Source organism: Plecotus auritus (genome assembly GCF_963455305.1).
Source record: "Plecotus auritus genome assembly, chromosome: 9".
Lineage (NCBI taxonomy): Eukaryota > Metazoa > Chordata > Mammalia > Chiroptera > Vespertilionidae > Plecotus > Plecotus auritus.
The window spans coordinates 110,306,091-110,431,076 of record NC_137783.1 but is presented as its reverse complement, the minus strand read 5'-3'; the positions used below and the strand labels follow the sequence as shown (position 1 = coordinate 110,431,076).

The following is a 124,986-nucleotide window of genomic DNA, read 5'->3' as shown; positions in this document are numbered from 1 at the left end:
AACTCAGAGTCATGCTATGAACATTTGAATTTTTTAAATATACTTTTATTGATTTCAGAGAGGAAAGGAGAGGGAAAGAGAGATAGAAACATCAATGATAAGAGAAAATCATTAATCGGCTGCCTCCTGCATAACCCACACTGAGGATCAAGCTTGCAACCTGGGCGTGTGCCCTGACCAGAAATGGAACTGTGACCTCCTTGTTCATGGGTTAACGCTCAACCACTGAGAAACACCAGCCATGCTGAACATTTGATTTTTTAAAAATGATTTGCTTTTAAAAGTAGCATGTCAGGTTTGGAAAGGCCTTCCCAACCAGTAACTCAGAACCCTGGCACACACTAAGAACAGCCAATACCAAGAGACTATTTAAAAAGAAAAGCTCTTGCAAATAAGAGTAGCTATTTTTTCTTTCTGATTGTTACCAGGTTTTCTTTGTTTCCTGAAATTGCCTTTAAAGTAACATATGAGTATTGAGATTATAATTACTTTGGACTTCCTCTAGAACTTTATGAATCAATTCCTCCATGCTGCTTTGGTCTCTGTAGTCACCTAAACAGGTGATGCTCTTCCTATTATTTTGAAGAGAATTATTTAAAACCTCAGATGTTTTAAGGTAGCATTTTGCATTAACACATATAAAGCCTCATCCCCTTCTGAAGCTACATTTATATTTACTGACTAATGTGTGTAAATCATATCTTTTGCCTTCAGAGTAAAACATATTAAGTGCTATGGAGTACATCAAATGGAGAAATTACTTGTTAGAAGGAAGAATTAAAGAAGCGTTTTTCAAGGGTGCTTTCACCAACACTTTCACTTCCATAGTTTCCTACACACTGTTCTCTTTTTCCCTCCCTTCTACTCCCCAATTTCTACCCATCCTTCAGGTATCATCTTTAAAAATTCTTCAAGACTTCTTCTGTCTTCTCCCATCCCCAGCAAGTGTAAATATCCCTGACTGTCCTCCCATTGTACCCTATTCTTCCCCATCATTTAATTATTATCCACTAGTGGCCTGATGCAGGAATGAAGATTCATGCAAGAATGGGCCTTCGTTACCCTGGCTGCTGGCACCGCCTTCACTCTGGCCAGAGCAGCCTTTCCACTCTGGCCCAGAGCCACCTTTCTGCCTTCCCACACTGCCCAGAGGCCCAGAGCGGCTGGGGTGGTGCAGAACACCTGCATCCCACCCCATCCCCAGCTGCTGGGAGCCTGTGTATGCAAATTAACCCACCATCTTTGTTGGGTTAATTTGCATACTCACTCCTGATTGGCTGGTGGGTGTCACGAAGGTATGGTCAATTAACAGGTTACTCTTTTATTAGGTAGATTGTCATTCTTCCGCACCTGACTGTAAGCTCCATGAGGTCAGAGCTTAGGTCCTGTATCCCCAACATTTCAGAATACTTGCAACATAGTAAGCATGCAACAGATACTTGATGAATAAATGAAATAAATTAGAAAGAATATTTTTAGCTTTCTATAAAGGTTTGAATAGAATTCTGGCATGTGGAGATAGAAGGGCAAGAACATTTTGGAGAAAGAGAATATCACTTTAATGAGAGAGAATAGCTTTTTTAAACTTTTACTGAATTTATTGGTGTGACATCCTATCTAATAAAAGAGTAATATGCAAATTGACCGTACCTCTGCCATGCCCACCAGCCACACCCACCAGCCAATCATGAGGGAATATGCAAATAAACCCAACCAAGATGGCTACGGCCACAGAGAGCAGGAGGGAGGCTTGGGTTTCCCTGGCAATGGAGGAAGCCAAGCTTTCCGCCTGCCCTTGCCGGCCCAGGCCTCCACTCAATGCTACAAAGTTTCAATTATAGAAGATAAATAAAGCCCAACAGAAATGGCGGCAGCCATGGAGCTGGAGAGAGCAGGAGGCTAGGGTTGCCTGCAACGATGGAGGAAGCCAAGCTTCTACAGCCCTGGCCTGCTTTGGCCTCCGCTTAAGGCTACAAAGTTTCAATTATAGAAGATACATAAATCCCAACAGAAATGGCTGCCACCACGGAGCAAGCAGAAGGCTTGGCTCCACTCCAGGCTACAAAGTATCAATTGTTGAAGATAAATATACCCCAGATACCAGGGCGTCCACTTGGGTCGCCAGGGGGCGTGGACAGCCTGCAAACCACCACAGGCCCCTCGCCCAGGCCACCCCACACCCCAAGGAAACCCCCACCCTGATCCGGGACACCCTTCAGGGCAAACCAGCTGGCCCCCACCCGTGCACCAGACCTCTATTCTATCTAATAAAAGAGTAACATGCAGATTGACCATCACTCCAACACACAAGATGGCTGCCCCCATATGGTCAAACATCCTGCCCCCATGTGGACACAAGATGGCCACCACAAGATGGCCAGCAGGGGAGGGCAGTTGGGAGGAACCAGGCCTGCAAGGGAGGGCAGTTGTGGGCGATCAGGCCAGCAGGGGAGGGCAGTTGGGGGTCACCAGGCCTGCAGGGGAAGGCAGTTAGGGGCAAACAGGCTGGCAGGGGAGCAGTTAGGCATCAATCAGGCTGGCAGGGGAGTGGTTAGGGGGTGATCAGGCTGACAGGCAGAAGCGGTTAGGGGCAATCAGGAAGGCAAGCAGGCGAGCAGTTGGGAGCCAGCAGTCCTGGATTGTGAGAGGGATGTCCAACTGCCCTAAATGGGCCTAAACGGGCAGTCAGACATCCCTCGAGGGGTCCCAGATTGGAGAGGGTGCAGGGTGGGCTGAGGGACACCCCCCCCCGTGCATGAATTTCATGCACTGGGCCTCTAGTTGGTTAATAAAATTACATAGGTTTCAGATGTACTGTAATATATCATCTGTATATTGTATTGTGTGTTCACCACCACAAGGGAGCGAGGTACTTTCAATTTGGCAGCTCCAAATTGAAAGTACCTAGAGCACTTTTCTTTTATCAATTTAAAACAAGTTGTTAAGTTGAAGCCCATGAATGTGTCCAGAAAACTACCACATAGAAATCCTATATAATAAAAGCCTAATATGCAAATAGATGGAACGGCAGAATGACCTGTGAAACAACCGGTCGCTATGACACGCACTGACCACCATGGTGCAGACGCTCAATGCAGGAGCTGCCCCCAGCCTGCAGGCCCCAGGCCAGCCAAAGCAGGTGCCAGCAGGGGTCCCCTGATCACCACGCTGGTCGCCCCACAGAGGGAGTCAACCAGCAGCAGGGGGTTGGGCCGGCAAGTGGATGGCACCAGGCCAGCCAAGGCGGGTGCCGGGGGGCTCCCCCAATCGCCCCACTGGTCGCCCCACAGATTGGCCCTGATTACCAGCCAGGCCTAGGGACCCTACCCATGCACTAATTTCGTGCACCCAGCCTCTAGTTGTAATATAATTACAGCTTTTCTTTCCACCCCGAGAGATACAAAGCTTCATTTTTAAAAAAATATTTTTTATTGATTTCAGAGAGGGAGAGGGAGAGAGAGATAGGAACATCAATGATGAGAGAGAATCATTGATCAGCAGCCTCCTGCAGCACACCCCACAAGATCGAGCCCGCAACCCAGGCATATGCCCTAACCAGGAATTGAACCATGACCTCCATAGGTCAATGCTCAACCACTGAGCACCAGCCAGGCGACACAAAGCTTCTTGAAAGAGGACTGAGATTTTATCATATTCCTTGTGTCAGACACTATTGGTTGTCTGTCCAAGAAAAACAACAACAACACACACGCACACACACACACACACGCGCGCGCGCACACACTTCCACAATATGTATTAAAAAAAGACAGATACTTTCCCAGGTTCCCTTTAGTTAAGACATAGGCACCTAACTTTATCCGAACTAGTGGCAGATGAAAGAAATATCCCAGATACTTCTAAGATAAATTTTCTTCCCCGATGAAAAAAGATAGATGAGGAAAACTGCCATTTTTCTGCCATTGGATATGTTTATATAAGGATACTAGAAGCCCGGTGCATGAAAATTCCGTCAGCCCAGCCTGCCCCCTCTCACAGTCCAGGAGCCCTCAGGGGTGGGAGGCAACTTGGTGATCAGGGGAAGGCAATGCCCCATCACACCTCTGCTGCTGCCACTGCTGGCAGCGCAAGCCTCGGCTGGCCCTGGTTACCTGAGCCTCAGGCAGCCCTGGGCAGCTGGGCAGCCACCATCCGATGCTTGCCTGCGCCTCGGGCCGGCTCTGGGTGGCTGGGCAGCCGGCATCTGAGGCTTGTCTTCACCTCGGACCAACCCTGGGCGGCTGGGGGGTTGAGGGGACTGGGGGACTCTGGAGGCAGGTGCGCAGAGTGGCTGAGCTCACGGGCCCAGCCTTGCCACACACCTTGCCACATGGGGCTGAGGGGACTGGGCGCCACCATCTTTGAGGGCATGGCAGTCAATTAGCATATTCCCTCCTTATTGGCTGTGGGCGCTTCCATATTTGCGATGGTGTGAGGGTCAATTAGCATATTCCCTCTTTATTAGATAGGCTATCTAGAACTCAGACATCTTGTGAATATTAATATGTAATCCTGAAGAAAAAAGCCAACCCATTGATGATGGCTAAGCAGAAAGCTAAAAGACATCACTGAGCCACTATGCCATCCCTAGAATTAGCCTTACTCTGGATTTCTTTTTTAGCAAAATAGAAATGTCTTTATATTTAATAATGTCTTCATAATATGTCTTTGTCATTGTTACTTGCAGTGGAAAGCATATGACAGTCTCATCTTTCAATCCCTTAAAATACCTTGCACATGCCTGGCTGGTGTGGCTCAGTTGGTTGGGTAGTGCCACGCACCAGGAGGTTGCCGCGTGCATGAGGCAGCCGATCCATGTTGTGCCCTCACATTGATGTTCTTTCTCTCTCCCTCTCCCTTCCTCTCTCTTTAAAAATCAATAAACTATTAAGAAGAAAAAAACAACAACACCTCGCACAGTTCCTTGAACATTAGGCATTCAATACTGTGTGTGTGTGTGAGTGCACATGCGCACGCGTGTGTGAATAATTCAGTAATAGTTATCAAACTGGAATTGCCTTTTTCTTTTTACTACTCCCTAAAAAAAGTATTGCTCTTGGAGAGGCAGTAAATCAATAAAAGGAGAAAAACTGTCTGGGTAAAAGTGCTGAAATGATATTGCTCATATTGGAAACAAATAATAGCTTTGGCAAGAATTCAAATTCCATCAAATGTGAAACCCTTCTAACCCACTATGCAGGTTATTATAGTCATTGATACTAAAAATAATAGTGGGTCAATATACAAAGCATAAAAATGACAAATGCTCAATAATTCAAGGTGACCAATTAAATGAGCACAAGTAAGACAAGGTATGTTTAAGCAACTTTCATTTTTTAAAGGACTAGAAGAAAAAAAAAAAAGAGGGGGAGGCCTCATGGCAAAAGCCATTTTCCAAATACCTTGACCTACAAGGATGTAGCATGGGAGAAGTATAAAGTTTATTTAGTCAAGGAGGAAGAGAAGGAATGGTCCTTCCTGTGATTATAGCCAATTTTTAAAATCTTTCATATAGGCAATTTATAAGCTAAGTCAGAAGATATTTTTGCTAAAGCTTGATCTACAGAATCTATTTTTTGATTATTCCATTTTGTTCTCTTCATGTGAATCATGGTTCTTGTTATGAATAATGTGATTTCTCAGAGCCTTAAATGTGGGGTGTGACTTCCAGGCTTTGAAATTGCAGTGAGGGAAGAGGTTCCTTTTTTTTATATACTCGTCCAGAATGTGTAATACCTGACACATTGCTGGAGCTCTCCTCTCCTCATACTCTATCCCCCACAAACAATAAAGTCTCCTCTAAGAGTACAGAAGAATGAATCCCTCCACCTGCTACTAAGAGATAATCACTCTTTGAGTAGAAGAGGACAATTGCATCTACTTCTGTTTATGTAAAGAACAGAACATCTTAAGACAGAAAAGTGAGACCAATACTGTTTGCACCGAAATGCCAACAGACGGTACAGCCAAAATGTAACTTGCGTAAGATGCCAAGAGAAACCATCTTTTTGTGAACATTTCTTCACATTTTTGGATAGCACAAAGTGACTAAAACTTTATTTTATATAAAAGTCAAAAGATATCAAGCCCTGGCCGGGTAGCTCAGTTTGACAGAGCATCGTCCTAATATGCCAAGGTTGCAGGTCGACCTCTAGTCAGGGCACATACAAGAAGCAAGCAATGAATGCATAAATAAATAGAACAATAAATTGATGTTTCTCTCTCTCTTTCTCTCTTTAAAAGTGAATAAATTAAAAACATTTTTAAAAAGCTATCAAAATCATTACAGCAGTTTGTAGCTGAAACTATCCAGTGAGATAAACCACATTATTCAGAAAAACTCAACAACCTTCCAGTTTTAGGATGGTAGATTAAAGATGTTTCTGCCCCTTCCTTTTCTGAAATTGTTCCAAAACAAGAATAAAAAATAAAAAAGGAAACTCTGTCTTTGATATCTGTAACCCAGAACCATAATATTTTAAGTTTGTAGACAAAGATAGAGCAGTGGTAACTGACTACAAAGAGTATAGAAAATGCTTATTGAAAGGCAAGGTAAAAAGAAGCAAGGCAATCAGCCAAGCAGAACCCCAGAAAGGCTCAGGAATGTGAAGCACTGGGTACCACAAAAGTGGGGGTAAGGAAAGAGGTAAAAAACAAGGGAATTGTATCAAAGACTATATAAACAGTAGCTATAAACCTATCCCTCTCTATGGCAGCTCTGGACTCAGATAACCAAGCATAATCGAGTACGGGGCAGAGGGGTTGCTGCCAGAAGATAGGGGGGATTAATCATTAAAAAAGAAAAGAGGACTCGAACAACATTGTACACTAACTAGCCCTGATATCTATAGACTGCTCCATCTAATCACAACAAAATGTGTAAATGTTGTAGTGTAACACCCATTTTACAAAGGACGCCTCAAAAAAAGGTCGAATTATGGAGTCATTTATTAAAAGCCGGCGGCATATGAGGGAGCAAAAGCGCTCCAGACCTCACAGCCCCAAACAGCTTGCCACTTCTGGCTTATATGCAGAATATCACAAAAGTATCAATTACATCTTTGGGTCTGGAATGAGGAACCTGTTTCGCGAAAAAGCATTTTTACAGAAGCAGAATTTGAGCAACTTAGTTATCTAAAGTATCTACAAATCACTGAATCAACAGAAACGCATTATCTGGGACCACCTGGACAATTTAGAATAATTGTGCTGTACAGATTTCAGGACCACTGAGTCAACCGAAATTCAGTTATCTGTAGCTACTGAGACAATTTAGCATCACTATCTGTCCTGGGTCCCAGAGGAATGTGCTTCGATGACCAGTGAGATCACAATCAATGGGATATTCAAACTGCCATCAAGGGAGTATTCAATCATACATAAGTTCAGAAAATCAAAATAACTTTTAAATGAGTACAGAACCCAAAACTGCAAGGTTAAAATATTAAACAGCAATTTTTACCCAAGTATGGTTGCTACCATACTTCATAACAATCCAAGTGCACATGGAATATTCTCCAGAATAGACCATATCTTAGGCCATAAAACAAGGCACAGTGCATTTAAAAGGACTGATATCTTACAAAATATGTTCTCTAGCCACAATAGAATGAAATCAGAAATCAATAACAGAAGGAAATTTGGGAAATCCACACATACGTCAAAATTAAACAACATACTCCTAAAAAAAATCAAGTCAAAGAAGAAAGCACAGGGCAAATTAGGTAATACTCCAAGATAAATGAAAAATGAGCCAAAACCGGTTTGGCTCAGTGGATAGAGCGTCGGCTTGTGGACTGAAAGGTCCCAGGTTCGATTCCGGTCAAGGGCACGTACCTTGGTTGCGGGCACAACCCCAGTAAGGGGTGTGCAGGAGGCAGCTGATCGATGTTTCTCTCTCATCAATGTTTCTAACTCTCTATTCCTTTCCCTTCCTCTCTGTATAAAATCAATAAAATATATTTTTTAAAAAAAGCATTAAAAAAAAGAAAAATGAAACACAGCCTATCGAACTCATGGGAGATGCAGCAAAAGCAGTACTTAGAGAAAATTTTACAGCTATAGATTCCTATATTTTTTTAAAAAGGCAGACCTTAAAACAACAGTCTAACCTTCCACCTTAAGAAACTAAAAAAAAAAAAAAAAAAAAAAGGACAGGCAAGGAAGCAGAAGGAAGGATATAATACTGATTATGTAACGGAACAACCAAGGGGTCTGGGCTACCTGTCACTACTTGAGCCAATTCAGAAGAGAAACAGGGTTGAATCATATATGAGGGTTTATTCCAATACTGCCAGCAGGATGGGAGAGCAGCAGGTCATCCACAAAAATCTGTTCTACCCCTCCTCATAAACCAGCTGCTTATATTGGGTAGAGGGGCAAAGATTACGTTGGAAAGTAAGAATTACAGGCATGGGAAAGTAGGCAAGTTATGATGGTTACAGGCAACAGGGCTGGGAGTAGCAAAGAACAGGTGCCTCCCAGCACCTCTGGGACCAGATTACAGGCAATAGGGGCTGGGGAGGGGGTCGGTGGGGGGGATTGCAAAGGGTAGGTGCCTCTAGGACTAGATTGTTTCAGCCACGAGGTTGTAAATCTTTCCATAATGATAGACAGCTCTCGGAAAAGGAGGATGGATTACATCCCAATGTTAGCGCCCATGTCCCAGGGCATGCAACTCTCAGCCAGGTTAGAATATGCTTTTTCTAATCAGAACAGAACCATCGTGGTTAACAGAGCAGGATTAATATTTCTTACAATTATAACTAGTCCCCAATATTCTATTTCTGAGCTTAATAATTAGAACAGAAATATGTGAAATAAAGAATAGAAAATCATAGAGAAAATCAATGAAACCAAAAGTTAATCTTTGAAAAGATTAACAAAATCAACAAATTTTTGGCTAGACTAATCAAGGCAGGGGGAGGGAAGAGAAGCCTCACATTACTAAAATCAGGAGTGAAAGAGGGGGCATTACTACCAAAAAGATTGAAATAAAAATGACTATACAAATTAGATAACCTAGAAGAGGCACACTCTCGCTCTCAGAAGCACACCCATGCCTTTCCTTTCTCCCCCTCCTTCTCTCCAGGCATGTTACCTTTGCCTTTCTCTCTCCTAAGCTCAAGGACCCTTCTTTTGCTTCTGTAATTTGTTTCCTGTGCCTATGCAGCCCAGCTGGCTCACTTCTACAACCTCTGTAACTATCTAAATAAACTTTCTCTCATAATTTGAAAACAAACAAATTAGATGACCTAGATCAAAACTCCAAGAAAGATACAAACTACCAAAACTGACACAACAAGAAATCTGAATACACCATAACAAGTAAAGAGAGAAAATTAATAATTAAAAATTTTTTCCCAAGGACCTGCTGACTACTCTAATGAATTTAAATTTGAATTAATACTAATACTAATACTAATACTTCACAGATTGTTCCAAAAAGTAGAATGTGAGGTAACACTTCCCAACTCATTCTATGAGGCCAGTATTAACCTGCGACTACAACTACACAAAGACCTCTAAAGAAAAAAAGAAAACTACAGAGCAATACTCCTTACACACATTCCTTACGAAAATACTAGGATACCTAATCCAGCAGCATGTAAAAAGGATTATATACCATGACCAGGTAAGAGTTATCCCAAGAAGGCAAGATCTGTTGTCAACATTATGCTTACTGGCAGGGAAGATACCATGATCACAAAGGTGGTTTTCCAGGGCCAGGCTTATACATTGCACCCTGGATATGCTGACCCCTATGATTTCCTTAAACGTGGGAAACTCAACTGCATAATTTGTGGTAGTGGGGGACTGTGTTCATGCTCTCCCCTGGGGGGAAAAAAAGGAGCTAAAATTATAAAAAGCTTATAAGAAAACATAAGTGAATGCTCTAGCCAGTTTGGCTCAGTGGATAGAGAGTTGGCCTGCAGATGAAATGGTCCCAGGTTCAATTCCAGCCAAGGGCACATGCCTGGGTTGCAGGCATGATGCCCCCCCCAGTAGGGGGCGTGCAGGAGGCAGCCAATCAATGATCCTCTCATCATTGATGTTTCTCTCTCTCTCTCTCTCTCTCTCTCTCTCTCTCTCTCTCTCTCTCTCTCTCTCCCCCTTCCTCTCTGAAATCAATTTAAAAAATATTTTTTAAAAGAAAACATAAGTGGAAATCTTTGTGACCTTAGATTAGGTCTCTTAGATATGGTCCCTTAGATATGACACAAAAGTACAAGTAATAAAAAAAGGATAAAGTAGACTGCATTAAAAATGAAAACTTTTATGCACCAAAACATACTATCAAGGAAGTTAAAAGATAACACTCAGAATGGGAGAAAATATTTACAAATCATAAATCTCATAGGAGTCTAGTATCCAGAATATATAAAGAACTTTTACAACTCAACAATAAAAAGAGGAGAGAAACCAAGATGGTGGCATAGGTAAACACCTAAACTGCTGCCTCACACAACAATATCAAAACTACAACTAAAAGACAAAATGGACACCATCCAGAACCACAGGAAAGCTGGCTGAGTGGAAATTCTACAACTAGAAGAAAAGAGGAAAGCACATTGAGACTCAGAGGAGCTGCAAAAGGCTGAGGTACGGAGACTCGCACGCGGAGAAGATGGGTGGCTGTGTGCACGGGTGGCTGAGTGTGTGGCTGGCTTTCTAAAGCGGGAGGGAGAAGGAAGCTCCCGACTGCACTGAACTCCAGTCCTGGGCGAGATGCTGGGAAACCAGACTCATTCGGGGGGAATCTGGACTGTCAGGAAAAGAGAAAGCACACTGAGACTTGGGAGCTGCGGAAGGCAGAGGTCTTGAGGCGCGCGTGTGCAAGGAGGACTGACTGCTGAATGCACGGGAGGTTGAGTGCGCAGCTGGCTTTCTAAAGCGGGAGGGAGACAGAAGTTTCCGACTGTGCTGAACTCCAGTTCTGCACAAGTTTCTGGGAACCCCGACTCATTCGGGGAGAAACTGGACTGTCTGGCAGCAGGCAAAACTCGAGGGCGGCTTTCTCTAAGAGGTGCTTGCAGCGATTACCACGGGACACTGAGACCCAGGGGCCTCATATGGCAGGGTTGACGGGAAACCAAGGCTGTCTGCTCCACCCTGAAACTTCGCCCCATCCAAGCTGAGCACAGAGGCTTTTGCAATTTTGCAAGTCTTGTCTCATAAGAGTGTCTCCAGCATGGAAGTTCTCCCATAGTAGTCACAACTGATCCTCACAGCCAATTGGCCTGGAGGTCAATTCCTCCCAGTGAACAACAATCAAGGCTTAACTACAACAAGACTGAGCACACAGTCCACAAAGGGGTGCACCAAGAGTGTCCACTTCAGGTAACTGGGGAGGCTGAGCCACTGTGCCCTAGAGGACACCTACTACACAAAGCTACTCTACCAACTCAGGGAAGCAGCGAAAATGCAGAGACAAAGAAACAGATCACAAATGAAAGAAATGGAGGAAAACAAACGACTGGTTATAGAGTTCAAAACCACGGTTATAAGGTTTTTCAAGAATTTCTTAGAAAAGGCCGATAAATTTAGCGAGACCCTCGAGGATATGAAAAAGGACCAACTAGAAATTAAACATACACTGACTGAAATAATAAATATTATAGAGACCTAACAGCAGGCTAGAGGACCACAAAAATCAAGTCAAAGAGTTGAAATATAAAGAAGCAAAAAACACTCAGCTGGAAAAGAAAAAAAAAAAAAATCCAAAAATTTGAAGATAGTGTAAGGAGCCTCTGGGACAACCTCAAGTGTACCAACATCAGAATTATGGGGGTTCCAGAAGAAGAGAGAGAGCAAGATACTGAAAACCTATTTGAAGAAATAATGACAGAAAACTTCCCCTACCTGGTGAAAGAAATAGACTTACAAGTCCAGGAAGCACACAGAACCCCAAACAAAAGGAATCCAAAGAGGACCACATCAAGACACATCATAATTAAAATGCCAAGAGCAAAAGACAAAGAGAGAATATTAAAAGCAGCAAGAGAAAAACAGTTACCTACAAGGGAGCACCCATATGATTGTCAGCTGATTTCTCAACAGAAACTATGCAGGCCAGATGGGAGTGGCAAGAAATATTCAAAATGATGAATAGCAAGAACCTACAACCAAGATTACTCTACCCAGCAAAGCTATCATTCAGAATTGAAGGTCAGATAAAGAACTTCACAGATAAGAAAAAGCTAAAGGAGTTCATCACCACCAAACCAGTATTATATGAAATGCTGAAAGGTATTCTTTAAGAAGAGGAAGTAGAAGAAAAAGGTAAAGATAAAAATTATGAACAACAAATACATATCTATCAACAAATACAAGTGAATCTAAAAATCAAGTGAATAAAAAATCTGAGGAACAGAATAAACTCGTGAATATAATAGAATCAGAGGCATAGAAAGGGAGTGGACTGACAATTCTCGGGGGGAAAAGGGTGTGGGGGGTGCGGGAAGAGACTGGACAAAAATCGTCCACCTATGGATGAGGACAGTGGGGGGGGGTAAGGGCAGAGGGTGGGGTGGGAACCAGGTGGAGGGGAGTTTAGAGGGGGGGGAAAGAGCAACAACAGTAATAATCTGAACAATAAAGATTTATTTAAAAAATAAAATAAAAAATAAAAACACAGAGCCCTAGCCAGTTTGGCTCAGTGGATAGAGCATTGGCCTGCAGACCGACAGGTCCCAGGTTCCATTCCAGTCAAGGGCATGTACCTTGGTTTCAGGGCCCCTGGCCGGGGAGCATGCAGGAGGCAACCAATTGATGTGTTTTTCTCACATCTATATTTCTCTCTGTCTCTCCCTCTCTCTTCTACTCTCTCTAAAAATCAATGGAAAAATATCCTCGGGTAAGGATTAAAAATAAATCTACACTAATAAAAGAAAAACATGCAAATTACCATCACTCCGCTACACTACCAGCCAATCAGAGTGAATATGCAAATTAACCTGAACACATGGTGGCAGCCCCGCCCCCACTCCCGGCCTGTGGGGGTCAGAGAAGTCGGGCACCAGCGCCTGAGGCTGGCTGCAGCCAGGGAGACCAAGAAGCCGCCTGCCCTGTGATCCCAGGCCGCAGCCAACGGCAGAAGCTGCCCGCCCCACGTCCTCCCACCCCACGTCCTGGGGGAAACAGAGAAACCGGGCCCCAGCGCCTGAGGCTGGCTGCAGCCAGGGAGACCAAGAAGCCGCCTGCCCTGTGATCCCAGGCCGCAGCCAACAGCAGAAGCTGCCCGCCCCACGTCCTCCCACCCCACGTCCTGGGGGAGACAGAGAAACCGGGCCCCAGCGCCTGAGGCTGGCTGCAGCCTGGGAGACGAAGAAGCCGCCTGCCCTGTGATCCCAGGCCACAGACAGCAGCAGAAGCCTCACATCCGCCTGCCCCATGTCCTGGGGGAGACAGAGAAACTGGGCCCCAGTGCCTGAGGCTGGCTGCAGCCTGGGAGACAAAGAAGCTGCCTGCTCCATGATCCCAGGCTGCAGCCAGCCGAAGAAGTCGCCCACACTGCATCCCAGGGAAGACTGAGAAGCCACCGGCCTGCGGTCCAGGTGCTAGCACCTGCGGCTGGCTACAGCCTGGTAGACAGAGAAGCCGCCCACCCTGCGGTCCTGGGCGCCAGCACTTGCGGCTGCAGCCCAGGTGAAGCCACGTGCCCACCATCCCCTGTAGCTGCAGCTGGCCTGGGCGCCTATGACTGACCAGAGGGAGGGAAGCCTGGATCCTGGGTCCTGGATGCGGGGCTGAGGCAGAGGTGGTTAGGGGCAATCAAGCCAGCAGGGGAGCAGTTAGGGACAATCAGGCTGGCAGGCAGAAGCAGTTAGGGGCAATCAGGCAGGCAGGCAAGTGGTTAGGAGCCAGCAGTTCTGGATTGTGAGAGAAATGTCCGACTGCCGGTTATCCCCTGAGGGGTCCCAGATTGGAGAGGATGCAGGCCGGGCTGAGGGATACCTCCCCCCCCCCCCCCCCCCCGTGCATGAATTTCATGCACTGGGCCACTAGTAAGTAAATAAAAACAGGAAAATAAAACAAGTATTAACGTAGATGTGGTGCACTTTGAACCATCAGACATTGCTGTTGGGAATACAAAATGGTGCAACCACTTTGAAAATCAGTTTTTTCCTCACAATGCTAAACATATGGTTGTCATATGACTCAGCAATTCCACTTCTAGGTATACACCCAAGAGAATTGAAAACATATGTCCACACAAAAATGTGTACAGAAATGTTCACAGGAGCATTATTCCTGGGATGAAAATGTTTGGAAATTATAATGGTGATGGTTGTGCAATATTGTGAAAGTAGGTAATGCCCTTGAAGTGTGCCCTTAAACTGGTTAAAATAGAAAATTTCATGTTATATACATTTTACCATAATTTTTAAAAAAGTAAAACTGAGCTAGGCCTAAGACCAGGTGATTTCTAGGTAGGGTGGCTGTAAGTTCCAGAACAGTCCACATTTACCACTGTTGTGCCAATCATAATTATCAATAGTATCCCCTTAGGCTCTCCAAGTTGTCCTAATTTGAACAATGAATGACATGGTCACTCTATTGGTCTCTAAGGATCTCTGATTTTCAGTGGTTCTGAAACCTTAATCATGGGCGTTAGGACCATGTAAAGGTTTTGTGATGACATCACCTCTCCAAAACTAAAACCCACTGGCCTTCAGAGAATTGGAGGCAGCGCAGAGGACGTCTACACGTCACCCAGGCCCTGCTCCTAGTGGCAAACCACAAACTGCATTGAGTCCGCGACACGGGAGGGTGCCGCTGGGGCGGTGGAAGCAAACGCCCGGCCCCACCCTCTTGCGTCCGGCCACACTCCGCATGGCCAGCGAGAGATGGGCGGCCCCTCACGACCAAACTTGGTTCAGCGGACCAATGGGAACAGACAAGGGGCGGGAATTATGGGAGGAGGGGGCATGGGCCCGAGGGCGTTGTGGGGTGGCCTGGACCACGCCTGCCTTGCTGGCTTGTTGCAGCTGCCACGTAATTCCCAGTTTTGCTGGATTTTGCCCTGTTGGTGCCACCGTCAGCGCTTCCGGGTTGAACTCCAGCAGAGCTGATGAGTCCCCACCCCGTCCAGTGCTAATCCTCCTCCCCCTTCAAAGACCAAATCAAAGCTCAGCTGGCTCCTCCCTCTCCTTTGGGACGACTCTGCCTCCCAACTCCGAGATAAATTGGTGTGTGTCCTCACACGCTGGAACGTGAAACATTTCTTTCTGATTATACAATATATGCATAATTTAGAAAATTGGGAAGAGCATAAATATCAAAGTAAAATTAAAAAGCATTAAAATGAAAATGAAATAAAAAATGATTTATTATCCTGGCAACCAGAAGCAATCATGATTACCTTTGGTCATTCTTTTATTTTTTTCTCTTATTTTAATACCATTGGGACAATGCTGTGAAAAAAAGTTGTATTGTTTTATTACATGCTAAGTATTTTTCCTTGTCATTTTAATTTTATGCATACTATATGGGTGAATGTGCCATTATTTTCATTGTTTCCAAGGGCATTTAAGCACTTGGAACTTTAAGTGAATAATTGGAGGTGGGGCAGATAGAGTAGGAGAGGCGAGTAAGAACTGGCTAATCTACAACTTCATCTTCCCTTTGTAAAGCTGTTCCACAAGAATTACAAGATTTTAGAGTCATTGCAGATTTAACAGTCTTAGGGTTCTAGATTTTAGAGTATTACAATCTTGAGAAACTCAGAATCATAGTATCTTGAGGGTCATAGGACCTCTGAAGAAACAAGTCCAAACTTTTACCAAATGTAGGAGTATAAACAATCAGAGCCGTCTCAAGCGTGGGGTCCTTTACATTTAGAATGTCACCTTTTACTAGCTCTAGTCAATCTCTCTCCTGTATCAAAATGGCTCTAATAAGTCTTCACTGACGGGTCAAGAAATAAGTTAGGACTCCAGCCCTAACTTCTTCCTAGGTAGGAGCTTTACTAGGTATCTAAATGCTGTTTGTCTTGCGCTACCATTTCTAAGTAAAAGCAGAACAGGGGAGGGGGCATTTTATATGGATCTGTTCACTTATATATTTGATTGGAGAGAAATACTACTGGTCTCTTTGGGTCTCTTCCATGAAACCATGGACGGTAAATGGACTGACTGCTCAGGGGTTTTATAATAATGATAAATTGGCCTGAATAGGGGTATCCAACCAGCAATGATCAAATGAGGTAATGTTGAGTGGTAGTAATTGGATAAAAGAGCACTGGGCTAGGAGACTAAAAACCTGGCTCTACTTTTAAAAGGTGTGATGTTGAGCAGGTCACTTCAGCTCTCTGAATCTTAATTTCCTCATCTTGTGATGAGTATTTTAAGTCCTTTGCTTGCTTCATAAGATCGTGTTGAAGAACAACTGGGAAAATGTTTATGAAAGTGTTTTTAGAAAAAAGAAGGCACTGGTGTGTGGGAAGAGATCAACCAAAGAACTTGTATGCATACATGCATAACCCATGGACACAGACAATACGATGGTGAAAGCCAGGGGTAGCAGTGGGCTGGAAGGGGCCAATGTGGGGAAAAGGGGACATATGTAATACTTTCAACAATAAAGATTTTTTTTTAAAGGCAGTGTATTTTGTTATTACTGGATGGTATAAAATTTTTAAAAAGAAAGTTTTGAAACAAAAAATATTTTTTAAATTTGGTTTTAGAGAGAGAGAAACATCAATTTGTTGTTCTACTCATTATGCATTCATTGGTTGATTCTTTTTTTAAAATATATTTTTATTGATTTCAGAGAGGAAGGGAGAGCAAGGGAGAGATAGAAACATTAATGATGAGAATCACTGATCAGCTGCCTCCTGCATGCCCCCTACTGGGGGATCGAGCCTGTAACCCTAGCATATGCCCTGACCAGGAATCTAACAGTGACCTCCTGGTTCATAGGTTGATGCTCAACCACTGAGTCATGCAGGCAGGGCTGGTTGATTCTTATATGTGTCCTGACCAGGGATCAGACCTACAACACTGGTGTATCAGAACCAGGGCTGTTTTGAAACTTTTATTTATTTTTATTTTTTTTAATTTTTTTTATTAAGGTATTATATGTGTACATATCTTACCATTGCCCCCCCACCCCACTCCCATACATGCCCTCACCCCCCAATGTTTTGCATTCGTTGGTTACTCCTATATACATGCATATAAGTCCTTCAGTTGTCTCTTATTTCCCCCACCTCTCCCTAACCTTCCTGCTGTAATTTGACAGTCTGTTTGATGCTTTACTGCCTCTGTATCTATCTTTTTGTTCATCAGTTTATAATGTTTTTTGTTTTGAAACTTTTAAAGAATCATCATAATTCAGATAATTGGGAGAGGAGATATGGCGAAAGCCAAGTGGTATAGTAACTTTCCTAGGTCCATATGACTACTTCTTATTAACTCAGGGTAACTTCTGTTTTATTCTGAAGAATTTGCCTCTTTGGCTTGGAAAGAACAGAATTATCTCAAGTGATTTAGGTTGGAGATTTGTTGAGTATTTAATTCTTAGGACATACATACTGGAGGACCATTAAATGCTGAGCAGTCCAGTTTCAGAAAGAGTTAGGATACAGGAAGAGAGGGTGGTTCTGGATTCAAGAAGGGGCTATGGACCACAATAGAGTTGGAAGGTCTGGCTTCCTCTTATCCAGACTTGAAAAATAATATGTTCACTTGGATTGAGCCTTAGTTTCCTCATCTGTAAAATGGAAATAACAATAATAGAAATCTTATCTAACTGGGTTACTGTCTATTAATGGCAGAATAATGGCATCCAAGACCGTGAGAGATGAAAGGGCCTTAGGAGTTATATATATATTGAGGCCTGATGCACGAAATTTGTGCATGAGTAGGATCCCTAGGCCTGCCTGGTGATCAGGGCCGATGTGTGGGGTGACCAGTGGGGTGATGGGGGGGGGGCCCCACTAGCACTTGCCTTGGTTGGCCTGGCACTGCCTGCTCGCTGGTCTTGCCCCCCTGCCAAGCCGACCAGTGGAGCGATGGGGGGGTGGCACAGGCCTGCTCTCCAGTCAGCCCCGCCCCTGCTGGTTGCCTCCCTCTGTAGGGGCAACTGGTGGGGTGATTGGGGGGACCCCCCGCTGGCACCTGCCTTGGCTGGCCTGGGGCCTGTGAGCTGGGGGCAGCTCCTGCATTGAGCATCTGCCCCCTGGTGGTCAATGCGTGTCATAGCGACCAGTCGTTCCACTGGTTGTTCTGCCATTCGGTCAATTTTCATATTAAGCTTGTATTATATAGGATAAAATGGGGAGCTGATCTAATTAGAGCAGAAGGCGGGAGTTCTGGATGATAGCCTAGTCCACTTGGCCTTTGCCTTGATCTGAGAGCTCCCAGTCCATCACCCTCATTGTACAGATTTGGATGCTGAGGCCTAAAGAGAAGTGACTTGCTCCAACTCATCCAAGTCACATAACAGTAGTGGTGGGACTTGAGCCCAGATTTCTTAAACTCCAGTGTGGTGTTCTTTCCCTGAATATAAGCTGCTTCCTAAAACATAATAAGAATGAGTATAAAAAGCTGAAATTGTCAGGAGTAAAAGTATTAAGACTCAAAAGGATAAATAGGTAATGGATATGATCAGGCAATTCACAAAGGAAATACAATTGGATAACAAAATATGGGGAAAGTTTCAATCAACAGAAAATGAAAATGAAAACAGGAACTTATAAACTACCACATTTGCAAATATTTTTAATATGCAATTTTTTACGTGCCAAATGTGGAAAGTTTTCAAATATATTAAAATTCAATTACTATGAAGGTGTGGTAAAACAAGAAACAAGTAAATATAGCTATTTGGCAAAATATGCCAATAGCCTCAAAATTAATCTATATAGAACTAATTCTACTTCTCATGATAGCTATCATAAGAAAGCTATCATATGAAAATTTAGTATAATCTGTAATATTAAAAGTAAAAAACTTAGGATCCAATGGTACATCTTTATAATAGAATATTGTGCAGCTATAAAATGATATTTGCAATGCATTTTAATAAACTAGGGAATAGTTTATATCAGAATATACTGGAAACAAAAATGCCTCTAAAATTGGAAGCAGTCTATATTGAAACTATTTTTAAAATACTATTTTTGAAAGGAGAAATACAATGAAATGTTAATATCCTGATTGTCTTTGGCTGGTGTGGATTTTTTGTTTTGTTTTATTTTACTTTTTGGTCTTTTCCACATTTTTACAGTATATTTTTCTTTTTTAAAAGGAAGGCTCTCAGAGACTCAAATAGAAGCTTATCATGAGAACCATTTGATTCGTAAACCTTGGGTGCAAAGTGTTAGTGTTCTTCGGCAAGTCCAATGTTCGTCCACAAATATTTCTGGTGCCTCCTCTATGTCCATGCTATAAAGATGCTGAGAGAAACACAATGCTGAATCAGACAAAGATTCTAAAATCAAGGAGCATGACCTGGTGATCTGAGAAACACATCTGCAAATAACTATAATACAAATGAAAAGTCCAGAAGGGAGGTGTAGGAAAAGATGGTGAACAGAGTTATCAGTGTAGAAGCAAAGGGTATACAAGTAGGTGTGGCTGGAATGTAGATAAATCATAAGAGCTATGAATGCCAAGATAAGAAGTGTTGTTAAATTGGAGGACTGTATGTAGCTATTGAAGGCTTTGCTTTGTTTTTATCTATTTTTGGTTTCATTTATTTGTTTGTATTTTTATTTTTTAATCCTTACTCAAGGATATTTTTCCCAGTGATTTCTAAAGAGAGTGGAAGAGAGAGGGCAAGACAGAGAGAAACACCGATGTGAGAAAGACACAATGATTGGTTGCCTCCCACCTGCTCCTGACCAGGGCTGGGAGCCTGCAACTAGGGTATGTGCCCTGGATCAGAATCTAAGCCACGGCCCACTGAGCAAAACCGGCTAGGGCTTTATTTATTTATTTGTTGTTGATCTATTTTGGTTTTAAATCATGATCTTCATGATATGAGCTTCAGGTAGGCTACCTTTGGAAATAAACTAGAATATGAATGAGACTAAAGGCTGGTAGATGAATTAGAAGCCAGCACAATAGTTCAGATGAGAGACAGTGAAAGTGTACGTTGTGAAGCAGATGTAAGGTAAAGAGGAGAAGGCATTCGCCCAGCTGGTGTGGCTCAGTGGTTGAGCATCGACCCATGAACCAGGAGGTCACAGTTCGATTCCCAGTCAGGGTATATGCCTAGGTTGCAGGATCGGTCCCCAGTGTGGGGCATGCAAGAGGCAGTGGATCAATGATTCTCTCTCATCATTGATGTTCCTATCTCTATTTCTCTCTGAAATCAATAAAAATATATTGTTTTAAAAAGAGGAGGAGGCATTCAAATAAAGACAGAGAGGATAGTTGAAAATGAAGGTTAGAAGCTCCTGTTTCACTAGGTCAAGAAGGTATTACTATTTTCTGAGGAATTTATTTCAAAATTGGCCTCCCCATCAGGATTTTGTAAAATCTGCACCTGTGTCTCCTAATCTCAGACTGCCAGGCAGGAGCACTACACTAGTTTGTTAGAATGAAATTAAGGATTTTCTGTTTCTATTTTTTAAAATATGTTTTTATTGATTTTTAGAGATAGAGGAAGGGTGAGGGATAGAGAGATAGAAACATCAATGAGAGAGAAACATCCGTCAGCTGCTTCCTGCCCTCCTGCACACCCCTTACTGGGAATCAAGCCTGCCATGACTGGGAATTGACAATGACCTTTTGGTTCATGGGTTGACTCTCAACCATTGAGCCACACTGGCCAGGCTCTGTTTCTATTTTTCAATACACTTGTGATATCTCTGTTTCTATTTTTCAATACACTTGTGATATCTGGGATTCTTCCTAGCCCATTAGAAAAGTTTTTCTTATGTTGAGTCATGCTGTAAGCTATAAAAGGTGGTGTAAGCTATTAAAGGGATGAGAACAAGGGGGAGAGGATAGCCTCTCAGGTGTTCAAGGATTCAGTGCCCTTATGCTGGAGGATCTTTGTGCAGTAGGTCTTCTCCCAGTAACCTGAACATGGGTTCTGGGCTTCTAGAAAGATTCTCGACTGAGTTGTACACCTTGCTGCTTGGTGAGTGGTTCTTTGTACAATTTCTCCCTCCCTCCTTACAGGCGTCTATGATCTCACTAACCACTTGAGCTTTCCTCTTGCAGCCTCTTTCATCATCCTTTCTCCTTCTCTCCAGGGCTAGGTAATCCCCACTCACTCAGCCATCCCTGCACAAGCAGAAAACTCCTGGTAAAGTCTGGGGAGTCACACCATCCCTTTCTGACTTTTCCTAGGTTGCCAGCTCTCTTCCACCTATGGCCTTGTATCATTTTTTTCTTTTAAGTACGTTTTCTTTGTACTAAAACCATACCAAAAAAAAAAAAAAAGCAGCAGCAGAAGCAGAAAAATCCTACTGAAGCTAAAATAGTTTTCAATTGGAGTTAGCTTAATACATATATTTTCATTTAAGCCATAAATGAGAGCTATTGTGTCACCCTTGGGAAACTTTTTATAATAGGTACCATAGAAGTATTACTTTAAAGGAAGTTTAACTTGAGATCAAACATATTCTTTTAAAGGTCCTCCCTTTATTCTCTCTTGTTCCCTAAGGCTTTCTCTGATGTGGTTGTGCAGAGGACTGAAGTAGGTGTTTTTTTAAAAAGAGATTTTAAAGAAGGCTGGCTTGTAAAAATAAAACCAGAAAGGCAGAGTTCCTCCATGCTTTTATTTGTGGTACAGGATCTTGGAAAATCTAAAATCCATAATAACATCTAGGAACTTTTATATATTCACTCATTCATTATTTCATTCAACATTTATTGGAGCTTCATTATGTTCTATGACCTGTGCCAAATGCTGGGGATACAAAGAAAAGGGAAGAATACTCCCTTAAGAATACCGGCTCCTGGTCAAACAGAGGGAAGACAGGGGAGAATGGGATGGTGGGTAAGGGATCAACCAAAGGACTTGTATGCATGCATATAAGCATAACCAATGGCACAAACAATAGGGGCGGGTGAAGGCCTGAGCTGGGGGCGGGGGTGGTCTGGAAGAGGTCAAGGGGGGCGGGAAGGAGACATATGTAATACTTTCATATGTAATACATACAATAAAGAATTTAAAATATATAAAAAAATAAAATAGAAAAATCAATTATTTAAAAAAGAATAACAGCTTCTGTACAAAGATGAATGAACAAAGATTGGGAGATATCTGCCTAGAGGTGGAGGAGAAATTTACAGGACTGAAGAAGAAGCTGGTGCTTCAGTGCATTTAGCTACCATTCCTTTTTTTTTTTTTTTTTTACAGAGAGGAAGGGAGAGGGATAGAGAGTTAGAAACATCGATGAGAGAGAAACATCAATCAGCTGCCTCCTGCACACTCCCTACTGGGTATGTGCCCACAACCAAGGTACATGCCCTTGTCCAGAATCGAACCAGGACCCTTGAGTCCTCAGGCCGACGCTTTATCCATTGAGCCAAACCAGTTAGGGCTTAGCTACCATTCTTAATCATTCTTATCTAGGAAAGGCTGATTTCATTGTCAATTCCTCAGTAAAGTTGCTTATGACCCAAATTTGTGTGTCCTGTTGTAAGTGCCAATTCACAGAATGTTGGTTTGAGGCTTAGAGTTGGCAATGGAAGGATCTCAGAGCTTCTCATTTGTTTTTGGTGTTGTTGACCATAAGGAGGGACTTCCAGAGCTAAAAATCTTCGTGCTGCCCTGTATTTGTTATGTACCAGTTGTTTAAGCTTAGGCAAGCCACCTATCTTCTTCCCTTCATCTACAAAGTGAGAAAACATACCTATCCCATAACACTTAGGTTGAAGTTTCATAAGGTTTATGTAAACAAATAGTTACAAGACCCTGTGTTGAAGGCATGAATAATGGGCTGTGAAAGTTACAGTGTGGAGGGACCACTTCATTCCTATGAAGTGGATATGAGAGGAAAGGTGACATTTAACAAGTATTGGCAAGAATGTGGAGAAAAGGGAACCCTTACACACTGTTGGTAGGAATGTAAATTAGTATAGCTGTTATGGAAAGCAGTATAAAATATATATAAAGTATACTAGAGGCCCAGTGCACGAAATTCATACATGGGGGGGCGGTGTGTGTCCTCCAGTCCAGCCTGCACCCTCTGCAATCTGAGATCCCTCTCACAATCCAGAACTGCTGGCTCCCAACCACTCGCCTGCCTGCCTGCCTGATTGCCCCTAACCGCTTCTGCCTGCCAGCCTGATCACCCCCTAACCACTCCCCTGCCAGCCTGATCAACACCTAACTGCTCCCCTGCCGGCCCAATTGCCCCTAACTGCCCTCCCTTGCCAGCCTGGTTGCCCCTAACTGCCCTCCCCTGCTGGCCTGGTCTCCCCCAACTCTCCTCCCCTGCAGGCCTGGTCCCCCCCAACTGCCCTCCCCTGAAGGCCTGGTCACCCCCAACTGCCCTCCCCTGCAGGCCTGGTCGCCCCCAACTCCCCTCCCTCGCAGGCCCTGCCAGCCTGGTCCCCCCCAACTGCTCTCCCCTGCAGGCCTGGTCCCCCCCAACTGCCCTCCCCTGAAGGCCTGGTCCCCCCCAACTGCCCTCCCCCGAAGGCCTGGTCACCCCCAACTGCCCTCCCCTGCTGGCCTGGTCTCCCCCAACTCCCCTCCCCTGCAGGCCCTGCCAGCCTGGTCACCCCTAACTGCCCCCCTCTGCAGGCCTGGTCACCCCTAACTGCCCTCCCCTGCAGGCATGATTGCACACAACTGCCCTCCCTTGCAGGCCTGGTCCCTCTCAACTGCCCTCCCCTGCTGGCATGATCACCCACAACTGCCCTCCCCTGCCGGCCATTTTGTGTCTACATGGGGGTGGCCATCTTTGACCACATGGGGGCGGCCATCTTGGTTGTTGGAGTGACAGTCAATTTGCATATTACTCTTTTATTATATAGGATATAAAATGGGAGATTACACCAGCCTTTAAAAAGAAGGAAAACCAGCCCCAGCCAGTGTGGCTCAGTTGGTTGGACATCACCAAGAGATTGCTGGTTTGATTCCTGGTCAGGACACATGCCTGGATTGTGGCATGCAGGAGGCAGCTGATGTTCCTCTCTTCTCCCTTCCTCTCTCTCTAAAAATCAATAATCTATTCTTTAAATTTTAAAAGGAAGGAAAACCTGTCATTTGCAACAACATGGATGAACCTGGAGGACCTTATGCTAAATGAAATAAGCCATGCACAGAAAGACAAATACTCCATGATCTCATTTATATGTGAAATCTAAAATAGTCAAATTCACAGAAGCAAAGTATAGAATGGTGGTTACCAGGGCTTGGTGTGGGGTGAGGGGTGAGGTGGAGAATAGGAGATGTTGTTCAAAGATTACAAAGTTCCAGTTATATAGGATGAATAAGTCTAGAGATCTAATGTACAGCATGATGACTCTAGTTAAAAATACTGTATTAAATACTAGAAATGCTAAGACTGTAGATTTTAGGTGTTCTCATCGCACACAAAAAAGGTAACTATGTAAGGAGTTGATATTTTAACTAGCTTAACTGTAATAATCATTCCACTATGTATATCAAATCATCTTATTAGGCACCTTAAATATATACTTGTTTTTGTTATTCCTCACCTGAAGATATTTTTCCACCGATTTTTTTTAGAGAGAGTGGAAGGGAGGAAGAGAGACAGAGAGAGAAACATCAATGTGAGAGAGACACATCAATTAGTTGCTGACCAGAGCCAGGGATTGAGCTTGCAAACAAGGTACATGCTCTTGAACTTGACCAGAATCAAACCCGGAACCCTTCAGTCTGCTGTCTGATGTTCTATCCACTGAGCCAAACTGGCTCAGGCAAATATATACATTTTTAAAAAAGTGGCTCATAGAGATCAGTAGGGAGACCAAGTCATAAACAGTTATAAAGCAATGGAGATTTCCAATCACAGATACAAAAACTCTGTATGAAGGGAGTACTTGGTCACATAAAGGCAGTATCAAGTGAAAGAAAAGGTGAACATCAAGTGAAATAACAAATATGCAGTTATTTTTATTGTTGCTTTTATTATTATTATTGCTGCTCCTACTACTGTTTTTGTTATTATTGTTGTTCTTAGCAACGTGTAAAAACTGGTAAATAAGATTGGGGCTTCAGTGATAGGGAGCTTGGTTTGTTGTCAGAAACCTTGTCAAGATTTTTTATCCTATTGCTTTATCAATCCTCCCTATGCTTAAATTGTAAGGAGCTACAAAGGGCTATGTAGGTAAACTGAGGCAGAGTTTCTAAGAGACCATCTAAAGAGGTAAATTCACAGTTAAGTACCTAGCATAATGCATTGCCCATAGTGGTCACTCTAAAGAATAGTTATTATCAACTATTACTATTTTTTAGAGAGACGGAGAAAGAAACATTGATTTGTTTTTCCACTTATTTATGCATTCACTGGTTGATTGTTGTACATGTCCTGACGGGGATCGAACCAGCAATCTTGGCATATTGGCACATTGCTCTAACCAACTGAGGTACCCTTTCAGGGCTACAAGGCAAGTGAATGTCAGAAAAGCTTACTTATGATTAATCAGCTTTTATTTTATTTATTTATTTATTTATTTATTTATTTATTTATTTATTTATTTATTTTTGGGGGGAGGATTAATAAGCTTTTAAACAGAGGTTAGAAGTCTGCTCTCCATGTCCTGTGCTAGGCGCCTGAATAAATTAATCAGACAGGATCTCAGTCCTTGAGGAACTCAGAATCAAATATGGGAAAGAGACAGAAGCAATAAATAGTATTAGACAAAACAGCAGACTTGTGTGCCACATATCTGGGCGACAAGAGATAGCAAATAATTCTGCGTGGAGAAAGCAGTGAAGGTGATACTTGAGCTGTAGTGAGGGCGGAGTCTGCAGAGGATTTCTGGACATCAAGTCTCAGAAGCTGCCGGAACCAAGGTGCTGCGGGAATTGAGTGAGTCTCGGTCGGATATTGTTACGGGACCCGATCAAGGCCAGTCCGTCCGTGTTGTGAGCCGCCCGGGGACTGCAGCTATTTGGGTTGCTCTTCATTTTGCACAATAACAGGCCGCAGCAGCAAAGGATGAACGGAACTCTGGGGAAGGTAACGTGGGTTCCACGCACGCCGAGCGCGGGGGAGGTGGTGGGGAGAGAGGGCTGGGAGGTGGCCCGGACTATCACCGCCTCTGGAGACATCCGGGTATAGAAAATGGCGAAAACGAGGCTCTTCCCGGCAGCACATGCGGCGCCTTGTAATCAAAGCGTTGCGCTCCCTCCTCTCCACTCCGGGTGCACTCGGCCGCACGATTCTGCGCGCCACGCAGTTCTACCCTCGCCGCCCAGTGGCCTGAAAAGAGAAGGTCCCCTCCGTGGGAGTCACCACACCAGGATAGGTCCCAGTATGACTTAGAGCAGGTCATTTTATTTTTGTATTAACTCATCAAGTTCCAGAATTTTTTCTAAGAATACCGTTTTTGACTTGTTGAACCGATTGGGATGTGAGGCTACTTGGCAGTAAGGGAAGAGCGGTGATAAAATACATGTTTACTTAAGAAACCTTAAGTGACTGCAGTAAAACTATATGAACCACTCTGAAGGCATTCCTTGGCCTTCCCTTCTCCTCCTAACAGATCGAACAGATTTCAGTGGTGCTCTTTCAGTTGTATCATGCTTCTCAGAATAATAACTTGTTTTTCAGTAATTTATGTCAAAATTTTATTTTAGGTATTAATTGTGGAGACTATATTTCCATGATGCACAGATTAGCATGTTCATTGCTGCTCATGGATCTACTAGTAATTATCTTGGGGCAGCCCCTGAATTTCTCTAGCTTTGTTTCCTTAAGGGCCCAAGCCGCACTTCATTCTGTGGGAAATAACTCACTGTTGTTCACTTCAGCCAAATGGTGAGAATGGGGCCAGATCTAGTAAAAGGAGAATAGAAAAAAGTCAGAAAGTTTCAAACTTCTATAGTTAAAGACAGTCAGATTAGTGACTCCGTGCTCCTGCTCTATTTGCCTTGATTCTGAGGAATGCTGAAAGGGAGGGATCATTTTTCAAGGACTTGTTTTTGCCCATTCGGTACTCCAGGGGAGCCCACGGAAACCTGTCCTTCGGCCATCACTTAAGGGCACATGGTCTGATGCCACTGCCCCTTCTAGACTCCTTTGTAGGCTGTTTCATCGGCCAGCTGCTTTGTCCTTTATTTGCCAAATGCTTCATTCCTGATCCTTGATCTTGTGGAGCCTTCTCATCTGAAGTGCCCGCACCACCTGTCCAAATGCTCCAACCTTCAGGCCCAGTTCACCTCACCTTGTCCACAAAATGTTTCTGATTACTCCAGCTAACGCGCCTGTTCGTTTTCTGAACTCATAACTGGTATTATGTTTTGACACCTATTCGTGTGCACTCTATGACCATCCTTGTCTCAGCCTGTCTGGGAGTGTTAATACTTTACAGTTACAGAGAAAACCAATGGGATTCTCTCTCTTGCTAGTTGTATGACCTTAGGCAGGTTATTTGACCTCTCTCTGCTTCAGTTTCACATCTGTAAAATGCGTATCATGATGCCCACTACATGAAATTGTTGTTTATAATCTAAGAGATTATAGAAGATAATGTAAGACTACTTTGTAAGGTATGAAGGACTATACAAATAGGAATGTTGACATTATTCTATAATTAATAAATGGCTTCATCTGCATAATTTAATTTGATCTTCATAATATTATAAGATGATCCCGGCAGGTACAAGATGAGGCTATGGACGCTACTGGCACTGTCTGGTACATAATAGGTTCTCAAATGTTTTCCTGAATGCTTGAATGAATGAACTCCTTGCTTATAGGACAATAGCCTTTTACGGGGTAGTACTGAGACAACAGCCTAGATTTTCACCTTTCTAAGACCCCACTGCCTTTCCTTTTCTGAGTATTTCACATCTCCTTACTTTGATAATAGTCTTGGTTTTCCTAATCTGTGAAATGAAGAATGAAAGCCTTCCTTGACCTTCCCAGTTGTCAATCCTTCCTTTTTTGTGACCTATACAGTCCATCATACTGATCTCACATTGCAATGTAATAAATAATTTGTACATCTGCAATCCTCACTAGAAATATTTAAAGGTAGGCAACTATTTTCTTCATGTCTGTATGTACTCATCTATAGTAGGTACCTGATAAATATTGAATGAATAAGTGATTGAATAAATGTTGACATTACATGGTACCTACTTGGCAGAGCTAAGAATAGTACTTCAAACTCCTAGCTCAATTATCTTTCTTTGGGACCCTAAAACATTTTTAGCTTATAATAATCTCAAATTTTAGATGAGTGAGAAGCCCAGCTTTACTGGAATAAAACTGGATGGAATCATATTCCTCCTTGGGTCAGCAGAAGTAGTACAGGCCTGGCCTGTGTTGCTCAGTGGTTTAGCATCGACCTATGAATCAAGAGGTTGCCAGTTCCATTCCTAGTCAGGGCACATGCCCAGGTTGCTGGCTCAGTCCCCGGTACGAGCATGCAGGAGGCAGCCGATCGATGTTTCTATCTCTCTTTCCCTTCTCTCTCTGAAATTAACAAACACCAATAGAGATAGATGTTTCTACCGCTCTCTCCCTTCCTCTTTCTCTGACATAAAAAACATTTTAAAAAAGTAGTAGAACAGGGTGAATCTGACTAAGACACTAATGTTGATTTTCATCAAACCCAGAATACATATTGATTGATCAAGATGACAGCCCAGAAAGAGCAACTCAACTATGGGGACAGATCTCATAGTTCAAGTGAAACCATTGAGGGGTAACATGGAGCAGAGTTCATATGAACAAGTGACAAATCAACAGACATGAATTAGGTGGACATAAGAAGATAGGAAATAGGAAACAAATGTACAGTGCCTAGAAGGGCAGGGGGTCCAAAATCCCAGGAAAATTGTCAAGAAGTTCACTATATCCTGGTCACTACTAGACTGTAAGTGGAGAACAGGGACATTTTTCTATTTTGTTCATGGTTTTATCTTCAGCACCCGTCACACACTAAGATATATATTGTTTAGTAAGTGAGGAGCTGAACAATCACCACCGCTATCATCAATGCTACTTATTCTACCATTAACAATGTGCCTTGCACTTGCTAAGCCCTTTTTATATATTATCTAATTTAATCATATAAACAATTCTATGAGGTAAATATTTTTATAACCTCTTTATAGATAAGGAAGTAAGGTTTGGAGGCATTTATTAACTCAACCAGTAAATATTTATTGAGCCCAGCCGGTGTAGCTCAGTGGCTGAGCGTCGACCTATGAGCCAGGAGATCACAGTTCGATTCCCAGCCAGGTTGCGGGCTCGATGCCCAGTTTGGGGCATGCAGGAGGCAGTTGATCAATGATTTTCATCATGGATGTTTCTGTCTCTCTTCCTCTCTCTCTGAAATCAATTAAAAAATATTTTAAAAAATGTTTATTGAGTACTTGCTATGTGTAGAAAATGTGCTAGATGCTGGGATGTAGCTTTTCCTGTTTTCATGGAACTTGTATTCCATGAAAGAGGCAGATGAATTAAATATGTAACTTTGTGTGATAAATGCCACAAAAGAAAGATTCTGGGTGTTGTATGGATGTGTAACAGCAGGATCCAAGCAAGTCTGCACAGTAAGGAAAGTATTCTTTTTTTTTTTTAATATATTTTTTTAAAATCTATTTTATTGATATTTCACAGAGAGGAAAGGAGAGGGATAGAGAGTTAGAAACATCTATGAGAGAGAAACATCGATCAGCTGCCTCCTGCACACCTCCCACTGGGGATGTGCCCGCAACCAAGGTACATGCCCTTGACCGGAATCGAACCCGGGACCCTTCAGTCCGCAGGCCGACGCTCTATCCACTGAGCCAAACCGGTTTCGGCCAGGAAAGTATTCTTGAGGTTACATGACTATGACTTAAAGAATGATAGAATTTTTTTTTATTTTTTTTTTTTATGATAGAGAGCATGTGCAAAAACCCTGAAATGAGAACACACTGGGAATTTCAGAGGGCCCAAGGAAATTGGGAGAGAAGCAGTGGGGCTTGGATCAAGGGAGAATGTGCAGAGAAGTATGGGGATGAGAGTTGGGGAGATAGTAGGGGAATGGACTTACAGTTCAGGAGATGACCACAGGTATTTTGAAACTGAATTTAGTCCTGGAGGACGTTAGGGAATTGGGCCGTCTAGCAGTTATGATGTGAGGCCAGATATTTCTTTTTTAAAAAATACTGAGATATAATTCACATATCATAATATTCACCCTTTAAAAGTGGACAACTCAGTGGTTTTTAGCACATTCACAAAACTGTGCAGCTTCACCACTATCTAGTTCCAGAATATTTTCACCACTCCAAAAAGAAACCCTGTACCCCGCCAAAACCGGTTTGGCTCAGTGGATAGAGCGCCGGCCTGCGGACTGAAAGGTCCCAGGTTCGATTCTGGTCAAGGGCATGTACCTTGGTTGCGGGCACATCCCCAGTGGGAGGTGTGCAGGAGGCAGCTGATCGATGTTTCTCTCTCATTGATGTTTCTAACTTTCTATCTCTCTCCCTTCCTCTCTGTAAAAAATCAATAAAATATATATTAAAAAAAAAAAAAAAAAAGAAACGCTGTACCCATAACAAGTCACTTATCATTCCCCAGTACCTCTGGCGACCCCCTGGTAACCACTAATCTACTTTCTGTCTCTATGGGTTTGTCTGTTCTGGTCATTTAATATAAATGAAATCATACAGTATCTGAGGCCATGAATTCCTTAAGTGCCTTGCCCAAGATCATACAGCTAGTAAAATGGAAGTGCTAATATTCAAACCCAGGTCTTTGTGAATTTATAACCTGTGCCCCTAACTGCCATAAAGACTCAGTGCAAAGACCGACTTTGATAGTCTGTCATTCTTTAAGTCATAGCCATGTAACAACCTCAACATCAGAAGAGAAAGGCTAGAGGAAAACTATAAACAAAAGCAGTTTTGAAAGAACTTAGAAAAAGGTCAGCTAGAACACATCTACTAGCTATGTGCATTGGGCATATTAATTCACCTTTCTGAGCTTTGGTATCCTCACAGTAAAACAGGAGTAGAAATATCTACCTCACAGAATCGTTGTGAGCAATAAAGGAAATGATGTTTGGCATATAGCAGGTGCTTAACAAATAGGATTATTTAGGCTATTATTAGCATATTAATTTCACTAATATGAATTGGTATTACTCTTTCAAGAGGTAAGTGGCAGAATGTCAATCATGGGCTTTGGATTCAGTCAGACTTGGGGTTGAATTCTTGGCACCTCTGACCAAGCTTATTACTTTGAGCTATTGAACCTAAGCCTCTGTATTTTCCTCTATAAAACAGACAATTATCTCAATAATGACTCTATCTTTGGTATAAAGATTAATTGAAATAATATGTGTAAAGTGCTTAGCGCAAAGGATGTACTCAATAAATAGTAGTAAAAATGCTCTTTTAAATAATATTTGTTAATATACAAATATATTCTTTTAATCTTCATAAAATACCTCTCAGTTGTTTCCTCATGGGCCAGTGACCCACTGCTGGCACCACCCACTCTGGGGCTCTGGTGTCTAAGGCTGCTCATCTATACTAATAAAAGGGTAATATGCTAATTACATTGGACATCTTCCAGACAACCTTCCGGACAAAGCCACGTTGGTGGGCCAAGGCATTGGCAGTTAGGGGTGATCAGGCCGGCAGGGGAGAGCAGTTAGGGGTGATTAGGCCGGCAGGGGAGAGCAGTTAGGGCAATCAGACCAGCAGAGGAGAGCAGTTAGGGGGATCAATCAGGCAGGCAGGGGAGCAGTTAGGGGCAGCAGGCAGGCAGGCAGAGTGGTTAGGGGCGATCAGGCAGGCAGGCAGGTAAGCAGTTAGGAGCCAGCAGTCCCAGATTGCGAGAGGGATGTGCGGTATTGGGCCTAAACCGGCAGTCGGACGTCCACCGAGTGGTCCCAGATTGGAGAGGGTGCAGGCTGGGCTGAGGGACCCCTGCCCCCGTTCACAAATTTCGTGCACTGGGCCTCTAGTCCTATATAATAAAAGCCTAATATGCAAAACAACCGAACTGCAGAACGACCGGTTGGTTGGGGGAGTGGGGCCGGCGAGTGAAGCGGTGCCAGGCCAGCCAAGGCAGGTGCCAGCAGGCAGAGGGAGGGGACGGTGATTGGGGGGCGGCAGCGGTGGCAGTGGCGACCCCGAAGGGTTGATAGGGGGGCAGGGCTGGCTGCTCACCAGCCGGTGCTGTCCCCTGATTGGCCCGCTGGTTGCCTCCTGCAGAGGGAGGCCAGACTGCGGCTTAGGCCCCTGAGGGCTCCTGGACTGCAAGAGGGTGCAGGCCCGGCTGAGGGACACCCCCCCCTCAGCCCCCGCTGAGTGCACAAAAATTCGTGGACTGGGCCTCTAGTGAACTATAAGGTTTTGCCCCCTGACTTTGCTTTTTTGGTAGCTGTGAAATCTTTCCAGTTCTTGGCTCCCAAGCTCCTAGGACAAGTATTTTTATATTCCATTGTGGCAGCTGTGTCCTCATTCATTCATTCACTAGCATGACTGCCCTCCTCTTCCATTTGCTCCAGAGCTGGAGCTGCTCTTCATTTGCTGACTGGGAGGAGGGGGTATTTGTGGATGCAGTCCCAAAATAGATTACTTTGGTCCTGATAAATAATGCTGAGCATTGCAGGGAGAGGAGCACATTTCCCAGAGCTGAAAGGAAGCAGCATTCACACCACAGTTTGAATGTCTTCCAGAAAGTTGTCAGCCTTTAAGCCTGGCTTTTAGATAATTACATCCTTTGCTATTGTAGTGACTCTGAACAATTAAAGTGAGGAAAAATCAGTCTCATCTAGATCTTCCTTCCCATCCAATACTTCCTCTGTATGAAGTGACCCATTTAAGAATATATTCTGTTCACTGGATTTCTGTTCTGCTTGTGATGATGGTTGACAGATCTTGGGACTGGAGGAACCTTAGAGTCATTTGTTATAACTTCAGAGGGAAGCACTAGCCAAGGCACTGTTGACAAAAGGTTGCTGCCACCAATCCAACCCCAACAGGAGTCCCCAGTTTAGGATGGGGTGAAGGGGCAGAAACTTTACTCATATGAACAGCTTGCAAACCTGGGAAACACAGCCTCTGGTGGAAACTGAAAGTGCACTCCATGAGGACAAAGGGGAGGCCCCTTTATATAAAGTTCCTGCCCTGATCCCTGATCGGTCCATTTTTATGCAAATGCGGAATCCAAATTTGCACATTCTGATTGGTTCAATTAGCACTGCTCTGATTGGTCAGAATCCCATATTCTAATTGGTCATTATGGAGTTGCTCTAATTGGTCAGTAAGAATGCAAATGAGGATATGGTTGAGCAGTTCTGATTGGATGAGGCAGGTCTCAGCCCATTGGTCAAAATACAGTTACCAGGAACTCCTTTATAACGGTTGACTCTGAACACAGTGCAGGAGGTTGGTAACTCAGTCTGTACCTTTTTCCTGAGATGTAGAGTGCATTAGAAGCCTCTGTCCCTAATGGCTGCTAGACTCTGGTTAGGAATTTGGACCCAGTTAACCATGAGGAGTCCTTTGCAGTTATTTTCCTTCTTAAGGTCCACAATATGGTGGCTAGAGGTGGGGGAGCCAGCTGGCGTCCTGTTTCCTGGGCCTCACAGTTGCCTACTCTCTATCTTCTATGTTAGGTTAAGCATTTTGCACACATACTTTACAAAGTCTTTTAGTATCTGATTTAATTGTGATTTTTAGGATTGTCTATGTACTTTGTTCTTCCTTCCTATTTGTTCTATTCATCATGACCTCACATACTCTGGGAGACTTTTCCTAAATTTGAACATTTCCTAAGCACCAAAACATTCATTTCATTTATGTGAGAGAGGGTGTAAAATAGAAAATTATTTTCTTTGAATCAGAGAAACCTAAGATCCTATGCTAGTTTTGATAGTAGTTGTTTGGCTTTGGGTAAATTACTTAATCTCAGTTTCCTCAACTGCAAAAATGGGATAATAATACTTATAAGGGAATTATGATTTAGACACACAATAGGCATTCAATAGGTGGTAGCATTGCTTATCACTTCTTTCTAACCATTTATTTATTCACCAGAACAAACCTTGATTGAATGTCTACAATGTGCCTGAGAGGAATATGACAGTACATTACCCTTGTCCCTGAGGATCTCTTGGTTTAGCTTACTGATCTATGGGTGATGTTAAGAGTTTTAGTCAATCCCTTGAAGTAGTATGTATATTCATGCCTATATGTATTTGTCTGGGAAGAAGGTTCATGTCTTTGAGCAAATTCTCAGCAATGTCTTTAATAACCCAAGAGCTAAGAATTTCTTCTGGCCATCTCTGCCTGGATTTCCTGCCAGAAGTGCTTGTTTATACGACTTATTGTGACTTAATCATATAATGCTTATACTATTGCTTAGCGGTTTGATAGAAATGTATACCATATCCCCAGCCATTTGAACTATGGGATAGGGATTGTGCTTACATTTCTTCCCCAACTTTTTAAAATTGAATTTAGAGAGAGAGGAAGGGAAAGAGAGAGAGAAACATAGATGTGAGAGCAAAACATCCATCAATTGCTTCCCACACATGCCAAGATTGGGTGACTGAACCTGCAACCTTGTGCCCTGACCTTATGGTGTACCAGATGACACTCCAACCAACCGAGCCACACCTGCCAGGGCTGTGCTTACATATTTTAACAGCTTTACTGAGATATAATTCAAGTACTATACAATTCACCTATTTAAAATGTGCAATTCAATGGCTTTTAATATATTCAGAGTTGTGCAACCATCACTACAATCAATTTTAGAACATTTTCATAATAAAAAAAACAAAACCCATATACCTTGGCTGTTATTCCCAGATCCTCAGCCCTAGTCAACCACTAATCCACTTTCACTATAGATTTGCCTATTCCCAGTATCCTATCTAATAAAAGGGTAATATGCAAATTAACAGTCACTCCATCACAAACTATGGAAGTGCCCATAGCGGCTGGGGTGGGATGCTGGCGGCATCACCCTGGCAACGCAAGCCCAGCGTCCTGCGCCCCCGGCCACGTGGAGGAAGGGAGGGGCCTCTGGGGGCGACGTGAGCCCAGCGGCCGGTGCCCCAGCCGTGCGGAGGGAGGGAGAGGCCTCTGGCCAGAGGCCGGGGCGCGGGACGCTGGCATTGCAGGCCGGACTGAGGGACCACTCCCCCCCCCATGCATGAATTTTGTGCACCGGGCCTCTAGTTTCATATAAATGTAGTCATACAATATTTGGCCCTTGTGACTGACTTCTATCACTTAGCATAATATTTTCAAAGTTTATCCAGGTTGTTACATTTTGTTTTTATTTTTAAAATATATTTTTATTGATTTCACAGAGAAAGGGAGAGGGAGAGAGATAGAAACAACAACGATAAGGGAATCATTGATCGGCTGCCTCTTGCATGCCTCACACTGGGGATCCAGCCCACAACCCAGGTATATACCTTGACCAGGAATCTAATCGTGACCTCCTGGTTCATAGGTTGATGCTCAACCACTGAGCCATGCCAGCCAGGCACATTTTGTTTCATATTCCCTTTAATATTCAGCACAGTACAGTAGTTGGCACATAATAGTCTTTTTGTTTATTTATTTTGTAATAGTCTTTTTAAAAATAAACTTTATTTTATAATAGTTATAGAATTACAGAAAAGTTGCAAAGATAGTACAGAGAATTCTCATATACCTCACATCTAGTTTTCCCTATTATTATCTTAAATTAGTATGGCACATTTTCCATAATTAATGAACTAGTATTGACATATTGTTATTAAAGTCCACACTTCACTCATTATTCTTTCTTTTAAAAAAATCTAATGTCCTTTGTTTGTTCCAGAATCCCATCCAGGATATTATGTTACATTTAGTTGTCATGTCTCCTTAGGCGCCTGCTTTTTGTGTCAGTTTCTCAGACTTCCCTTTGATTTTGTATAACAGGCTTTTAACAAATACATACTGAAGGAATTGAAATTGTTACCCACAGTGGACAGGATTTTATCTTTATGTACCTTAAGGACATTTAATATTTATTTTCTAGTTACTTTATAAAAAGACTTCCTCTGTGTTAAATACTCCCTTAGTAAAGCTATACTGGTGATCTTTTGAGTGGGTGCCCGGTAGGACAGACTGAGATTGAAATAACTGGGGAGGGGGGAGCCTCAGGGAGAAAAGCTTCCATTTCTACTGCCTCCTTTCATTATTGTTTTGTTGATGTTGGTATCACTATTGTTACTATTGAGAGAAATCATGTGTTGTAATAGAGGCATAGCCTTTGGAGTAAAACAGTCCTCTTAGCTACTTATTAGCTATAATATCTTGGGCTATAATCTCAGTGGGCCTTAGTTACCTCACCTGTAAAATTACTTTCAAGTGTTTTGAGAATTAGGGAAGAAGTTAAGAAAGTCTGTTGCATGGTGCTTGTGCTTGGCAGAAGCATCATAGTTGTTGATCGATATTAGAAAAATAGATCAATTAGAAAGGGGAAATAAGGTTTTTTCTTTAAAAAACAAAAAGCGCCGCCCCAGGGGGCAGCATGAAAGGGGGGCTTCTGTTTTTTGAACATTTTCTGTAGGGGGTGGAATAAGAAAAAGAAAGATGACCTTGGTTTGCCTGCATATTTAATATTAACTATAGGACAGCTTCTTTGCCTGATAAGAGACTTTGGGTCCTTTTGGTTTGTGTACTATGAGTTCTAGCCTCTTTGTGAAGAGATGCTTGGAAGTTTATCAGTGCTTAAGATTGTCCTAACATGGCTATTTTGCTGTAGGTGCTGTGTTTGAAGAACGATATCATTTTTAAGAAAGGCTTTCCTCTCTTAAGGTAAGGATATTAATAACAATAGTTAAATATAGTTAACATTTGCATTCTGCCAGGTAGTTCACACAGCATTTTTCTTTCATCATTTCCACTTGCATGTCTACTAAGCATCTTGAGCATGAAACCTCTGCCATCTTGCCTTTTTTATTTTTTTATTGATTTCAGAGAGGGAGAAGGAGAGAGAGATAGAAACATCAATGATGAGAGAGAATCATTGATCAGCTGTCTCCTGCACGCCCCCTTCTGGAGGTCGAGCCCACAACCTAGGCATGTGCCCTTGACTGGAATCGAACCTGGGACCCTCAGTCCGCAGGCTGACGCTCTATCCAATAAGCCAAACCAGCTAGGGCAGTGGTCGGCAAACTGCGGCTCTGTTGACTAATGAGTTTGCCGACCACTGAGCTAGGGCATGCCATCTTGCTCTTTATCCATTCTCAGTGAATGACAATTCCATTCATCTAGTTGCTTAGGCCAGAATCCTTGGAGTGATCCTTGACATTGTTATTTCTCTCACTCTACATCCAATTCTTTAACAAATCCTGTTGGCTCAACTTTTGAAATATTATAGAATTAAACCAATTTCAGGTCTCAAACTTTCTGTTTTGCTAAACTACTAGGGACCAGATCCTTATCTTCTTAACTACAATTATGCTGCCTTCTAAGTGGTCTCACTGCCTTCACTTTTGTCTTCTATCCTTTGCACTAAAATCAGAGTGATTTTTTTTAAAATCAAGTAGCTCATGTTACTTCTCTCTCAGACTTTCCCATCTTAGTCAAAATAAGTTCTACAATCCTACCATGGCTTACAAGTCTTTATCTAATCTGTTCCCTCATTGTATACTACTACTTACTCACTGGCTCCCTTTCTATTCCTTGATCTAAGCACTCTCCCACCTAAGGATCTTTGCACATTCTCCCCTCAGATATCCATATGGTTTGTCCTCTGACTTTATTCAGGTTTGTGCCCAAATGTTATCTCATCAGGGAGGCCTTCCCTAACTACATCTCCCATCAATCTCTATCCCCTTACCTTGCTTTATTTTTCATAGCAGGTATCACCACCTGACACATTTTACATATACATATGTGTATATTTATTTAAATTATCTGTCTTCCTCACCCTGCCCACTAGAATATAATCATCATATGGATAAAGACTTGCTAGTTTTGTTTACTGCTCTATCCCAAGGGCCTAGAATGGTGTCTGACACATAGTAGGCATTTAATAAATATTTGTTTAATGAATTAATAGTTCTTCATAATTACCTGGTGAGACAGGTGATATTATCACAATTTTATGCATAAATAACTGAGGTTCAAAATGGTAAATCAATTGCTCAAAGATGACATAGCTAATATGAGTTGGAGTTAGGATTCAAACCCACGTTGTTTTTTCACTCTTCTGTATACACAGTATGCTACCTCCCCATTGTTTTTTCTCTGGATGATAATGAAGAGCATTTAGCAGTTTATTTCTCTATTCATCAGATATCCACTGAATGTCTTATGTGTGGCAGCCACATGATGTAAAATAATGAATTGAATATCTTCCTGGGCCACATGAGCCTGGATGATTTCTTTAATCCCTTACATTTATTGAAGCCTTTTCCTCTTATTCCCTTTCCATCTTAATCTATTTTTCTATTAATCAGTCAATTATTTAATATGCATTTACTATGGCACCATGCTAGGCATTTTACATGTTCTCTCATTAACAAAAAAACACTACAGGACAAATATATAAATATTGTTATTTTACAAAAGAGGTATCTGGCCCTGGCCAGGTAGCTCAGTTGGTTAGGGTCGTCCCGATATGCCAATGTTTTGGGTTCAATCCCCAGTCAGGGCACATACAAGAATCTATGAATGAATGGTTCTGGCCAGTGTTGTTCAGTGTTGAGAGCATCAGCCTGAGGACTGAAGGATCTGGGTTCGATTCCCGATCAAGGGCATGTACCTGGGCTGCAGGCCCGATCCAGGCCTAGATTTGGGTGTGTGCAGGAGGCGGCCAATCAATGTATCTCTCTGATACTGATGTTTCTTTCTCTCTCTCCCCGCTCACTTCCTTCCTTCTCTCTCTCTCTCTCTCTCTCTCTCTCTCTCTCTCTCTCTCTCTCTCTCTCTGTGAAATCAAATAATTTAAAGTAAAAAAGAGGAAACTGGCTCAGAGAGTTTAAGATACATTTTCAGTCCCATGAGATGAGATAACTGTGTTCAGAGACACAAAACAACTTGCCTAAGGTCACAGTTTGGAAATGGTGGAATCAGCATTTAATCACAGATCTGCTTGTCTCTAACTTGTCCCACAGTTTAGTGTCAAAGCTTTGCAGGATACTGAATTAAAATACTCTGGTTACCTAGTCAACCAAACAGAACTATTTGAAATATTTACTTATTTATTATTATTATTGTTATTGATTTTAGAGAGAGGAAGCGGGGGAGAGAGAGACAGAAAGAACATTGATGTGAGAGAGAAACATTGATGGGTTGCCTCCCGTTGTGCCCTGACCAGAGATCAAACCTGCAACCTTTCGGTGTATAGGATGACACTCCAACCAACTGGGCCACCTGGCCAAGGCCAAACAGAACCATTTTATTCTCCTCCATATCCACTGGCTTCTGTATCCAGTCTAGCTCTCATTGCTGTCCCTTCCTCTCCATCTTCCCTGAGCATGTTCTAATAATGCAAGGCTATTATAAGAACCACCTCACTGGTTCTCTTGCCTCAGTCTCACCTCTTCCCATTCATTTCTCACCTACTGCCAGGGTTAACTTTCCAAAACTTAATTTTTTTTAACCTCTAATGCATTTTTTTTTTATTGTCTAAAGTTTTACATATGTCTTCTTTTATCCCAATTGATCCCCCCCAAAAACTTAATCTTGATCATATCACTCCTGTGCTTAAACTCTGCCAGGAGCTTCCCACTGCCTACACAGAATAAAGAGCAAACTCCTTAGCACAGCATTTGAGGTTCTTTATAACCTGACTCCCTGTTACCTCTTTCACTTTGTTCCCTTCCCTGCAGCTTAAATTCCACTTACATCCAGCTGCTTGCTGTTCCCTAAACATACCACTTTTATCCCTCTGCTTAGAATGCTTTACCTGTTAGGGTAAATAATCCAGAACAGTTAATTTTTAAAGCTCAGCTCAAATAGTTTCACCTCCCTGGTGGAAATGATCACACTTTCCTTTGTGTTCCACCAAATCTTGTACATGTTTTTGTTCTGGATCAGTACTATACTATGGTTCACATTGGTTTACATACAGTATCTCTCTCCCAACTAAACCATAGATAGAGGCATTTACTTTGTATTTTTGTATCCTCATGACCTAAGCACATTGGCTGGCACATAGTAGGTACTTAATAATATTTGTGGAAAGGAGGGAAGGAGGAAATATCCGGCATTGACTTATCCTTAATGAGGAGTATACAAGTTTTGATAACTGCAAATAAATAGTGGGTATCTAATTGTATTCAACATACTCTCTCCCTCTTTTTAGGTTCAAAACTTCAGGAGAGAATCCCATTTCTTCTGCAGGTAAGCATTTTTTCCTGGTGTAGTCTGCTTACTTTAAGTGACTCTCTAATAATTTTTCTAGAAGGATGCCTAACATATCTTTGAGTAGCGTGGCTGGGACCAAATCCAAGCCCTCACATGGAATAGGATAGTGGGCAAGAACAAGAAGAAATGGTTAGGAGCAAGAGCTGTACAGTTTGTTTAGATTCCAACTCTAACTCATTTATTGTGTGACCTTTGGCTACTTCCCCATCTTCGTTTCCTCACTTTTAAAAAATGCGGATAGTTAGGTCGTGGCCAGGTAACTTAGTTGGTTGGAGCATTGTCCCAATGCACCAGGGTTGTAGGTTCGATCCTTGTTCAGGGGACAAACAGGAGTCAACCAATGAATGCATAAATAAGTGGAACAACAAATCAATGTGTCTGTCTCTCCCCACCCTCTCCTTCCCTCTCTCTTCTTCTATCTCTAGAATCAATCAATAAATAAAAATTTAAACGTGGGGATAATTATAGTACTAACTACAGTGAATTATTTGAAGATTCAGTGAGATAAAACACATAAAGTGCTCAAAAAGTTAAATGTTTTTGTTATTATTTCTATTATTGGTGTTACTATGCCAGATTTATTTTTCATGTCTATCATCTGCCAGGCTAGGGCTTTTCTTTTAGTATTTTGTAATGACTGTTCATTCAATCTGATTAACTCAATAAATTTTAATCTGTTTCAATCTAATTATTGTTTTTTTTTAATCCAAAATGTGTTTATTGGGATGGTTTCCCACTCATCTTGATTTGAGGTGCTTTTAGTGCTGCTTCCTTCTGAAGGAGCATCCTGTAAGCCTTGCTTTTCCTCCTGTTGGCTGACAGAGAACAGTGGAGCAACCAACACACAAAACTACCATTTGTGCGTGGCTAAAGACGGCGGTGATTTTATCGCATCCTGGGCACTTTACATCCATGAAGTAGGAATTGGGGCTCGGCACCAGGCGCTTCTTCTCGTGTTTCCTCTTCTCCTCTTCCGGAGAGGGATGGAGGAGATCCTTAGCGGGAGGCATATTGTTGTGGGGAGGTCATCACCGCCAGACTTCAATCTGATTGTTAACCATTTTTGCTTTGTCTATTATGTGAGAAATTTCAAAGCAATTGTTGTATTTCAATGAAATCTGTTATTTTTCTAAAGAGTATCAGAGCAAAGGAATGGGAGTAAAGAAGGGAACTAACATTTACTGAGTGCTTAATATGTGCCAGGCAATGTATAAGAGTTTTGATATCTGTTAATTATTTTAGAAGATGGCTGCAGGGTATAGAGAGAATCACCATTTCTTTTAGCCCCAAAGCCCAGCATCTCAAAATATGGGCTTTTTATTATTTGTTCTCTCAACAAACATTTATTGTAGTAAGATGTGTGTTAGGTGCTGGGGATATAAAATTAAGAGGATACAGTCCTTGCCATTTGGAAGCTTACAGTCTTGTAAGAAATAATTTTCCTCCAATGAACACTTATGTACCCACCACTTAGATTTAACTGTTGTTAACATTTTGCTTTCTCTATCAGACATCATGATACTTCACCTTTAAATAATTCAGCATGTATTTCTAGAAATAAGGACATTTTCTACATTCTGTTAAAGAGACACAAAACCATTATCTCACACAAGAAAATCCTATATAATAAAAGGGTAATATGCAAATCAACCAAACGGTGGAACAACCAGTCGCTATGACGTGCACTGACCACCAAGGGGCAGATGCTCAACGCAGGAGTGCTCTGGTGGTCAGTGCGCTCCCACAGAGGGAGCGCCGCTCAGCCAGAAGCCGGGCTCATGGCTGGCTAGCGCAGCGGCATTGGTGGAAGCCTCTCCCACCTCCGAGGCAGCGCTATGGAGCAGCAAGCCTGGCTTCTGGCTGAGTGGAGCTCCCACAGGGGAAGCCGGGCTCACGGCTGGCGAGTGCAGCAGTGGTGGCGGGAGCCTCTCCCTCCTCCGCAGCTGTGCTAAGGACCCCTCGGGGGATGTCCACCTGCTGGCTTAGGCCCACTCCCCACTGGCAGTTGGACATCCCCTGAGAGGTCCCAGACTGCGAGAGGGTGCAGGCTGGGCTGAGGGGACCCCCCCACCCCATGCACAAATATCATGCACTGGGCCTCTAGTTAATAATAATGCCCCAATATCATCTAATACCTTATCCACTTCCTCAGCTGTCCCCAAAATGTCTTTTGTGAGATTGTTTATAACCAAGAGCCAATAAAGCTTTACACTTTGTATTTCACTATTCCGTCACCTTTAATCTAGAACAGCTCTACCACTTTTTTCCTATAACAGTGACTTTTTGATTGGGCCAGACCATTTGTCTTATAGAATGTCCTCCCTCCTTGATTTGTCTGATTTCATGGTGTTGTGTAACATATTCTTCAGCCCCCTTCCAACAAACTGAAAGTTAGATCTACAAGCTTGACTAGATTTAAGTTAAATAGTTTTAGCAAGAAAACCAACTGATGCTCTGAACTTCATTTTGCATCCTGTCAGGAGATTTAAAAAGAAATACCTAAGAATGTCTGATTATAAAAGTGAAAAACATACATTTTAGAGATTATGGAAAACACACACACACACACACACACACACACACACACACGAAGAAGCTGAAAAAGCTGAAGAAAATTTACTTCTAATCCTACCATCAAGAGATTACTGTTTAACATTTTAGTGTATATCCTACCAGGTCTTTTTCTAGGTCTCTCTCTCTCTCTCTCCAGATATATATGCATGTGGGAACCAGTGATGATATGTTATGCTTTATCATTTCCTTTTTCCCACTTAATTGATAGTGAACATTTTCTACTATCCTATATAATAAAAGCCTAATATGCAAATCGACTGAATGGTGGAACGACCGGCAGAACAACCGGTCACTATGATGCGCACTGACCACCAGGGGGCAGACGCTCAATGCAGGAGCTGTCCCCTGGTGGTCAGTGTGCTCCCACAGGGGGAGTGCCGCTCAGCCAGAAGCTGGGCTCATGGCTGGCAAGCGCAGCGGTGGTGGTGAGAGCCTCTCCCGCCTCAAGTGGCAGTGCTAAGGAGCAGTGAGCTGAGCAGTAAGGAGCAGCGAGCAGGCGGGTGGTAAGAAGTAAGGGGTCCCAGACTGTGAGAGGGGTGTCTGACTGCCAGCTTAGGCCCGCTCCCCAGCAGTTGGACATCCCCCGAGGGGTCCTGGACTGTGAGAGGGCGCAGGCCGGGCTGAGGGACCGCCCTCCCCCCCACCCCCCCGCACTGGGCCTCTAGTAATAAATAAATAAATATATAATCTATATAATTATTTTGAGTATATTGCCTTAAGAGAAACAATTTGGAGGGGAAGATTCTGAGCCCGATTTTGAACATGTTGAATTGAGTGCTTGTGAGGAGGATATATTAAGTAGCCCGTTTGGAAACATTGATCTTGAGCACAAATATAGCTTTGGATTGAAACTGTAAATTTGGAAGTCATCATAGTGTCCATCTTAAGTCATGGGAATGAATGAGACCACCTGAGGAGAACAAATAGAGAAGAGGGCCAAGGATCAGGCACCTGGGGAACTCCAACATTAAAAAATTGGAGAGAGAGTGAAAGAGATGGCAAATAGGATTGAAAATGGGAGGCCAAAATGATGGGAGAAAACCAGGATAGTGTAGTTTCATGGCAATCAAAAGTAGTATTAAACCTTTTGTGTAAATAAAAAAGAAAACTCAGATGCCAGTCACCATTTTTAAGTACACAGAAACTCAATAACCCTTCAGTGGTTTCAAAAAGCAGGACTGAAAGTGATCTTTGAGATGATTACATTTCTCAGGTAAAAGTGCCACAAATGCTTGCATGGTCTCTCATCTACTGGAATTCCTTGGCAAGGAGGCATTTTCAAATGTAGTTTGGGGCAATTCCTATATTTAGAGCAGCTGGTTAATTAAGAAGCTGAATCAAACTACTGTTAAATTAACCATTTTCCTCCTTAAATGAAAGGTTTGGGTCACATTACCACTGGTTAAACTGCTTAATTAGCCAGTTGTTTTAATTATAAAATTTACAAGTTTGAAAGCTTCTGATTTTGATAAGTTCAACTGAACCCCTCCCCACCAGCCTCCTGCTTCATGTCATTAATCTGGGTTTCCTGCTGTCACATTAACATTGCAGCCTCCTGAGAGAAAAGGCAACTCTTTTCACTGAAGAAAACAAAACCTCAGGGTTTCAAAAGGAGGCTTTGAAAATCTTTCAGTTAGCACAATTACTGGATGTAATCATGTATTGACTTCTCCCACCTCACACCCCTTCCTGTATATATGCCAGAGCCAACTGTCCTTCAATGTCCTTGTTTACTAAACTCACTTAATTATTTCTCCTTCAAAATAGGAACAAGTATATATAGCAGGGCTATGCAGGAGGAAAAACTGGGGTAGCCTCAGCCAAGAATTAATTACAGGACATTCTCTCCATTCAACAGACTGCATGTCCCTGATAGACCCTACTCAGCACCTGGCAAATAGCATGTGCTCAGAAAGTGTGGGTTTACAGTTGGTTCTCACAACTGTAAACTTACTTTTGCCCACCCCTGTAGTGCTTTGCACATAGTAAATACTTTTTTAAAAATTGTGTGTGTGAAATGAGTAAATGGTTGAATTAATGAAAGAGAATAACGTAATTAGGTCTGTATTTTAGAAAGATTAATTAGTAAGCTCTAAGGATAGAATAGAGAGGGGGATATTTTGAGATCACCAACAATAACTTAGCCAAGGCTACCATTTGAATCTCCTATCCCTTCCATCCACACTCCCTCTCCCTACTCCCTTTTCCACACAACAACCAAAGTGATATTTTAAAAACACATCAGACATATAATTTCCCTGCTTATGGCTGTTCAGTCTGAAATCCAAACCCTTAACAAGGCCCAGTGTGGTGTGTTCTGACCCACTGCTCTAGTCTCTGATACTCTCCATGCCCTCTCACTTTGCGTCAGCCACACTGAAAACCAAAGCTGTGTCCCACATTGGAGCCTTTACACATGCCGTTTCCTCTGCCTGGGACATTCATCCTCTATCTTTTCACTTAATAAACTCATACTTGCCTTTCAGGTCTCAGTTTATTTTATTTATTTTTTGAATAGGTAATACATGTGCATGGAAAGAATATAAAATAAACAGCAAAAGAATATAAAATAAACAGCAAATGTTCCTCTCCTTCTGCTTTCTAGCCACTTCCTCTCCCTGGGAATAACCACTATTACCATTTCCCTCTGAATTCTGGTCTCAGTTCACATGTCATTTTTTCAGAAAGGCCTTCTCTGATATTCTAATCTAAAATAGATCCTCCGATTGTATTGCCATAGCCCTCTGTTTTCTTTTTATTATTTATCTCAATTTGGAATTTTATATTTATTTTGTGACTATTCCATTAATGTATCTTCCTCCCTTGAAACTGACAGCTCCATAAGTGGAGTTTTGTTGGCCTTGTCTGCTTTTTTGCTGTTGTTAATCCTCCCCCGAAGATATTTTTTAAAAAATATATATTTTTATTGATTTCAGAGAGGAAGGGAGAGGGATAGAGAGATAGAAACATCAATGATGAGAGAAAATCATTGATTGGCTGCCTCCTGCATGCTCCCAACTGGGGACCGAACCCACAACCTGGGAATGTGCCCTTAACTGGAATCGAACCTGGGACCCTTCAGTCAGCAGGCCGACGCTCTGTCCACTGAGCCAAACCAGCTAGGGCTGAAGATATTTTTTTCCCATTGATTTTTAGAGAGAGTGGAAGGGAGGGGAAGAGACAGAGAGAGGAACATCAATGTGAAAGAGACACATCAATTGGTTGCCTCCCGCACATGCCCCACCAGGGCCGGGGATTAAGCCTGCAACCAAGGTACATACTCTTGACCAGAATTGAACCTTTAGTCTGCAGGCCGATGCTCTATTCACTGAGTCAAACCGGCTAGGGCAGCCTTGTCTACTTTTAGGTCCCCAACTCTTAGCACAATGCCTGGTACATCATAAGTATGCCTTTTTCTGTAAACTCATCTCTTGCCAACCTGGTCCTCCTCTTCTGCCTTGAAATTCTCTCTGGCTCTTCCCCTCTCCATACCATGTTCTTTCCTCACTAACTCATAGTCATCCTTCAAGTTTTACTTAAAAGCCACGTGCTCTAACAATTCTTTCCCAACACCTCAAATCTAGCCTCAGTGACCCTCCTATGTATGGCCCTGCATTGGTATTACTGTGTTTCCCCACTAGAGGATAGGTTCTTTATTGCAGGGACTGTGTCTTTGTCTATTGTTATAGCCCCGGCTTCTAAGGCACTGCATGGTACCAATAGTCCTGTCATAGATATTGGGTTGATTACACACTGCATAACTCTAGTGTGTGCCATTCACGTGATATAATTGTCACTGGTTACTCTAATGGGAAATAATAAATATTTATTAAGTGAATGAACATGCTTTGAAGAATTCAGTGCTTTTTCGAGGTCATGATGAAATCTTGTTGGATAAGATTAATTTGCAAGGCTCTGGTCTGAGGAACACTGTATATTCATCAAGAGGATTTGGATATCAGCTTCTTGGGTGGGGTCCCAGTTTTCAGAGTTGGAACCCGAAGACTCAAAGGGTCAAATGTCTTAGATTCAGAGAGACAGAATTGGGACAGCGGCTAAGAACACACCTCAGTTATTTTCAGTGCTCTTAGGGAAGCTCTCCCAAGCATACCTCCTTCTTGCTTGCATGGTTAAACTCTTACTCCTCTTCCAAGGATTCAGCTTTTAAATCTTCTGAATCTATTCCCCTGCACCCTTCCCCAGTGCTGTCCCCAAAGCAGAGTTAGTTGTTTGTCCCTCTAGGCCAGGGGTGGGCAAACTTTTTGACTCGAGGGCCACAATGGGTTCTTAAACTGGACCGGAGGGCCGGAACAAAAGCATGGATGGAGTGTTTGTGTGAACTAATATAAATTCAAAGTAAAGGAGCGGAGGGGAGAGCAAGAGAACCGGATAGAACAGCCGGATCTGGCCCGCGGGCCATAGTTTGCCCACGGCTGCTCTAGGCACTCCCTACCTTGCACTCATCTCCATTAAAGTATTTTGTACACCATAAGATAAGTATCTGCTTTCCCATCATCCTTGCCCAGTACACACTGAGTGTCTAAAACTAGATGATTTTAAAAACTTGGTGGAAATCTATGATTGTCTTCATACCTGGTTATATTTGCTACCTGTTACTTTCTCTGTACAGTCTGTAGAAAACTTGGAAAGAATTATTGCCTGTTGAGGGACAAGAGGAAATGACAACCTGTGGGAATTTATTTTGTCCCTATACCACCAGTGGCTCTAGCAGGAGAGAATTTCTCAAAGAAAGATAGGTAGTGGGGATTGGATATAGTCCAGTGGTCAAAAGGAGAGAAATGGTGGGGAAAACTGAGAGTTAGCCCAGGATAATAAAATAGCTCTGGTTCTTTAAACCAAATAGTCCCAGTCTTTTTTTCTCTCTTTTAGGTGGCATTCTGCTAAGTACCAGCCGGCACTATAAGACAAAGCCCACCCATGGCATTGGAAGATACAAGCACTTAATTCAAGCACAAGAGGTAAAGGGGGCTGGGGTCCTTCAGAAAAGAAGAGTGTGCAGCTTTTGCAAACACCCAAAGATCAGATCTGCATAGGTTGACTAGTATTGGAGCTAGAAAGAATAGGGGGTCATCCCTCAATCCTCTCCAGTTACTGAGCTTCAATATTATACAGAGTGGAGATGTTTCTGCTGGGTCCCAATCTCTTCCCTAGGCCAGGTTATCATAGTGAAAAGCAAATAATTTCATTTTATTATTTGTGATGCTTTAAAAAATATCTTCCTGGTACTTAGCTCAGTATGGACCTCACAATGGAAATGATACATCCAGTTTAGCTGAGTGGATGGTGGTTAGTAGAGGTGGACTGCCGTTTTCAGCCAACTAGCTGAGTTTTATAGTATTTGCAGATTTAAAATATGTACTAGTAAGTGTTCCTTGAATTCATTATCACAGATAATTGGGAATTAGTTCTAATTATTCTAAGACTAGAGGCCTGGTGCACGAAATTTGTGCATTCGGGGGTGAGGGGGTCCCTTAGCCCAGCCTGCGCCCTTTTGCAGTCTGGGAGCCCTTGGGGGATGTCCAACTGCAGCATAGGCCCGCCCCCCATGGCAGTCAGACATCCTTAGCGCTGAGGTGGGCCGCTGCACTCGCCAGCCGTCAGCCCGGCTTGTGGCTGAGCGGCGCTCCCCCTGTGGGAGCACACTGACCACCAGGGGGCAGCTCCTGCGTTGAGCGTCTGCCCCTGGTGGTCAGTGCGCGTCATAGAGACCGGTCGTTCCTCCGTTGGGTCGATTTGCATATTACCCTTTTATTATATAGGATAGGATTATTTAGTCTACTTCTCTGGCTCCAGCTGCAGGATTGCTTCTGGGTAGTTAGATTTCTGTGCATGTGCAGAGGATTTTCTGGTGGGGCAAACACAACACTGGCCTGAAAGTCAGAAGGTGTGGCTTTGAGTCATGATTCTATCACTTCCTGTAAACAGTAAAGAAGATTTTGCAGTTCTACATTAGTCTTCAACATTACTTTTGGTTCTTGGGCTTATTTTAATGTTCCCATGTAAACATGCACATCTCCCATTGCCCCTCTCTCCTTGGCAAAAGTTGAATACCACTGTACTTGGGCTTCTGAAGCCACTAAGCTTGTCATGTTCTCTTAAGCATCATCCTATATCAAGGGATTTCACTAGAAGAACATTGCCATGTCCAAGGCTTGTATCAGGCAGCCTACCAGCAGGAAACAGCCCAACTAAAACTATTTGTTTGTAGTGGGAAGAGTACACAATTGGGAACCAGGAAACTTATATTCTAGGCTTCGTTCTGCAACTCGTTAGCTTTGTGACTTTGGATAAATTAACCTTAGTCCTCTGGGCATGGTGGGCCCTGAAATTTTATGTAAAATATTTTCTATGTGTGAATTTTTCTGAGAAGAGAGTTTGTAGCTTTTTGAGGCTCTTTAAAAAGGTTGAGAAACTCTGAATTAGAATATCTTTTAAGAGTTTTTTAGTTTTGATATCCTGTAACTCCATGATGCTATGAAATATTAATCAAATGTCTACTATGTACTAGGCATTATTGGGGGCGACTTGCCTATGTAAACTGGGTTGTAATAAAATTTTACAGGTTGAATGAACAAGATCTGGTTCATGCTCAGAGGGAGCTGGTAAACCATTAGAGATAAGACATAGGTGATTATGTTCCCAAGCAGAAAATGACAAGTGCTAAAAGGAAGATATAAAGTACTATTAAATACCCTGGCCAGTAGCTCAGTTGGTTAGAGCACTGTACTGATATACCAAGGTTGTGAGTTTGATCCCCCTTCAGGGCACATACAAGAATCAGTCAATGAATGCATAAATAATTGGAACAACAAATTGATGTTTCTCCCTCTCTTCTCTCTCTACAAATAAATAAATAAAATAAAGTGCTATTAAAAATCAGAAGAAAGAGTGATTTACACCCCTTCTGAGTTGTGACACCTTAGCATAGTTGTCAGGAAATGAAATTGGTTTTGTTTGGGGAGGGGGGGTATGTTTTTAATGTTTTGGGATCTTTTGTCTTAAGATAATTTTCTGCATATGTCATGCTCCAACACATCCTTAGCTTGGTATAAAAGAAAGTTTAATGCCATCTGTCCCCATCTTTCTCTAGCTTCTTCGGCTATCTCATGGAGACCATGGTTTAATTGCATTGGGCCTCTTGCTTTTCATCCAAATCACCATACCGTTTCAAGGCCTCACATGCTGTTCTCTCCACTTGGAAGACCTTCTCCACTTTTTCACTTGGTTAATACATCCTCAACCTTTAAATCTCAGTGAGAAGCAGGGTGAGGATGGAAAAATGGATCTTCCCTTCTAAGAAGCCTTTCTGGATTCCTTGCACTGGGTTACTTGTCCTACCATGAGCTTCCAGAGTTCCTGTCCTTCCTCTGTCCTAGGACCTAATGCTTTGTTTTAACCATCTGTTTAACCATCTTCTAGATGGTGAGCTCTATAGGGTAGAGGCCATGCCTTATTTCTTCTGTATCCTCAGTGTCCAACACAGGACCTGGCATCAAATAGAGGGCAGTAAATATTGATTGAGCTAAATTGAAATGTGGTTATTGAAGCTGCCCCGAGGCTTTAGAAATCAGAGCTGGCACACACAACCCACTATCTGCAAACAGCTGGTTCCAGATGATCTTGGTTGCCTGAAGGGAGTTATGCTCCCTTTATTTGCAGTATAGGCTTTTCTCTGATGTCATTCATTGTTCTGGGGTGGCTAGCACAGTAGTGCTGGATAGTGGTGGAAGCTGCTGCAGGTCCACTTCCTGCATAGGACAACACAATGAAAGCTCTCATCTTACAGAGGCTCTGTCCTAAGTTCCAGCTCCTTTACCCCACTAGGGCACTGGACTGGAAAAGCTCGAAGGCATCTTTGTGGCCCCCTTTCTCTCTTTAAGTCTAGAACTTAGAAAAAACAAATATGTTTTTTCCTCTCTGGGTCTCAGGCTGGGCCCTCTACTCTTTTGAGCCCCACATCCCTGAGATGGGAATTAATTCTCATGCACAAAGTGCCTAGCCCTTGTCCCATTTCTGCTGGTATAATCTCTTCACTCCTCCTTCCAAAGGTCCCACACTCAGTCTTAAGACCCCTGAACCTTGGGAAGAAAAATGCACACCTACCTCATCTCAGCTTTCCTGGGCAATACTAGTTTTACCTCTTTTTTTCTTTCATGGCCTGGTTGGTTCCCATCCCTCCACCCTGTGCCCTTGTCCTTGTTGCTTCTCTGAGGAGTAAGTGATAGGGGAGATGAAAATGAGGCTTCTTCTTGGGTGATAATCTGGGAGATGACAGCAAACGATGGGGTTCCAAGTCTCATAGCATGGACCCAACCTCCTTCTCAGTGATTTTTCTTCTTGCATCCTATGCTTCAGGCACATTTCTCATGCCCCCATCCTGCCTCAAGCCTCTGTGCCTTTGCACATGCTCCTTCCCCTTTATGGAATGACACTTTATTTCTTTTATTTGTAAGTCCCAGCTTGACTCATGGTAATGAGAGATCACATTTTAGAGCATATCTGCAAATCTCATTATTCTCTTAAAGGCCTTCATTATTCTGTTGCATATAAATGCTTTAGAGTGTTCGGAGTGATTTTTATTTGACAGAAATAAAAAATAATATAGTCATTCATATTTATATAGTGCTAGGTCATTTCTCCCAAGACCACTTACATACTTGCCCTCAGCTGTTATCCTGCCTTCAATCTTGGGGTAATAGCAGCCCAAGAATCAGAGAATTGTCAAGAGGAAGGTGTGGGAAGATGAAACAGGCAATATAAATTGCTGTCAATTTGTAGTTGTTATATATTCTATCTTCTGGCGCTGGTGTATCTTTTGTAACATAGGTAATTTACTTCCTTTTTATAGAATAGCCTGTAGGACCCAAGATACCTTTCTCTGGGAAACTTAATGAATGTTATTTTTACTGTTGACATAGAGGAGATATCTGCCATTTCTGACACCTGTTTATTTTGTTGTAGCACCCTCAGATAGATTAGCTCTGTGAGAAAAGTGTGGCATCAGTCCTGGAAAAATCAGCAGCTCAGAATCACTTTATGGTGACAGTCCTAGCTTCCTGTGAACAGAAAGATTGTTTTTGCCAGTCCAGTGACTATGGCTAGGCATGGGTTATAGGACTGGCTTAGAATCCTATAACCCATGTCTAGCCCTATAGTTGGCTTAGGAATAGTTATTTTAAACTGGCATCCATGTTTTCCCTGAAGTATACCTCTTGTAACTCATTGAAAAGAAAAACCATCATTGAGCCTCTACTATGTGCCAGGGACTGTGCTGAACACAGATGATTCTCAGGTGAATGAGACACAGTATCTACAAAAAGTAGATAGTGGGCTGGGAAAGATAATGCTCAAAAGTGTAACTAAATACACTTTGTAAGTACTTTACTAGGCAGAATGAATTAAGTATCAAGAGAACAAAGATAAAGAAGCAAGTCTCCCTGAAAGGGTCAGTGAAGGTGTTATGGAGTTCAGGTCAACAAACATTTATTAAGCGCCACCTATATTCTTACAGTGAGTATGTGAAATGAACAGACACTCCTCTAGGAACGTCCAGTTGCGTGGGGTAGCTGGAAACACCAGGGCTGTAAAGAACATAAAAGAGTTTCCCAGGGCTTTTCCAGGCACAGAGAGAGACTCCTGTGAAGGCTTGACTTAGCCTGTGCCATTGAGCACCCTGATCTCCAGCCCACTGAAATCTCATTCTGCCTTGCCTGTTCTGCTGCATGACAACAGTGTCAGAGTTAGATGGATTCATATTTGATGTGATAATAGTAATGATCCCATTCCATTTCCAAAATACTTTCACATACATTATCTCAATGTCTTTCACACCATATGCCCTCAGACAGTGGTGATCCTTGAATCCCTTCTCAAGTTTACTACTAATGTAATCTACACTTTAGAAAGGCATTAAGTTAATGGATATAATTTTCTAAATTTCAAATTTTTCTCCCATCAGTTTTACTTGATAAAAACAAATATTAACAGTGAAACTCATATATGTTTTCATATTTTTTGAGATGCAGAGAACTCCATTTATATAATACTAGAGGCCTGATGCATGAAGATTTGTGCAAGAATGGGCTTTCCTTCCCCTGGCTGCCGGCACCGCCTTTGCTCCGGCCTGGAGCTGCCTTTTCGCTTCACTCTGCCTGGAGCCACCTTTCTGCCTTCCCACACTGCCCAGTGGCCCAGAGCGGCTAGGGCGGTGCGAAATGCCTGCGTTGTCGCCGTGGCGACGACACAAGCGTCCCACCCCTGGCCGCTCGGCACCTGTGTATACAAATTAACCCACCATCTTTGTTGGGTTAATTTGCATACTTACTCCTGATTGGGCATCACAAAAGTATGTTCAGTTTGCATATTTCTCTTTTATTAGTGTAGACTAGAGGCCCGGTGCACAAAATTTGTGCACTGGGAGGTGGGTGTCCCTCAGCCCAGCCTACACCCTCTCCAATCTGGGACGCCCCTCTCACAATCTGGGACTGCTGGCTCCTAACCACTCGCCTGCCTGCCTGCCTGATTGCCCCTAACTACTTCTGCCTGCTAGCCTGATCGCCCCTTAACCATTCCACTGCTGGCCTGATTGACGCCTTACTGCTCCCCTGCCAGCCCGATTGCTCTCCTCTGCTAGCCTGGTTGCCCCCAACTGCCCTCCCCTGCTGGCCATCTTGTAACAACGTGGAGGTGGCCATCTTGTGACAACATGGGGCAGCCATCTTGTGGTAGCCATCTTGTGACAACATGGGCGGCCTTCTTTTGACCACATGGGTGCAGCCATCTTGTGATGATGTGAGGGCCACCTAGGCTTTTATTAGTATAGATAAGCATATTTTCTTCTAGTGAAATTGTTTTTGTTGTATATGATGAAAGTATGTTGATGAGTATTTCATGTTGTTTCACAAAGAAAAACTTGATTTTTTTGGTGGCCTTTTGCAACCAACAAATTTGAAAACCAGGCCTTTTGATTCATCAACTATCCTGTGAGGTAGACAAGGTGGAAAAGGAAACTGATGAGCATAAATGATATCTCTATGACCATATGGCTAGTAAATGACAGTACCAGAATTCAGTTCAGTTCAATTCAACATTTAATATTGGTGGGCTCTAGGCATAGAGAAGTGAATATCACATAGTACCTTCTTATATGAATTGAAATAGTGGTTTGGCTGCCATAATAGATCCACCTAATCAAGGGCTTAAATAAGATAGGAGTTTATTTCTCTCATCTAAAAGTATAAGTAGCCAAAACCGGTTTGGCTCAGTGGATAGAGCGTCAGCCTGTGGACTGAAAGGTCCCAGGTTCGATTCCGGTCAAGGGCACGTAACTTGGTTGCGGGCACATCCCCAGAAGGAGGTGTGCAAGAGGCAGCTGATCAATGTTTCTCTCTCATGGATGTTTCTAACTCTCTATCCCTCTTCCTTCCTCTCTGTAAAAAATCAATAAAATATATTTTAAAAAAAAAAAGTATAAGTAGATATTTTTCCAGCTTTCTGTTTTGCCACACATCATATTGCTTCTTTCTCATATCTGAGATGGCTGCTCCCTCTTCAGCCATGTCCACATTCCATCCAGCAAGAAGGGGAAGGGGAAGGCAGTGTGTATAAGCTCATATCCCATTGGCCAGAACTTGGCCACATAACCATGCCTCATTGGAAATGTACATTTTATTATAAACTAGAGGCCCAGTGCACAAAATTTGTGCATGGGGGGGGGGTGTCCCTCAGCCCAGCCTGCACCCTCTCCAATCTGGAACCCCTCGAGGGATGTCCGACTGCCCGTTTAGGACACCCCTCTCACAATCCAGGACTGCTGGCTCCCAACTGCTTGCCTGCCTGCCTTCCTGATTGCCCCTAACCACTTCTGCCTGCCAGCCTGATCACCCCTAACCACTCCCCTGCCAGCCTGATTGATGCCTAACTGCTCCCCTGCCAGCCCGATTGCCCCTAACTGTCCTCCCCTACCAGCCTAGTTGCCCCTGTCGTCCTCTGCAGGCCTGGTCACCCCCAACTGCCCTCCCCTGCAGGCCTGGGTCCCCCAGCTGCCCTCCCCTGCAGGCCTGGTTGCCCCTAACTACCCTTCCCTGCAGGCTTGATCGCCCCCAACTGCCCTCCCTTGCAGGCCTGGTCCCTCCCAACTGCCCTCCCCTGCTGGCCATCTTGTGGTGGCCATCTTGTGTCCACATGGGAGCAGCCATCTTTGACCACATGGGGGCAGCCATCTTGTGTGTTGGAGTGACGGTCAATTTGCATATTACTCTTTTATTAGATAGGATGGTCATGTGCCCAGCTAAAACCCATCAGTTCCACTGTCAAAGGAAGAGGAGGGACTAGATATTGAAGAAACTGGCAAGCTCTGCATACTTTCCTTAAAGGATAATACAGAAGTTAAGATAAATGTTTTGTGATTAGACAGACCTGAGTTAAAGATTTAGCTCTGATGCTTCTTAGTTGCATGCCCTTGGGTATGTTTGCTTAACTTTTCCAAGCCAGTTTCCTTGGCTTAAATAGGAAATTATACTAGGTGTACCAGTTAATAATGCAGATTTTTTTCAACAGATGGAGTTACACATATGTTGATATATATGCGATTTGATATGTATCCTATTTTGTTGTATTGACAGCAAGCTTCAAAACTTCATATGTCAAATTTGCTGAAGGTGTTAACATCATATATATTTTTACGCTTAAAAATGTCAAAATTCGTGTCAAAAAAAGAGCATTTGCGGGAAGTTTTAATTCATTACTTTATTTTGGAGAAAAAGTTATCATATACTTTGGGAAGCTTATGGTGAACATGCTCCATCTCAAGATACTTGTGAATGCTGGTTTAAACGCTTTAAAAGTGATGATTTTGATGTGAAACACAAAGAATGTCCAGGTCAACCAAAAAAATTTGAAGACCAACAATTACAAGCATTATTGGATGAAGATGCTTGTCAAACTCAAAAACAACTTTGCAGAAAGATTAAACATTGCTCAGCAAACTATTTCCAATCATTTACAAGCAATGGGAAAGATGTTAAAGGAAGGAAAATCAGTAAAATGTTGCTTCAACGGCATGAAAGGAAGTCTTTTTTGCATCGAATTGTGACTGGCGATGAAAAGTGGATTTATTCTGAGAATCCCAAATGCACAAAATCATGGGTTGATTCAGGTCAACCATCAACATAAACTACAAGGCCAGATCGCTTTAGAAAGAAGACAATGCTCTGCATTTGGTGGGATCAGGAAGGTGTGGTGTATTATGAGCTTCTAAAACCAGGTGAAACCATTAATACTGATCGCTACCGACAACAAATAATCAATTTGAACCACGATTTGATTTCGAAATGACCAGAATGTGCCAGAAGACACGGCAAAGTAATTTTGCTTCATGATAATGCACGATCACACACTTCAAAACCAGTTAAAGAGAGGTTAAAAGATCTTGCCTGGGAAGTATTAACCCACCCGCCGTGTTCACCATATCTTGCCTCCTTCACATTACCACTTGTTCTGATTGATGGCACACACACTTTCTGAGCAGCACTTCAAAACATATGAAGAAGTAGAAAATTGGGTCTCTGAATGGTTTGCCTTAAAACAAGAAAAGTTCTATTGGGATGGTATCCACAAATTACCTGAAAGATGGAGAAATGTGTAGCTAGCAATGGACATTACTTAGAATAAAGCACTTTTAATGTTTTTCTTGAAATTATCGTGTTTTCTTTGATTACAAAATATGCCATTATTAACCGGTACACCTAGTACTTCCCAATGTTGTTGTGAGGAGTAAGTTAAATAAGAAAATTTTAAATACTTAGCACAGTGTCTGGTACAAATAGCCTGTAAGTGGTGATAATGATGATAGCATTAGTTTATCTTTTTATAATTCCATAGCACTCTATTATCCTCCCTTGAAACATTCATCTCTTTACATTATTTGTTCTGTATATGCCTTTCCTGATAGATTGCAAACTTCAGTGAGCAGAGACTATGGCTATATTACTATTATATCCCTAATGATAACCCTTATCTGACCCATCACTAGTGGTCAGTAAATATTTGTCGAATAATTGAATACATGTGATAAATGATAGTAGTGTATTAAGGGGTGGCTGTGGGAACACAGAGGAGTAGTGCCTAACTTTGCCTGAGGAATCAGGGTAGGCTTTCTGGAAGAGCATGAGCTGAGTCTTAAAATATGAATAGGATTTACTCACATTAAGGGTATGGGGTGCCCTGACTGGTTTGGCTCAGTGGATAGAGCGTCAGCCTGTGGACTGAAGGGTCCCAGGTTCGATTCCGGTCAAGGGCATGTACCTTGGTTGCAGGCACATCCCCAGTAGGAGGTGTGCAGGAGGCAGCTGATCGGTGTTTGTCTCTCATCCATGTTTCTAACTCTCTATTCCTCTCCCTTCCTCACTGTAAAAAATCAATAAAATATATATATTTTTAAAAAGGGTATGGGGTAAAGAGTCAAACACTTCGCAGGGAGGGGAAACATTCTGGGCAAAGGTGAGAAGACATTGATCCTGGAGATGCAGTTGGGAAACTATTAATAGTTTTTAATCCTGGTGTTTCAAATGGACACTAGGGGATGAGGGAACATGAAACCCTGAGGAATACGCAGGTCTGTCTAGATCAGGGGTGGACAAACTTTTTGACTCGAGGGCCACAATGGGTTCTTAAACTGGACCGGAGGGCCGGAACAAAAGCATGGATGGAGTGTTTGTGTGAACTAATATAAATTCAAAGTAAAGGAGCGGAGGGGAGAGCAAGAGAACCCTCCGCTCTTTCGGCTCCGTGGGCCGGATAGAACAGCCGAACGGCCCGGATCCAGCCCACGGGTTGTAGTTTGCCCACGGCTGGTCTAGATCAACCTTTTTAAAGATGCCACTTATTAGCCCTGGCTTGGTGGCTCGGCTAGTTGGAGCATCATCCCATACACCAAAAGATACCATTTATTGAGTAACAACTATAGACTGCTCACTGCCCTTTCAACTGTACCCACCTGAGGTGATTTTTCTTGGTTCCCGTTAGGGGCGTAATCAGCATGATGCAGCAAGGTAGTTTGTTCCATGGGAAGCGGGCTGCTCTTTATGATTAAACTAGAGGCCCGGTGCATGAAATTTGTGCACTGGGGGAGAGTCCCTCAGCCCGGCCTGCACCCTCTCCAATCCAGGATTCCTTGAGGGATGTCCGACTGCCGGTTTAGGCCCGATCCAGCAGTCAGACATACCTCTCGCAATCCAGGACCGCTGGCTCCTAACTACTTGCTTTCCTGCCTGCCTGATTGCCCCTAACTGCCCTCTCCTACCGGCCTGATTGCCTCTAACCACCTCTGCTTTGGCCCCACCACCATGGCTTTGTCCAGAAGGACATCCAGAAGATGTCTGATCTAATTAGCATATTGACCTTTTATTAGTATAGATTGAGAGGATCTGCTCTTTCATATGTGTCTTTTCTCTTTCTCTGACCTGTAAGCTCCTTGAGGCCTGTGACTATTTTCTATTTCTTTGGTGTCTTTCTTTAGAGCAGTTGAATTAGCACTTTGCACATAGCAGGTACTTAATATTATTCTGTAAAGCATACCAATAGGATACCAGGAGCATGCTTACCTCTGTTTTATAGTAATCATAATTCTATGTACATTTCTCAACCTTTTTAAAAGATACCATTTATTAACTACTAGATACTAGATGCTGTAACTACTATATGCTGGGCTTTTAAAAACATTATTTTATTTTACAAATGGTATATTGAATTGAATCCTCAGATATCCTGTGGTTATTAAAGATCTTGTTTAAGGAATATAAGACTCAGAGCGATTAAATGATTTGCCCAAATGGCTAGTAATTTCCAAAGCCAATATTTGAACTGAGGATGGTCAGAATTTATCTACTGTCTATGCTATTTCCATTTCATATAAATTCACTATTTTTAGCCTTACAAGAACCTTAAGTGTTAAAATTTAACAAACTGACACCTAGAGAGGACAGTCAATGTCAAGTAGTGACTAAGCAGACAGGATTTGAGTCGATTTTCTTCAGCTTCCATCTAAGTCTAGTGCTCTTTATGCAGCGCCACCCAGTGCCAGGTCTTCTGTCTGGTGTATGTCTCCTGAGTGTGCCACATTGAGTTGTAAACATAATCACTTGATTTCTATGCACCTTATAGCTCATTATGGGCTGTTCAGAGTACCATCACCAAATCATTCAAGATCCCAAGTGTAAATTTTTAAATTTCCATGGCAGAATTTCTGGAAGCTGAGTATACGTTCAGCATACCAGCCTTTTCATTTGAGGATTAGGATGATACAATTCCTTCCCAACTTTCCCATCCTGGAGGATGATGCCACTTACAGTGATACTCTTTGCAGAAGTTGGAGGAGAGAGCCTGGACTGCTAGGCACAAAGTGGTCACCTTTGCCATTTCCTTACTGTTGTAAGCTTAAGCCAGTCATTTCCCCTTTCTGGGCTTCAACATCCCCCTGTGTAAAATTAGGGAGGAGAGACTAAATCAGTTCTAAGATCCTTCCCACCTATAGTAGCCTGTGATTCTAATAAGACTCCTTTCTCTATTTGCTCTTTCCCAGCAAAGTTTCCCAGTAACCTGGGCAAGTAACGTGCCTTCAGAGGATCTCAGTTTTCTATCTGTAAAACAGGGTAATAATGTGAATAATTCTGTATAAAATTGGTTTAGTAATTTATCCCATGGTTTGTTTGGGGGATCATAGTGCAATCCTACAGGGATCTAAGAATGGCCACCCTGGGCCACCCCACAGTGAATCCAGGTCATTCACAGGAATACCAAAGTTTGATGGTGGACAATAGTCCATCTTCCCTGCCACCTTTCTCCTAGCCTCCCTTCTTTTCCTGCCTGGCTCTCCTTCATGTGCAGACAGGGTGGCCTCCCCAAAACGCAGCTCTAGTCATATACATCCATGGCAGTCATGAAGGCCTGAACTCAGGCATTTAGAAAAGAAAAGAAGGGAAGGATGTGAAAAAGATTATGCAGATAAAATTATAAGAACTAGTGACTGATATCCTGTGCAGTCAAGCTCTTGCTGGTTATTCTGTGCCCTGGCTCAGAACTGAAATCTAAAATCACAATAGGCTCCTTATGGTGTGGATCGCTCCGGGCATATCTAGGCCAACACGGAAAAGCAAGAGAAATGCCAAGAGGGATACTGGAATCAGCTTTCTTTTTTTGTTCCCCTAAAACGACACCTTTGAAAACCCTGGCATTTTCCCTGGTTAAGAAAAAGCTCCTCCTCTCTGTGCTGGAAAATTTCAGCCGCTCCCCATTGCATTCCTACTCAGCATTCTTCACAGATCTGACTGCAGTGCTGGCTGTCAGGATAAAAAGCCCGGATTGCTGCATTTGGCCACGGGTGTGGTGGCCTCTGAATAAGAGAGAGCCAATCTCCTACTCCTTGATAGTTGGTCTCTAGAGGAGAGTGTCTCACTCACTGCAAACTGTAGGACCTTGGGGTGGACACCACTGTTAAGAACTTCAGGAATGCAGAGGCTGCAGTAGAAAAATCCCTGCATTAGGTGGGGGTCAGATTTAGGCTTTAGTTCTAGGATCTATACTGTCTGGCTGTGTGACTCTGGGGGACTTATTTAATCTCTCTGGGTTTCATATTCTTTCCCTGCAAAGATGAAGAACTAGGACAAAATCATCTCTATATGCTGTCCTGTTCTAAAATTCTAAAATAGTGAGTCATTGCATGTTTTCTCTGCCAGGCCCTGTGTTAGATATGAGGAATATAAGAATGAAAATAGCCCTAGCCAGTTTAGCTCAGTGGGTGGAGTGTTGGCCTGCAGACTGAAGGGTCCCGGGTTTGGTTCCCATCAAGGGCAAATGCCTGGTTTGCAGGCTTGATCCCCAGTAGGGGGTGTGCAGGAGGCAGCCGAGCAATGATTCTCTTTCATCATTAATGTTCCTATCTCTCTCCCTCTCCCTTCCTGTCTGAAATCAATAAAAATATATTTTTAAAAAATGGAATGAAAATAGTATCAAAAGTTAATATTAATTGAGTGCTTAAATATGTGCCACAAATTGTATTAACCACTTTACATACAGTGTTTTCAGTTCTCAGAACACCCTTGTGAGATCAGGCCTGTCATCAGTATTATTGGCCTTATGAAAAGGACTGTTTGAGTCCTCTCCCTGCTTCCCCATATTGGGTCCCTGCTCTCTTAGACTGATCTGGAGAGCAGTGAAGTACGAGAACCATTCCAGGTGCTCTGCCAGGAACCACTCTGCTGTGGCAGCCACTAGGCTGTTGGCTGTTAGATAGGGATGACTAAGACATGTAAATAGAGATAGATTTGTTTTCCTTCTTCTTAAAAAAAATGATTTCTATCAAACTTCATGACTTCTTATGAATCTCCAGTAATTAGGACAGTGTGGTTTTGGCTCAAGGATAGACAAATAGTCCAGTGGAATAGAATAAAAACTACAGGAACAGACCCACATGTCTGTGGACACTTATATGATGAAAGTGACACTGCAATGGTGCTGGGTTAACTGGATTGGTGATCATGTGGGGAAAAAATGGCTCTTGATTCCTATTTCACACCATATACAAAAATCACTTAAAAAAATGAGCTGTAGATCTAAATGTAAATGTTAAAATCATCAAACTGCTAGAAGATAACATACAAGAATATCTTCATGATCTTAAGGTAGACAGATTTCTTAAACCGGACACAAAAATCACTATAACCACAAAAGAATGAATAAATTGAATTACATTAAAAATAAGAACTTCTGCTCATCAAAATGCACAATTAAAAAGTGCAAGGGACCCTAGCCAGTTTTGCTCGTGGTTGAGGCAATGGGCTGCAGACTAAAGGGTCTTGGGTTTAATTCCTGGTCAAGGGTGTGTACCTGGGTTGCAGGTTTGATTCTCAGCGCCAGTCAGGTTACGTGTGGGAGGCAACCAGTCAATGTGTCTCTCTCACATCGATGTTTCTCTTTCTCCCTTTCCCTTCCTTCCAGTCTCTCTAAAAATCAATGGAAAAAATATCCTCAGCTGAGGATTAACCAAAAAATAAAATAAAATAAAATTCTATATAATAAAAGCCTAATGTGCAAATTGACTGAATGGTGGAACGACCGGTGAAACGACTGGTTGCTATGATGCACACTGACCACCGGGGGCAGACATTCAACGCAGAAGCTGCCCCCAGCCCGCAGGCCCCAGGCCAGCCAAGGCAGGTGCCAGCGGGGGCCTCCCCCCCCCCGTTCACCCCCTGGTCGCCCCGCAGAGGGAGGCAACCGGCGGCGGTGGCAGTGGGGGGTGGGGCCGGCTGTCGAGCAGGTGGCGGCGGGGGTCAGGGCCAGTGGGCAAGCAGGCCAGCACCACCCCTCGATCGCCCCACTGGTAGGGGTTGGGGCCAGCGAGCAGGCGGCACCAGGCCGGCCAAGGCAGGTGCCAGCGGGGGGCCCCCCCGATCACCCTGCTGGTTGCCCCACAGATCGGCCCTGATCGCGGGCCAGGCCTAGGGACCCTACCCGTGCACAAATTTTGTGCACCTGGCCTCTAGTAGTGAAATAAAATAAAGTGATCCAGAAGTAGTATGTTAAAAAAAAAGATGAAAGGGGCCCAGCCGGTGTGAGTGGTTGAGCACTGACCCATGAACCAGGAGGTCATGGTTTGATTCCCGGTTAGGGTAGATGCCCGTATTGTGGGCTTGATCCCCAGTGGGGGGCATGCAGGAGGTAGCTGAATGATGATTCTCTCTCGTCATTGATATTTCTAACTCTCTCTGTCTCTCCCTTCCTCTCTCTGAATCAATAAAAACATATATATTTTTTTATAAAGTGAAAGGGGAAGCTACTGAGAGGGAGGAGATATTTACAGCATGTATAATGAACAAAGGAAAAAACTTCTTCAAATTGATATGAGAAAGGCAGATGACCCAATTTAAAAAATGGGCAAAATACTTGAATAGGCAGGTAACAAAAGAGAGCATCCAAATGGCTAATGAACATATGGGAAGGACCTCAGGCTCAACAGACTTAAAGGATATGCAAGTTAAACCCATAATTCATTACTACTTCATACCAACCAGAATGGCTCAAACAAATTAGAAAACCTGACTATACCAAGTTTTGTAAGTGTTAGCAAGAAGGTAGAGCAATTAGAACTCTCACTCACTCTGGTGAGAGTCTAAATTGGAAAGCACTTTGTAAAGCTGTTTGAGAATATTTATTAAAGATGAACATATGCATAATCTGTAACTCATTAGTTCAGGTTCTAGGTATATCTACAACAAAATTGCATACATATGTTCATTGAAAATACATACAAGAACATTGGTAGCAATGCTCTTATTCATAATGGCCCCACACTGGAAGCAACCCAAATTCCCATCAACAGTAAAAAGGATAAATTGTAGCACATTCATACAATAGACAACGAAAGAACTGTTGTTTTACCTAATACATGATGAACCTTACAAACCTAATGAATGAAAGAAGCCAGGCACAAAAGAAAACATAGTGTATCATTTCATTTTTGCAAATTTCAAAAATAAGCAAAATAACCTCCTGGTTTTAGAAGTTAGAATAGTGGTTGCCAATTTGGGGGGCAGGAGATTTTTTGGGTGTTGGTCTATTTCTTGTTTAGGATACTGATTATACAAGTATTTTAACTTTATGGAAATTGGTTGAGATGTATAATTATGCATTTTTCAATGTATTATATGACAAAATTTTTACTAATTTAAAAAAACACAGTAGATTCTAATTTTGAATTGATAAAAGATTCACATTATAAAAAATACTAGAGGCCTGGTGCACGAAATTTGTGCACAGGAGGGGGGGTCCCCCGCAGCCCAGCCTGCACCCTCCAATTTGGGAGCCCTCGGGGGATTTTTTAAATTGGGTCATATGAGAAAGGCAGATGACCCAATTTAAAAAATGGGCAAAATACTTGAATAGGCAGGTAACAAAAGAGAGCATCCAAATGGCTAATGAACATATGGGAAGGACCTCAGGCTGGTTTAGGCCGATCCCTGAGATAGAGCCTAAACTGGCAGTCAGACATCCCTCTCACAATCCGGGACCACTGGCTCCTAACTGCCCCCCGCTGCCAGCCTGGTCGCCCCATGCAGCCTGCTGTTTGGTCGTTTGGTCGCCCCTCACTGCCCACCCCCGCCGGCCTGATCGCCCCACACAGCCTGCTGTTCACTCATTTGGTTGTTCCTCCCTAACCCCCCTGCCGGCCTGGTCGCCCCATGCAGCCTGCTGTTCAGTCGTTTTGCCGTCCCTCACTAACCCCCCTGCCAGCCTTGTGACTGCACGCAGCCTGCTGTTTGGTCATTACTGTGAGGGCATCCTGACCAATTTGCATATTACCCTTTTATTAGTATAGATATAAGGGAAATAGTATAAAAAGTTTACTTTCCACCTCTATGCCCCAGCCATCTAGTTCCCTCACTGGTAACCAGCCAATCATATAGTATATTTGTGCATCCTTTTAGAGATTTTTTTGGATATACAAGCAAATAAATTTCTATGTAATTACATACACACACCCACACACGCACCTACCTATTCTTTTTGTATATATGGCATACCTACCCTTTTTTATATGTATGCCAATATTCTGAACATGTTATTCTACAGTTTGCTTTTATTATCTAATTTGTTTTAAAGGCTTTTCCATATCAGTACATAAAGAAATTTCTTATTTCTTCTTACAGCTGCATAATGTACTTGTATATGGTTGTTCCATGATTTATTTAACAAGTTCCCCTCTTGATGGGCATTTAGGTTTAATTATTTCTAGTTGAGAAATTTTCTTGATGGAAGTTGAGTCTCAAGACAAGTTAATTGTCAAAGACAGTCAATGTATTCATCTTAAAGTAATGCCAGCAATATTCCCTTGCTTTTCATTGGCTGATGTCACAGCCCAGACTGGCAAGGGAAGCTGCCCATTCCTTTCCAGGAGAACTTCATTTTGTAGGTATGATAACCTGAGAGAAAAGTGATAAAAAAAATTTATATGAAACACTAATTAAAAATTTTTTTTTGTAAAATTAGAATTTCTTATATAATAGTTTGATTTATCTTCTTTCTCTTTTTGTTTTCTGTTTAGCCCAAGAAGAATAAGAGAACAGTGGAATTGAGAGCCATTAATTTGGGGACAGATTATGAATATGGGGTTTTGAACATTCACATGACTGCATATGACATGGCCCTGGCAGAGAGTTATGCCCAATATGTTCACAACCTCTGCAACCATCTCTCCATTAAAGTGGAGGAAAGGTATGAAGGCTGTCTTTGCATGAAATATTATTGGTGTGGGTAGCATGCTCTGTTTTGTTGTTGATAAATGAGGTTTTGAGATATAATTTACATGTGGTAAAATTCACTCTTTTTAGACATATACTTTGCCACAATCAAAATATAAAAGTTTTATTAACTCCAAAAGTTTCCTGCTGCCCAGGTATAGTCAATCCCCTTCCCTTTCCCTTTCAAGTCCCTGGCAACTATCAATTGATTTTCTGTCCCTGTTGTTTTAGGTTCTCCAGAACATCAAGTAAATAGAATCATACAATATGTAGCTGTTTATCTGGCCTCTCACTTGGCATAGTGTGTTAAAATTTATCCATGTTTTCGTAAGTGATTTATTACTGAGCAGTATTCCATTAAATGGTGATTTTAATTCACCAGTTGATGTACTTTTGGATTGTTTCCAGTTTGTTGGTAATCATTAACAAAGCTGCCGTAAGCATTCTCATATAGGTTTTGTGGGTCATATGTTTTCTTTTCTCCTGGATAATTATCTAAGATTGGGATTTGGGGATTGTATAGTGAATGTATGTTTAACTTTGTAAGATACCGCCAAACTGGTTTCTAAACTAGCTACACCATTTTGTATTCCCACAAGCAACATATGAGAGTTCCAGTAACTCCTTATTCTGGTCAGTACTTGGTACTGTCAAAATTTTTTAAAGGTATTCTAATATATACATAGTGGTATCTCATAGTGGTTTTAATTTTCACTTCCCTAATAAATAAATGATGTTGAGCATCCTTTCACGGGCTCATTTACTTTCCGTATATTATCTTTGATGATGTGTCCAAATCTTTTGTCTACTTTTAAAACTGGGTTGTTTTTTATTACTGAACTAGAGGACCGGTGCACGAAATTCGTGCAAGGGGGGGGGTGTCCCTCAGCCCAGCCTGCACCCTCTCCAATCTGGGACCCCTTGAGGAATGTCCGACTGCCCATTTAGGCCCGATCCCACCTAAACGGGCAGTCGGACACCCCTCTTACAATCCAGGACTGCTGGCTCCCAACTGCTCACCTGCCTGCCTGCCCAATTCCCCCTAACCTCTTCCGCCTGCCAGCCTGATCAAACCCCTAACCACTCCCCTGCCAGCGTGATCAATGCCTAACTGCTCCCCTGCTGGCCTGGTCACCCCCAACTGCCCTCCCCTGCTGGAACAATCGCCCACAACTTCCCTCCCCTGCTGGCCATCTTGTGGCAGCTATCTTGTATCCACATGGGGGTGGCCATCTTGTGTGTTGGAGTGATGGTCAATTTGCATATTACTCTTTTATTAGATAGGAGGATTATTAAAGTTTTTACAATCTGTTTTTGGATACCAGCTCTTTTTCAGTATGTGTTTTGCAAATATTTTCTCCCTGTCTGTGGCTTATCTTGTTACCTTCTTATCTGAATCTTTTAGAGAGCAGAAGTTTAAGTTTTATGAAGTTCAATTTATCAGTTTTTTCTCTTACTGTTCAGGCTTTTGGTATCAGATCTAAGAAATCTTTGCCTAACCCAGCAAACTCATTAGTCAACAGAGCGGCAAACCGCAGCTCGCGAGCCGCATGTGGCCGACCACTGGTCTAACCCAAGATCACAAAGATATTCTCCTATGTTTTCTGGTAGAAGTCCTATAGTTTTAAGTTTTACTTTTAGGTCTGTGATCCATTTGGAGTTATTTTTGTATATGGTGTGAGATATGGGTCGAAGTTTTTTTTTTTAATATACATATACAATTTGTTCAAATACCATTTGTTAAAAAGATTTTCTTTCTCCATTGAATTGTCTTAGCACCTTCTGAAAGTCAATTAACCATGTATGTTTAGATCTATTTCTGTTCTCTGTTACGTTGATCTGTATATCTATGCTTATACCAATACCACAATATCTTGATTACAGTAGTTTGATTACTGAATTACAACTTTGTTCTTCTTTTTCAAAATTATTCTGGCTATTCTAGATTTTTCATAAACATTTTAGAATTAGTTTGTTGATTTCTACAGAAAAGAGCCTGATGGAATTTTATTAGGATTATGTTGAATCTGAAGATAAATTTGAGGAGAATTGACATTTTATCTATTTTAATTCTTTTGATCCATTAGATGGTATATGTCCCCATTTATTTAGGTATTCTTTGCTTGCTCTGCTTTTCATTTACTCTTTGGATTTGTTGGAAAACTTTAGGAGAGGAGAAATAACATTTACTCACTATCTGCTCCAGGCCAGGCACTTTACATATCTTATATCAGTGTTTCAGAAAAGGTGGGATGCCCTTTTTAATTCTCATTCAACTTAATATGTCAAGGATAAATTCTTTGTGTGGTTCTGGTATGTTCTTAACACCACTCTAACACTTCCTAATCTTTATAACAGAGAGGTAACCTCTGGTTCAACGACTTTGGCTACCAATAAAATTTAGCTAGAATTTTATACCATTATTTTGTTTTCATTGTATTTATTTCTTTTTAAATATATTTTATTAATTTTTTACAGAGAGGAAGAGAGAGGAGAGGGATAGAGAGCTAGAAACATCGATGAGAGAGAAACATCGATCAGCTGCCTCCTGCATACCTCCTACTGGGGATGTACCCACAACCAAGGTACGTGCCCTTGACCGGAATCAAACCTGGGACCTTTCAGTCCGCAGGCCGACGCTCTATCCACTGAGCCAAACCGGTTTCGGCACATTGTATTTATTTTTAACTTACTTTCTACTTATGACAGCTGATACTAGTTTTCCATTTGTAGTAGGAACATAAAGTCAGGTTTATTGATATATAATTTACATTCAGTAAAAATTCACCCTTTTTAGTGAACAGTTTCTGAGTTTTGACAAATATACACAGTAGAGAGTAAATACCATCATAATCAAGATATAGAACATTTCCATCATCCCAAGAAGTTCCCTCCCCATACCCCCAGTCCCTGGCAAATACAGATCTATTTTCTGTCCCTATAGTTTTTACCTTTTCCAGAATGTCATATTAATGAAATCATACAATATTTTTCTTTGTGATTCACACACCTCTATCATGTCACTTAGTGCTTTGGGCTGTAATCGTCTATTCATGTGTCAGCTTCCCTTCCCACTGACTAGGTAGGGACTGTGTTCTTTATTTCTTCACTTAAGATAATGTATTTGAGATTTATGCATGTTATTGCCAGTATCAAGTGGTTTGCTCCTTTTTGTTGCTGATAAGCATTTCATTGAATATATGTATGTTTGTTTATTCATTCACCAGCTGAAGAACATTTGTGTTGTTTTCAGTTTTGGGCAATTGTGAATAAAGCCACTATAAACATGTACAGGTTTTTGTGAGAACTTAAGTTTTCATTTCTCTATGAGTATGATTGTGGGGTCAAATGGTTAAGTGTAATGCATGTTTAAATTCATAAGAAACACATTGGCTATACCATTTTTTCCCTCATCAGCAACATGAGTTCCAGTTGTTCCACATCTCAAGTTTCTTTTTTAAATTAATTTTTTAAGTGTGCTGACTTAAAGAAAAATATTTAATAAATAATACTTTGGGTGGTTTGCCATTGTGACAAGGTAGTACATGGCACAATATATGGATATGGCAAAAATTATACTCTTTCTCACTTGACAGATATTAATATATTCTCATTGTACAGATGAAGAAACCAAGTCTCAGAATAGCCAAAAGTCACAGAACTAGTAAATTGCCTGGATTTAACCTAGTTCTGCCTGACTCCAGTATTTTTAATTCTATAGGGTCTTTTTTTTTAAATATATGTTTTTATTGATTTCAGAGAAAGGAAGAGAGTGGGAGAGAGAGAAACATCGATGAGAGAGAAACATTGATCAGCTGCCTTCTTCATGCCCTCTACTGGGGATCAAGCCCACAACCAGGGCAGGTACCTGACTGGGAATTGAACCAGCAACCTCCTGGTGCATGGGACGATGCTTAACCAACTGAGCCACACCAGCCGGGCTATAGGGTCTTATTTTAAATCATTAAGCCAAATATGAACTTTTGAACCTTTATAACTTTGAGTATAATTGTGCTAAATGTGCTATTTGGAAGATTGTATAATAAGGTGTGATTTTAGCTCTCACAGCAGATAGTACTTCAATTGTGTTAGGCCTAAAGATATGCTTTATCTATTTCTGATGCCCCAGAGAGTCAGTTGTTCTTTCAGCACTTGACACACATCTCTATCATGTCACTTAGTGCTTTGGGCTGTACTCGTCTATTCATGTGTCAGCTCCTCTCCCACTGACTAGATGGGGACTGTGTTCTTTATTTCTTCAGCCCCTAGACCAGGGCCTGCTTGCCACATGGGGAACATTAAGCCATTGTTGAAAGAATGACAGGTTCTTCAATATGACTATACAATCCAGTTGTATGGTGTACATTTCCTAAAGTTGAATGACAGTGCTTTCAATTAATTGATTAAAACCTATTGATTAAGCCTTCTCTTGCTCATGTGGTAAGCATTGTACTAGGCATTTTAACTGGAGGATACTAAGGTGAATGTTCCTGATTTCAAGGAGTATATGTACATATGTGTGTGCACACAAGCACACAGAGAAATATTTTAACATAATGTGGAAGGTGATAAGTGAAAGTTAAAGTACAATGCCAGTTCAAGAAGCAGAATAGTGAAACAATTTGCAGTGGTTCTCAACCTTTCTAAATGCCGCGACCCTTTAATACAGTTCCTCATGTTGTGGTGACCCCCAACCATAAAATTATTTTCGTTGCTACTTCATAACTGTAATTTTGCTACTGTTATGAATCGTAATGTAAATATCTGTTGAGAACCGCTGCTGTAGAGCCTAAGGCCATCGGAAAACACAGATATTTACATTACGATTCATAACAGTAGCAAAATTACAGTTATGAAGTAGCAACGAAAATAATTTTATGGTTGGGGGTCACCACAACATGAGGAACTGTATTAAAGGGTCGCGGCATTTAGAAAGGTTGAGAACCACTGATTTAGAGCAATACCTCTCAAAGTAGCACTGCACGAAGATATCAGAAGCTTATGCCAAAATGTGCATTCATGCTTTGCTTCCTTCATCAAGAAAGTCTTGCTATTGAAAAAAAAATGGTTGGCTGAATTAAATAGTATGTTTAGTGACTGTTGCATGTTCCTTATCTTTTCCTGGACTGATGCCAAGCTGTTTGCTCACCAGCAACTTGTCTCTGGACCACACTTTGAGTGACACAGTACCAATTCTGGAATCAAACTGCCTGATTTAAATTCTAGTTCTACCAGTTATTGGCAATATGACCTTGGGAAATTCTGAACCTCAGTTACCTCTTCTGTATAAATGGGATGATAATTTTCTTAGTTCTTTGAGTTCTGAAAATTAAATAAGATAGTATATGATAGCACTTAGCAGAGAATGACATATTGCAACATTCTAAATAATAATAATTAATGAAGAGATTTTTTTTCCCAGCTGGCAGGGATTAGGGGTAGCTTCTCAGAGGTTGTAGTAGCAAAGAAACATTAAATGTCATTTACACAGTGTTATCTTACCTACAGTGAATCAACTCCCTGGAATAGTGTTTTAAATTTCCAGGACTTTTTAAAAGGTGCTGTTTTTAAAACCCAGCTGTAGCCCTAGCCGTTTTGGCTCAGTAGATAGAGCGTCAGCCTGCGGAGCGAAGGGTCCTAGGTACAGTTCTGGTCAGGGGCACGTACTTTGGTTGTAGGCTCCTCCCTGGCCCGGGCCCTGGTCAGGGCTCACACAGGAGGCAACCAGTCGATATGCTTCTCTCACCTCAACATTTCTCTCTTTCCCTCTCATTTCCACTCTCTCTAAAAATCAATGGAAAAATATCCTTGGGTGAGGATTAAAAAAATAAAAAGAATAAAACCCAGCTGTGAAAAACTCTGGCTGTATTTGGGTAAAGGCAGGAAGGCAGTAGCATTGAGCTACCATCAGCCAGCCACTCTGAAAAGTACTTTTTTTGTATATTGTTACTTAATTCAAACAAGCACTTTGTACATAGTGAATCAAAGCTCAACTCTGGAGCCAAACCATCTAGGTTTTACTTGTGCTCTGCCACATTCTTTTTTTTTTTTTTTAATATGTTTTTATTGATTTGAGAGAGAGAGGGAGGGCAGAGAGAGAGAAAAATATCAATTGGCTGCCGGTATATGCCCCCTCCTGGGGACTGAGCCTGAAACCCGGGCATGTGCCTTGACTAGGAATTGAACCAGCTACCTTTTGGTGCATGGAACAACACTCAACCAACTGAGCTATACGAGCTAGGGCTACCATTGTCTTGTTGTCTGACACTGGGCAGTTTACTACTTAACCTCTTTGTGTCTTAGTTTCCTTATCTATGAAATGGAGTTAAAGTACCTACCTAAAAAGACTATAGTAAAAATTAAGGGATTTGATATATTTAAAGTGCTTACAACAGTTCCCAGCAACTCTTGGCTGCTATTATTATTATTATTATTATTATTAATTAATTAATTAATTACTAAAGTTTACCTGTAGTCAAATACTTAATAAATGGCAAGATCTGGATTTGAACCCACTTTTCCCTCCAAATTCTCAATTCCTCCTAACTAGTACTCCACCCAGCTTTCATTGTGATGTTTCTCGAATGGAAATAAGATGTTACTCCCATGCCTAAATTCCTCCCATGGTTTCCCATTCCCTTAAGATCAAATTAAAGGTCCTCACATGGCTTATACCAAGTGCCCCAGGGTGTCTGGGCTTGCCTCTCTTGCTTTAACTCATACTTCCTTCTCCCTTTCCCTCCAATTACACTAGCTTTGCTTTTGTCCCTTCGTACCCAAGGACCTTTGCATATGCTCTCCAGAGCTTATAATACTCTTTCCCCTTCACCTAACTCCTGCGTTTTCCTTAGGTTTCATCTTGAATGTCACTTCTTTAAAGAAACTCCTTAAGTTAGTCTCTATATTATATATTTAGTAGAAGTGAAGGTTACATAACTTCCCTTTCATAGCAGTCATTCCTTATCCTTGTAATTACTTGACTTTTATTAGTCTTCCTTATTAGACTCTAAGATCCATAAGGCAAGGATTGTTTCTGGCTCCAGCAGCAGTTTGTCTAATAATCCTAAGACCTTGCCTAGTACCTGACACATAGTAGGCAATGAATAATATTCGTGGATTTGGACTGAGTTCCAATAGGCATGGGCATGATTCCTAGAACAGCAAACTGAATGATTTTTTTTTTTTTTTGCCTTTTCCTGACTCTTTGCTCCAAATAGCACAGAGCATAAAGAGACATTTATTTTCAGCAACTCACTCTCTGCATTGATTGAGGTTTTCAGACCACTGTATGGTTAGGCATTCTCACTGCCCAGCTTTTCAGAGATGAAATAATTTTTTCTTTTGATTTTCATTTCATCATGATCCATTTTCCTCTGGGAGTGCGGGTGAGTGCTTTGACCTTGAAGTGGAACTGGGCAAAGGAGCAGTGTGCTGGCTTTTGTTCTATAAATGGTCTGCTTTGCTATAGCTGCAACTAACGTAGAAGAGAAGAGGAAGGGGCCTCTCATGCAGGCCCCTTAATTTGCCTGCCTCCCTTGCTGAGCAGTTGCCTGGAGTGATGGAAATATGACTCATCTGGGAGCAGCTTCCAAGCCTAAAGCTGATCCTAGCCCCTGTGCTCTTTGGGGAGTAACAGCATCACTCAGCACCTCTCTGTAAAGGCTACTCTTGCTTTTTTATTTAAGTCAACTTACATTGTTTAAAATGGAGGTATATCTTATATATAGTAGAGTCCACAGATTCTAAGTCCCCTAGCACCCCAGCCAGCTCCCTTCTGCCCTGTCTTAGGCAGTATTCTCAAAAGGTAGCATTATTTTATCATGATAAGTTGACTCTTGAAATTCAATGACTGTATTTCATTTCTTCCCTTCTGTTTTTACTATTGATTAAATCTGAAAAGTACAGAAACTAATGGAAAATTATACTCTTACTACTCAAAGGCCTATTCTACTTTAATGACCAGAGTTCCCAGTATTTCCTTATCAAACTATGTCTGGTTTTTCTGTTGGTTCTCTTTGAGAGCTTCTCATGCCTCCTTGCCTTGAGATAACTGCTGCACTTTTTGGGACAAATACTTCTGTTCATTCTTTACATCTTGATACTACTTCATCTGTGAAGCCTTCCCTGACCCCCACTTCTCTTCCTCTTGTCCCTATAATATTTGGTACATCCCTGTTATTGTCTTTGTCTTACTGTGGTGAAGATGTTCATCTACTTACCTATCTGTCCAAAACACTCTTAGTGAACTCCTTTAAAGCACAGGCTACATAATGCCCACCAGAGTGCCTAGGACAGAAAAGGCTCTCAGTAAGTGTTTATTAAATGAATGGATGAATAAATAAACAAATCAATGAAATCTTGGCAAAATAAGTATTGAAGAATAAAATGTATGCTCAGTAGCAGGAATGGACAACTCCCTTTAGTCTTATCTGCAGAATGTCAAAAAGTAAAATTGCATTTTTTACATTCCTGAAAGCTTTTACATAGTTATTTTACTTGATCTTCCCTAACAACTCTATGAATGTGTAATTTATTTTATACATGGGTACTATCAAATTTGAATTGGAAGAGGAGAGCAGAGATTGTGCTGAAAAGTGGGAGGGGATGTTATTTAGGGAGGCTGCCTGGAAGAATTTGCAATACCTAGCATTTACTCACTTGAGTAAAACCTATTTGGGCTGTACTCATCTATTCATGTGTCACTGTTCATAGAGCAAGAGAACTGGCATTTGTAGGCACAGTATATCAGGCAAATAATAACTAGTTTAATCATTTAATCAATTTTCCATTACATCAAACTTCCTTTTGTAGCAGTCCATCTGTAGAGGACCATGTCCCCCTGCTATTAATTAATGAAGCTTTTTGTGGCATGAAAATTCAGAAATTCTGTTATTATTCCATTTATCTTTAGTTTGATGAACCATATTTCTGTTTAGCCATCAGTCCTATCATACCTAATCCTGACAATAATCTATTGATAGAGGCCTAGATTGTAATCCTCTTCTCAGAGGGGGGAGTGACTGGCCTTAATAAATATTGCTAATAAGTGGCAGGGGCAACATTTGACCCCAAGTCCAGTGCTCTTCCCACTGTAGCATGTAGATCTGCTGAAGCTGATTATAGCGAGCACAGACTCTACAGTGGTTGTCAACTAGGGGACATTTAACAATGTCTGGAGATAATTTTGATTGTCACCACTTGTGGGGTACTACTGGCATCTAGTAGGGAGAGCTTAGGGATATGTAGGCCAGCCCTCACAACAAAATGAATTTTCTCTTCTAAGATAGTGCTAAGGTTGAGAAATCCTGCTCTAAAACATTTGTGTTTCAGGCCTCATTTCTCTAGAAGAGGGGAAATACCCAAAGTTATCCTCCAAAGCATACCTAGTGATTCTTTTAGAATTGGCTATTCTTTAGTAGCAGCAAATACTTATTAATCACCAGGTATTATTCAGAGTGTTATATTAGGCAAGATTGGGGATGAAGAAAAGTAGTAGACACCTCTGTCACTTCAGGAAGTTTAGAGACTTCTGGAGGAGGCTTAAGAGGATCTTATTACTTTGCCCTGGCTGCAAATAACAGCCCTAGATTCCAGGAGCTCTGCATGCACTAGTGGTTGTACTCAGGGACTATCCTGACTGAAGTGGTGCTGCTGGCTTAAAGAGTATCCACAGCTGACTCTTTCTTCCCACAGTTTTGCGATGCCCACCAAAACCATGGAGGTGTTGCAGCTACCGGAGCAGGGCAGCAAAATGTTTGTGGACGCAGTTCTTACCATCCATGAGCGAGTGGTTCAGGTAGGTATTCTGGGAGAAACTTGAAATGTATTTGCCTCTCTTGGTTCTTCTCTCTGTACGTTTTTCCTCCTTCTACCATGCCTGTCTCTTCCTCTAGCCTGCCCCTTCAATGATGATGTTCTGCAGGTTTCCGTTCTTGATCCCTCCATCTCTCCTTATGTAATACTTTTCCTCTATGCAATCTCATTCATTCCCCCGACCTTAGTAACTGTCATTATATTATCGACAATGCCTAGATCTCCAGTCTTGATCAAATCTGATATCCATTTGTCTACTGGACTTCTCCACAGGGATGTTCCACAGGTGCCCTGCACTCAGTACTTATAAACTAATTGTAGAGGAACTGTTCCTCGGTCTCTAGAATCTTCTTCACCTTTGAGCCTAATGCTTGATCCTTCTTTGCTCTCTGATATCCATTCATTCACCAAATTCTAAAGCTTCTACCCCCAAAATCTTTTAGATTCATCAACTTTGCTTCACTTTCATATCATGTCATTTTCCTGCTTAAAACCCCTCAGTTGCTAGCTCTAGCAGTGCTTCTCTGTCATTTTATTGCAGAGACAGATGGGTGACAACCACACTATCATGAAAGTGCCCAGAGCTATTATTAAAAATTCACAGTTAACATTACCCCCATTTTTTACAACTTTATTGAGAGTTTTATTCCCATGCAATACAATTTATCCACTTAAAATGTACAATTAAATGGGTTTTAATATATTCAGAATTATGTAACCATCAATCACCACAGTCAATATTAGAACATTTTCATCAAGACCAAAAGAAACTCTGAACCCATTAGCAGTCATTCCTCTTCCCCATTCCCCTGACTCCTAGCAACCACTAATCTAATTTCTGCCTTTATGGTTTTACCTCTTCTGGATATTTCATTTAAATAGAATTGTACAATATATGGTCTTTATGTCCAATTTCTTTCACTTAGCATACTGTTTTCAAGGTTGTAGCATGTATCATTACTTCCTTCCTTTTTATTGCCAAAAGAGGGGGGGAGGGCAGAGAGAGAGAGAGAGAGAGAGAGAGAGAGAGAGAGAAACATCAGTTGGCCAATGGATATCACTTCTTTTTTATCCACTCAAGAAACATGTCAGCAAGGTAATGAATGTTAAGGCAGTAAGTAACATAAAAAAATCTATGTTAATTTTTAAAATAATTAAAGTACTTAAAATCTTTGGTTCTTTAAATATTATAAGAAATAAATTATTTGAGATATATCTTATGACAGATCTAACTTGGCACTAAGGGCCGTAGGATCAAATTTGAACTCTTTAGATTAGCATCTAACTGCCTTCATTATTCTCTTGCTTTTCTTCATACCCCATTCATTCCAGCTACACATGGAACTAATTTTAAATCCCTAGTACTGTGCTGTGCCTCCACATTTTACTGAATATTGCTTCCTCTGCCTTGAAAACTCCCACTACTGTTGAATTCTCCCAGGTTACTCCTGTTTTTCTCAAGACTCCATCAGAAGCTTTCTTTGACCTTCCCTGATTTAGGTAGGTACTTCTCTAGTGGGTTTTTGTAGCCCCCTTCATACTCTTCTACCACATTTCTGACTCACCTCTGAATTCTCAGCACAGGGTCTGACACCAGTCAAGTCCTGGTCTGAATGGTTAACTTGAGTTGACTCAGAAAATCATCCTGGATTTGATAACTTCTTTGGTCCAGTTATCACATCCATTGCCTACAGGAGCAGATATTGGACATGACCTTCTCAGCAAGGAGACACCCTGGCAGAGAGCAAGAGAAATCCTGTAGAGACTGGGCTCTGAAACCATCTCTGGGTGATAATCCTTCACCCAAGGCGGCCGTCTAGCTCTGCTAGAGCTCACAGTTGAGCCCATGCCATGTCTCCCACTCACCTAGCTTTCAGCACCTCTTTTTCTTTTTTTGTTAATCCTCACCCGAGGATATTTTCTCCATTGATTTTTTTAGAGAAAATGGAAGGGAGGGGGAGAAACCCAGAGAGAGGTACATCGACTGGATGCCTCCCACACGCACCCTGACTAGGGCCGGGGATCAAGCCTGCCATCACAGTATGTGCCCTTGACTGGAATCAAACCCGAGACCCTTCAGTCTGCAGGCCAACGATCTAACCACTGAGCAACCGTTCAGGGCTCAGCCTCTCTCTTAGAGTATCTTTACTTTTGCAGATAAGCGGTTTGAGTGCTACATTTGCAGAGATTTTCTTGGAAATAATCCAAAGCAATCTTCCTGAAGGAGTCAAATTGTCAGTGAAGGAGGTAGGTGCTAGTTTGAGGAGAGTCCCCCTGGTGGCCCACCTGTGCTCAAACTATCTAGACTGCGTGGCTTTAGAAATAAAGAAATGTGGATGATTTAGCCCAGATAATAATCAGGAAAGGTGTGCAGGCTGGTGTTACTGTGATCATTATTCTGGCTCTTCAGGGATGATGCTTTATGGACCACAAGCTGAAATCCACCACAGCATCCTGATGTTAGGCATGAGTCCAACACACCTCAAAATTCTCCCCCTCAGCCAGTTGTATAGCAGAAAGAGCATCATTTAAGATCACATACAGTATAACTGATCAGAACAGAAATAGGGAAATGTATTTTATAGAAAAAGTTCTTGGATCTTTGAAACTTAACTGTACCCTCACTGAATATATTCAGTAAAGAATACCAGTCAGAAGGAAGTTTGACATGGAGAATTTGGAATACATTAGGAACTTTAGCCTAAATACTGAGTATTTGGGTCTTGTTGCCAAGATGATCCTTATTATGACAGATATATCGGGTCATCTTAGACTGATGCCATTTGCTTCATGCAGCTCCCTTGTTCTGAGTCCATGCTTGTTAAACCTTTGCTTATTACTGTAGTTCTGTATATAGGGAGAAAATGTGATGGTCATGCTGATTTGAAATAATCCAGTCCTGCACCTGTTATCTCCTATCGTTAATGGGGAATTTTGGCATTCTCTTTTTATAAGTGCTTCTATTGTGATACTTATAGAGTTTTGACATTAGTTCTTTATAAATCTGTCTTCTGTCACCAAACCATATGTTCATTTAAGGCAGGGAGGAAGTCCAATTCAGCTTTGAATTCATGGTACCTAATACAAGTCTGGTACATAATCAATACTCAATAAAGCTAGTTGAATTCTGATGCATTCTCTACAGAGGTGGTAGGTGGATCCTTTTTTGATGCTGTGCATATTTGAGTAATTGAAAGCTCTGCAGTAATTCCCACTTATTTTTCCTTCTCCCCAGCACACTGAAGAAGACTTCAAGGGAAGGTTCAAAGCTCGGCCAGAACTGGAAGAACTGATTGCCAAGTTGAACTAGCTCATTGCAGGCTCTTTCAGCACTGGTGATATTGAGTGCCCAGGGGAAGAGCTCTCTGAGTGGTCAAAGTTAAGCAGGTGACCCTGACCCTTAGATATAAATGTCCATCCCCATAGGTAGGAATGGGTCCTCTCCTCTGTGGAGGAATGCTTGCCAATTGTTGCCACTTTCCTTTGAGCCAACCCTACATATCTTCCATCTAATAAAAATTTGCTGCTGATGGGTGTGTTTTGTTTTTTTTAAAGTAATTTATTGAGGTGAAATTCACATACCACAAAACTAATTATTTTAAAGTGAATAATTACATTCACAATGTTGTGCAAGCACCTCTATCTAGTTCCCAAACCTCATTGCCTGTTTTTGTAATAAAAGTTTATTGAAACAGCCATGCTCATTCATTTATATATCATTTATAACTGCTTTCACACTACAATGGCAGAGTTGAGTAGTAGTAACAAACTGTAAAGCTAAAACATTTATGTGGCCCTTTATAAAAACAGTCAAACCCTGATCTAAGTCATTGGTACTCAAACTTAAGTGTGCATGAGGATGACCTGGAGGGCTTTTTAAAACACAAATTGGCTGAAACCGGTTTGGCTCAGTGGATAGAGCGTCGGCCTGCGGACTGAACGGTCCCGGGTTCGATTCCGGTCAAGGGCATGTACATTGGTTGCGGGCACATCCCCAGTGGGAGGTGTGCAGGAGGCAGCTGATCGATGTTTCGCTCTCATCGATGTTTCTAGCTCTCTATCCCTCTCCCTTCCTCTCTGTAAAATATCAATAAAAAATATTTTTTAAAAAATTAAAAATAAAATACAAATTGCTAGATTCTACCTCCAGAATTTCTGATTTAGTAATTTAAGTGAGGGCCTAGAATTTGCATTTCTTACAAGTTTCTAGGTGATGCTGATGCTAAGGGACCCCAGTGTTTTTCTATTCTGAACATCAATGCATTCGTTTTTCTGTAGATAACAGATATCATTTATTCAGCTAGACCCTGGGCTAGGTACTATATTAGCTCTAAAACTTATACCAGTTTTTAGGGAATATATGAGTGTGTATGTGGATGGGTATCTGTGTCTGTGTGACTATATCTCATATATGTTGAGCTTTTATTAGTGCTATGTACTATATACAGATTATCCTTGAGGTTGATGGTATCTCAATTTTATAGATGGAAAAACTGTTTTGGAGAGATGAAGTGACTTCCTCTGGTCACACAGTTAATAGTGACAGACCCCTCTCTCCTATATCCCACTGCTTCTCTGAGATACTCCTACAAGTCTGTGGGAACTCAGAGCATTCTTAGCATTTAAGAAAAATTTATGAATATATCAGGTTGACATTGGTTAATAAAATTATGTTTCCAGTGTACAATTCTATAATACATCATCTGTATATTGTATGTTCACCACCCAAAAAGTCTCCCTTCATCATCATTTATCCCCTTTACCCTCTTCTACCTGTCCCCACCCCCCTTTCCCTCTCATAATCACCATACTGTTGTGTCTATGAGGTCTTTTGTGTTTTTTTCTTCTTAACCCTTCAACTATTTCACCCAGACCCCCAACTCCCCTCCCCTCTGACAGCTGTCAGTTTGTTCTCTGTATCTATGAGTCTGTTTCTATTTTGTTTGTTTGTTTTATTCATTATATTTCACTTAGCATAATACTTTCCAGGTCCATTTATGCTGTTGCAAAAGGTTAGATTTCCTTTCTTTTTATGGCCAAGTAGTATTTCATTGTGTAAATGTACCACCGCTTTTTAAAATATATATATTTTTATTGATTTTAGAGGGAGAGAGAGATAGAAACATCAGTGATGAGAGAGAATCATTGATCGACTGCCTCCAGCATGCCCCACACTGGGGATCAAGCCTGCAACCCAGGCATGTGCCCCGACCAGGAATCCAACCGCGACCTCCTGGTTCATAGGTCGACACTCAAGCACTGAGCAACACCAGCTGGGCTGAACCACCACTTTTTTAAAAAATATATATATTTTTTATTGATTTCAGAGAGGAAGAGAGAGATAGAAACATCAATGATGAGAGAGAATCATCAATTGGCTGCCTCCTGCACACCCCACACTGGAGATCTAGCCCACAACCCGGGCATATGCCCTGACCGGGAACTGAACCATGACCTCCTGGTTCATAGGTCTATGGTCAATCACTGAGCCATGCCGGCCGGGTTAAGTTGATAATTTTGTATGGCCCAAGAGTGATGTCTTAAATACCTAAATGGCCCTTGGCAGAAAAAAAGTTCCCCATCCCTGCTCTAGACTGAGGCCAGAGGGAAATGGACTTTTCCAAGGTCAAATGGCAATGAAATCAAATGGGGTGTATGTTTCCTGCCTCTAGGATGAAGTCTCCTTCCCTGAGACAACCTATTATAAAGAGGTAGACAAACCTGGGCTATTCCAAAGTTTCTACATTTATTAGTTTTGAGACCTCAGGTGAGTTATTTTCATCTCATTAAACCAGTTTTCTAATCTGTAGATGGAGCTAATTCTCTTTTAGGAGTTTGAGATAATGTACATACATAATGAGCTAGTAAATGTTAGATTACCTTCCCTTCTAAACTTCTTCAGCATACTTTTTTTGAAAGATTTTTTCCCCATTAAGATATAACATATAGCCCTAACTGGTTTGGCTCAGTGGATAGAGCATCAGCCTGCGGACTGAAGGGTCCCAGGTTAAATTCCAGTCAAGGGCATGTACCTTGGTTGTGGGCACATCCCCAGTAGGGGGTGTGCAGGAGGCAGCTGATCGATGTCTCTCTCGATGTTTCTCTCTCGTCGATGTTTCTAACTCTCTATCCCTCTCCCTACTTCTCTGTAAAAAATCAATAAAATATTTTTAAAAAATAAAATAAAATAAAAAATAAACATTGACCAAACTGTGCTTAAAAAAAAAAAGATATAACATATATAGTGAAACACAGATTTTAAATGTATATTTGATCAGTCTTAAAAATGCAGCCACCCATGAAAACTATACTTCTATCAAGTTAAAGAATAGTGTGTTCGGTGTATTCCTTTACATTCTTTCATTTTTCCCCACAAGCAACCATTAATCTCATTTCTATTGCCATAGATTGGTTTGGTCTGTCGCTAGTACTATTTAAATATCACCCAGTATGTAGCCTTTTGTGTCTTACTACGTTAATTTACCCTAATGTTTTATCTGTGTTGTTGCATGTATCAACAGTTCACTCCTTCAGCATACTTCTGTTTTGAATACCTCAGTTAGGGTTAAACTATAGCCTACCTAGTACTGCTGTAAAGACTAGGGGGGTAGGCAGGAGGGAAGAGAGAGAAGGTCAATGGACTAGGAAATCACAATAGCTGGGTTTTAGTTTTGGCTCTATCAATACATAACCTTTGGGATAATCTGTTTTGGTCTTCATTTTACAGATGAGTTAACTGGTATAGGAAGGAAAGAGACTTGTCCAAGGTTACCCAGTTAACCACCGTCAGCCAGGGATAGCCCCAGGTCATTCAATTCCTGGTTCAGTACACCGCTGAGATTGTTAGAAATTGATTTCTTTGCAGATCAGTAATTTTCAAGAAGGACCTGGGGTCAAATGGGGAGTTTTACTAGTTACGGCCAGTAGGTTCCTCAGCTTTGTTAGTCCCTTTCCTCTGGCTGAGGATGCCTTATTTCCCCCACCAGAGCTGTAAATTGCCCACTGTGGATCCTGAAAGGGTGTTTTGGTTGCAGAGAAAGAAATGAAATCTGGATATTTTGGCCAGTCAGACACCACAGCAATGCTGAGATCCCTGGTTCCTACGGCTTCTAGAATGTAAAGTGTACTTAAAGGAAGGAAAGCTCTCTGAGTATGCATTGGGAATGTCTAAAACTAGACCTGCTGCAAAGACACTGCAGACGGGGGTGGCCAATGTGTCTCATGCTTGTTTCACATGTAGTATTTTGATCTCTTTGTGCCATTTTTATCTCCAAATGTCTGATATCCCCGGAAATCTAAAATGATTCATTTAGTTCTTATAACTCCCCTGGAATAACTTTCATTCTCAGACATTTCAGGTTTAGGGAATCAGCTCACTATTTAGACAAAATACCCAGGCTCTGAAGAAAGAAAAGTCTGGCAATTGTACCTGAGGGAGTGAAAGCGGGAGGAGTATCTTATTACTCATCTAGTAAAACACAGTACAGTGCACCTTTCCACTGAACACAGGCCAAGTCCCCAGCCAAGGACCTTGCAGGGAAGAGCCAAATCATGAGTCTGTCCTAGGCCTACCCAAGAGGAGACAGCCAGCTAAGAGGTCTCTCTATTCATCCCTTGACACCAAGCCTCTCTGCAGGGGTAGGTGTAGATTGTATATGGACAAGCATGGACCACCTTAAACTCTAGCTCCATAGCTGTGGGCTGTAGAGCTGAGACCAAAAAAAAACATAAAAACACCATACCAATCTATAACACTGGGGGCAACATGCACTGGTTAATTTCCTTTTGTAAAGCACTACAAAAAAGTCCAGCAATATTTACATAGTAAATATGATTACTTACTGTGTAAGCATCATACTAGGCACCAGATGCTTGTGAAAGAGCAGAGCAGAAAACAGCATAGGCTCTAGAACAAGACACACCTGAAGTCTGATCCTCCTCTGTAAAGGTGAGTTAATGGAGTATTATGAGGGATTAAAATGAGATAATGTAACTCAGGATAGTGACTAGCACACAAGAAAAATGACAATAATAGCTAACATTTAGTGATTACTTACTAAGTACCACTGTTTCTAAGCTCTTTACAGTAAGTCCTTAATGTCAATAGGTTTTTTTACTTTAAGCAAAACTATGTATAATGACACGAATTTTACTATATAATAGGCTAACTGACGTAGTTAAATTCCTACCATTTCTCATAATTATAACAAAATGACATTGAAAGAAATTACTTTATTCAAAGACCTGCTGTACCAGTATTAACTCATTCTTTCTACAACCCTATGAGGAAGGCCTACATTTATTAGTTGTGAGGCCTATGTGAAAGGCATTATAGCTATGTTTTTATAGAAGAAAAAACAGAGCCTGAGATGTTAATTTGCCCCAAATCACCCAGCTAGTAAATGGCATAGTGAGATTTGAAAGCATATCACTGGGAATGAGAGCACAGACTCTGGAACCAGACAGCCTGGGTTAAATGCTCCATAAATATTAGTTATTAGTTCAATAAATGCTAACAACTTTTATTATTACTTATATATTATCTCTTTTAGTATGTCTATTAAATAGGATTTATCTTCATTTACTTGAGGAAAAAGGTTTAGGCACCATTTGCCTAAATACTTTGTTACCCATCCAGCATTAGCTCTGTTATAGCTGTAATCCTCCAGTGCTTGCTACCTCCACATAGCTGATTTGGAGGTCCTTTCACCCATCCTCTCTGCTAGAAGCATCATAAAAACTTTGATTTTTGCCAAGAGGATCAGATAATACAACTTTTTAAAATCTGCATTTGTCTTACTACCAGTGATGCAGAATATATTTACATTTTCCTATTGTGGGGGTATATTTATTTTTAATTTTTAAAATGCTTTTTATTGATTTTAGAGAGAGAGGAAGAGGGACAGAGATAGAAATATTGTTGAAAGAGAAACATCAATTGACTGCCTTCTGCATGCTCTCACATCCCAGGCATGTGCCCTGACCAGAATTGAACTGGCGACCTCCTAGTTCATGGGTCAGTGCTCAACCACTGAGCCACAATGGCTGGGCTGTGGAGGTATATTTAACTTTGTTCACTTTTCAACTGGGCTGTTTGCTTTTTTTATAAAATATATTTCTTTATTGATTTCAGAGAGGAAGGGAGGAGAAACATCAATGATGAGAGAGAATCATTGATCGGCTGCTTCCTGCATGCCCCCTACTGGGGATCGAGCCCACAACCAAGGCATGTGCTGTTGGCCGGAATCGAACCTGGGACCCTTCAGTCAGCAGGCTGATGCTCTATCCACTGAGCCAAGCCAGCTAGGGCTGTTTGCTTTTTCTTATTGAATTCTAGATACTTTTTATTTGCTACAGATGGTAATCCTTCCTGTTATATGTTACAAATTGGTAATATCTACTTTATCTTTAAAGGTTCAACTCAACTAAATCCCTTCTCTTTTTGAGATTCTTGCTGAAAACTCCAGTCCCTAGTACTCCTTCTGATGACCCACAGCACTTAGCACAGATTCATCTCTCTCTCTCTCTCTACAGCCCCTTCTGCTTGAAGGCTGAAATTGGATTTTATTGTTCTTTAAACCGGTATTCCTATTTTCTCCCCTCTTTTCTCTTTCTCTCCTCCCCAAACACTAACACACAAAGGTAGTGTTAGGTGCTACTGTACTTCAGATTTATGCTTCTAATTTATATAGATATAAAATATGATATGTGATACACATACACAAGAAATATTACTGATGATGATGACAGCATATGTCCCTTTCCACAGGACAGTCAGTGCCTTACAGGGCTAGGCAGAAAGTAATAGAATGAGTAATATAATTCCATGGAAACAAAATGAGAAGTGGTGGCAATTTATGAGCCAGAGAATGCAACCACCTAAAAGAAACCATATTTAGCTCCAGCAAATTGTTGTCAAGTAGGAATAGAAGCTCCATGTTGACAGCTTCTCTATTTTACAAAAGCGGAAAAATCAGTGTTTTATGTTAAATGTAATTTTTAAATGTCAAGCCAACATTGTGTGTTTGGTTGGGAGTGTGTTGAGGTCAGACTCTACATCTGTTAATTCAATAGACTTTGGTATGTGAGAGTCACTCAGTGTTCTTTTTCTCCACATTTGCTTTCTCCCTTCTTTTAGATCAAATGAAACATCCAGAACAACTTATGAAAGATAAAGTCATTTATATCATTGTCAGGAATTATTTAGTTGTTCCAGTGTTGTTTTATTTGTCTCTCAAACTAGACACGAAGGCAAAGATCATATTATTTATCACATCAGTTTTCAACAGTGCCTGGCATGTGAAGTCTGAGGAAAACTGGCTATTGTTGAACCAATGACTAAATAAATGAAGACATATTAGGTAACCAATTTACCTTTAGATTGTGAATTTACTTATAAAATTCAATGTCCATGTAATTAGCTCAGTACTTGGCACACTGACCCAAGATGTAGGGTAGAAGAACATGCCTTAACCCCACTCTTTGTTTTACACGACAAATATTGGTCAATATTTAATATTCGTGGAATAAGATGAGTGAGGATGTGTGGTTCTCACCATAAAAATATGACAGCTATGGGGAAGATATTAACCAAAGAACTTATATGCATAATCCATGGACAGGACAATGGTGTGATGAAGGCGGGGGGGGGGGGGGAGGGTGGGGGTGGGAGTAGGGTGGAAGGAATCAATGGGGGATAAAAGGAAAACATCTGTAATACTTTCAATAAAGATTTTTAAACAAATAAAATATGACAGGTCTTTCTTTATAACAGTCATGTCCAAGCCCATGGCTGCCTGGCTCTCAACCCCAACCCCAAAGACTATCCCGGAGTTTTATACCTTTTGGTATAACACTGTTTAGGATTTGTCTGGGTGCTAGTTTCTGCAGGCCATCCTCTGGGGATAGATGGTTTGGGGGCTCAGCTGTGGGTACTGTCTTGCTCTTTCCTCCTCTGCAGCTCTTCTCGCCGCCTTGCCTGCTGTTCACTCATGCAGTCCTTGAAGGCCTGCACCTGTGGCTGGCACTGTCGCCAGTCCTGGTGCTGGGCCATGCACTCCTGCACTGCATAGTGGGAAGCAGCACAGCCAGAGCGGGAGATCAGCTGGTCCAGTGGGTCCTCTTCCTCACCCTCCTTCTTCACCTGACGGGCCCAAGTATGTCCTTGAGTTGACATCTTTGGGAATCTCTAGACATCAATGGAGGCAAGGTTAGAGTAGGAACATGATTATATATGGGATTCCTCTATTATAGAGGCCGGGTGCACGAAATTCCTGCATGGGGGGTGGGGTCCTTCAGCCCCACCTGCACCCTCTCCAATCCGGGACCCCTCAGGGGATGTCCACAGGGATCAGGCCTAAACTGGCAGTTGGACATCCCTCTCACAATCCGGGACCTCTGGCTCCTAACCACTCACCTGCCTGCCCTAACCACTCTGCCTGCCTGCCTCATCCCCCTAACTGCTCTCCCCTGCCGGCCTAATCCCCCTAACTGCCCTCCTCTGCTGGCCTGGTCGCCCCCGCCTCTGCCTTGGCCCCCACCACCGTGGTTTTGTCGGGAAGGATGTCCAGGTGGTTGTCCGGAAGACTTCTGGTCTAATTAGCATATTACCCTTTTATTAGTATAGATAACACTGACCACTGCACTGTTATAGCCTATTTATGCATATGTCTCTCTTTGGAGACTAAGCTACTTGAGGACAGATAATGGGCCTGATTCAACTTGGTGTCCTCAGCACTAGGCCTGGCAGAGAGCAGGCCTACAAATGGTTTGAACTAAATGGAATGAGATAAAGTATGTGAGAATGCTTAGAACAACAAGCTGGAATGGATTCTACTAATGGAATTTGAATTAGGTGAAATGTCACCTTTCTGGAGAAGCTATCTCTGATTCACCCCAAAAGAATCTCTCTTCTTTTCTAATATCAGCGTTATTCTATGGCTGGAGAAGAACAAAGTTTAATGCTTGGGGAAAATACCCAAGAATGTGTAGGGTTTGACAAATGGGAGAAATGGAGAGTTGTGTGGCTGTAACATACAGTATGTAGTGGCCAGGGCAAGAGAGGAGTCTGTGAGCTAACTGAGTACTTAATGTGAGGTGTATTTGCCCAAACTTCTTCCCAAAATCATCTGCTTCAGAACACGGAGTAGAAGGTAGCATACAGCCCTGACCGGTTTAGCTCAGTGGATAGAGCATCAGCCTGTGGACTCAAGAGTCCCAGGTTCGATTCTGGTCAAGGGCATGTACCTTGGTTGCGGGTATATACCCAGTGGGGAGTGTGCAGGAGGCAGCTGATGGATGTTTCTCTCTCATCGATGTTTCTAACTCTCTATCCCTCTCCCTTCCTCTCTATTAAAAATTAATAAAATATATTTTGTAAAAAAATAAGGTAGCATACAGAAAGAACTTAAGAAAGACTTGAGGAGAAATTATCTCAGCCTTTGTACAAATCTCACCATGACAGGCTATAAAGAAACTAGAACTGCTTAATGCCTTCCCTGTGTCTCTCTGACTTATTCGACAAATGACCATTGAGCACCTATCATGTACCAGGCATATTCTAGAGCTGAGGACAGAGGAGTGACCAGAGATACAGTTCCTGCCTTCACGGAATTTACGGTCTAGACAAGTAAACGGGCAGTTTACTGTACACTGTGTACAGATAGCTCAGATTCAGGACACAGTGGAGTGATACCTAATCCAGACAGGGATAAAGGAACTGATTTGTAAACTGACACTTGAAGAATGAATAGGAATTAACCAGAGATGGAAAGGAAGAAGACCCCTGTCAATGAAGAGCGGGGTGTTTGAAAGAGAATTTGACTCATGGGAAGAAGGGAAAGTTCTGTGTGACTGGAGAATAGAGTATGAGGAGAAAACAAAACATGAAACTGGCAAGATGAGAAAGTATCTGATCACAGCCAGGCCTTGTTAGCCACGTTAGGGCGTTTAGAGGGCAATGGGGAAGTGACCAGAAGGATTTAAGCAACTCCACAGCCCAACATAAAACTCATTTGCTTTGGGGCAGTATAACCTGAGGAAAGTGAAAATGGGCTTTGAAACAGACTTGGGTTGGAAACTAGCTTTTTCACTGATGTATTGGGTGACTTTAAGCAAATCACTTCATAATTTCTCTTGAAAAATAGAGATAATATATACTCCCACAGGACTGTTAAAGACTAAATGAGATAATGCAGGTAAAGGAGCTTGGCCCGCCCAAAGAGTTCAATAATGATAGTCCCTATTACTGCACGTGTTTCCTCTTCTTAATCCACTGTGAGCTCTTTAAAGGCAAGGAGCAAACCTTAGAGCAAACACAGGGGAAAGAAAAGTGCCTTAAATCCTAAGCCAAGAAACCCGGGTTCGAATACAGGCAACGCTTTACCACGCAATCTTCTTCAGTTTCGTCCTTACGGTAATATGTAAGTCACAGAATTACTGTAAGCATTAACATAATGATGCCAAATGCTTGGGCTACAACGGGACTCAGTAAATGCTACCCTACTCTTTTCCCCACCACATCCCTGCTTCAGTCTACCTTGGAGTAAAAAGAGGAAGGCCCTTGCTCAGAGATCAGGGCAGGCTAGATGGTCGGTAGCTGGATTGGGAAGCCGGTCTGGATTGGGAAGGCATGGAAAGAATGGTGAAGCAGAGAAATCCAGGTGGCCCTGCGCCCTCGTAGTGCCCGTCACGCTTCACCGAGCAAGGACGCGGCACGCAGTGCTCACCGAAAAGGCAGACAAGAGGACCTGAACGCGCGCGCCGGCACGTCCGTTTTGCAAGCAGCTGGAAGCCTTCCGAGCCTCCAGCGGGGAACCAGCCTCAGTGAGGAGCGCGCGCGCGTGGAAAACGGGTGGAGAGGACGGAGAGGAAGGTCCCACTGCGCATTCTCATTGGTGGCCTCTCGGTGTGGATCCCGCCCTCCGCACTTGCCACAGTCCTTTCGGAGGAGCCACTTCCGGGAAAGAGCGGAAGAGGCGGGTTGGTGGAGGTGTGGTCAAGATGGCGGCGCCTTTGAGGATTCAGAGCGACTGGGCCCAAGCCCTCAGGTGAATCCAATCATAGAACCGGGACAAAGGAGGCGGGTAGTGATTGTGGTCTTTTCGTTCAGACCCATGCCCGACCCAGGATATCCATAGGAGTTACCTCATCAATTGTTGAGGGAGCACTGGGTCTAGAAAGAAGTCTCAAACCTACATGGTCATTGTTTTTCATTCTCAGAACAGCTATCCTGAGGCTAAGGGGACACATAAGCGTTGTGATATTCCAGCATCAGAACGAGGATCAGTGAGTTGGAGAAAGACAGGACAACTGGGAAGCAGGAGGCCCAGATATTTATTGTTCGTCAGCTATTTGCGAAAGTCCCAGCACGCGCCACCACCACAGTGTCTTTTTGAGTGTGTTTGTCATATTGGACAATTGTATTCAGTAAACCGTGTAGCACCAACCAGGTCCAGACGCCGACCTAGAGAGATGCGCGGTGCTGTTCAAATGCAGTTCAGATCTGTACTCTACACTGAAGGGGTGGTTCCTGCCCTTGAGCTGACAGTTTAATGGGGAATGCACAGCAAACCGTTCATTTATTTAACAAATATTTATTTCTCTAGCACCGGGATGAGTACTGCAGTACCATGAATGACAACTATTATTACTAATAAGGTTTTTCAAATTGAAACAGTGGTGAAGATGAATAACATTCCTGCATTTAAGAAACTTACTAGTACACCTTACTAAGTGGGCTAAAATAAAATAACACATTACTTACTGCAACACAGAATATGTGATAAATAATAAAGGAAGAACACTAACATTTATTGAGGGCCACTAGGTGCCTATGAGAGAATGCAGGATCAGAATCAGAGGAAGAAACTTGCCCAAGATTGTGCAGCAAATAAGTGATAGAGAGATGCTGGCAACCTAAAGCCTTCGCCCTTTCCCTGTACCCTAGGTGAGATTGATTTAAATGGTTGGGGAGGTGCATTCTAGAACATGAAAAACATCTGTAAGGTGGTAGAACACAGACCTATACTAGTCAGGTTTCAGTTCCTGCTTCATACGTAGGTGACCTTGGGCAAGTCACTTCTCTCTGAGCTTCAGGTTGTTTTTTTCCTATCTTTAACATGGAAATAATAAAAGATAGCTTGTTAAATTGTGAAGATTAATAATGCTATATGCACAGTGTCTTGCACAGGGCCTGGCTTACAGTAATCCCCCAATGATCGAAATGTAATATATTCTTTATTTTTCAAAGCTGTGCAGCTATTAATGAATAGTAAACTCCATTATATGCATTAAACACTTAATCCACAAATATTTCTTCAACAAATAAACAAAGTTTGTCTTAGAATAATCTATGCCTGGATGAGATGTTAGATCATGTCTGTGTATTATGGCCAAACTGAAAATTATGTTATCTTTCTCCCCTTGAATCAGTGGCATCCTTTTCAATGTTGAGTGAGCCTAATGAGGCTTTGTCTTTCTTCATAGGAAGGATGAAGGGGAGGCCTGGCTGAGCTGTCACCCCCCAGGTAATATCCTTAAGTCTGTACGCATTCCCTTTAGAGGAGGAGAAAGCTATCCCCCAAGAAAGCTTCCTACTTTCTCCTGGCCAAGAGTCCTTGCACAGTACTCATGGAATGGGACAAAAAAACAGAATTCCTCAATCCTATTTTTGAGGCATATTTCTGAACTAGCATTTCATGCCACTTCCTTACCAAAAGCTTCTTCACTAGATCTTCTCTAGTGCAAACCTCTACCCTAGATTGTGAGTTCCTCTATTAACGTCCTTCAGCTACCTTTTCCATGATGGTGTAACCAAAATAGTATATTAATTGATGACTCCTTTCTCCTTGTTCTTTCTTTTGTTTTTGACATGCCCCTTCCCTGACCTAGAGTTTCCTTTCCCTTATCTTCTGCCTAGTCCTATCTTTCTTTCAAAGACTCGCCCTCTCTAGGAAGCCCCTGCTTCTGTGAATCCATGATGGTTTTTACTTTCCTCTTACTCTTAGAATTTTAGTTTTGTACCAATAGTTATTTGCTGAATAATTTATAGCAACCTGCTAGTTTCTGAACTCTAGGATTTCACAGTCTAGTGGGAGGTCAGAAATGTAAAACAGTGTATTATGGGCTGTTATAGAAGTGTATATATACATATACATATACATACATATATGTGTGCGTGTGTGTGTGTGTGTGTGTATACACACACACACACACACACACACACACACACACATATATATAATAAAAGGCTCATATGCAAATTTTCCCCTTGGGAGTTCCACCAACCAGGAGTTTGACCAGTCGCTATGATGTGTGCTGACCACCAGGGGGTGGCGCAGAACGAAGGAAGGCCCCAGCTGGCAGCCAGGGGAAGGAAGGCCCCAGCCAGCAACTGGGGGAAGGAAGGCCCCAGTTGGCAGCTGGAAGGCCTTGTGCCAGCCAGGCCTAGGGACCCTACCCATGCACGAATTTCTGCACTATATGGTGCAGAAAGGAACTAGAAGAGAATGTTTTTGACTCCATTCTACCATCTACATATGTTTGTGTAGGATAATATCTTATTTAGCCCATATCACTGCAAAAACAGTGTTCTACTTAAGTACATTTTCCAGATTAATGAAACTTAGCTCTTTACTATGTATTATATGTATACTAGAGACCCGGTGCACGAAATTTGTGCATGGGTAGGGTCCCTAGGCCTGGCCGGTGATCAGGGCCAATCAGGTTCCTCGCCTCCCCGTCTCATCCTTCCCTTGCTCCCTCAGAGCCCTACCGCCGCCACTGATCACCTACAATTTTCCACACCGCCCCCTGGTGTTCAGCACACGTCATAGTGAGCAATCAAACTCCTGGTTGAACTCCTGAGGTGACACTTTGCATATTAGCCTTTTATATAGAGAGATACTGTGGATAAACACATACATTCACGTTGATCTTCACCTTTCATCCTGGAAGAATGCCATTTCACAGCCAGTAAAACTTAGTTTTAGATCACACTGGTAGCTTTCTCTACAAATAGTACAATGTATCTCAAAACCTTTGTCTCTAGTTTTTAGCCTTTGAGTATATTTCTCCCAAATTAACTTCATTAGGCTAGTATTCTTTCCACTTCGCCTCATGTTTTTCTTTCATTAACCAATATCCTACCATCTATACTAGTGCAGTTGCCTGAATTGGGTCTTCAAGGAGAAAAATTTTAAATTCTTTTTTTTATTTTATTTTATTAATTTTTTTACAGAGAGGAAGAGAGAGGGATAGAGAGTTAGAAACATCGACGAGAGAGAAACATCGATCAGCTGCCTCCTGCACACTCCCCACTGGGGATGTGCCTGCAACCAAGGTACATGCCCTTGACCGGAATCGAACCTGGGACCCTTCAGTCCGCAGGCTGACGCTCCATCCACTGAGCCAAACCGGTTAGGGCAAATGTTAAATTCTTACTATTTTTTGAGACATTCTTCTTTTGTGCTATATAGGGAAACCAACTTTGTATGGCAGCCTAACTTGTCAAGGAATTGGCCTCGATGGTATCCCAGAGATTACAGCTTCAGAAGGATTTATTGTGAATGAAATAAGCAAGGTAGGTTTTTATGTCTTCTAGATGGCACCATGTTCATATATATGGTAGTACCTATACATCTACTTTAAATATTTATACTGTTATCTGTGTATCAGTGTCATCTCCATGTCATTTGTACAACAATCACAGTTTTTACTGCCTTTGAATGTCAAAGTTTTTTTTTTGTAATTACATATACATTTAGATGTAATAAAACTTCCTTTTTCTTTATATCAGTGCTTTCCAATAGATAAATAATGTGAGCCACATATATAATTTTAAATTTTCTAGTAGCCTAAAAGAAACAAGTGAAATTAATTTTAATAATATATTTTATTTAACTTTCATCTATCATGCATATTGCAAATATTTTCCAGAAGTTCCATATCCTCAAATTTTTTAAATTTTTATTTATTTATTTTAGAGAGAGAGAGGAAGGGAGAGAGAGAAACATTGATTTGTTGTTCCACTTATTTATGCATGTATTGGTTGCTTCTTGTATGTGCCCTAACTGGGGATCAAACCGCAAACGTGGCATATTGGGATGATGCTCTAACCAACTGAGTTATCCGGCCAGGGCCAACATTCTTAATTTATATTCCATAAAGATCCCCTTTGGGTTGTGGTTGAAAAAAATTTATATATGTTCTGTTTGCGGGGGAGGGTTTGTTTAGCCCAATATATCTAAAACATTTCTATCTGTAATTAATGAAATTATTTTTTTGAAATATATTTTTATTGATTTCAGAGAGGAAGGTAGAGGGAGAGATAGAAACATCAATGATGAGAGAGAATCATTGATCAGCTGCCTCCTACAGCTGGTTCATAGGTCATAGGCCGACAGTCAACCATTGAGCCAACACCAGCTAGGCATAGACTCTAATTTTTTTATTGGAAATACTTGATGATGTGTTTAGGTTTTAAGAAATTACAGTTGAAAACATAGGTTCACATACTTAAAAAGTTTTCTAATAACTGAATCAACTATTAATTTTTAAATTAAACTTTAAATAAAAATTAAAAATTCAGTTCCTCATATGTATTGGCCATATTTTAAGTGTTCAATAACCTTAAATGGCTAGTATCTACCTTATTGTATGGCAGAGCATTATAATATGTCTGGCTAGGCCTTGATGAAGACCTAGGCCTTCATCAAGTACTTAATAGTTTTCTCATTGGTCTTTGAGAACCCATGATCTGACTTTCTTTACTCATTCTGATGGCTGCAGTCGTTATGCTCTGATGAGATGGGTAAACTCTTTTTTCTTTTTTTTTATGTAATTAAACTTTTTTAGTTGTAAAACATTTCTGGTATACTGACAAGAATAGAAAATACATTTTTTACATAAGATGTTTAGCAAATGTTCATTCATTACCCTCTGTGCAGGATGATAGGCTACATGTTTTTTTGTTGTTTGTTTGTTTTTAAAATATATTTTATTGATTTTTTACAGAGAGGAAGGGAGAGGGACAGAGTTAGAAACATCCATGAGAGAGAAACATTGATCAGCTGCCTCCTGCACACCCCCCACTGGGGATGTGCCTGCAACCACGGTACATGCCCTTGACCAGAATCGAACCTAGGACCCTTCAGTCCACAGGCCGACGCTCTATCCACTGAGCCAAACCAGTTAGGGCGGCTACATGTTATTATATATCTTATATTTGTTTTTTATAGACAGCTTTGGAATTGGAGAAAGTGTCAGAAGATCTGAGTCCAGCTCATAGTTAACTCTGACACTTACTAGCAATATGATTTTGGACAAGCTCATAGACAGACAACAGTAAGGTGATTACCAGAGGGATGTAGAAGATGGTAAAGGGGAATAAATGATGACACCTGAAACCTATATAATTTTATTAATCAATGTCACCAATAAATTCAGATTTTTAAAAAAGAAAAGATATTATTTTGGACAAATAACTTAATTCCCTGAGCCTCAGTTTTCTCATCTCATCTATAAAACAGAGATAAGCCCTAGCTGATTTGGCTCAGTAGATAGAGCATGAACCTGTAGACTGAAGAGTCCTGGGCTCGATTCTGGTTAAGGACACATGCCTGGGTTGCAGGCTTGATCCCCAGTGTGGGGCGTGCAGGAAGCAGCCCATCAATGATTCTCTCTCATCATTGATGTTTCTATCTCATCATTGATGTTTTTCTCTCTCTCTCCCCCTCTCTCTTCCTCTCTGAAATCAATAAAAATATATTTAAAAAAATAACAACAAAAAATCCTAGATAATATTCTACCTCATAAGCTGATTAGAGGGGAGTGAGACTGTATATGAATGAAACTGTAGAATATTACAAAAAAAGTTATTGTTGTTTATCAGAATAGTCTTTTGGGATTAGCATTTTTAATGTCCATTTTGTAGATAAATAGACTCATTAACCCCTAATAATCAAAGCTAGTTAGACTGCATGTCTGAATTGAAACCCAAAATATGTGTAACTAAAAGTATAATACTGCCTTGCAAGCCTACATTTTTCCCAGGTGTTTCACAGGTATCCATCCATAGCCTGGGTGCTGACTTCCTTTCTTCCCTTCATACTCAGGCCCTGATACAATTCTTACCTTCCAACATCATTGTTAATTTCTGCTGTGTACCTGTTGGGTCAGACAGTAAGTGCTTATGGTTGAACATTCATTTGTTTCCTAACTGCCATGAGTCACTTTGCTATTTGATGTTGCTACATTTTTCTTTAAAACAGATCTGTTAGTATGCTTAAAAACCTAACCCCGGAAGATAAAAAGTTTGACTTTGAATTTTACCTTAGTATGGAATACTCACACTCCCCCTTCCTATCCCCTCTCCCCTAAATTCTGTATATTTTGATACCTTCTGCAGCTTTTCTTTAAAATATTTTCATTAACAGCATGACTCTCTACTGCTGACATTGGAAGGTAGTTCAACATTTATCTTCCTTCATAGTATGTTTATGGGTCAAAGGTTGATTTGCAGGATTGATAAGCAGGAAAAAACCGCTGATTCTTGAATTCTTTCACGTAATTAGCCCAAGGAAATGAACTCTTTTGAGAACAAACCAATACTTAACAGAGGCCTGACTACTAAAGCTCTCAGAGCCCCTGCATCCTTTCCTGAAATGAATATTTAGCAAGGAGAGTTTAGCTGACGCTTTAGTTTTAGGTACAGGAGACAATTCCAAATCCAGGTCATCTCTCTGGCAGTGTGTGGGCTTTGTCACGGGTTAGAAGCAAAAACTCATTTAATGAAAGGCCTGCAGGCAGCCAGGCATAGATATGCTGGCTAAGAAAGTACTGTTTGTATAGATATTCTAATTGTGTTTTTAAAGGCGTAGAAGACTTGTAATAAGAACATATTGATTTTCAATGATAACAATATTATGACTTTGAAATGTTCTTTTTTTTTTTTTTTAATATATTTTATTGATATTTCACAGAGAGGAAGGGAGAGGGATAGAGAGCTAGAAACATCGATGAGAGAGAAACATCGATCAGCTGCCTCCTGCACACCTCCCACTGGGGATGTGCCCGCAACCAAGGTACATGCCCTTGACCGGAATCGAACCCGGGACCTTTCAGTCCGTAGGCCGACGCTCTATCCACTGAGCCAAACCGGTTTCGGCTGAAATGTTCTTTTTAATGAACTGTGAGGACTGTGCTTGTTGTACATAGATTAGCCTTATAAAGAAGTTCTGAAAATCTTGATTATTGAAGATATTTTAATTGTCCAGCAGAATTTTCAGAAACTTTGAAGTACTTCTATGGAAGAGATAATAGGTTTGGGGCCATTTGGTGAGTGCAACTCCTCAGCTGTGTATAGGAGATATGCCCTGAGATGTTGGTGTTGGTATTCTGCCGTTTAGAGTAAGGAATTGTCTTATCAAATCCTTGAGAAAGGGTTTGCTAAGCCTTTTATACCTCTACACATGCTACCTTGAAATACCAACATACTTACTTGTAATGGTTACAAAGACTGCCTTCGGCAAATCATGTCACCTGAATCTAACATCTGGTTCTAGGTATAATTTCTTACTCTGTCACTAGTGTTATTTTGCTAGAGTAGCTGGAAGATATGTGATAATGACCAGGCAAAACATATGGGGAGTTATAATACGGCTATGGATGTGATGATGATCAGTCTACAAAATATGTACAGCCAGTGTAAGTCCTACGTGGGAATGGGCACTGCAAGCCTGACCAGGCCCTACACATTGTAGGAGTGTACCATAATTTACTTTACCAGTTTTCTCTGGTAACTGTAGATGGCAGTGGTCTAACATTTTTTTCTAAAAGTTCTTATAGGCAGCAAGTTTACTTTTAGACTAGTCCTTTGTCTAGGTTTCAGGGCTGGTGCTGTTTCCTCATATCTCTTGATCTTGTTCCTTGCCCCACTGCTAATTAACAGTGCTGGTATTAAATTTTCTTCTAAAAAGTAATGTTCTCATGTTTGTCAGCTGTATTTTATTATTGATTTGGCTTAACATAAAAAGATAATGTTATCTCAGTGATGCCAATTAATTGCAGCCCCTGCAGTGAAAGGACTACTACTAGTACTCTATAAGGGAGTGATAGTTTTGTGGGCTGGGGAAGGAGGATTAGAGAGGACACACTTAAAAGATGAGAATTTCCTGTTGTCCTAATGATTTCTTTACGAGGCTTTAATTTCATTGGAATAGCTTTACTGATGTATTTCATCCTTTCCTCTCTGTTTAGAAAAGCATTCATATTTCATGTCCAAAGGAAAATGCATCTTCAAAGTTTTTGACACCATACACTACTTTTTCCAGAATTCACGCCAAGAGTGTAAGTATTTTGATAAAATGAGGAGAAATGTAATATCGTTAATTAATTTTCCATTTTATCTTCTTGTTTAGTGCTATAAACACTCATAATTAATGTGGTTCACTTCTTTGATTATAAGATAACAGCTGATGAAGTATGATAATGTTAGACAAAACTGGTACTTGGGACCACATCTGTAATAATAAAAGCGTAATATGCTAATTAGACTGGCCAGCCAAACGACCTTCCGGACCTCATTCCAAATGTCCTTCTGGATGAAGTCGCAGCGGCAGGGGCTGAGGCAGAGGCGGTTAGAGGCAATCAGGCAAGCAGGTGAGCAGTTAGGGGCGATCAGGCAGGCAGGCAGGCGAATGGTTAGGAGCCAGTGGTCCTGGATTGCAAGAGGGATGCCTGACTGCTGGCTTAGGCCTGATCCCTGGGGTCCCTGATTGCGAGATGGTGCAGGCCGGGCTGAGGAACCGCCCCCCCCCACTCCCCCCTGCATGAATTTCGTGCACTGGGCCTCTAGTAGAATATATGTACAAACCACTCACTGGTAATCTTAGAGAAAGGAATTTTGAAATGAAATTTTCTTATACATGTTTTAGCAGAGCTACTTACTGGGTTTTGGATAATGATGGTTGTAGCTGATGTTTGCATAATTTGCTACTGCTCATATTTTTGTCCCTTTGATTACAGGACAGGGACATTTTCTCAAAATTCCAACTATAACTTATTGAGGAATAATTTTTAAATGTCTTTGTGATAAAGCCCTTTCTACTACTATGGGCTTTTGAAAGCAGAAGTGAGAAATATGTAGATAAACTGGTTATATTAAAGCCTTCCACTTCTTATTGTGTGATAGGTATATTTTTAAAATAGCTGTTTTTCTTCCTTATTGCAAAACAAAGAAATATTTAGGGATGAAAATTTAAGAATTAGAAAACAAAGTGAATCACTCATTTTTTCTATATCCTAAAAATAACTTCTGTGAACTTTGTTGCTTAGCCTTTATTAAGAAAAATCATGATAGCCCTAGCCGGTTTGGCTCAGTGGACTGAGCGTCGGCCTGTGGACTGAAGGGTCCTTGGTTCAGTTCCGGTCGAGGGCACATGCCCAGATTGCGGGCTCAATCCCCAGTGGGGGGTGTGCAGGAGGCGGCCAGTCAATGGTTCTCTCTCATCATTGATGTTTCTATCTTTCTCTCCCTTTCCCTTCCTCTCTGTAATCAATAAAAATATTTAAAAAAAAGAAAAATCATGATAGCAATAGCTAACATTTATTGATTGTTTACTATGTGCCAGCATCATGCTAAGCTTTATGTATCATTATTTTACTTGTTCCTCTTAATCTTTTTTTCTTAAAATATTTCACCAAAATAGGTTTTACAGTACCTACTATTTTATAACTTGCTTTTTATTCCTTAATAATATATTATGTACATCATCCTATGCCATCTTTCTATGTATTCTTTTAAGAGTTGCATAGTATTCCACTGTCTGATTTTAATATAATTTGTTTTTCCAATCTTACATTACTGGACATTCAGTTACTTTGGGTTTATGCATTCCTATTTTGATGATATAGCTAACCCTTTCCTCACAAAGATGGGAAGAAATTAGTTTACTGTGTAAAAGTAGAGTTGCCGAGTCACAGGGAATGCAAATTATAAGGCTTTTGGTATGTTCTGACTGACCTCAATTTAACTGATCTACTCATCCAACTTTTGCTCTACATGCATTCTGTAAAACATACTGACTGGTGCCCACAGCATATTCTTAGTTTATAAACTCTTCTTTGAGGTCTGCCTATTCTGACACTACTGGGTAAGTTGAGTGCTTAACCACGGGTCAGTTGCACTGCCAGTTATATTGTTTTTGAAATTATGTTAATTAAGTATGTTAAACTGATGACATATGAGTGTGAAAAGGCAGAGAGTGATTATGTCTGAAAACTAAATTGATTGCTTTGTAAAGACTTGGTAAAGAAGAGTTTTATTTGTTTTGTTTTTAACTGCTATTATAGTATGTGTGAGCAAGGTAAATGCAAATTGTTAGGGAATATATATTTTTTTAAACACTAGTTGAATTTTTGTTCATAGATTGCTTTGTAAGAGTGAACAAAGACTTATCTTACTTAAGAGAAACTAGAAACTGTAAATTATGCCTTGGGTTATAGTTTATTAAAAGAAAGTCAAGCCCTGACCGGTTTGGCTCAGTGGATAGAGCGTCGGCCTGCGGACTGAAAGGTCCCAGGTTCCATTCCAGTCAAAGGCATGTACCTTGGTTGCGGGCACATCCCCAATAGTGGGTGTGCAGGAGGCAGCTGATCGATGTTTCTCTCTCATCAATGTTTCTAACTCTCTATCCCTCTCCCTTCCTCTCTGTAAAAAATCAATAAAATATATTTAAAATAAAAAAATAAATAAAGAAAAGAAAAGAAAGTCAAGTTTAATACTGTCAATAAAAAATAAACTTAAAAGTAAATAAATAAAAAATAAAAGAAATTCAAGGTGAAGCTTCCTTGTAATCAATGGACTAATGAAAAGATTAGTGAATTTTAATGTACATTTATATATTTGAGTTCAAATAAAATGTAGGTATGTATGCATCAATTTCCCATTATTTTTCCTACTTTAACTGAAATTTTTTATTAACTGACCTATCACTGGGCTCTATCCATTGACTAAAAAGGCTCTTACTGTATTGCTTTTATACCAGTCTGACTTAACATACTCTCAATATTGTGTATTCAAATTTTTAAGTTTTACCTATTTGAGATAGTATTTCATTGTTATTTTAATTTGCATTCCTTTGATTAATCATGGATTGACCACTTTTTCATATATTTATTGGATATTCTTCATATCATTTGCCCATTCTTTAAGTGTGAATTTCTTTCTTTATTGGTAAAAGCTCGTATATTAAGGGTATCGGTCCTTTGCCATATATTTTGCAGATCATTTTTCTAGCTTATTGTTTATTGTTGTCTTTTGACATACAGATATTTAATATATCTAGAGAATAAAACCTATCAATTTATTCCTTTATGGTAACTGTCTTTGGAGTCTTGCTTAGAGTAGTACATGATTATATATATAAAGTTACTTTAGTTGCATAATATGATGGATGAGAACATTGACTCTAGAGACAGACTCATTGATTTGACTCCCAGGATTCTGCCACTTACTGTGTAACCTTAGGCCACTTACTTAACTCCATGTGCTACAGACTGCTATAATATGGCGGTAAATATAATATATATCTTTAGGGTTTTTATGAGGATTGAAGCAGTTAGAACTGTGTCTGGAGCATAGTAAGCATAATATAAGTGTTTGTTAATTAAAAGTGTAAATATAGTGTTTTCTTTTAATTTTTTTTAATATATATTTTATTGATATTTTACAGAGAGGAAGGGAGAGGGATAGAGAGCTAGAAACATCGATGAGAGAGAATCATCGATCAGCTGCCTCCTGCACACCCCCCACTGGGGATGTGCCCGCAACCAAGGTACATGCCCTTGACCGGAATCGAACCCGGGACCCTTCAGTCCGCAGGCCAACGCTCTATCCACTGAGCCAAACCGGTTTCGGCTTAATTTTTATTTTTAATATTTTACATTTTAAACTTTGTTTTTGTTATTTGGTTTGAAGTAGAGATCTAACTTAATTCTTTTTTAAATGATTAGCATGTCACAGCACTATAAAGTAATTCATCCTTTATCTCACTGGCTTGAATTGTCATCTTTATCCAGTATTTAGCATTGTCCCATTGACCTGTCTGTTCTTTTGTTTTGACTAAGGAATAGATCTTTAGGTTTAGACTCTGACCTAGGTTTCTATCCTGGCTCTATATAATGTATTTGAAAGTGTTTTATAAATGATAAAATGTGATATAAATGTAAGTTGTCATAATTCCTAAAATTAAATGTTCCACAATTAAGTTAACAGTTCTTTTATTCTGAGAAACCAATTTGAAGAAGAAAAAGTCTTAGAAAATGTTAGAGTTGACATATCACTTTAGTTCTTGTTAATCCTATTCATTATGGCTTAACTGTCAAAGAGCAAAGTAAAATGGAAGGTTGGATAATTACTGCAAAAGTCCCTACTTTTTCCTTAATTTAGGTCATATGGGAATCATTGTTGCTGGGAATATGTCTCAGTCTTACATTTCTGAAATACTTGCAACTGGGTGTTATTAAATAAAAAGGGTATGTATTTATGAATGTATATGAAGGAGACTTGGCATTCTGATCATGGCTTATTCATGAAGTGATTGCTTATATTGAAACCACTTAAGTAAATCTGGGGATTCTCTTATTCTGAAACATACACATACACATACAATTAGGATTTTACAGAGGAAATGTGAAGTAGAAAATTGAAAGCAACTTACTTTGCTTTTCCTTGAATCCTTTTGGAGCATCTTGGAAGACTGTCTTTTGTGTAAGTGGGTTCCTAAGAATTAGGAGTGGTATATTAATTTTAAAATAAAATAGCAAAAGATGGAAAATGATATGGGGATAGGGAAAACTTCGTAGCTGAAACAGGAAACTATAGATGATTATAAGAATACTAGAGGCCTGATGCACAAAATTCGTGCAGGAGTAGGCCTTCGCAGTCCAAGCTGCCTCCGCCCTTGCAGCCCTGCCCCCCGCCCACTGGTCTTTTCGGAAGGTCATTCTGCCATCCAGTCTAATTAGTATATTAGCTCTTTAGCATATAGGATCTTTTTGAGTGTTTTTTTCTGTTTTGTTTTGTTTTGGCTTAACAGAAATTTATTTTCTCACAATTCTGGAGGCTAATGTTCAAGATCAAGGTTTTAACAAAGTTGGTTTTTCTGAGGTCTCTCTCCTGCTGTGTCTTCACATGGTTTTCACTCTGTGTGTTTGTGTCCTAATTTCCTCTTTTTACAAGGACATTAATCATATTGGATTAGCATATAAACAATCTTATTTTTACTTCATTATCTTTTTTTTTAATCTTTATTGTGGAAAGTATTACATATGTCCCTCTTTCCCCCCATTGACCTCTCCCAGCCTGCCCCTTTTGTTTCAATAAATAAAAGGTGTTGGCTTTACCCTTGTTGGGAGATTGGTGATAAGTCAACCTTTACATGAAACACATGTCCTTTGTGTTGGGATAAGTCTTGGAGGAGTGTGAAACATGCGTCAAGGGAAGAGGAACATTTTATTATTAGTAACTCTGGTTGTTTTGTCTTTTGAACAGATAACATGCCTGGACATTTCCAGTGGAGGAGGCCTTGGTGTGTCTTCTAGTGCAGATGGGAGCATGAAAATCTGGCAGGCTTCCAATGGAGAACTCAGAGTAAAGGCTTTGGATACACTTTCAGGGTCTTATACATGAAGGGTAGTCTAAGAAACTTTAGACTGGGTCATGGAAAGAAGAGTGTCTCTTTCTATAAATATAGTACAACTACACTTCAGTGGATCTTTGTTCCCTTTTTAAATTTGAAAACCATCCTCAAGCTAGGTGATTTGCCAGAACAAATTGGGGCTGGGACAGTGAATGTCTAAGTGTGTGGTCCCTTGGTATGAACTGCCTTCAGTGATGGTTTCTAAGATAAGAGTAGCTAGGCTGTTACATTAATTATATGGCATAGCCCCCCAATCTCCTCAGCTGCTGCTGCTTCTTTTTTATTTTTATTGATTTCAGAGAGGAAGGGAGAGAGATAGAGATGATGAGAGAGAATCATTGATTGGCTGCCTCCTGCACGTCCCCTAATGGGGGGGATTGAGCCTGCAACCCGGGCATGTGCCCTTGGCCTGAATCAAACCTGGGACCCTTTAGTCCCCAGGCTGATGCTCTATCCACTGAGCCAAACCGGCTAGGGCCCTCCTCAGCTTCTTATATGTAGAACTAGACTTAGGATGGCTGTGAGAGCCGTGGAGTTCAAATCCACATCTGTAGCCAAAGCCGGAAAGGGAGCCTAGCTCTTAGAACACTACCTGGTAGACAAATGAGCTAAAGAGAAGGAGCCATTTGGACCTCCTTCGTTTTAAAACCCAGCATGTGTCCGAAGCCGGTTTGGCTCCATGGATAGAGCGTCAGCCTGCGGACTGAAGGGTCCCGGGTTCGATTCCGGTCAAGGGCATGTACCTTGGTTGCGGGCACATCCCCAGTAGGAGGTGTGCAGGAGGCAGCTGATCGATGTTTCTCTCTCATCAATGTTTCTAGCTCTCTATCCCTCTCCCTTCCTCTCTGTAAAATATCGATAAAATATATTTAAAAAAAAAAAAAAACCCAGCATGTGAGTATAGCATGTAGATATTTCATTTAAGGGATCAAGGGTATGGGAGGTAAGAGAACATCAAGGGATGGACAAGAGAACTAGCCTGGAATTTTCTTTTGTTTTTCCAGAGAGTATTGGAAGGACATGTGTTTGATGTGAATTGTTGCAGGTTTTTCCCATCAGGCCTTGTGGTTCTGAGTGGGGGAATGGATGCCCAGCTGAAGATCTGGTCAGCTGAAGATGCTAGCTGTGTGGCAACCTTCAAAGGTCACAAAGGAGGTATGAAGGGTGATTGGAGAAAGTGGGGTGCTATTTGTCACTATCTCATTCTACCTCTTTCCACCTGTTGCTGTGTCAGGTGAGGGTAGAGATTCAGTTCACCTCTGAACCCTGCTGACAATACCTAGCTGGGCCTGGTCAGTGTCACTGGGGAAATTGGAGTGCTGCCTTCTGCTTCCTTGGGTGGAGTGCTGTCATTCCCTATTCAGCCCCACTGAAACCTTGGGTGAGGGGGAGGTAGCAGTTTTCCTCTTGCTATTGGAGTGGGGTGGATATGGCCAAAAGATTTTCTGTTCTGAAGGCTACCCCTTTCCCAGTCTTTTGCGAGGGGCAACAGACTTTTTTTGGAGTTTGTTTTTTTTTTAAACTGTGCCTGGTTTTTTATTTTTATTTATTTATTTTTAAAACCCAGCATGAGAGTATTTTTCCTTATTTTTTTTAGTTATAGTCAGGTCTTTATTTAAGAATCTCATCTGCCAACTTAGCATTTTCCACCAACACGGGGAGCAGAAACCTTCACAGGCTTCACCATCTTCTGCTTAGGTGCTGCCTTTGTGGGAGCCTGGTCAGCAGCCAGTGCTGTCTTTTTAGATGCTTGTTTAGCCCTTTTTGCTTCCTTGGCAGCCCTGATAGCTTGTTCTTCTTGAGTTTTCTTAACTTCAGGGTTCTGGTTCCTCTTGGCCATGATATTAGCAAGAAATGCACCAGTGTTGGCCCTCTGGGATTTGACTGCATGGCGGGTTCTTTTCTTTTGAATTTCTTCCTCCTGCCCCTTTTTGTGCTTTTTTTAGTAGAGGACAGTCCAGTTTATCTGTCAAGGATTCCTCTTGGAAAGCAAGGCCAACTCGCATTTTGCATTAAGAAACTGGAAATCCTTTCCTGTTGGAAATCCTTCCTGGCATAGCGCCTCCCATGTCTGGGGTAAATCTTGGACCCACTGAAACTGCACAGCTCAACCTTCATGGCTGCGGCTGCCGGAGGGAAGGAAAGATGGTCCTGTGTCTGTTTTTTTAACCAGTTGCATGTTGCAGACTTCTGCAGAGTCCTGTCCAGCTACAGAGCAATAAGGAAGCAATAAGGAAGTCCAGGGAACTCATTGCTCAAGTCCTGAGGTCCCTAGATGGTCTGCCTTCTTCTTTCCACCCTTCAGTCTTCCTAGGCTTGGGTGTTATGTCCAGGTTTTTTTAATTGTGAGAGGAAGAACCTGGGAGGAATGGGGTTACTCCATCTTGGCTGGACCAGAAGTCACATCCTTTCTTTTAAGATGAAGAGACTAACCCTTTCAATTAGTTCTCAATGGAAGCACCAGGATTTTTTTAAAAATATATTTTATTGATTTTTTTACAGAGAGGAAGAGAGAGGGATAGAGAGTTAGAAACATCGATGAGAGAAACATCCATCAGCTGCCTCCTGCACACCTCCTATTGGGGATGTGCCTGCAACCAAGGTACATGCCCTTGACCGGAATCGAACCCGGGACCTTTCAATCCGCAGGCCGACGCTCTATCCACTGAGCCAAACCGGTTAGGGCCACCAGGATCTTTTTAAAAGGGACTTTTCAAATGGAACTCTCTAAGATGTCTACTTAATTTTTGTTTAAAAAATAGTTTTTAAAGCCAAAATAAAATCATGAAAACCACTGCTCTAGGACACCCCACTAAAAATTAAATCCAAAGCTTTTTCCATGTCTGTCTCTCACAGCTAGTGTTTAAACTGATGGGAAGCAGGGACTCTGTTCTATTTATTTATTTTTCTAGCACTTGACCGTGCCCAACATGTAGTATATATCCAGTATGTTTGTGAAGGAATGAAGTCATTTATGCAGATCTGTCTTCTCTGCCCTTGAAGTTCCTTTATCACTTATTCTACCTCAGGATCTTTTTTTCCCTCTTGCCAGGTATCCTAGATACAGCCATTGTTGATCGGGGGAGGAATGTGGTATCTGGTTCTCGAGATGGAACAGCACGACTTTGGGATTGTGGGCGCTCAGCCTGCCTGGGAGTCATTGCAGACTGTGGTTCTTCCATCAATGGAGTGGCTGTGGGTGCTGCTGACAACTCCATCAACCTTGGCTGCCCTGAGCAGATGCCCAGTAAGTTGATAATGATCTATGAGCTATTTTGTTTTCTTAGGCCCCTTCAGTATTTGCCTTAGTTTCTCCTTTTCTTCCTTGTCCTTTTTTGCTCTGTAGCTGGTATTTCTATTTTCACCATAAGATCAATATTATTGCAAACCTACTCTGTTTCTGTTGCTTTAAAATCTACAAAAGAACTATGTGTCATAGTTATTGCATTTGCGTAATTACAATTTAATATCAGATTAGATGAATCGCCCTAACCGGTTTGGCTCAGTGGATAGAGCGTCGGCCTGTGGACTGAAGGGTCCCAGGTTCGATTCCGGTCAAGGGCATGTACCTGGGTTGCGGGCACATCCCCAGTAGGGGGCGTGCAGGAGGCAGCCAGTCGATGTCTCTCTCTTATCGATGTTTCTAACTCTCTATCCCTCTCTCTTCCTCTCTGTAAAAAATCAATAAAATATATTTAAAAAAAAATTAGATGAATGCCTATAAAACAGAGAACAATAAATTTTTGGCTGAAATAACTTAGTGATTCTTGGAAGAAGACACTGTTTTGGGTTAGTGTTGATGTGAAAGGTGTCAAAAGGAGTTGACTTGAATCTTGAAGGATGGATTCCAGGTGGACAGACAAGAATAAGAAGATGGGAGGATGGGAGCTAGGGCAGGGTCTCCACGTTGGCCTAATCCAGTGTTACTTCTCTGTGCTTTTCTTTCTGAATTTTCTACAGAGTTCAGTGTCAGCCCCTCTTCCCAGGAAACTTTTCTATCTTGGCTTCTGTGATACCACACTATACTGCTTTTCTTCCTATCTCACTGGCAGCTGATTCTTAGTCTCTTTTATAAATCTCCTTTATTCTACCTTTAAATATTGGAGGGCCCTCTGCTCTAACTACAGTTTCTCCCTGGGTGATCAATGGCTTTAAGTATTGTATTTAAGCTGGTGATTTCCAAAAGTACATCTAAAGTATAGGCCTCTCACCTGTGTTTTAGACTCTGTTTAGATGTCTAGTAGCTCAAACTTACCTTGTCTGACAAGGAGTGTTTTATTCCTTCCCCCATCCCCAATCCGTTTTTCCCCATCTTGCCATTGCTCAAGCCCAAAGCCTAGGATTCATTCACAGTCCAACCCTGCCTTTCCTCATGTCCCACATCAGCAAAGTCTTATCTACCTTCAAAGTGTTTTGAATTTTTCTACCTTGCTGTCTCCCTCCCATTCTCCCTCCTACCAGTATCCTGATCCAATCTATCATCATCTATTGCTTGTACTATTATCTTATAATCCGTTCTCCTCAGAGCAACCATTGTGGTCATTTAAAAAACATAAATCAAGTCGTGTCACTGTTCTTTGTCCCTACTCTTCTCCAGTGGCCTCCTTTTACACATATATTAAAATCTTAACCCTTTACCATGGTTTATCACAAACCCTTACACTGTCTGACCCCGGTGTGGCTCAGTTGGCTGGGCGTCATCTAGTGCACCAAAAGGTTGCCAGTTTGAGTCCCGATCAGGGTACATGCCTGGGTTGTAGGCTCAATCTCCGATAGGGGGCACATAGGCAGCAGCCAATCAATGTTTCTCTCTCTGTCTCTCTCTCTATCTCTCTCTTTCCCCCTCTCCTTCCTTGCTCTCTTTAAAATTTAATAAAAATATATTTTTTAAAAATTAATGAGTGAATCACTAACAGAGTAATTCAATAAACAGCCATCAGTGTCTTGCTTTCTGGGTACTGCCAGCTGATCAACCAGTTATTGACAAAGCTCATCTGTCATGCAGGTGAACGGGAGGTTGGAACAGAATCGAAAATGCTGCTGTTGGCCCGGGAAGATAAGAAGCTTCAGTGCTTGGGACTACAGAGCAGGCAGCCGGCAAGTGGTTCCTCTAAGTTCTTTGAACTCTGGGGAAAGCTGGGTCACTCTGATTCTTGGAAGGCTGTTTTAGAAACACTTCTACATGCACACTGTGTTCACCTTTTGAGGAAGCTGCATGAGTGAGAGGCAGTTCATTGTAGTGATTAATAGCATGGGATTTAGAATAGAGCAACATTTAAATTCCAGCTCTTCCACTTAATGGCTATGACATCACACAAGTTACTTAACCTGTCTGACCCTCAGTTTCCTCATCATTAAACTGGGCCTGGTAGGACTTACCTCATAGGGTTATGTGATGAGGCTTACATGCTCTACCGCAAGTCACTTTCCCTCGGGGCCTCCGTGTGCTGTACATAAAATGATAGGTTGTATAGATTCCTTTCCACCTCTAAGGTAACATGAAGAAATTCTGAGTAAAGAACTCACACACTCAGGGCTCTAGATAATGATCAGAATATCTTTTATAGAAGAATTAGTTGAATTTTCTTCCTTCATCCTCTGAAGTTTTGCTGAGCATACTGTGTTCTTAATTAAACTGAGTTCCCTGGGATTAGGTTTTTCAAATTTCAACTCCATCACCAGATAATTTTAATGATTTGGTTTAGCCATAAGTTGTGTATTTTCTTTCTTTTTTTTTTTTTAAATATATTTTATTGATATTTTACAGCGAGGAAGGAAGAGGGATAGAGAGCTAGAAACATCGATGAGAGAGAAACATCGATCAGCTGCCTCCTGCACACCCCCCACTGGGGATGTGCCCGCAACCAAGGTACATGCCCTTGACCGGAATCGAACCTGGGACCCTTCAGTCCGCAGGCCGACGCTCTATCCACTGAGCCAAACCGGTTTCGGCCATAAGTTGTGTATTTTCATTTTATCTCCTTAGTTCATTGTATTGGTGATGTTTCCATATTCAGAGTTGTTCCAGGAACATCACTATTTTTTGTCATACTGCCTTTGCACTCTGAATTTCCATGCTGGCTTTTACTTCCAAAGGGAAATCAAGGATTTTTGTTTTGTTTTGCTTTGTCTTTCCTTTTTAGAACATTCAAGGGAGAAATGATCAATGTCAGCTAACAGTAAGGAATAATAAAAATCTGATAATTTCTTTTCTCAAGTACATAGGGAGAATTGTGATTCTTTAAGTTGCCAGTTTATTTAAGGTTGGTTTTTTTTTTTTCTACAAATTATCTCCCTTCAAAATGTGGTTATAAGTGACATGAAGCAAATCTTAAATGTGTGCATTGCAAGTGTTTCTCAAATGGAAGGTTGTAATGAAAAGAGGGAAAAGAAGGATTTTTGGTGTTGAGGATTCTGTGAGTCATTGGTTGAGGGGTAGTAGTTTGAAAATTGCTGCCTCAGACTATGGTATTATATAAACTGCTGAAGTCCTCAGCCAACCTCAGGTTCCTGAAATCCTGGGAGTGCTTCTTTCTCAGTTGTTGGTGAGGTGAGGGCATGGTTTAGATTCAGGGGTGGGCGAACTTTTTGACTTGACGGCCACAATGGGTTCTTAAACTGGACCGGAGGGCCGGAACAAAAGCATGGATGGAGTGTTTGTGTGAACTAATATAAATTCAAAGTAAAGGAGCGGAGGGGAGAGCAAGAGAACCCTCCGCTCTTTCAGCTCCACGGGCCGGATAGAACAGCCGAACGGGCTGGATCCGGCCCGCGGGCCGTAGTTTGCCCACGGCTGGTTTAGATCAATAATGCTTAAAGGGCCCTGGCCAGTTTGGCTCAGTGGATAGAGTGTCAGCCTGCGGACCGAAGGGTCCCAGGTTCGATTCCAGTCAAGGGCATGTACCTCAGTTGCAGACTCTTCCCTGACCTGGGCCCAGGCCCATGCAGAAGGCAATCAATTGATGTGCTTCTCTCACATCTATGATTCTCTCTGTCTTTCCCTCTCTCTTCCACTCTCTCTAAAAATCAACAGGAAAATATCCTCGGGGAGGATTAAAAAATAAAAATAAGTAAATAAAGCAGGAAATTTGATTCTTTTTTTTAAAAACATATTTTTATTGATTTCAGAAAGGAAGGGAAAGGGAGAGAGAGAGAGAGAGAGAAACATCAATGATGAGAATCATTGATCGGCTGCCCCCTGCACACCCCCTACTCGGGATCGAGCCCGCAACCCGGGCATGTGCCTTTGGCCAGAATCGAACCTGGGACCTTTCAGTCTGAAAGCCGATGCTCTAGCCACTGAGCCAAGCTAGTGAGGGCGGAAAATTTGATCCTTAAAAATAAATAAATAAAAGGAATGCTTAAAGGGGGAAGAAAGAAAATATCTCTAAAAATAGTAAAATTTTTATTTTTTGGTGCCTGTTTATTCCTGGAAACAGATTAAGCTTTAACAGCATTTTTGTCTCCTACTTGTTCCCAGGTATTCCTCTTTATTGGCTCAGATGCCTTCAACTGCTGTACTTTTCTCTCTGGCTTCTTGCTCTTGGCTGGGACACAGGATGGAAACATTTATCAGCTGGATGTGAGGAGTCCAAGGTGAGTCACCATTCCTTTGCATGATGTAGACCTTCTACAGAGTGGAAATTTTTTTGGCTTTAACATTTAGCCTAGCATATAGGTGATTATTGAATCAAGGATATATTTTTCCATTTATAAAGGTTTTCTGGTGTGAATTATCTGATTGTTCTTCTTATTACTAGAGTCCTTATTATCATTCTTGGAATCATCAAAAGGTGGTTTGATTCCTATTATCATGAATGTCCTATTGTGGTGATTGCTTTGAAAATCAAGGTTAAATCATGAACTAATATTTCACTTTAAAATTGTGTAAAACTTAATTTTAAGGAGCTCAGTAATTTTCTTGATGGCATTAGATCTGGGTTGGCCTAAAATTGATCATTTTTCAGTTTGAAATAAGCCAGCTCTTGCCCTAACCGGTGTGGCTCAGTGGATAGAGCGTTGGCCTGCGGACTGAAGGGTCCCAGGTTCTATTCCAGTCAAGGGCATGTACCTTGGTTGCGGGCACATCCCCAGTGGGAGGTGTGCAGGAGGCAGCTGATAGATGTTTCTCTCTCATCGATGTTTCTAACTCTCTCCCTCTCCCTTCCTCTCTGTAAAAAATCAATAAAATACATTAAATTAAAAAAAAAGAAATAAGCCAGCTCTGGTTCTTTATTTAGCTTTTATCATAACCTATCTCAAACAGGCCTTATTCTGATCTTAACGCTATCCAGAGAAAACCCCTCTGTCCCAGGATTTAACATGTCTACACCTTCTTCCTCTCTCTATTTCCTTCCTTTGTTCAACTGATATTTATTGAATAGCTTCTGTGGGCACCAGGCCTTGTGCAGGGCACTGAAAACCAGACAAGATATAGATTCTGACTTTGAGGCATTTGGAGTCTAGTAGTAACACCCAACAAGTAAAAGATTGTCATGATGCAGAGTGATCAGTGGTCTGACAGGGATATGAGGAAGCACCAAGGAGAGGGAAGAAGGTGAGATTGCTTTCCAAGGAGATGAGGCTTTAATTGCATCTTGTCCAGTAGGGAGTTATCAAGTAACGAAGAAAGGGTAGAATAGCATATAGAGAAGCATGAAGGCACGTGAAAGTATGGCACTTTCAGGGACCTCTGAATAGTTTGATATGACAGATATGTACCCTGCAGACAGGGCAACAGACAGGAAAGTGGGAGTTTGCTTAGAAAAGACTTACATACCAGCCGAAACCGGTGTGGCTCAGTGGATAGAGCATTGGCCTGCGGACTCAAGGGTCCTGGGTTCGATTCCGGTCAAGGGCATGTACCTTGGTTGCGGGCACATCCCCAGTGGGAGGTGTGTAGGAGGCAGCTTATCGATGTTTCTCTCTCATCGATGTTTCTAGCTCTCTATCCCTCTCCCTTCCTCTCTGTAACATATCAATAAAAAAATATATTAAAAAAAAAAAAAAAAAAAAAAAGAAAAGACTTACATACCAGCCTAAGGAGTTTGAACTTTATTCCAAGAGCAGTGAAGAAATTCCAGCTAAAGAGTGACTAGCTTATACCTTTTCTTCCATAAGTTAAGTTACTTTATTTTTGTACTTGTTTTTACCTCCCTAGAGATAGGGACTCTCTGATCACTATTATAAAATTACTCTTGCCCAGCTGGTATGGCTCAATGGTTGAGTGTCAACCTATGAACCAAGAGGTCATGGTTCAATTCCCGATCAGGGCACATGCCCAGGTTGCAAGCTTGATCCCCAGTAGGGGGCATGCAGGAGGCAGCCAATTAATGATTCTCATCATTGATGTTTCTCTCGCTCTCCCTTTCTCTCCTCTGAAATCAATAAAAACGTATTTTAAAAATAATAATAAAATCACTCATATATATAAAATTGATTTTCACTCACCTTTCTGTTTTGTTTTATAGAGTCCTGACAATTTTAATATTTCACAACTGTCTTAATAATCTAGAAGTAAAAAGATTTACATATTGTTAACACTGTAAGACCTCCCCAAAAACTGGAGACATTGGTGGTGACCAGGCTTATTCAGTTCAAATGATATGTTTAGAGACAGATTTAGATTCACTCCACAGCATTTTAGAATGGGTTGTCTTGATCTACCATTTAATTATCTTGCAGGAAAGAAGCCATATGAATATTTAATCTCTACTTATGTCCTGTTTGCTATTATGTGGTTAGTACTATATAATCAGGCATTGCTTTGAAGAAAAAAACTAAAATTGCCCCTTTTACTGTGAATCCTAGGGCTCCAGTACAAGTCATCCACAGATCAGGAGCACCAGTTCTATCCCTGCTGAGATTCAGAGACGGATTCATTGCTAGCCAAGGTGGGTCCAGGGGCCAATGGAGAGAATGGTTCCATGCAATTCAGTTAAACATAGGTTTAAGTGTCTGGTCTGTGGCTGTGCTAGGGGCGTGGTCCTCCACAATTGTTTGGCATATTGTGCTTATCACATAGTGTTTATCACCCTACATTGTAATTGTCTATGGCCCCCTCCAGTCCAAGCTCCTTGACAGTAGTGACTATGCCTTATTCATTGTATTATCTCCAGCATTTAACTTAGTGCCCACTATGTAGTTGGTGCTCAATAAACATTGGTGGGGTAAATGTATTGTCCTTTATTGTAAAACATTGAGGGTTCAATAATGAATCAGTGACAGTCTGCCCTAAAGGAGCTCACAGTTAGTAAGGCAGACAGACGTGTGGACATGAGATTGAGTACAGTTTGATAAGCACTGGAGTAGAAAACTGGGAACATGGAGAACAACTAGCTCTAGTGGTAGGCGTGCTGCAGGGATGCTTAGACCAGATGGTGTGTAAGCCAGTGAGTATTTTACCAGCAGGAGATGTAAAGATGAACCTTGAAAGCCAAAGCTACAGTGTGTGCAAAGTCATAGGTGAGGGAGGGGCCAAAAAGAAGGGATCTGTCATTTACTAGGTGCCTGCTGTGAGGCAGGTCCTGTGTTTGAAACTTCACATAAATAGTCTGGGTAAAGTGAGTACCTGGATGGAGCCAGGACAAGGTATTTGGAGTTTGGGAGTGGGGTTGTGGGAAAGCTTGGAACAGGTGGTCACTAGGGACACTGTGAGTCCTCATAGGAATGATGTAGGTCAGAGGACTACACAGTATGCCCTGGAGAGACTGATACTTACTTGAGTATTTCAGTGTATCAGTTAGGATGTTTTTGGCTCTTCGTACCAGAATACCCCATTGAATATGGCTTCAATAATTAGGAAGTGCACTTAACAAGAAGTTCAGGTTTATGGTGGTTTCAGATTAGCTTAATTTAGTGATTCAAAAACAGCAGAGAAGGTCAAAGAAACTTGACAGCTAAATCAGTGTGGTATCCTGGATTGGATCTAAGACATTAAAGACTGGTGAAATCCAAAAAAGTGTAAACTGAAACTGGTTCAGGGCCATATGAGAACTTTCTGTACTGTCTTTGTAGCTTTTTGTAAACTTAAAATTATTCTAAACTATAAAAAAATTTTCATTTAAAAAATAAAAACAAAGGCTTTTCTTCCACCTTTTGGTGCTTTCCTCCCTAGCATGCTGGCTTTGTCCTCAGGCTTGTTCTCATATGGCCACAGTGAAAGAAGGCTGCAGCAACTCTCACCCTCACATAACAGTGGATGTTATTATTCTTTTTTATTTACTATATATATATATATATATATATATATATATATATATTAATATACTTTTGTTGATTTCAGAGAGGAAGGGAGAGGAAGAGAGATAGAAACATCAATGATGAGAGTCATTGATTGGCTGCCTCCTGCACGCCCCACACTGGGGATTGGCTTGCAACCTGGGCAGGTGCCCCGATCGGGAATCGAACCATGACCTAGTTCATAGGTTGACGCTCAACCACTGACCCACACTGGCTGGGCTATATATATATATTTTTTAGTCCTCACCCAAGGATATTTTTCCATTGATTTTTAGGGAGAGTAGAAGAAAAATATCGATGTAAGAGAAACACATCGATTGGTTGCCTCCTGCACAAGTCCCGACCAAGGTCTGGTCTGGGGAGGAGCCTGCAACCAAGGTATATGCCCTTGAACCCAGAACCCTTTGGTCCGCAGGCTAATGCTCTATCCACTGAGCAAAACTGGCTAGGGCTATTATCCTTTTTTAGAATGAAGAAATTCCTCACATCCTAGCTGGTGTGGCGCAGTTGGTTGAGCATTGTCCCATGCACCAAACAGTCATAAATTCACATCTCGGTCAGGGCACATGCCCGGGTTGTGGGCTCAATCCCCAGTGGAGGCAGCCGATGGATGTTTTTCTCTCTCTCCCTTCCTTGCACTCTAAAATCAATAATAAAACTATTTTTTAAAAATTCCTTAGCTCTAGCTGGTTTGGCTCAGTGGATAGAGTGTCAGCCTGCAGACTGAAGGGTCCCAGGTTCAATTCCAATCAAAGGCGCATGCCTGGGTTGGGCGCTCAATCCCCAGTAGAGGGCGTGCGGGAGGCAGCCAATCAATGATTTTCTTCATCATTGATGTTTCTATCTCTCTCTCCCTTTCCCTTCCTCTCTGAAATCAATAAAAATCTATTAAAAAAAAATTTCTCAGGAACAGCCCAGCAGATAAACCTTATTGTCCAGATAATACATGCCCATGCCAAACGCAGTCACCAGCAAGGAGAGTACAGTTACCATAATTAGCTTGGGCTAGTCAGGCTCCACTCCACATCACTGTTACTGGAAACAACCGGTTTCTGCCAATCAGGAGAAGAGCAGGGAAATAGATGAGTAGGCAGCCAACAGTCCTGGGTATTCATGGCCATCTCTGAAATATATATAGGCACCCTTCATTCCTGTCACAATGGTGCCTCATTTCCTTAGCCCTTCTCCTTCAGGATTTCCAGACCGTAGCAGAGTAGTCAGGAATCTGCAGGCCTAATTTTACAGCTCTCTGCACTTGCCTGCTCTCAATCTCTCTTTCTTCCTCCATGTCTTGGCATCAGTTTAGTGATGCAGCAGTACTCTCGATAGAGCCTTAATAAGAGAGTAGCTGGCATAGCTTGTGACAGCTTCCCTTGATGCTGCTGCTACCACTCTTGTGATCCTTTTTCTTTCATTCCCCTTGCTGCCATGCCACACTCTTCCCTTGAGATCTCTATTCTGGCCTCATCTTTCTGCTCAAATTCCCCTCTTGAAGCCCCCAATGATTAGCTTCTTGCTAGATCCAATGGCCTTTAAAGGTATAGGCTGTCTTGTTCCTAAGTTTCCTTGAGGACAAGTACTATATCTCTTCATCTCTGTAACCCCAGCTCTTGCACTGAAGAATTATAGCAAATGTTTGTTGAATGAGTGAGTACATATCTTCATGACTCTGAGCAGTAATAAATTTTATTGCTGTTAGTCCCTTCTTAAAACTTAGCTCCTTTGGGTATGTGTGTGTGTGTGGGGAGGGGGTCAATGGGGGGAAAAGGAGACTTAGGTAATACTTTAAACAATATAGAATTAAATACAAAAAAGAAAACTTAGCTCCTTTGACTTCGGTGATACTAATTAATCTCCTGATTATTCTCTTTCTTCAGTTACTGATTCTTTCTCAGGTTTCAGGAGCTTATATGCCTAGCATGATTCATGGCATACTGTATGTTTTCAAGGTGTTGAAATTGAATCATTTTGTTATTCCTACTATTGTTGCCATCCCTAAACCAGAGATATTTCCTGAGTTTAGTCTTTGTCCTTTTCCCCTTTCTCCTCTGTGCTTCCTCAAGGACTGACAGGTCTCATGGTTTTAGCTGTTAATTGTTGGAATCCATAGCTTCTAGACCTGACCTCCTACTTAGTCTATATTTTTGCAAATATATTTTATTGATTTTTTTATAGAGAGGAAGGGAGAGGGATAGAGAGATAGAAACATCGATGAGAGAGAAACATTGATCAGCTGCCTCCTGCACACCCCCTACTGGGGATGTGTCCGCAGCCAAGGTACATGCCCTTGACCGGAATCGAACCTGGGACCCTTCAGTCCGCAGGCCGATGCTCTATCCACTGAGCCAAACCGGTTAGGGCTTAGTCCATATTTTATTGGGCAACATGATATAGTAAAATCACGGATTTTGGACCCAAACTGACAACCTAATCAATGAGTTTAAATCACTACTCCATCACTTACTATGAGATTCAGCCATATATGACTTTCCTAATATATTATCATTTTTTACTTATAACAATGGCAATAATATATGGCTTAATCTAATAGTTCGATGACCTTTGGTAAATCATTTTACTTTTCTGTCTCACTCTCCTCAGAGATAAGATATGTAAAGTGCTCAACATTAAGTAAACATTCTATGAATGATAGTTGCTTCTTACTCCTGTAACTGCCCCTTGCCCTATAAGCCCTCCTAAAAAGTGTTCCGTGTCGTGATCCCGTGACAAGGCACACACCCACAAAAAGTAGAATAAAGTAGAATTATAGGGCAAGATATATTAAAGTTACAGGAATTAGTAAATGTTACAAGAGATTGATGGGTTGGTTAGAAGGCTTCCTAGAGGAAATGGGACTAGAGCTGGGGCTTATCAGGAGGTAAGATTTGCATCTAGAAACTTGAGTGCAAAAGAAGACCTATAGTAAACATACATTATTTGAGAGGAGAGAAAAGAAACTCAGTACTAGATATCACTTTTCCTTGCTGAAGTAATAAAAGTGAGAAATTGACAAAAATTATGGATGGTTTCCCACTCTGGCTTAAAATTAGATTTTTAAAAAATATATTTTATTGATTTCAAAGAGGAAGGGAGAGGGACAGAGATAGAAACATCAATGATGAGAGAGGATCACCGATTGGCTGCCTTCTGCACGCCCCACACTGGGGATCAAGCCCGCAACCCAGGCATGTACCCCCAACCAGGAATTGAACCTGGGACCCCTCAGTCCACAGGCCGATGCTCTATCCACTGAGCAAAGCCAGCTAGGGCTTAAAATTAGATTTTTAAAACAGGATTATGAACAAACTTAGAGTCACATTGCAGCACATGAGAAGTATATGTTGCCTCTGGGGCAGTTCTGACGTCACAGAGCTTAGTAACCCCAGAACCAGCATGTAGGCTACCCCAGTCTTCTGCATTTCTTCCCCCCACCCTCTACCTTTAGGCCACTTAAAAAACATATTAAAAACTCTGTGCCAAGGGGATGTGTGGGTGAAGAGTAACATGTGGAAAAGAGCTAATTCATGTCCCTTCTACTTTTGTAACTCTTTGCTACTGGAAGAAAGAAAGGTATAACTTCTGTCATTAATCTGAAGGTAAAGGGAATAAATAAATTTATAACTCTATGTTCAGAGGACAAAAGTAAGACAAATAAAAAAGAGTTACCAGGCCCTGGCTGGTGTGGCTCAGTTGGTTGAGCATCGTGCCATGCACTGAAAGGTCGCCAGTTCGATTCCCAGTCAGGGCACACACCCAGGTTGTGGGTTTGATCCCTGGTGGGGGTGTGTGCAGGAGGCCACATTGATGTTTCTCTCTCTCTAAAAAATCAATAAAAACTTTTTTATTTTTAAAGAAAGAAAGTTATCAGGAGCCACATTTTGTTCAGTATAAAAAGCATTCTATTTCATAAGAAAGAAGTGGGAAGTGGTGTCATGAGCACCGCTAACCAGGAGATGGACAAACATAGGCTGGCTAGCTGCCCTGCAAGGTGCTGAGGAGGGAATTCTGTACTTAGTTTAGAAGTCGGAAATAGATGATCTCTGAAGTACTTTGGAACTCCGATTCACTAGAGAGGAGATTGAAAATGCCAGATTAAATAACTTAAAACTTTTTATTATGGAAATTGCCAGATAGAATAACATAATGAACCATTGTCCAGCTTCAACTATTAACAATTTACGACCAATCTTGTGTCATGTTTTGAAACAAATCACAGACATATTATTTCATGTCCGTATTTCTAAGAGTATCTCTAAAAGATAAGGATTTGGTCGGGGGATTACTTTTAATCCTCACCCAATGATATGGTGATTTATTTATTTGTTTGTTTTTAGGGAGAGCATGAGTGAGAGATCGTTTTAAATATATTTTTATTGATATTTTACAGAGAGGAAGGGAGAGGGATAGAGAGCTAGAAACATCGATGAGAGAGAAACATCGATCAGCTGCCTCCTGCACACCTCCTGGGGATGTGCCCGCAACCAAGGTACATGCCCTTGACCGGAATCGAACCCGGGACCCTTCAGCCCGCAGGCCGACACTCTATCCACTGAGCCAAACCGGTTTCGGCGAGAGATCGTTTTAGAAACATTGATGAGAGAAACATCAATTGGCTGCCTCCCTTACTCACCCCAACTGGGTACTGAACCCACAGCCTTTTGGTGGGTGAGACAATACTCCAACCAGCTGAACCACCTGTCTGTGTAGTGGGGGGAGATTGAAGGAAGGATAAGGTCCTTCTGTATGTTGCTGGTTGGAGATTATAGATTGATGAACAGAATAATTAAACTAAAATTTATTAACATAATTTTGGAAAACAGTTTTTCAGATTTCTAAAAAGTTTGAAAAGTTTAAATATTATCTTGATTATTTTCCAGGCTTCTATACAAAGTCATAATCTTAATTCAGAAAAAGACTTTATGTATAAAGACATTCTTTTATGCAGTATGCTCTCAAACATGTAAAATAAAAATTTACAAAAAAATGTTAACAGTAATTATATTTGATAGATTATAGGTGACTTTTTTACTTCTCTGTTTCTTTATTTTAAAAGTTTTCTTTAATGAGCATGTACTACTACTTTTATATCAAGTAAGACCAGTAAATCACCTTAATCAGCAGTTTAAAACCCCAAGTTTCATTTATCTATGCTCTTCTGAGAAAAAGCTTAAAAATTAGATATATGGTCCTGACCAGTTTGGCTCCGTGGATAGGGCGTCGGCCTGCAGACTGAAGGCTCCCGGGTTCTATTCCAGTCAAGGGCATGTACAGTAGGCAGCTGATCGATGTTTCTCTCTCATCGATGTTTCTAACTCTCTGTCCCTCTCCCTTCCTCTCTCTATAAAAAAACAATAAAATATATTTTAAAAAATTAGATATATGTTTATTTTCTTGGTATAACTTTTTTCCTTTGCCTAATATATATGGTCAAGATTATAGATTGAAGAATAATTTGTGGGGCATAAATTTTTTTTATTAGAAAAACATTTATGTAGCCCTAGCCGATTTGGCTCAGTGGATGGAGCATCAGCCTGTGGACTGAGGGGTCCCAGATTCGATTCCCAGTCAAGGGCACATGCCCAGGTTGTGGGCTCAATCCCCAGTAGGGGATGTGCAGGAAGCAAGCCCATCAATGATTCTCTCTCATCATTGGTGTTTCTATCTCTCTCTCCCTCTCCCTTCCTCTCTGAAATCGATAAAAGTATATTTAAAAAAAAAAAAGAAAGAAAAACATTTATGTGGACAAATTTTCTGTTAAAAATTATTGCTAGGATAAGTTTGCATACAGATAAATAAATCTGTAGTTGCTTGCTCTATGCCCTTGGCAGGTATTGCTCCTCAAAGACAAACCTTCTTCCCGCAGAAGGCACTTGACCTTCAAATTCTCTGTAGCCTAGCATTCTAGGCAGCCACTATAGGTCCTCACAATGAGACCTGTTTGACTTTCCAGGTCTTAGGACAATCTTCTTTATGTTAGTGACATACAGAAATAAATTAAAATATTGAGGTTTTTAAAAACTCCTTTATATGCAGATTTCTCTTCAGTTTTCTAAATTTTCTTTCTGCCTTTTAGGTGATGGAAGCTGTTTCATTGTCCAGCAAGACTTAGACTATGTCATTGAGCTCACTGGGGCTGACTGTGACCCTGTGTATAAGGTACAGGCCTGACTGGAGACTAAGCCTTGATGATTCTCACCTGGGATCTAGAGCTTTGGAGGGGACTGAATCTAGTTACTTTGTGATTTTTACGAGTGATAAAATACTTAGAGATGGGATAGAAAGAAATCAGAATTTTAAGTCAGAAATTACTTCATCACTTACTAGAACTAGAAACGAAAAATCACTTCACTTCCCATCTGTCAGTTCATCTGTAAAATGAGGATAATACTGGGATAATGCATATGAAAGCTCCTTGTAAATTTAAAATAGTGTATAGCCCAGTGGCTCAGTGGTTGAACATCAACCTATGAACCAAGAGGTAACAGTTCAATTCCCAGTCAGGGCACATGCCTGGGTTGCAGGCTTGACCCCCAGTAGCGGGTGTGCAGGAGTCAGCCAATCAATGATTCTTTCTCATCACTGATGTTTCTATTTCTCGCTCCCTCTCCCTTCCTCTCGGAAATCAATAAAAATATAAATATTTAAAAATACTCTATAAATATTAGATATTATTATTTTTTAAAGTTCAAGACTGATTGTTTGATTTGATTAGAATGGAAAGAGAAAAATAAAAGGGGAAATAATATTGATTGACCAGTCATTGTGCAGGAAGTTTTACATGTATTATCTCATTGATTAAGTATTTTCATTTCTTGAAGTATAGGTATTATTACTCCTATTTTTTCTTATAATTAAAAAAATTTATGTAATTAATACATGCCTAGATAAAAAGGCCCCTCTAAGACTTTTTTAGTTCAGTTCCTGTTTTTTAAAAAATACGTTTTTATTGATTTCAGAGAGAGGAGAGGAGAGGGAGAGAGATAGAAACATCAATGATAAGAGAGAATCATTGATTAACTGCCTACTGCACACCCCAAACTGGGGATTCAGCCAGCAACCTAGGCATGTGCACGGACCAGGAATCGAACCCTGACCATCTGGTTCATAGATCAATACTCAACCACTGAGCCACACTGGTTGAGCTAGTTCAGCTCTTCTTTCCAGAAGTTACTAGCATTGACAGTTTGGCACTTACCTTTCAAGACTGTTTTTTGTGCTTATGTATTTATGTAAATAATACAGTTTTATCTTAGTTTGTACATAACTGGGATCATCTTATTGTATTGCCTTATGACTTTTTATGTTTATTTTTTTTAATATATTTTTATTGATTTCAGAGAGGAAGGGAGAGGGAGAGAGAGAGAAACATGATGATAGAGAATCATTGATTGGCTGCCTCCTGCATGTCCCACACTGGGCATGTGCCTTGACCAGAATTGAACCCGGAACCCTTCAGTCTGCAGGCCAACACTATCCACTGAGCCAAACCGGCCAGGGCACTTGCTTTTTTTTTACTTATAATCTTGGAGCTCTTTCCAGATAAATGCATATAGATCCACTTTACTTCTAAAAGTTTCTGCACAGTGTTCTATGTTGTGAATTAATATATCATTTTCAGTTTACAAATAAGGAAATTGGGGCCCAGAGGAGTTGAGAAAGTGGCCCATGGTCATGCAGCTATGCATAAGCAAACCTAAGATTCAGCTAACTCCTGAATTAATGCTATTTTCACTAATTTAGTGGCTCTTTTTTTAAAAAAAATATATTTTATTGATTTTCCACAGAGAGAAAGAGAGAGGGATAGAGAGCTAGAAACATCAATGAGAGAGAGACATCAATCAGCTGCCTCCCGCACGCCCCCTACTGGGGATGTGCTCGCAACCCAGGTACATGCCCTTGACCGGAATCGAACCTGGGACCCTTCAGTCCACAGGCCGATGCTCCATCCACTGAGCCAAACCGGTTAGGGCTAATTTAGTGGCTCTTAACCTTCTTTGGGTCTCAGACTCTTTTGAGAAGTCTATGAAATTCTCCTCAGAAAAAAGGCACATGTTGAGAAATTCTTTGTGTAAAATTCTATGAGGCTCAGGGATACCCAGAGCCATTATGGACCATTTATCTCCTCCCAGGTATAGACTCTCTAAACAGGCACAACACTAATGGGTTTGCTCTGTACTTGGCTAATTAGTGTCTCTAATCATAGTGTTCTTGACAATGGCTAGCCATTTTTAAAATACATATAGATGTAATTATTTTCTTGTCTTTGAAGTAAACAAAGCTTCTGACTCCCTTGTAGTAGTGGGGGTGAATGACAAGGCTCTATCTGTTTGGAATGGAAGAATTCCAGGCTTACTGTGAGCTGTGAACTCTTGTATTCCAGGTAGCCACGTGGGAGAAGCAGATCTACACATGCTGTCGAGATGGCCTGGTGCGGCGCTATCAGCTCTCTGACCTCTGACTCCTGTGAAGGAGGAGTCCCAGTTAATGAAAACGACTGACCATGACCAACAGTGAGCAGAAGCATCATCAGTCCTTCCCAAGGACCGTGCTCTTTTGTTGTGGGCACCCTTCGGAAGTCACAGAGAGTCAGCTACATTGGCCACGTGGAACTATCGTTCCACACAAGACTTACGTGAACTGAGTCAGAAGCTCACATGTGCTCACTGCGTTTGCCCCGACTTCTCCTATAAACTCACTGCAGCAACACAGGGCAAGGTTATGGATTGCTTAGTTTGATCACATATCTGTTGTATTAAATGTTTACAGGACCAAGGGACCAAGCCTGTTCTCTGAAGGGAATAAAGAGAGTATGTTTGGAGGAGTCAGAATTTGAAAACTTTGTTAAATATTCTTATTCCAGCAGAAAGTCAGTCAGGCTGATGGAACTCCTTTCTCAGGCACTTCCTATTGGCCTGGTCATAGAGGACTGTTGACATTAGCAGTAAAGATCCCATAGGCAGCAACCTGGGAAAGACTTTTGTGCAAATAGGATGACTACCATCCCAGTTTTCCTTGTACTGAGGGGTTTTCGGCCACCTGTGGCTTTCAGTCTTAGGCATACTGACATGGTCTGTCAGCCTATATACAGGTGATGAAGTGAATCAAAACATTGTAAAGGCAGTGGCTTTGAAAGTGGTCCCTAGGACAGCTTCTCAGTATCATCAGGGAATTAGAAATAGAAATTCTTGAGCCCACCTCAGACCTAAATCAGAAATTCTATGGGTAGGACCTATAATCTATTTTAACAAACCTTCTGAAGCATGCTGAAGTTTGAGATCTAGAGAAAGAGATGGTATAGGACACTTTCGTCATAGATGGAACCCAGAGCTCATAGGGTGGCCAGGCTGGTCTGTGGGAGATGAGGCTGGAGAGGCTGGCAGGGCCCGAATAGTCGAGCTGGAATGCCAGATAGGGAGCTTGAACTTCACTTGGCTGGCAGTGGGGAATCATGAAGGGGTTTTTAAGCAAAGGTGTGACATGGTTACTTCTTTTTTTCTCTAAACATAAAAATGGAATAATTATGTGTTCCATGGCTTATTTTCACTTAGTATCTTAGTTCTTTTACATTTAGACCTTCTTCATTCTTTTTAACAATTTCCAGAACATGAAAGCCATATCATTTACATTTTAGAGATTATTAAAGAAAAAGTTTCTTGGAGCATGCAGCCCTTGAGCTGAGCCATGTAGGCTGAGATCTGGAATTTATTTAAGGGAAGAAGATAATTCCTGGCTCAGGTAACAGTATGGCTTACAGAGTTCTTAAAGGTATGTTCCCATGTAGTCTTTATTGCTACCTTGTGACATACCAGTAGTGAGACTCAGAGAGATAAAGTGATTTGCCAGGGGTCATAGAGAGCAGGAACTTGAACAGTTTCTCTTAACTTTAAATGCCATTTTTTTTCTACCTGTTGCTAATGCCTAAACAAAATTGTGAAAATAAAATATTGTCATTCATTGAGAATCTACTAGTAATCAACTCTGTTCTAGGTCCTATATTTATATATTTAATCCTTACAACACTGTTAAAAAGGAAAATATTCCTGTTTTACGGATAAGGAAATTGAGGCTCATGACATTAAGTACCAGAGCCTTGATTTGGACCTTGCTTCAAGGCCTGTGCTCCTTCCACCTAAGCATGTGGTCACGAGACTTCTGGGACGAGAGCTGTTTCAATTAAGAAGTGATTTGTGATAGGGTCAGGTGATCCAAAGAGACATATTCCAGAGCTGAGAAACATTGATTCCTAGGAAGTCCAGGGGGTACCTCTAAGAAGTCAGATTAAGAAGCCAGGATGGGGGAGAAACCAAGATGGCGGCATAGGTAAGCACCTAAACTGCTGCCTCGCACAACAATTTCAAAACTACATCTAAAAGACAGAACGGACACCATCCAGAACCACAGGAAAGCTGGCTGAGTGAAAATTCTACAACTAGAAGGAAAGAGGAAAGCTCACAGAGAATTGGAGGTACGGCAAAGCGTCTTTGTGCGCGCAGAGTGGAAGGGCGGCTGAGAGCCTGGCTGACTTTCTCTGGTGGAAGGGGAAGGAAGCCCCCGACCACACTGAACCACAGTTCCAGGCGAGCCCCTGGGGACCCATGCTCTTACGGGGGGGATCTGGACTCTCGGGCAGAGACTCGGGAGCCGGGGAAGGCAGAGGTCTGAAGGCACGCACGTGCCAGTGCGCACAAAGGCTGCGGAGGTTGCCACAGGCTTTCCCTAGTGGAAGGGAGTCAGAGGCTCCTGACTGCACTGAGCCCCAGTTCTGACTGCACTGAACCCCAGTTCCAGGAGAGCCCATGGGGACCCATGCTCTTGTGGGGGGAATCTGGACTCTCGGGCGGAGACTTGGGAACCAG

The 124,986-nt window shown here is 41.5% G+C and overlaps 4 protein-coding genes and 1 pseudogene across 7 annotated transcripts; 2 read left to right on the top strand and 3 right to left on the bottom strand.

Moving 5' to 3' along the window:
* The first annotated feature begins 25,642 nt into the window (after positions 1–25,642).
* Positions 25,643–78,884, top strand: MRPL48 (mitochondrial ribosomal protein L48). Of its 2 annotated transcripts, XM_080688148.1 has the most exons (8): positions 25,643–26,122; positions 36,872–36,924; positions 40,424–40,461; positions 47,950–48,038; positions 65,180–65,349; positions 75,069–75,171; positions 77,346–77,435; positions 78,424–78,884. In XM_080688148.1, the coding sequence occupies exons 1-8, from the start codon at positions 26,102–26,104 to the stop codon at positions 78,496–78,498; spliced, it is 639 nt and encodes a 212-aa protein (XP_080544274.1). In that variant the 5' UTR covers positions 25,643–26,101; the 3' UTR covers positions 78,499–78,884. The 2 variants fall into 2 exon arrangements, with proteins under 2 accessions (XP_080544274.1, XP_080544275.1); XM_080688149.1 differs by lacking the exon at positions 77,346–77,435 and having other exon boundaries at positions 25,881–26,122.
* On the bottom strand, positions 41,244–41,495 carry LOC308257678 (small ribosomal subunit protein eS27-like; the record flags this gene model as incomplete). Its single annotated transcript, XM_080687812.1, has 1 exon — positions 41,244–41,495. The coding sequence occupies one exon, from the start codon at positions 41,493–41,495 to the stop codon at positions 41,244–41,246; it is 252 nt and encodes an 83-aa protein (XP_080543938.1).
* A 6,501-nt stretch (positions 78,885–85,385) lies between the features above and the next one.
* Positions 85,386–89,025, bottom strand: COA4 (cytochrome c oxidase assembly factor 4 homolog). The gene is made up of 2 exons (XM_080688147.1): positions 88,916–89,025; positions 85,386–86,376 (listed from the first exon to the last, which is right to left on the bottom strand). The coding sequence occupies exon 2, from the start codon at positions 86,362–86,364 to the stop codon at positions 86,110–86,112; it is 255 nt and encodes an 84-aa protein (XP_080544273.1). The 5' UTR covers positions 86,365–86,376; positions 88,916–89,025; the 3' UTR covers positions 85,386–86,109.
* Positions 89,026–89,153: 128 nt separating this feature from the next.
* Positions 89,154–124,090, top strand: PAAF1 (proteasomal ATPase associated factor 1). Of its 2 annotated transcripts, XM_080688145.1 has the most exons (12): positions 89,154–89,236; positions 90,675–90,715; positions 92,666–92,769; positions 97,446–97,535; positions 102,742–102,840; positions 103,894–104,044; positions 105,942–106,136; positions 107,895–107,986; positions 110,370–110,485; positions 112,700–112,782; positions 120,204–120,286; positions 122,511–124,090. In XM_080688145.1, exons 1-12 carry the CDS (start codon positions 89,190–89,192, stop codon positions 122,586–122,588), a joined length of 1,179 nt encoding a protein of 392 aa, XP_080544271.1. In that variant the 5' UTR covers positions 89,154–89,189; the 3' UTR covers positions 122,589–124,090. The 2 variants fall into 2 exon arrangements, with proteins under 2 accessions (XP_080544271.1, XP_080544272.1); XM_080688146.1 differs by lacking the exon at positions 120,204–120,286 and having other exon boundaries at positions 89,162–89,236; positions 122,511–124,089.
* Positions 104,526–105,007, bottom strand: LOC308234844 (large ribosomal subunit protein eL24-like; annotated as a pseudogene). Its single transcript has one exon. The product of its transcript is annotated as a large ribosomal subunit protein eL24-like (transcript).
* Positions 124,091–124,986: the final 896 nt, after the last annotated feature.

Excerpts from the sequence above, each read along its gene's own strand:
- PAAF1 (XM_080688145.1), top strand. The coding sequence starts at position 89,190 with ATGGCGGCGCCTTTGAGGATTCAGAGCGACTGGGCCCAAGCCCTCAG. Across the intron at positions 97,536-102,741 it reads CCAGAATTCACGCCAAGAGT|ATAACATGCCTGGACATTTC; the intron begins GTAAGTATTTTG and ends TCTTTTGAACAG. Across the intron at positions 112,783-120,203 it reads CGGATTCATTGCTAGCCAAG|GTGATGGAAGCTGTTTCATT; the intron begins GTGGGTCCAGGG and ends TCTGCCTTTTAG.
- COA4 (XM_080688147.1), bottom strand. The coding sequence starts at position 86,364 with ATGTCAACTCAAGGACATACTTGGGCCCGTCAGGTGAAGAAGGAGGGT.
- MRPL48 (XM_080688148.1), top strand. The coding sequence starts at position 26,102 with ATGAACGGAACTCTGGGGAAG. Across the intron at positions 26,123-36,871 it reads TGAACGGAACTCTGGGGAAG|GTGCTGTGTTTGAAGAACGA; the intron begins GTAACGTGGGTT and ends ATTTTGCTGTAG. Across the intron at positions 40,462-47,949 it reads GAATCCCATTTCTTCTGCAG|GTGGCATTCTGCTAAGTACC; the intron begins GTAAGCATTTTT and ends TCTCTCTTTTAG.